Genomic DNA, 133,861 nt, shown 5'->3' with positions numbered 1-133,861 from the left:
TCGCAGTATCCCACTTTGGCGGACCAACACCGGCGTTTTGAATCTCGAGGCTGGGCGACTGTGAAGAGCTGGCCTCTGTGGGAGGCTTGGGCAGACGACTACTTCATGACGGCGGCCGAAAGGAACCACCTCGATAATATGGAACCTTTCGACGAATGGGAGGAGTTTGCTCTCTTTGGGAGTCACTACTTCGTACTCCAGGCAAGCAATCAATCCACGGGAGAAACTTTGACGCCGCGATCACCACGGGAACAGTCGAGCACGCTTGAAAAGTGGCGAATAGCCATGCGACTTGATGAGCCCCCGAAAGGCGTGTCATTGCGACGCTTTGGCGCTGCTGTTCAAGTTGCCGTGCCAGAGAGACCCGAACATCTCTGCCATATTCTCGGCCAAGGACCCGGGTCGCGTCTCAGCTCCCTTGACGTTCACTCCATCTCGGAAGAGGTCATTCCAGCGACATCGTCAGGCAACGGACCCTCACAGAGAGTGTGCTTCACTCTTACAGATCTGGGCAGCGCAGGGGTAATGCTCGCTGGTGGACGCGCCTCTCCTACCGCGCCGTCGAAGGAAACCTGGATCTATGCCACGTCTTCGGGGCGCTGGTACAGGTCCCACGACCTGCCCATGCCAACTTTTCGTCACTCGGCGGTCAGGCTAGGCTCGTCTTCGCTGGCTCTTGTTGTGGGTGGAAAGACGGATAAGCACAACGTGACGACAGCGTGCCATGTATTCGATCCGAAGATCGGCTGGCGGACTTGTAAGCTTCGCGGGACACGTCCAGCAGTCTTCGGGGCGACCTTGATTGAGTGCCCCGAAACTGATGCTGCGGCCTACACGGGAGCCCTGATTGGTGGTATGCATGAGGATGGCACATGCAATCAGTCGACTTTCTTCTGGGAACTAGATATGGATGGCTCGGTAAGTGTGGTCAACGCGATCTCGCAATATTGCAGACCAGATAGGCCCAACGGGACTTACTAACAGTCAACAGTCTGACCTCTCCATATCTTTCAGACGCGGTGCGGATGCCGACCCCTCACTAACTGAGCATCATTCAAGCCTGCATAGATTTGGAGCCAACTGCCTTCCCACGCCTGATGGATGCTTCATCCTCTTCGGGGGTGTCACGGCGGCCTCTCAGCTGCCTCAGGATCGGGATATACTGGTGCTCAAGATGGGAGCGAATAAGTTCAATGCAGTCGCTTGTCTTGTCGACGTTAATGAGAAGCGTAGTCTGCGCCCCTTCTTCATCGGGTCCTCTGTCGTATATATCGGGCACCACCAGTATGTTATCCTGGGGGGCGGCGCGACCTGCTACGGATTTGGAGGCTACTGGCCAAGGGGCACGTATAGCATCGTGTTTGACACTGCAAACGAAATGGTTGGAGATCCAGCCGCCGGTGAAGAGGCACCTCTACCCGTGCGATATGCGCACACAAACGACATTTGAATGCTCAGACAGAATCATGGCATTCAGGCAGATGCCTGCAAGTAGAGATGTGGCTGGCTCGACTAACTCGCTGCAAAGAAGAGGCATTTGACATGTGCTGAACTCCTAACTCCAAAGTGACCTACCTTACTTAGTTACTCCTAGGGTACCTACCTAGGTAGCTGGGTCAGGCTGGGCTGCAGTTGTGATTTGAACGGACGAGTGACATCATCCGCCCTTCAGTGTGTGTCGCAATGGAACCACGGCACACCACGCGAGCAGATGCCCACTCCCACTGCTCAGAGGGCTGCGTTTTAGCTGCATGAAATACCTAGCGGTCGGCGTTCATGACGATAGCTGACCACCTACCCAAGGAAGATCCTTGAGTCGGGTCTTTTGACTGGCGCACCACCAGGTCTTTCGCATTATGCACTTCCGACCCTGTCATACCCACTTCCCTTGACCTTAGCCAGCATCGCATTTCTGTTTCCCAATAGCACTTGCAATATCCTGTTGAACTATTCACAGCCCTCTCTTGATCCCGAGTTTGATTGCGCATACTGAGCCCTTCGTACACCACATCGCACTTCTGCCCACATCCTCGAGACATGTCACGGTTTTACAAGCAAGGCGCAGGGGAAGATTTCTACCGCGGGCGAGCCCCGCGGCGGGACTTCTCGCCCAGTCTGCTTCCAGACGACAGGCCGCAGTATCGCAACTACGCATACAACCCAGGCCCCACACACGAATATCTCCATGTTCTGCCAGACGACTACGGTCGTCCGCGCTCTCTACCGCCTCAGCACGATGTCATCCCACGCCCACCTTCTCGTCACGACCGCAGCAACGCCTACCGCACCCGGTCCCCCTCTCGTCCCAACCATCACGAACGTCATTCCCACGACAGAAGCCCTATTGACCGCGCCCGCCGTGCAGTTGACAGCACCTTCACGCAGACCTCATCCGGTCTGGGTGTCGGGCTCCTCGGCGCCGTTGTCGGCGGCCTAGCTGCACGCGAGGCGAGCGATGCCGCCACGCGATCGCGAGATAAGAAGGACGCTGCTGTAGGCTCGTATAAGGGCCGTAAGAGCGAGACTGATAGGTCGCGAGTCGTGTCGACTGTTGTCGGTGCTATCGTCGGTGGCCTCGGAGCGAATGCCATCGAGAAGCGCTTCGAGAATGCCCGTGAAAGACATCGAAGAGAGCAAGAGGCGTGGGAGCGGAAGTGGGGCTCACCAGGTGGGCGGCCGCGCCGTGATGACAGTCGGGGCAGAGTCTATGATCGAGACTTGGGATGGAGTGACGGTGACGACTATGGCGCACCAGGTCACCGAATGCCACGCAGGTTGGCGAGCCATGATGAATTTCGGCACAGGGTGTGATATCTCCTGCTATGAGGCCTGGCGATTGGGATTTGGGCTACCAGGATGCGACGCTAGCATCATCCACGGGACTTGGCGACCGCCTTTTTGCTTTGTATGTTTTTTATATGGGCTTGGGGGTTCAGGCTTTGGCTAATACAGGACGAAGTGAATACACCAGGACGCCAGCGTTTGAAAATGATCTACATCGAGCCGTCCATGTTCTACCCTGCTTGAGACTGTGAGGTCTTGCATTGTCAAGACAAGACTTTACAGTGTCCGAACATATCCTGGTGGTACACAAATACTACTTCCCAAACCCCTTCCTTGAGACCTGTCACGAAAATCCAGTGACGGGCTCCAACTTGCCATCGTAGGCAGCCGATGAACCAGCCAACTGGCAACTAGTGCGAGCCTCGAAACTCGAGTGGTGAACCACCGCCGTCGTCTCGATTGGCGTCTTCGCCATTCATGGTCCCAGCCTGATCTATGTCATTGACTCCTTCATTGCCCGAAGAGTCCCAGTGGTGTTGTTTCCGGTACTCATGGAACATTCCCTGTTGCTCGGTGACGCCGGGTCTTGTCAGCTGATTGCGGTACGACCGCTCGCGCTCGACAATGACCTTGAAGAACTGGGCGATTTCAGCAAGCGCAACCTGCTGTACGTCAGAACAGCCAATTGTGTTGAAGAGAGATTGCGAGTCGACCAGCTGCTTGGCAATGACCGAGTCGGGCTGGCAGAAGGTACGGATGCGCATAGCGCGCGCGTTGACCTTCATGGCGTGTAGAAGTCCAGCAATCTCGAGCGGGTTTCCCTGGCGACGCCCGAAGAAGCGAAAATCGGTCAGGTGAAGGTTGATGAGCTCCAGTTGTGTCTCCAGGTCATATCGAAAGCCTACGACGCGGGGACGGCCTTTGCCTTTCCAGCCATTGGCGATGACCTTGAGCTTATCTGTATCCAGGCGACCGTGGCCGAGCTCGTTGGTAATGTATGCGTGGATGGCATTGCTGACTTGAAATTCTAGTTCGCAGTATAGAAGACTCTGCTCGCGAGGATCCAGTGATATAGCTAATTTGTCGGCTTTCGGGGGGTTGGCGTCTTTCTCGACCTCACGAGGCCGCCGCACGTTCTTGCTCTCAGTCTGTATTTCATCAGTCTCTGATCATGTATTCCCCCGACTGTCGTGCAGAGTAGTCTACAGCGAATGACATACCATGCCCTTGGCCATTTTTTTGATGCTATCCAGAAGCCCCGTCTTCTTCGGTGAGCCATTCTTCTTCTTGTGTTCCGGGGTCTGATTGGGGTTGGGACGCTTAAGCCAACCCTGTTCCCCGATGAGTGTTTTGCCGCCAATCTTTTGCACAGGAAGACCCTCGAAAGCAAAGTAAGTGACAAGAGGAGAATATGAGTCTACCTCGCCTGTCACTTGCTTCGGCTGTTCTGCCCGCGTGACAAGCTGAGGCGCTTGGCGGGAGCTCTCGGCGCATCGTCGCTCTGGATGCGGACTACGATTGCGCGTCGGGCTCTTCAGATTCAGAGGTTCTGGACTAAGTAGTTCAGGACTTGAGATCTCCATGGGATCCCAGTCGTGGTACGTTTGCAGGACGTCATCAATGCGACGCGACACGGCGCTCTTCTCAACAGACAACGGTCGTACACGAGGATCTGCCCGGTGCTCTTCTTGTGAGTACACCGAGGACCAGCTATCATCTATAGGTGCAAACACAGGATGAGCCTTGAGAGGGTGACAAGCGGCCGGTACCGTCGGAGCACGATGCACGAAGGTTCCATACTTTCTGGCCTCGTCGACGGCTATGCGGTTTGGCGTGTTCTGGCACCGGCGTTCGGCAATCGTTCCCGATGGTCTTCCGATCTTATCGGAAAACGGAGGCATGAGGTCGGAGAACGTGGTCGAGGTGCTGCAACGCTTGTCTCCTCCTCGCTTCTGGCAAGGGGACGAACGCAATTCGTCGTTGCCTTGGTGTTTCGGTCTGTTGCGGTGAGGGACATGAGGAATAGATTTTGGGAAAGAACTCATGCCTTGGCTGGATAGACCGTATTGTTCTGGGTTCTTATTGCATTCATGCAATGTGTTCTTGCTGGCGTCTTGGTCACCCTGAAGACCAATGGGACTCTTGCAATTTACGTTGCTGTGACTAGAGAACCTATCAGAAAACTCAGTCTCCATCAGCGACATCTGGCGTGTGCACGGGACCAGACTATCAAACTCACACATCAGCCAAACGGTCCATCTGATACTCCGTCAGATCCATGTTGATATGGACAGACTGTCGAGGTAGTCGTTTATGGGGCGAGAGTGATCGCGCTCGGCTAGGCGACACCGATACAAAAGTCCCATGAATCGGACTCCGATCGCCCTCTCTGTTGACGGGGTTGTCGAGGCTCCTGCCTTTCCTCTGATGCGTGCCAAATGTCTTGTCCAGCATGGTGGCTATGTCCCTTGCGACGACTGAAGCGAAACTTTCTGGCGGGCACTGGATCCTGAAGCTGGGGTGCGCTGTGCTTCGAGGTGAGGAAACTAGGGTAGAGCAGGTGCCAGAAAAGCCAGAGACGGTTGGCGTGTATAGTTGCGGTGCAGTCCAACTGGGGAAAGGCCCGACCTCTTCCGGATCCCTGAAAAGGTCACTATCCAGGCCGTCTATCCAGTGTTGAAGACGTGACGCTTTTGACAATGGCGGCTCTGGTAGTGATGTCACTGGTCAGTAGAAGGTCTGTGTTGCTATTGTCAATGAAGAGGTGAATGGGAGTCCGCCGTTGGTTATTGCGATTCGGGTCGGAGGCGCGTTCTGCACTATTGACCCTTCCACGTCGTCGCGCTCCTGCCAATGATCACCCCAGTCGGTGGAAAGGCAACCAATATACTTTGCCAGGTACAGGCAAAGAAGAGGATTCCAAGATATGCTGACCTGCGTGATGTGATGTGACATACCTGAGTTGAGGTCCTGTGCTCCAGCCGGACGAAGACAGTCATCCGGCTCCAGCTTCAGGTCCGGCTGTGGCGAGGAGGAGTCATCTTGCCGTACCATGATGGAAACCATCTTCCGTCGGCGATAATGCAGTCATCGATCATTTCAGTCAGCACAAGACGAAGACGGCTCCCTCGACGGACTCAATTACTCGAACATCACCAGATACCCTACAACATCGCCATCTTTGGTTGCTTGTCTCGTGAGATCGGCTGCAAAGTCTGCGCAAGACCGCAGCATTGCCCAAGCCAATTCCGAGCACCTGGTTCAGTCATCGACAGGGACCATCCTGGGAATGGCCATGGTCGTCCTGTTTCTTTTCCATACGTGGCCAAATTCGGCTGGACTGTGCCGTTGAGTCCGCAGTCATAGCGGACCGGCTATAGCCCGACTGTTGTTGGCACTTCAGGACTATGAAGAATAGGAGAATCGGAGCATGGGCATGTCGTCAACTTCCTCCCGTCGAGAGTGGTATGGCAATTCCGAGCGGCAGCTCAGAGTCGGAACGGTCTCCTCAAGGGTTACCAGGTGAGTAAGAAGGTACGTACCGGGTCAGATTTCCCGACTACCACGACCAACGCTAAGCCACCAATGACATGCCGCTTATATAACACAGCGACAACAAGAGTCCGGCGACCCACAATCATCACTACCGAGTCGACTTCCCGGCGTGGGGCAACCGTGCGTCCTGGTCTTGCGACTCCTCACTGTCTCCAAGGCCGGGCATTCTGGCTGGCAATGATTCGGGCCCCGCCTCCTGGTCCTGCCACCAAGCAGATCCCGGGAATATGGGTTTCTTTCGCAGGGCAGAGCGAGAGCCCTGGATCGCGGGGTCAATTACCGTTCCCTCTACCCGTCCATGCTACCTCAGTAGCTCCCCACATCTCCCATTTTACGGCCGTGACTTCGGCATCGATCACGGCCACCTTTGGCCTGAGTTATAAGACTCGCTGCCTCGCACTCCAGTCCTGCGTCTTTGAACCCTCACACCTTCCGCGATCGGTACCATCTTCCGAGTGATCGGAATATCCCAACCATCCCTTTTCTGGCCCAAAGTCCCTCTACAAGCGCTGTCTTTCCCTTCCCAACTCCAAGGCCAATCTCAACATGACGGGCGCCTCCCAGGATGTTCCCAAATATGACATAGGTCAGTTCGTATAGTCCACGCCGGCACTCCACGAGGCGACGGTTCTTTTATCATGATTTTGTTCTCATTCGTCGTACAGTCATCGTCGGTGCTGGCCCTGTTGGCCTTATGCTGTCTACCTGTCTGGCCAGGTGGGGCTACAAGATCAAGCATATTGACAACCGGCCGGAACCAACCAAGACCGGCCGTGCTGATGGCATTCAGCCGCGCTCTCTGGATCTTCTTCGCAACATGGGCCTCAAAACTCACATCATGGCCCATAAGCCCGCTCGTGTCTTCGAGGTTGCATTCTGGGACCCCGTGAGCAAAGGTGATGGCATCGCGAGGACCGGCACGTGGGCGAGCTGCCCCAGCTTCATCGATGCGCGGTATCCCTTCACCACTCTCCTCCACCAGGGCCTCATTGAGCAGGTATTCATCTCAGACCTGGCCAAGAACAACGTCAGCATTCAGCGTCCGTGGACAATCTCAGGCTTCACTTCAGACGTCGCGCAAGACCCAGAGTACCCCGTCGAGGTGCAGCTGGAACACCAAGATGGAGGCGCCCAGGAGACGGTCCGTGCCAAGTATCTCTTTGGCGGCGAGGGTGCGAGATCTTTCATCAGGAACCAGCTCAACATCGGCATCAAGCACAAGGATCCCATTGAGCACGTATGGGGTGTCATGGACGGCGTTGTCCGGACCGACTTTCCCGACATCAAGGTACGTGGCTGGCAACGAAAACGAAATGTCCATGTTTCATGTCGGCTTACCGTTACAACAGATGAAGTGCACCATCCACAGCCCGCACGGCTCCATCATGGTTATCCCTCGTGAGGATAACATGGTGCGTCTGTACATTCAGATTGCCTCTTCGACCGATGCCGACTGGAACCCACGAAAGACGGCCACGGAGGCAGATGTCCAAGCTTCGGCGAAGCGCATTTTCCAACCGTACCATGTAGAGTGGGATCGTGTCGAATGGTACTCGGTGTATCCAATCGGTCAGGGCATTGCCGACCGTTACACGTTGGATCATCGTGTCTTCCTCGGTGGCGATGCGTGCCACACCCACAGTGTAAGTCTCGGAAACTGAAGCCACTGTCGAATCGAACGCTAGCTAACATGCCGAATAGCCCAAAGCAGGTCAGGGCATGAACACCGCTTTCCTGGACGCCCAGAACTTGGCCTGGAAAATTCATCTAGTCGAAGCTGGTTTCGCCCACCGGAATCTGCTGGCAACGTACGAAACCGAACGGAAGCACGTAGCGGAGGCTCTCCTCGACTTTGACAACAAGTACGCCAAGCTATTCTCGCAACGGCCTGATGCGGCGACAGAGGCGCAGGCTGCTTCCCGAAATGGACAAGCCGATGGCGGCGACAATGATTTCATCAGGGCCTTCAAGGAGTCCTGCGAGTTTACCAGCGGATACGGCGTTGCCTATAAGTCAAATGCCCTCAACTGGTCGACAGAGCACCCCGCCCAGTCGCCATTGATCAACCCGAGCGGGTCGAAGCTGCGTACAGGCCGCCTCTTGATCAACGCCAACGTCACGAGGGTCGTTGACGCGAACGTCGTCCATCTCGAACAAGAGGTGCCCATGAACGGCTCTTTCAGAATATTCGTCTTCGCAGGCAAGCCGTCAAAAACCAGCCGCGCTCTGAGCGACTTCGCGGACGGACTCCAAGCCAGGAATTCATTCTATGCAACGAACCAGCGGTCGGATATCGACATGGTGTCTTACCATGAGACGCACAACCCCCACAGCCGCTTCTTCACCATATGCACTATCTTCGCAGCGACGAGAAGTAGCATTGAGATTGCGCGCGACGTTCCCAAGCTGATGGCACGATATCGTGACCACGTATATGCCGACGACCTCTGGGACCGGAGGGTGCCGGAAGCAAAGGCAGCCGCGCATGCCAAGATGGGTCTGGATGAAGAGAAGGGAGGTGTTGTGGTTGTCCGACCTGACGGCTACGTGGGTGTTGTTGTGGGTTTGGCAGAAGGTTCTGGCACCGTTGACGCGTTGAACGAGTACTTCGCTTCCTTTGGCGCAAAGCAGGTGAGACTGTCTGCACAACTTTGAAAGGAGAGGGCCCCACCGCCAAAAGTGGTGACCTTCTGAAGAACACGATCTGTTCTCATGTAACGATTAGTCCTATTTCGCGGGTGGACACAGCAAGCCTGTAGACACAGCAAGCCCGTAGACGTATCGTAGCCGCAGATGTGCTGATTAGACACTGTACAAATTGAATTGCCGTTCAAAGGAGATGTCCTATTCCAGAGGCATACAGCGCATCCAATAGTTGTGACGCTATTCGATGCAGCTACCTATCTAGGCACCCGGGTAGGGTGAATACACACCTGAGGTGCAGAATTGATTACAGTGCCTGCAATGTGAAAGCTGATGAAGTGATCGGTATGGCTTGTGACACGTGATCAGACATTCCTTGAGTGGAGTACTTTTGGTGTTGAGTGAATGCAGTTTGGACCCACCTCGAAATCTCCATGCTGCATCGCGACTTCCCTGTCTTGCATCAACCATCGCAGTCGCGCGTAAAGCCACGCTTTGTTCAACTTGCCCACCCACCCACTACCTGACCTTTCCTTATACCAGCATCGTTCTCTAGAGAAGAAAACACGCGGATGCGCTGTAGAGAAACCAACGAGGCGCGACGCGACAACTGTCGCAACGACCAAGGCTCCTCTAGCTGCTATCCCCCCCCCCCGACGTGTGGAATTGTAACGTCCCCGACTTCCTTCACTATAGCATCTAGTCCTCCCACCCAACAATTCGGATCACTGTACTATGTGGACGCTCCCAACTGTCTTACCACTACACCTAATTCATCCTCATGTCGGCTTATTGCACTTGCTTGCGATGCCACTCCTCCTGTCCCCCTGCAACGTCGAGCCCCCCCACCATGACATGCGTACCTCTAAGCAAGCTATCCACCTCCCACCTCACCTGGATCCTAGCAAGCACCGGTTCAGCATACGTATAGCAGTGGAACTAGACCAGTGAAACACTGTAAGCTGACTGCAATGGCTTTACCAGAATCTGAACTTCTCCGGCGACAAAGGTTGATCGCCCACGGGTTTCCACTCGTCAACGTGCGCGACGTCAGCACTCACTGGAGGCCTATCAAATCGAATCACGCCAGGCTCCTCGACCCGACCAGCGCCATATTCTCACAGAGATGGAAGCCTTACTATAACAACCCACTGCTTATGTACAAACCACCCGAATTCGCATGTCCCGACGACCCTCTTCGCGGTTGCATCATTGCGAAGACAGACAGCTGGATGCTCGCGACCCGTTACGACGGCTATAAGGCGTTCAAGCGAAGGAAGGCGGAACTTGCCAGGAAGGAAGGCACCACTCACAACTACGTTCCGAGATCTCATACCTCCCATCGCGCCCGAGCCACCGACCCTGCGACCTCTTCCCTAATTACCAACGACAGGCTCAAGCAACACAGAGGACTTGCTTCACTAGCAGGGAAGCACAAAAGTTGCCTTGTCGATGAGGATATCGCTCGTTTTTGGGAACCACAACAGACGGGAACATTGCATGCTATTCCTTCGTCTACACGCAAGCGGAAGGCTGAATCATTAGAGCCAGATAGTGTTGCTGCGGCGTTGGAACAGTCGTCTCTCCTACGCACTGCAAGCGATGCTCGCCCTCACACAGGCCCTCAAGACGTATGTTGCCGCCAGGTAACTCTTGTCACATACAGCAGACGCAGACTAACCGTACCAAAGCATACGAGCCGCTTCCGTGCCACTGCCCCAGGCCCCATGTCGTGGACCAGTGACACCATGACACAGATCATTGGAAAGTTGTCAGCAGTGGTTAGCAGTCTGTTCGGGCCCGGTACGTGATCCCTGTTGTGATTTCTATCTTGGCCTTGCTCATTCTGATGCGTTACCCCAGTCAGTCACAAATCCAATGCTGTCGAACAACGCACTTCCGACCACCACACAGGCAATGTTGCCTCGAAGAAACGCCGACTCTCCCAGCGTGGGGATGATGAACCTTCCTGGATCGATGAAGATGCCAGAGCCCGTCTCTGGGACCGTCATATCAAATGTCTTCTCCAGGGGCTCTCTCAGGCCACAATGTGCATCAAGGACCAGCATGCTGGTGACCTCGATCGTCGGAGTGCCCAGCGCTTCAGCTACCGGGGCGACAAATTTGCGCATCTGAGACTCGAGAATCTTGTTACACTTGTGATGCCAATCACCCATGCCTCAGCCGTCATTGAGCACCTTTATTCCAGGGACATGCTTGAACAGGCGAAACGCTATAACAAGACACCGCAAGCCCGCGTTCGATACGGCCTCGAGAGAAATGCCGAAGACGTTTCTTTCGACCACGCAGTGCGCCTGCTCGAGAATTTGCCTTCGGAACTGGGCCCTATCCTGGATTGCTGCCACGTGGATGATCATTTGCTAAAGACAGTCTGCAATGATCTCTACGCTCTTCTTGCGAAACGACCTATTCCGAGTCTGGTTGTCAATGCATCGACGGAAACACTCTCCTTGTGGGAGCGTTTGGCACGCGTTCCTGCTGACGAGGATGTCGTCATGTCCGATGCGCCAAACATGACAGTTCCGCCAGCTTTTTTGGCGATCCCAGGCAGCTTCCCGGAAGAGGACACCAGTCGTATAGCTGACACACAGTCAAATTTGCGCAAAGGCCAGTTCGCTGCAAGCCGTTCTGCGCAATTTGAAATGCCGCTTGCCTCAAGAGACTCCTTACCTACCCTCCACGACGGTATTCCCTTTGACTTGACTCAAGCGCATCTTGTAGATCCGCAAAGCGCTGATACATCCAGCGAGAAGGTCTCCTCTAACGTGTATAACCACCGGTCCATGCGATCCATTCTGAGGGAGAAACTGAGGTCAACGTCTTCGCCAGATGCGGCGCAATTATCTCGACACAGGCCTCGCGATCATGACCCTGACTATTCTCCCTACAAGCCCCGCTCTTCTGTCGGATCGGCTATCCTATCGCCGGTCTCAAAGCGGTCTACTTCTAGATCACCACCCTCATACGTCCCGCGCCTGAAGTCGCCAGATTTGAGGCGAGCGACAGCCACGAGCACGGCAAGCCTCTTCACCCCGGCCTCGCTGTCACTACAGAACACGGGTCATTACTTTGTTTCAGCCGGTGGGAAAGAGGCTGAAGACGTGTCAGACGTTGACCAGACAACCCAGATCGCGGAAGGTTCCAACACGAAATTTGTTCATAGGGAGGCGTATGACGACAATCTGAGCAACACGGAGGCCATACATTCAACTTCATTCAGGCCGCTTTCTCATCAAGACATCGCCGACGGGCATCGAAATACAGCCAGTTATCTCCGTCATAACATAGATGAGCAGGAGGGGCAAGGAGAAAGCGATAGCGCCGACGAGAAGCAAGAAGACCGCGAGCATGACGTGCTCACTCGCCACGGGGCCAGCATAAACGGTCACATGCAAGAGGGGCTGCGAAAATACTACAGACCCAGTTCGCCAGTCTTCGGGTCGGACCTTGATAAACAGCTCTCGGGCCTGCAAATAAGCGACGAGAGGCAATCGGCTTTAGATGAAGTCGCACTTCGCAGGCAGGTCGAAGAGGAAGAACGGGAATTTCTCGCAGCAGCTGCAGCCAAAGCCGCGGCGGAGGCCGAGAAAAAGCGTGCTGATGCTGAGAAACTGCTCAAGACGGGGGGCTTGCGTCCACCTCACAAACCCATGGTGGCTCCGCTGTCAGATGACTGGTTGCGAAAGGTCGAAGCCTCCGTCACTCGTCAGGGTGCCAGCGTTGCGCGCACTTTTGAGGGGACCGAACTCACCCCCCGCGACTTTGCCAGAGTTGTTCCTCCGACAGAATGGCTCAACGATGAGATTGTGAACGGCACATTGCTATGGCTAGATCGCTTTATCAACCTTGCAGCCGGTGTCAGTGACGCTCGATCAGCGAACAGGAAGTGCCTTGCACTGTCGTCGTTCATCTGGAAGAGGATACAGGATGCTGGACCCGGGAGTACCGGCCGAGCGCTTCGCCGCTTTGGTGTATCCAAGGCGAACTTTGGCGACCTCGACACGGTTCTGCTACCAGTGTGTGAGAACTCTCACTGGACACTCATTGTGGTCCGGCCCAAGATGCGGACCATTGCTCACATGGACTCACTGAGCGTTGCTGGATCCGCCAGTAAACTTAAACTGGCCCAGGCTTGGGTCAAGGCTGTTCTCGAAGAGAACTTCATCGAAGCTGAGTGGAGGGTGGTACGACATGACGCCCCTCGACAGACAAACGGATACGACTGCGGCGTGCACACAATCACAAACGGCATGTGCATTGCTCTAGGTTTGAACGCTATTGACACCTATGCATCAGATGAGATGCCCCTGCAGCGACTTCGAATAGCTGCAATGCTACTGAATGGAGGTTTCAGCAAGGATTTCGATCTTGCCGGTCTGTGACATGACGAGGGTTCAATGGTGCGGCGGAAAGGGAGGACTTGGGGAGGCGGGGAAGGTTTCTTTTCAGCATCGTGACATCTGGTACCTTGCGTAAGGCTCTTTGAGTTGTGCATGGACTTGGATACGGGCGTCACACAGTCAAATGTCATGGTAGCGCTGAGATTTGGGCCGGATATGGGCCGGATTTGGCAGGCGTTTGAAGTCAGTGATACCAGGAGTCGTAAGCAGCCACGGATGGCCAGCCACTCCTCCGAGTGACGAATCTTTCAAGTTTGGAACGGTTTTCTTCGGCCACAATCGTGCGAAGTACAGTAACGTGTTATGTTTTCGGTGCTTGTCACTCTGTGGTAACAAAACGACGACAGCCATGTCGATGAGGCTCTACGGATCGTGCCTGAGAAAAGGGGGGGAGGGGACTTGGCAGATAGCTTGGCATATGCTCCAACTTGCAGGGTGGCTGTGTCAGTGCGGCACAAAGGAAGGCCGCAAGGACATCAAGTCTAGAACTGTGGTTCCCGTAGGAGCGGGATGCTTGCATGAGCAGACTCGTCGAAAAAACCCCAAGCGATGTGACGAGAGCTCGCGACGCCTTGTCTGCTCTCGACGGCCAGCAGCGGATGTAGATGGAGATGATGGGTGATGGAAGGTCGAATGCGGGTCGTTACCATCCAACTGATGGACGGACAATGGGCACGGTACACGGCAATAGCGCCCATTTGGGCACTGACCGACCGGAGCTCCCTTACGAAGCGGAAGGGAGACACGATTGTTTTAGTTCACATGAAAAAAAATTCCAAGAGAACATCTGGCGTAGGTTACTTACAACCAGGGGATCGGATCACACGGCCGAAAGGCGGTCGGTCATTCAATTAGTGGCCGCAGAGCAGACAGGCGATTCCTTCGAGAAAGCCCACGCGCTGGCGCCCCTCCAAACCGCAACTGTCGTCAGAAATCCCCCGATTCGAAGAACAGGCGTTCGGAGGAGCCGTTAGCGCCGCGCCGCTCTGTAGATGGCAAAGCCAAGGGCAGGGGGGTCACACCTCAACACAAAGGAAAAAAGTCAGAGGGGGGAAAGGGGCCAGAGGACTGGTTCTCGAAACCCAGGCGAGGAGGAGTGGAGGAATAGACAAGACTCCATCCAAGAAAGACGGAGAGTGGTTGGTTCACAAGGCGCCGAACCGAAAGGGGCAGCATTCCAGAAACTCGCCACCTCAGCGAAGCGGTGGGGCGCTCGGGTTTAGTCTTCGGGTGCAAATGAACGGCTCGTTGGATCGGCCAAGGGGGGCATGCCGGTGGCTGGCTGTAAGTGGCAGGAGTGGGCAGTGGGAACTCTCTTTCTCGCCTGTCTTGTTTTGGTCGCTGTCACGCTCAGACTGTGTCGTCCGGCGGTGCCCCGACGCATACCATCCACCGTGTCAACCGTGTCCCCGTAGATGATCCAGCTGGGCTTTTGGGAGTCATGTTCGTCAGCCCGGCTGCACCTTTTGACTCGAGGAAGAGAAGAAGGAAAGAGAATGTAAAACAAGAATCACCCAGTTCCCCACTATACCGTTACACACAACAAGAACAGTTCAGTCAGAACATGCCATGCCGTTGACGAGCCACTGTGGGCATGACGACAACGCGAACGGGATAGCTGGTCGGCCATCGTCGCAATCAGCAATAGGCCGTCTCTAAGCCGTGTTCCAGCCGCAGCCGCGACGAGTGATCGATCGACAGGTGCCTCTATTCGAGCCAGCACTGATGGTGGAGCGTGCCCTTCTCGCGGTGGTGTGGTAGCAACAAGCGTTTTGGGCTAACTGCGACGTAGATCGATGGACAGATCGGCATCTTGGTCAGAGATATTCAACCGGTCATCATATATGTGTGTCCGGGCAGAGAGACAAGGCAGGTCGAGAAATGAGCAACATGACAGACATTGTGTGTGAACGTGGGATGATGCCACGGCGCCAGACTGGGCAGACCGGGCGGCAAGTCCCGCCTCGTCTTCATGTTCGATGCCCCCCTCCTCCTTCTCTCCCCTCCAAAGGAAGCACACTCGCCTTCTCATCTGCCACGAGATTACGTCGACGGGCAGGAAGCGTCTCGTCCGAAATAGTGCAATGCAGCCGGAGTACCTTAGCACTGTCGATCTCCAGACCCCAGACAGAGCCCAGCCCTCCAACTCGCCCCCCCCCCCTTCAGCGCCCCCAAACAATCGATCGGTAAGGGTTGGGGGGGGGGGGGGGGGGGGGGGGCTGGCACAAGGCGCATAAGACGACAACATTGACGAAGAACCCAAGAAGCAACACGGGGTGTTCTCGTTCTTCACCGTCCGGTACCGCTTTCGACCAACTCTCCCCCTCCCTCCACCAGTTTCCCTCTGACTGCTGTTTACTCGTTTTTCCCATTCTCTTGCGTAACCCTTTGGTCGCATGACGGCTTATTAACAGACTTCGCTTGATCACTCGCCGCTTTTCGCAGTGGCCGGGGGCTGGGGTAGCACCAGTCTGAAAAGTGGACTAGTCAAGTCGTCTGGCATCAATCCGGCTTCTAGCTTCTGGCTTCTCGCGTCTGGACTCTGACTGTGATTTCATTCGTCACTCGGCCTGGGCGGAGAGTAAGAGTAAGGGATTGGCTGAGAGGGTCCGTCCGATGGGGCGAGAAGCCAGGCGCTGGCCCCACCCCCTTCTGGGGCTTCCAAGGAAAGGTCCCATAGTTTTGGAAGATTCAAATCGTTCGAAATGTTCTAGCGTGGCGCCACTGTGGGCCGTGACCAGCGAGATGTGACCCTCCCTCCGAGTCGGCAGAGGGGGCTTGTGACCAGTGGCAGGGCGTGCTGCGCCCTCCCTGGATGGCCAGAGTGGAGCCCCAGAGCAATGCTGGCCTCGGTAACAGAGCAAGTCGTCCAGGGTACAGGGCACCGAGATGAAGGAGGTGAGCGAGTGAGCGGGCAGTCCTGGCGTGCCTGGCCTGCCTGCTGGTACGTGATTGACTGACTACCAACCTTTGCGGCTCGCACAACGTGACCTTCCCAAACAGCATGGCCCTCCAGGTCCAGGGGAGGGGGTCTTGAGGTGATGCCAAAGGTGAGGAAGGAGGGGGGGCGGGACAGGCATGAGCAAAGGCGCCACGGCTGTCCGGCGTCCATCTGTCGCCCTATTCAGCAGGTGACAGGCGAAGCAGGGCTCCGTCCAGCACCCTGCCTGCCTGATCCGCTCGGCCTCATGCGGATGGGAGTCCCGGATGGCAGATGGCGGCCGACCAGCCCGATGCTGGCATTGGTTGCTCGTCCACACACGTGCCTCACTGGTGCTGGCGTATCCTGCCTTCTCTCCGCATGCGTGCCTGCCTGCCGTTCCACTCATTGCGTAGGAGAGAAGGAGGTAGTGAAAAGGAGCAGGAGCGGGAGCGGGGGCAGGATCAAGGGGGGAGAGCGAGGGACAAAGAGCGAGAGAGACAGTGGGAAGAGAGACATACATACCACGAAGAGACAGACTACCCAGAACCCAAGTGGTCGAGGCAAGAGGCATGTTGCCCGCGCCCCCCCCCCCCCCCCCCTCCGTCCCCTTTGCCCGCGCGCTCTTGCCCGCGCATCTGTCTCTCTTTTCCCTCATCAGGCTCAGGTCCGTCTCAGCACCACGCCCACCCCCCTTCCACACTTCTCCCCCTAAAGCAAAGCCCCAAGCCTCTTCTTCCTCCCTTGCCTCCTTCGTCTCTCCCGTTCTATGCCGTGATTGACGGTTCAACCACCACGCCGTCATCAGGTTGGTTACTCTCTTAGGGGTCCGTCGTACATTTTACACACACGCACACGCACACGCACACGCCCATACTCCCAGGAACATACGGCAAGCACCACACACATCATAGCCTGTACGTTCTCGTCTGACGGTAACAGACGGTGCTCCCCACTAGTGCCTGCCTAGTACAGGGACAGGGAACCGGCAGCCTGACCACCTGTCTGGCTCTACTCTCTCATCATCATTCCATTCTTCATTCTCTCCCTTCCCTTCCTTTTCCTTTCCCCTACCGCACCGTCCTGCCACCGACATTGTCACTTCTATTTCACCCCTTTCTGCTCGAACGGCCCTCCTATTCTTGCCCTGCGTCAAGTGCGGCCACGCTCTGGAGATCGTCGACTTTTTTTTTTATCTTTTTTCTCTCTCGGTTCTCCACGTACCTTTTTTCCTTGGAGGGTTTGTCGTTGGCGGCACAGCTCCTCTGTCCTTGGCGGGCCACTCCGTTCGACTCGTAACGCTCGGCGCCCGCGCCTCGCCCCCTCACTCGGTTGCCTGCCGCGCCCCTCTGGCCTTCTAGAACATCGGGCACCTGCAAGCCACGAATGGGCCAGTGACACTCAGAAACCGCAACCCCGTACCCGATACCCACCGCCCTTCATTCACCAGACGATTCAATCACGCTCTCGACTCAAAGGAGACACAAGTCAGACAGACTAGTAGAGCACCGCTACCACTGCGGTTGTGGGTCGAAAACGAGAAGAAAATTGACTGGACGACGCCATCAGCCTTTTACCATTCGCCCTGTGCCGTCCCATCTGAATCATCTTTTGCGACACAATCTGCAACCGTCGTTGGTCGCACCATAACCAAGCCGCCCTCTGCTGATTGCAAACGACGCACCCGCATTCCTCATCTTTCGACCAAACTTCCCTCGATCCTTCCGTTCGACCCGATCGTCTCTCGGCAAACCTGGCACTTTGACGTCGACTGGTCGTCTTTGTCTCTCTCTCCATCACCTGATCCGACGGCTCGCCGAACCCACCGACCCTAGAACCCCTTGATGACGGGCTGGAAACTGAAAGGCACACACACCCGTCAGACGTACCACGCCCACCCACGCGACGCACCACATCTTCCTCACACAGACGCCAGCTGTCCACTACGGATGCATTCGGTTGCGCTCCGTGGTTTTTGATCAATACCGTTCCTCCACGATTGCTCTGGCGTGGCAATGAAAAAGCAGAGGATAAAACGCGAGTCGCCCAATTACCTCAGCCCATCCCCCTCGCCCGACCGCGAGCTGTCACCACCTCGGCCGGCGTCAGTCCTCCCGGACTGGGAAGCCACTCCTACCATCATGACTTCCTCGAGACCAACGAGTGCCGCCCTCTACCCGGCCGGGCCAATATACCACGTCAACCCTCCCTCCCTGGCCCAGATCCTCACAAACACCTCTCACCCGCCATGGACCCTCGCCGCCTTCATGGCCTACCTCTCCCAGAACCACTGTCTCGAGACGCTGGAATTCACCATGGACGCCGACCGCTACCGCAACGCGTACTGCCAAATCATCACCGAACAGGCATCACCCATCGCCGATGGTAACGAACACATTTGCTCGTTGTGGGACAAGCTCATGCAGGCGTACATTATCCCCTACGCCCCGCGCGAAGTCAACCTACCTTCGAGGGTCCGTGATCGCCTCTTGGCCCAGCCTTGCTCTCCAGTACCCCCTCGCCCCAGCGAACTGGACGAAGCCGTGACCATAGTCTACGAGCTCATGAACGATTCCGTTCTCCTGCCCTTCATTGAATCCCTGTCACCAGCGCATTCGGAGACACACATGGAGGAAGACTACGCCGATGCCTCGAGACAGGGACGGTCGAGGCTCCAATTGTATCACCACGAGGCTATGCCAGCCAGGTCAGACGATTCGAGTCGCTCGCCCAAGTTTCTGCCACAGCTGACAATCGGTCGCAGCGGAGCCAACAGTCGATCTGCGTCAAGGTCTGCAGATCTCGCCGACCGAGAGGGTCTCTCCGACGACAACCACAGTGCTGCTTCGCCCAGCACCGAGCCAATGACGCCCCCGACGACGCCCCCCACGTCGGAATGGACCTTCAACACTTCGCCCGGCGGGTTCCAGCGGGCCCTGACTGCACACAACAACGGCTGGAAGAAGATGGGTGCCAAGCTCGGATTCAATCGCAAGCCGCGGACCACCAGCCGTCGCATCAACCCAACCTCTTCGGGCCCTGTCGACAGCGACCAGGCTATGAGTGATGTTAGCCGCCAAGACTCCCTATAGGAGATGCAGGTCGTGTCACCAACTACATCCATATCACCAGCCGCCTCCCAAGGCCAGCTCCCCCTCGATGCCGCCGATGGCATGGATTGGGAGGAACCTCACCCCGGTATGCGACTGTCCTACCAATCCAAGGCAGGCCTCGCTCACGTGGGAGAAGCGGCTGGTACCGACGATTGTCATCACGTCGGTGGATGCGAAGGTGTCATGGCCGCAAAAGGACAAGTTCCATTACCCCGCGTCCGGCTTGGCAGCCGGCGTCATGTTCGCGCCCAATCCAGGAATCGGCCTTCGGTCACATCGGGCCAGCCTCTCACGACTTCGCCCTCGCAAGTGACGACGGTACCTGCCCTGAATCCAGGCGTGACACGTAAGGCGAGCTCTTCCTCGACGGCAACATCGAGCACCGACATGTCGGCATGCCCCATGTCTGACAGCGATGTTGACCTGACCTCCGCCGCCGACTCACCCATCAGTGAGCACACCGGGCCGTTCGAGACTTCGTGCATCTTGAGCGACGTTTCAAACCTTCTTGGCATGGGTATCTACGTACCTGCGGCGCCAGGAATGGACCCAGCCCTCGTGCAATGCTCGACATCTTGTGAGCCAGCCATGTCAGAGGACGACTTGTACGGTTGGGATGCGGAACTTCACCGTCAGCGCTCGCCCGATTCTTCATCGTCCGACTCGATTGGCGCTTGCGGATGTGGACCTGATTATCACTATCGCAGGACTGCAGGTCACAAACGCAGTCTTCTTCATCGAGTTTTCAGTTTGGGCCACGCCAAACGAGATGTCATGGTCGAGGTGCGGCGAACCAGCAGTTCATCGAGTTGATATTATTATTACACTTCCAGCCTCGGGGCTCAACTCAGCTCTCAACATATCACAACATGCATGGCAGCATTCTGTCTCTCGGCTTCAACACGAGGGAATTGTATTTCGAAGGGAGCAGGATGAGGATGGTATTATGCAGCAGCGAATACATTTACACACGCACTCTTTGGGGGGGGGGGCGTGCTAGACAGGTGGAAGGGATACCCGGGCACCTGGAGGCGTTATTCTTATTGGTCTGATTTTTATTGTCTTTCGATTGTTTGGGGGATGGTACGGCCAGGTATCGAAAAAGGAGTGAGGCTGTGGGCATATGACAAAACGACCAGCATTGCGAGGTGTCCCGTGGGGTTCTTGAACCATTTTTGAATGACAGCGGTGGTGCATTTTAGATGAGAGAGGTGGGCAACAAATACCCTCGTCGCGAGCCTGAGAGAGGCTTGTCGGCGTCAATCGTAACATTACACTGTATCATGACTTTGTTCCACAACATGCGTTGGCTCAGGCGATATCAACGAGTGTCTACATGACTTGTCATATGGCTGTGCCCAACGAAATAACTTGCACAGCATTGGAGCCAACAATAGAGACCGGATATGGCTTCCACGCTTTGCCATCATCACCTCAAGTCCAACCTCCATTCTTAGTAAAAGAGCACCAGTGCCCCTCCCTTGGAACCCCCACCCAGAATGCCCGCAGAGGGGGTGCTTGAACATTTGAGTGAAACGGAATGCCCTAGTTGGCTTCTGTGGGTGATCAGGTAAGACCATGCGTCCAGACATCTGATTCTGCCGGCATAAACGTCACTGCTCCAACGTGCTGCCGGCTGGCCATCTCACCAACACGCATGACCAGAACATGCGTGTATGCACACGACGAGGACTGTCCCGGAGACTAGATGCATCATGAGAACGAATAAATTTGACTATCTGCCACCCATTTGCCTTTCCGACTAGAACTCCGCCAACCCCCCCTTCGTTGCTTCGTGGTATCAAAAAATGAGAAAAGAGAAAGGAGAAAACGTGAAGAGGAGAATAATAGGAATGAATGCAACAAAGAATTTTGTACGGGGAGACTTGGGATCCTCAGACCTCAAGAAACTCAACCGCGAATGAACCACCGTCGCGAAAAAGATTCCTCACTTCGTACGACCCAAAGCACCCCCAAAGCGCGTGAGAAACGAGAAAGCCTACGACTCTAACCTATATGATACATTTCCGACATCTCAACATAGTATAGACATTAGTCGGAGGGACGAAAGAGAAGAAGACAAGTAAGAAGAGGGACTCAACCCCCCTTCCCTGGTTGGCTCGCTCAGCGGCCGTCGATGCAGATGGTGAACAGCTCGTCCACGAAGGTCGGCCCCTCGCTTGCCTGCTCGACCTCAATATTGGATATCTGCAAGCCAGCCCCCGTGTGAACGTTGCTGCGCACCTCGGACAGCGTCTTCATCTCGATGGTGCCATCGTTGGGTACACCGTGACGGCTGTCGTCAATGCCAGCGCCAACGCCGCCGCCGCCGCCACCAGATGTCACCATAGTGGCCCTCTGTGTAGCACCCGACTCGCTATCATATCGCTGCTGGCTTCTATTTCCGCTGCGACCCAGAAGGCGCGGCAACCGGCGCGTGCGGCGCTGCGTCTGGCCGGGGAGGGGGCTCAGTTCGCCTGCCTCATGGATTTCGACGCGGATTTCTTCCGAGACCATGATGCCGCCAAAAGTTGTGGCATGTGGCGTGTTGTCGGGCGATGCATAAGCGGGTGGTGGCGCGTCGTAGGAACTGCCGGCTGAGTTGTTGTCGCTGTTACGGCGGCCAGGCCACAGCTTGAGAGTGGAGCCTGTTTCGTTGGAGTGTGTTGGCGACGATGAACGGCCGATGGCCGTAGGAATGGGGTTGCCGTCACCGTCTACGGCATACGATGAACCAGAGCGGCCAAGGCGGCGGAAACGGGAAGCGCGCGGCGACGAGGCAAATGACTTGCGCTGTCTGTTCTGTAGGATGGCCGCTGGCCTCTCGAGGGGAACGGACTGCGCGATAGGGGCAAATTCGCGGTGCACGGCCTGAGCGAAAGCCAGCTGGTGCATGCCGTCATGGTCGACGAGCTGGTGGATTTTGAAGAAGTTGAGTGGCACAAACTCACACCGAACGTTGGACACCTTGACGTGGATTGGGATGACAAGACGGAAGGCGATCATGGTTGTCGGGTGCTGCCTCGCGCTGTGCTCGGCGTCTTGGCCACGGGCAGGCAACGTCACGATCTGTGGTGACAGGAGGGCCTCGTCAAAGACTGGGTCGTCAATCCACGCGCGGAGCGACTCGAGTCCGTCAAAGAGCTGCGAGGCAAAGAGCATCTCGCGTGGCGACATTGTCTTGAGAGACTCGAGCCTCTTGGCACTGTTGACAACGGTCATGCCATCAAGTTCCTGGAGGAGATCTTCCTGCCATGTCTCGAGGCGGCTCAGGGGCATCTGGACGCTGGGGAGAAGATTGCGGGCACCCTGGCGGACGAGCACGTCGAAACCATAGCTGCCGACACGGGCGCGGATGCCAAAGAAGCCGAGGTGCACGCCAGGTTCCAGTTGACTCTCGTCCTGGGCATAGCCAGCCATGCTTCGCAGCCTCGACTCAAAGTCCCAGCACTTGATCTGCATGCTTGAGCCGATGATACCACTGACCTGTCGCAGCTCAGCGAACCGGTAGCCGGCAGCCTCGAGTCTCGCGACATCCCTGTCCGTCTGCACCTGGCGGACGAGAAACATGAGGGAACCACGGCCGAACTGGTTGTTCCTGCGCTGCTGGATGCCCTTCTCGGCGAGGTCCTCAGATGTCTCGCCGTGGCTGCTCTTCTGCGGGCGCTCGTTGCCGCCGCCCGTAGGAAGAATCTCGTCCCAGAGAATGCCGACCGACGTGAGCTGTTCCTTCATCTTGTCGGCAAGACCCTGGGCGGCGACGCAAAAGAGCTCGCGGAGGATGACGTCGTAGTTGGCGACCATGTCACCCTGTTCATCAACAAGCTCAATGGCGACACGCGAGTCACGGTCTCGGGTGGCACGTGGCTGGTGCGTCAGATGGTTCGCCATACCGCTGACAAGCGTGGCGACGCTTGACCAGTTCCTGGACGCGCGAAACATCCAGTGGAACAAAGGATGGGCGATCCCGAACGTGTCGCTAGCGTTCTTCTCAAGAAACGTGTCGGTGATCTTCTCGCTAGGCAGTAGGCCGTCGGGGTTAACCAGGATGCGGCCCTGGGGATCAAAAACAGCGGCAGCCAGGACGACCTGCTGGGCCTTGTTGGCGTAACGACGCATCACGCGAGCGGTGTAGATGGCGACACCAGCCATGATAGAGCAAGCGCAGAAGGACTGGAGCGAATATGTCAGTCAAACACGAACCACTTCCGGCCGCCACAGGGTCGGCTTACCAAGACGATGACGACAATGACAGTCGTGTTCCTCGACAACTCGTTGTTCCCTGGGCTCAGGGAAACGAGTTGATACTCGGTACCCGTCGCCGCACACCAGTGCATGCCGGACACGGCTCCGGCGAGTACAACGGCGCATACAGCGCGCTTCCACCACGTATTTGTCCATGCCGCGCGGAAAACGAAGAACAGGGCGAGAGATAGCATGCTGGCGGCCACGGCGATGAGGGCTGAGCCGACAACGTTGAGAGGGTTGTACATGCAGACATAGTTGTCGATGGAATTGTTGCCAAGGTAGTGCATACCGCAGATGGCAGCACCGGCTAGGATGCCTCCAACAGAGACTCGCCACCATGAAACAACATTGTTCGTGCCAATGGCGAAGAAGGCGGCAAGAAGCACAGCAATGGGAACGAAGAAAGAGAGAGCAGTGAAGCCACTCGAATAGGCAATCTGCAGCTCGGGCTCACCATTTCCCAGGTCGAGAGCTCGGTTCCCGATAAAGTGCTAACACGAGGATGTCAGGAATGCGTCTTATGGTGAGAATGCGGGCCGTTCATCGGCCACTTACCATGCACCAAATGGCAATGCCACCCATGGCTACTGCAGAACTGACGAGGAGTAGGCTAATGTTTGGTTAGCATACAAATGTCTCGAGAGGAGCCTGCCAAGCAAGGAGCGATGGGCATGCATGGGAGGTCGTACTGGTTGAATTTGCCCTTGTGAGATGTCCGGCGGTTGAGGAGCTCGAGAGTACAGGCGGCACCGATAAGACTGACGACATAGCTAAGGGTGATGAAGCCGGCGTTGAAGGAACGAGGGACGATGTGCCCCTCATACCTCAGCAGGAGGTCCTCTACTGATGCTGACGACATGACAGTGGCTGAAAGATAGTCGACGACGGGATTGGAATTTGTCCTGATGCAAGTCGAGGCGTTTGTCCTGCTGCCTTCCACCTAGGCGGGGCCCTGTCGAGAGGGGCGAGGACGACAGTCGATATGTCCTGGGGAGAGAGCAATCTTGCGTCGGATGTCCTTGCTGTCGGGAGTTGTCGAGACGATGAGGAGGAGTAGGAAAACTCTCATAAGAGCCGGCCTGAGGGCGAGAGAAGGGGGAGGGAACACATGTTACATATCAGTTGAACTCGGAGTGGGTAGGACAGTTGTGGCGAGCACGGTAGGAGTGGTAGAGTAGATCCCCAGGACGCATGGACGCTGTACAAGTGTGCGATCTTTCGGAGCCAAGCAAGCCATGGAGGGGCGGGCGATGCCTGTCGAGGACAACGACAAGGATCTCTCGATATGTGTGTCCCAAGCTTCACGAGCGCCCCTCCACACCCCCCTTTGGTCTCTTCCCTTCCTCACCCACATCAAGCCACAGTACCCACCGCACGAACCGGCTCCCTCGTAAGCGTATGACGAGGACGAGGGATGTGGCCTGTAGAGACATCAGAGGCCAGGGGGACGAGGCTCATCTGGACCCGGTGGTATCAGAACCTGCATTGGTTCGCCGGTAAGGTAGCCGAGCAAGATGGGATGGCCAACCCGGCGGCGCACCTACGCTGCGTACATGTAAACGGTACGTATCGATGACAGCTCGAGCCCCCTCTCGAGTACCTGCCGATTGTACCTTTTTTGGCCGGCGCCCGATGCTGGACGCTAGCTGGTGCTGGGGAGAGGAGGAAACGGAAGCAGAGCAAACTCGCGGGCACTGCCCACGACATAGCCGTGTCCAGTGTCAAGCCGCTCCCAGACCTGCCAGCACATCAGCGCAACCGGTGGCTGCGACACCGTAAAGGCTCAGCCGAATATGAATGGGGCCATTGTCAAGACACATGGCGTGCAGATGGAGGTAGGGAAAAGAACTGAGACACAGCGGAATGAAAAAGCAAAAACACGATTCTGTCATGCGCACCAGGCAGGCAGGTTGCCAGGTAGCGAACAAACACGCCTCAGAGCCTGCCAGAATGTCTTCTCTCCGCCAGCCTGGAGGCCTGACCTGGGTAGCCGTCGCAGGCACAGTGGTGCGGCGGCGGCGGGCCAGATGCTCCTGTATGCCAGAAGTCAGACAGCCAGAATGTTGTAGACACCGTCTTTTCCCCCGTTCTGCCCATTTCGTACCATACCAAGTACAAGTCCAGCCAGCCCAGAGTCTTGGCTAGAGCCGGGCCAGACTGCCCAATGAGGGACAGGGGCTCGAGACATGTCTTGGAGCGCGACGGCGTACACACTACACGTTACGGGCTCAGCTACCAGCCACTAGCCTTGACGCCATGACCCAGAGTGTCGGTTGGTCGACTGGGTCACATCGGAGTTTGGAAGTCGCGGTTGGGGAGAAAAAACGTAGACGAATCACGTGTGGGGGGAGCGAGAGAAAGAAAAAGGCGAATGAAATCGAGACCAGAAGCCTGGAACTAGGGTCCGCGTGGTCGGTTAAATGGTTCATACTCAGCTTGTGAAAGTCAAGTGAACGACGGGCGAGCCACAGGTATGACGAGGATACTCGAGCTTGGGTGTGACGAAAAATGCAGAAAGTGTGATGAGTGACTGTGAAGTCAGCACCATGTCCCAACGCCCCCCCCCCTCCTCCATCCTTCGCACTGGGATCAGCCGCTTGCGTTCTTGGGTGTGCTGTGCTGCACTGGGCGTATCTGCACCCGACGATCGACGTCAATGCCAATGCCAAAGTCAACGTTGACCGTTTTGCCTCTTTGCCCACAACCCTCAGTGCCAATCACCGACCGGTTGCGCTCCGTCGGATCACGGGCAGCGACGAGTGCCGAGTGGCGATTGGCGAGTGAGGGACTGCGAAAGCGATTAGAAGCAGAAAAAATTCCCACAGCAGAAAAGTACCTCCTGGCATGGTGTCGACCGGCGCCAATCAAGGAACCATGTCAGTGGTGAAGATTGGGTGCGAGTCTAGCCGGCTCGGCTTCTCCCAGTATTGGCTGGCTGTGTAGCCATTGCCGTTGCCCTTTTTCGCATTGCCTCTCGTCGTGACAGACGGCGCAGCTCGCTACTTGACGCCACAAACGCAGCAAGGGAGGGCGTGCCTTGGCTGGCCTCCGTCGTCCAAGCCTTCGGTTGGCATTGATTAGTTCTCTCTCTCTCTTTGTCTTTCATCCTACCTCTCTGGTTATGAGAGTGATCGACTCATATGTTACATTGCTTCCCGAGAGAAGAGCAACACCAGCCTGCGGGGGTTATATGCGGAAGGGGAGATTTGCCATGTCGTCGCCGTCCCAAATCATTGGGTTGATCATGTCGGGTAGTATATTGAGATGCAGGCCGCAAATCATGATATCCCTGCAGCCCCGTCAACTTCACCTGTCCAGCGGCGGTATGAGGAGTGCGGTGGGGGATACACAATGGGGATTACCCCTGTCGTGGTCGATCTCCTTCAGCTAACAACCGAACAAGGTAACCACAAGACCTGTGCACACCCCCTCTTGAACGTCCTCCTATGGTTAGACCTTCAGCCAACTTCAGGTACGTGGCGACTAGCAGCCCGCAAGACAACGCCGGTCGGGCCGGACCTTGCCATTCAGCATCAAGTGCATTTCAGGTACTTGCCTTCAAAGGACAGTAAACCAACAACGCAGACCAGGTCTCGTCCGGGCCTATCATGCCGTGGGTTTAAGTGCTATACAGCACGAGGAAGAAGTAACAGGGCAGCCGGCTACCCAGACGGTCCGTCACCCAGTCTCGAAACGCCACGGGTAGTTCCTTTTTGTTCGTCGACAGCCCACGCGCACAGCGGACACGCTGCGAGGCCTAGAATATTGAGAGAAACACCCGGAGAAACATACAGGCTACCGGACGCGCCGAACTTGCACTGGTCGCTCATCGCTCGTTGCCCGTCGCTCGAGCACATCGTGGCTGACTTCGCGCTCATGGGTTCGCCCCTGCTGCCCGCCAATATCTCAAATCATGTGCCGAACACGACGGCTTGTTGTGGCGGGTCTGGCTAAAAATGTAGTGCCTTGTGAGGAGAGGCCCGGGAGTCGGCCTCAAGCGTTCGTTGGTGACCAGCATTGATAATGTGGGCTGTCTAACGTCGAGCGCACCGGCCGGTACACGTGGGATTCTTAGTCAACTACTGTGGTGTTGACCACCGGTGGTTTCGCATTTCGACACGACTCTGATGATCTTGATCGGCACATGGGGTTGGGCGGGAGAAGGCCACGAGCTGATTTGCAACCCGTCTATCAGGTGCCTGGGCTCGCGTGGCGGCAATGAGCTATCGAGACACGCCAGGAAAGTCAATCGCCAGATTGATGAATGATGAATCTGTCGCGGAAGCGGTGGTGGCAAAAGACAAAGGATGCAGCAAGGAAACAAACAGAAAGACCCTGTCACCTACTCCTCGACCCCTGATACATGGCGCTGTGACCCATGGGATGGACAGCGGTGCTGCAGTCATAGCTTCGTTGATCATGTGCATGTGTCAGTTGTGCACGGTCGTGAGATCTCCAATTGCGACGAAAAAAGTCGGTTTGGACCCCAGGTGAGTAAGGCAAGCCGAGGCTTGACCAACGGTAGGTGCCGGTTCTCCAGGGAAGGAGTTCAAGTGGTCCCAGGGCCTGCCTCAACCGTCAACCGTACCTGTCGGTCAATCTCTTTGTTGGCCAGAGGGAGTGGACCAGTCATGAATACTACCAAGTCATGCCTCAGAGCCCGATGTACGCCCACCTGTTGCCAAATTGGCTTCCGCTGGCTGTCTGTCTAGTGGACGCCGCTGAAGCAGCCAGCTGGGTAGACAATGGATGGCGACCCTTGTGGAGAGGCCAGTCTTCGGACGTGTCCGAGCGTTTCTTCTTGCAAGACTCGAGACCGAGGGAGCGAGTCGTTAGTCCTTCCGCCAAACCGTGTTGCCGCCGACAGCGCTGAAGGGCCAGAATCGAGGTAGCAGCAGGACCAGAAGGGGCCAGAATTCGAACAGGTGGGCGTCCTGACGTGACAAGACGACGAATGACACTTTTCTTGTGCGAGGGCGTGCATGTTCGCTGTCGAGATGTGACTGGCGAGGTTTTCGAGTCAGCCACGAAGTGCTGCACGCTGTTTTCTTTTCTTTTCTCCGCTCAGCATACGTAGCTGGCGTGTTTGGCTACTGCACGCGATTTCCCCAGACAAAGCAAGCAAATGTGACACCCGCGCTTGCTTTTCCCTCTGCCGCCCGACATTCCGAAGGGCCGGTGGCAGGTAAGGGAGGCGGAGGCAGGGCATGCACCGGCTAGCTAACGACTCGAGGGGTGGTTACATCGTAAGGCGAAGCACAGAAAATGACAGAAATTGAGGAGCTGCATCGTACAGGATTGGTGCAGTACCTTATTCTCCGATTGCCGCCCGTTGGCCAGACCTGAGGAACCAAAGGGCCAAAGGGAACGCGAGATGGCGCAGCCCGCGGAGTCGACCCGCCCAAGAGCTAGAGAGCAGCATGGCAAGAAAAACAATGTGAAATCGCATGATTTCGACCAAAAAGGCGTATGTCGCGCACTTTTTCGCAGGATGGACTTCATGCAGGCTGGGGCCCTGGCTCGTATCTGTCGCCCTTGTGAAGTGAAAGACGATGAAGAAGATGAAGACGATACGAGACGGCGCGGGATGGAAATGGGCTTAGGTAAGTCTTTCGGGGTGCGTCTTATCGCATGATTACATCATCCTCCCATGTGCTCTTATCGTGTGTCTACTATGGCGGGGCAGCGATGGATTGCAAATTAATACTCCCAATTGGTGTCATTGCCCCTCCATCATCCTCTCTGGCCGACAACGGAAAGCACTTTCTTGCAGTCACCGGTCTGGGTGCAATCCACGCCTCACGCCCGTTTGACTGCCTTGTTGGCGCCCCTGAGACTCGAAATGCCGTCTGCTGCCGAAGTGCCCCCAGGAGGACCTGCTTCGACACCCGAGGTCAAGATCACGAGCCTGCCCCCTCTGAAGCCTGACCTCTTCGAACGCGCCTGGTCATCGACACCTCACCCTACGCTGCCCCTCCTGGCTACTGCACATGGCAAATCCGTCACCATCTTTTCTCTCGCTTCTCTCGCCTCACACAGCACCTTGACCGGCGGCCATACACGATCTGTCCGATCCGTCTCGTGGAAGCCCAACCTGCCCCCGCACCAACTGTGCCTCGTCACGGGCAGCTTTGATTCCACTGCTGGCGTGTGGCGCTGGGACGGTGATCTTCCCTTATCCGAGCAAGAAGCAGGCGCCTCGCGCGAGACGGAGGTGAAGGCTGTATCCCGCCCTTCCCGTGCCGACGCTGACTCGGACGTCGATTCTACGGACGCCAAGGATTGGGAGTTTACGCTCGTTCTCGAGGGCCACGACTCGGAGATCAAGTCTGCTGTGTTTGCACCATCCGGTGCCTACCTGGCCACATGCAGTCGTGACCAGACGGTATGGATATGGGAAGATGTTGGTGCTACCGAGGGCGATGATGAGTGGGAGACGGTCGCTGTGCTGAACGAGCACGAAGGCGACATGAAGGCTTTGGCCTGGTGTCCCGATGTGCCGAATCGCAACAACCGCAGCGGTGTCTATAGCTCTGATGTTCTCGCGAGCGCGAGCTACGATAACACAGTCCGCATCTGGCGCGAGGATGGGGATGGCGAGTGGGTGTGCGTCGCCGTGCTCGAAGGCCACGAGGGCACCGTATGGGGCGTGCAGTGGGAGTCGAGGCCGAGGACGGATGGTGCCTTTCCTAGGCTGCTGACATACTCTGCGGATAAAACCATACGAGTTTGGACTTTGAGGCAGGAAGAAGACGAGGCCGCGACAACAAATGAGTCAACGACTGCTCCAAGCGACGGTACCTTCCGAGGCGGCCTCGGCGGCATCCCAAACACCATGCGCCAGTCCTTGCGTGAGGATTGGTACTGTTCTGAAGTGCTTCCAACAGTGCACACGAGAGATATCTATTCAGCCACATGGAGTGCATCAACAGGCCTCATTGCTAGCACTGGCAGCGATGGTGTTATAGCTGTGTTTGGGGAGGATGAGAAGGCGGAAGTGGGCAATAGGTGGCGGCTATTGACCACAGTCCCAAATGCCCATGGACCATACGAGGTGAACCACATCACTTGGTGCCGTAGGTATGATGCGGGAACTGAGAGGAAGGGAGAGGAGGAGATGCTTGTCACTACGGGCGATGAAGGATTGGTGAGGCCTTGGCAGGTCGCTGTGTCAAAGTGTGGTGGTTCCCTCTAAGGCGCCTCAAAGTAGCATATACCAGCCATATGGCCCAAAGGGTAATCGAAATGTTCATTCCGACAGCTGATTAGAGAATAGAAAGTTGATCGGACTGACTTCTTTCATATCAACGTCTCTCTCTCCTTCTCTCTCTGTAGGCCTACTCAATTCGTAAGGAGCTAGGCATCTGGACGCTCGGTCAGATTCGGTGAGAGGTTTACCGAAATTGTGCCGTCGCGAACAACGTGAACTGGGCCGTCATCGCAAATCTTCGTTCGATGACCATCTTGAGTAAACACGGCACGGAGCGGTCGCAAGACCCTCGATATTCTCCGAATGCATGCCAAAGGGCCTCGCGCCCTCTCCTCGTCGTCGGTGGCAGCCCGCGCGACCCTGTCTGCAGTGTCCACACGCCGTTGCTTCCAGACTTCTCATCGATTCCGCGCCGATACCCCCGAAAACCCTCCAGCCGCTGACAATGGACGCCAACCAGGCAAGCCAGACGGAGATCAGCCCAGCACCAGTCGCAAACAGAACAATGCCGTGACGGAATCTCTTGTCGAATCACCGATTCGTCGTCTGCGCGGCAGTGTTTTTTCCTCTGGCCGACAGCGTCCACATCGGGCCAGGGTTGTTGATGACTTCCCTCCCATCAAGCTGCCCCAAAGCTTCCTCGATACCAACATATCCGTCTTCGACCCCGCAGAACGCTTGCGTATTCTTGCTGCGGATCCGATCTGGCATAGAGGCTATGTGGGTGCCCAATGGCACGACTGGCTGTGGCATGATCTGGAGGTGGTTCTCGACCAGGCCTCGTTTGACGAGAGCGTCCTACGCACTGCTCAGGCTAGGCTGCTGTCTGGTAACGACCTCGAGGCTGTCTCCAGGCGTATTGGAGTCCTCGGCGAGACGGCACAATGGCTGGATCAATGCCTGGGAGACATGTGGTCACCTGCATTCACGCGACCATCCTCCGAGTCCGAATTTCCAAAAGATCTCTCGATCGCCTTTCTGGAGGCCAAATCAACGTCAGATATCGTCTCGATCATTCTGTCACCCGAGAGGAAGGTTGACATTCCACGACACAAGCTTCTCTCCAAGGACAAGCGCAAAAAGGTTGCCAGTGATGATGACTTCTTGCGAGCGCGTATCGATGACCATATCCAACGCATCAGCAACCAAGAGGAGGCAAGTGCCGAAAACGAACCTCCGCTGGTCACCGAAAAACTCCCCTCAAGCCTTGAAGAGCACGGATCTCGGATATATAACAACAAACTCCTAGGAGAATTGGCTTCGGCTATACGCGCCGAGCTACACCTACGACCCGACGAAAACTGGGTGCGTCGGGAGTTGAAGAGACCGCTGGTGGTGGTTAACATACCAGACTACAACGGCACGTACCCCTCACAGAGGCTCCTCAAGCGTATTGCGGCACAGGTCGACGCCAACGTCATTCGAATCGACGCTCAGGACCTGGCTGTGCTGGTCGGGGGATATCTTGGCCAGGACTCTGCCTATTATAAAGGCTCCATGTCAATGCTTGCGTATAGGACAGCCGAGATGAATGGCAGACTGGCAAAGGGAGCAGAAACTTCGACTGTCTCTGCGGACGATGAAATGTCAGGGGACATTGAGGCTGCGTGGGTGAACATCCGTCAACACGGCTCTGGCAGCGCTTACAAGAGTCCCCTCGAGGAAGAGCTCCAAAAAATCAAGGAAGGCGCCAGAGATTATGTGCTGCCCTCCGTCGATCGATGGGAAAATCTCAAGATCAACGCTGCGTTGGATCATATGGTCCAAGCAGCCATCGCCAAGTCGTCCGAGGCTCAACAGCCACTCATTATTCATGTGGACAACTATGTTGAGCTTACTATGACACTCGAGGGCGCCCTGCTCCTAGGACGACTCCGCAGTATCGTGGACGGGTTGTGGCGCGACGGAAAGCGCGTTGCCCTCGTGGGCACGTCAGCAAACGAGGACCCTTCGGAGCAGTACGTGTCTACGCTGGGGGAGATCGCTGCCGAAGAATGTCTCATCACGTTCCCTCTACAGCACCAGCGGATTCCGGACTGGCAAGCTAAGAAGGAGCGCCGTGAAGCAATGGACTTTGTGCAGGAGAATCTGCGAAACATTTTAGCAGTGTCGCGATCGATGAACGGCGACTTCGAGTCCGAAAGCGAACAATTCTCTACCTTACTTTCCAGCCTCAACTCAGCACAGAGACTAAGCCAAACCCCGGACGGCATTGACATCGATCTGTCAGCCTTTCCTTCCAGCTTCACCACCTCAGTACTTTCCGGGCCGGACGTGTATCATATCGCTCGGCTGTTCCACGGCTTGAAGCTCAACAAACCCAATACCAAGGCAGCGCTACAGATTCTTTTGGACGTCATTGGGTCACATAGCGCCAACATTGTCCATGCCAGTAACAAAGCGGACGAGGAAAAGGAGAACTTTTCTTCGTCACGAACAACAACCCAGCAAAAGGCAGAGCCCGAGCGTGTCCAGGTGGGCGGCCACAAGTATAACGAGTTTGAGAAGAAGCTTTTGACGGGCCTTGTCGACGTGAAAGAGATCCGGACCACCTTCGCCGACGTTCACGCACCACCGGCCACCATATCTGCCCTCAAACTCCTCACCTCGCTCTCCCTCGTCCGGCCCGAGGCCTTCGCTTATGGCGTTCTTGCCAACGACAGGCTTCCCGGCTGTCTCTTGTACGGTCCGCCAGGCACGGGCAAGACTCTGCTGGCCAAGGCTGTCGCCAAGGAAAGTGGTGCCAGCATGCTCGAGGTCAGCGGCGCCAGCATCAACGATATGTACGTCGGCCAGAGCGAGAAGAATGTCCGCGCTCTCTTCTCCCTTGCCAAAAAGCTGAGTCCCCTTGTCATCTTCATCGACGAAGCCGACGCGCTCTTCGCTGCCCGCGGGCAGTCAAGGTCGCGACCCTCGCATCGCGAGACGATCAACCAGTTCCTCAGGGAGTGGGATGGCATGAGCGACACGAAAGCGTTCATCATGGTCGCGACCAACCGGCCCTTCGATCTCGACGATGCCGTGCTCCGGCGTCTGCCCCGCAAGATCCTGGTTGATCTACCCCTCCAAGAAGACCGCGAATCTATCCTGCGTATTCTGCTCAAGGGCGAGCAGCTCGATGCCTCGGTGTCCATTGAAGACATCGCCCGTCGCACTGTCCTCTACTCTGGCTCCGATCTGAAGAACCTGACTGTCGCTGCCGCCATGACTGCTGTGCAGGAAGAGCTCGAGCAGGCTGCCTTGTATACGGGCTCAGAGCCGTATGTTTACCCTGAGCGAAGAACGCTGCTCAAGCGCCACTTTGACAAGGCGTCCGGGGAGATTGCTGCCAGCATCAGTGAGGATATGGACAGCCTCAAGTCCATCAGGAAGTTTGATCAAAAGTACGGCGACCAGCGGAGTCGCAACCGCAAGCCTAGGACAATGGGCTTTGGTATTATGCCGACCCCGACCGACGCAGAGGATGCCCGCGTGCGGCCAGCTGTGCCTGCATAGGCAGCAAACTGGGCGGTGGCTGTATCGATAGGCTTTTGCATTTTGTACGATTACGCTTCTGTACGTCCCTGTACCACCACATTGTCGATTGATGGAAGCCAAATAGAAGGGGATGAGTTAGTCAACTACTGCAACGCTGCTGAGCCCTGAAAGACATGTGGCTCAATCCTGGTGTTTTGAATAATGAAATTTATAGAATTTATCCCTTACACAAGAGGCCTGGCTCTCGATTAAAAGCACAGGCTGACTTCCTATGATCTCCCTGTGCATCGCCTCTATAAACTCCGGATGGTATTTCCATGGTACAAAATGCGCGAACAAGCGGCCCTGCTGTGCCCTGACCAGCCAATCTATTGGTTTTCGGTCGTGGCCTGTACACCTTCTGCAGCCAGAGCACGCTGGTAGTCAGCCTGTGCCTTCTTCAGGGCATCAGTAATGGGCTGCATCATCTGGAAGACAGCCTTCTGGCCGCCCTTGACATGTTTAGGGTGCCAGCTCTTGTCTTTGATGCGCGTCCTCTGGTACTTCGCCTGAATCTCCGCCGTCTTGGCTTCGATGAGTGCTTTCCTGGCCTTCTCGGCGTCGCCCGCCACGGCATGGATGCGTTCTTCGGACCGCTTTAGTGACTCGACCAAATACTGCAGCTCTGCGGCTCGGTCTGGGTCGCCGGAGAGGAAAGCTGTCCAGAACTGGTGTAGGAATTCCACCGTCGTAGCATGCGTCAACTGGCAGCGCTCAGCTAGCTCAGGCTGCAGTCCCATCAGGTCAGTGGCGTCTGAGCCGGTGCCGTACTTTTCCATGCGCCGCCGTTTGACGCCGGCCATGACATCGTCCTCGGCCAGCTTTCTCGTTGCTCGGGAACCGACGCGCGGGGGCTTCCTTGTTTCTTCGTCGCTGTCACTTTGGTCATCAACGCTGATGCCAGCGTGCAGGTCTAGTGCGCCAGAGTTGTCCGTCACCATGAGACGCAACTCGCGACGGACGCTGGACAAGACGTTACCGGCAACCTGCCTGGAGAAGATCCGAGAATTCGCAGATTGCGTGTCCTCGTGCTTGGAGAAGAAGCGGCTTTGCTCCTTGACGTTGAGAATCACGCGCTGTTCCTCGACATCGCCTTGCAAGTCTCGTAGCGCCAGCTGGCCGAAAGTGGCATCTTCGTCCCCGTTCGTCTGCTCTGCCTCAATGTCGGACGGGGCGACGTTTGCCATGATCTTTTCGCTCAAACTGTTGAGCGTCTTGACGATGAGAACGTTCTTCCTGGGCCGCATCTCAAAGTCGGCCTGGTTGCCGCTTCGAAAACCACCTTGGTTCTCTTCATTGGCTTCGACGTTGATGATGTTCGGCACGCTTTGTGCCATGATCCTGCTTTGAAAGCCCAGTGTGTTTTCGCTCTCATCATGGTTGTCAAAAAGGGGGTCTCGGACGATGCCCTCCTTTTTCTCGTCTTGCACCTTGTCGCCCCTCAGGGTTCGTGACAGCTTGCTGAGGAAGAAGCGTGACCAGAACTCGGCCTCGGTGATCTTGGGCACGTTTTCATTGTAGAGACGCTTGATGAGTGGGTGCTGGCTGAAAATGAGCTGCACCTGCTCGACGCTGATATTCAGCTTGAGCTCCTCACCCTCTGTCCGTGGCTTGATGGTTGACAAGACGTTGTAGGAGCCCCTCTTCTGGTTCATCTCGATAGCGTGGGCTCGCAGAAGGTTTGTGCGTGTGGACCAGAATTGGGAGTTGAAAGCCGCATCAGAGATAGAATCTGGCTTGGTGGCGCGGGCATCAACATATGTCTGGTAGAGATTGCGGTCCGCCTTCATCAGAGACTGTTGAAGTTCAATGTCGCTCTTGAGCTGGCCGTCGTCGAACCAGCGTGGCGGGGCTGGCTTTGAGTTGACCGAGCTCGCAAAGGCCATGGAGGCAGAGACGCCGCCGTTGCCCTCGCCATTGGCGTTGGGTGTGCCCGTGGACGATGCCGGCTTCGGCAGGTTTGGGTCGCCTGATCGCAGGTCCTGTAGTAATTTGGACAGGACATCTTTCACGGCGTTGGCCTCGGCGCGCGCATCCGGAGACGTAAAGTGGAATGAGTACGGTGTCTGTTCAGTCGCATCTGGTGCCTTTTCTATGATCCGCAGCATGACTTTAGCCGCGGTATCTGGGGTCTGTTGCAAGTCTGTCAACGTGTCAGCGGTGAAGTGGGCAGCCAGCCTGGAGGCACAGCAGGCCGTGATGGCATTTGCCCACCACATGTCACTTACTTGAGATGTTGGGGAGAGGCAGAGACACGGTGGGTGTGCCGTTGCCGGGCCATGGTGTCCAGGTGACGTGCATCTGATCAGCAGACAGAGTCAAGACGCCATCCTTCTTCTTGAAGGCTGCCCGACCAGAAGGCACGGCCATGATTCCTTACTTGCTGGACTAAGGTAGGTTGTGGTAGAGCAGTGGAATTTGTGGTATCGAGGATTCCAGAGCTCATGACCCGACTCTAGTCATGAGCATGGCAGGTGGAACGGATCGTGTGCCTCAGTTGCTGGGGTGTTGCAAATGGAGACGGCCTGGCCTGCCTACGCTTTCCTCCCCAGCGGATGGCGGATGAATCTGCACGACGGTGCGAGGCAGGACCCAAGAGAGAGAAGAACTCGCAACGCCCAAGAAACGGCAGTGTGTGTGGCAGTCTCTCTCGAGGCTTTATGGACGTAGACTACTAGTCATGAGCGAGGCAAGTTGGGTGAGCTGCCTAGGCATCCATTCGGTCGACACTCGAGGCTTGTCACTCGTTGGTGGACAAGGTGGTTGTGACGACCACCAGTGAGCTTCTGCGTGATGACGAGACGGCAGCTCGTAGTGGCTTTGGCACCAGCCACACAGAGCTGCCACACATTTTTCGGCAGGCGAGGGATGGGGATCTGTGTTTTACGGGGCAGTCGGGGTCTACCAGCCAACGCCGAGAGTTCAGTGGGCGGGAGAACCGTGCAGAGCAATAGGAGGCAGACTGTGCGCCAGCCCCAGCAGGCTTCGAATCAAACTGCGTACCTAATATGAACGAATCCTACCTCTGATTTGCGTCGGTCAAATACCGAGTGGTCATGCCTCCGTGAAGAACAAGGGACGTCACAGTGCTCACTTCATGGGTGCGACGCGGATGATTTTCATCTGGAAACACAACACAAGATGCGGCAGCTCACATGGCGTCTCCGGGGCCACGCCAGAGATTGTAAGAATAGCACAGCAAGACTACACACCAGATCATCAGGAACAGTCAGGGCAGAGCACAGGACGAAAAAGAGAGCGAGAAAGGCCCAAGCTGAAGCTCATGCGACAATTCGAAACGAGAATATATGCACTGTGCGCGACACTCGCCCCCCTCCCCCCCCCCCTAGCGCGACTTGTTTCGGGTGCCATGGAACTCGGAGGGCTCTGAATGGCCAGTCACCTCTGCTGCCGGTAGCACTTTCGGTTTTGCCGACGAGCTCTGCTGTGACGGCAAGAACCGGCCAGGTCTCCAGGTCTGCTACTGACCAGGCTCACTTTTAGAGCCCTGTCCAGTATCTCCTACGTCGTCGCCCTTCTGATCTCTGCCTCCTTTTCCCTCCTTTAGCCAAACCTATCGTTATCACCTTCCAGGACATCCACCCCGTCCCCCCTCTCTCTCCCTCCTTTTCTCCTTGTTCGATCTGCTCCGCCATCATGCTGCGCAGCTCGCTGAGCAAAGCCAGCACTCGGGTGCTTCAAAGCTCCCGGTGCGCGGCCCCTTCATCCCGTCGCTTCTCGACTCTCCCTACCACGCCGCGTACCGCCGCGACACAGACTCTGGCCGCAAGCCGCCGACCCCTGAGCTTGACCGCGAGGAGGCATTACGCCAGCGCCACCGACAATGCCCCCGATCCCAATGACAACTTCCTCTCCGGAAACACCGCCAACTACATTGACGAGATGTACATGCAGTGGAAGGAGGATCCCAAGAGCGTCCACGTCTCATGGCAGGTCTACTTCCGCAACATGGAGTCTGGCGACATGCCCATCTCCCAAGCCTTCACCCCGCCGCCCTCTCTCGTGCCCGGCGCCACGGGAGGCGTCCCTCGCCTCGCCGCCGGCAGCGCTGAGGGCACCGAGGTGGCGAACCACCTGAAGGTCCAGCTCCTCGTCCGCGCCTACCAGGCTCGCGGCCACAACAAGGCCAACATCGATCCCCTCGGTATCCGTAACGAGCAGAAGGGCTTTGGTAACATCAAGCCCAAGGAGCTCACCCTCGAGCACTACCAGTTCACCGAAAAGGACCTCGACACCGAATACTCCCTCGGCCCCGGCATCCTGCCTCGCTTCAAGCGCGAGGGCCGCGAGAAGATGACGCTGCGCGAGATCATTGACGCCTGCGAGCGCATCTACTGCGGGTCCTATGGAATCGAGTTCATCCACATTCCTGACCGTGAGAAGTGCGACTGGCTGCGCGAGCGCCTCGAGGTGCCCCAGCCCTTCAAGTACAGCATTGATGAGAAGCGCCGCATCCTCGACCGTCTTATCTGGAGTTCGAGCTTCGAGTCCTTCCTGTCCACAAAGTACCCCAACGACAAGCGTTTCGGCCTGGAGGGTTGCGAGACCCTGGTCCCCGGTATGAAGGCTCTGATCGATCGCAGTGTCGACTACGGCGTCAAGGACATTGTCATTGGCATGCCGCATCGTGGCCGCCTCAACGTTCTCAGCAACGTCGTCAGGAAACCCAACGAGTCCATCTTCTCCGAGTTCGCTGGCACTGCCGGTGCCGAGGATGAGGGATCTGGCGATGTCAAGTACCATCTTGGCATGAACTTCGAGCGTCCCACCCCCTCGGGCAAGCGTGTCCAGCTGTCCCTTGTGGCCAACCCTTCCCATCTCGAGGCCGAGGACCCCGTCGTTCTCGGTAAGACGCGCGCCATCCAGCACTACAATAACGATGAGAAGGCCCACCGCACTGCCATGGGCGTCCTGCTCCACGGTGACGCCGCTTTCGCCGCTCAGGGTGTCGTCTACGAGTGCCTCGGCTTCCACTCGCTCCCTGCCTTCTCCACTGGTGGTACCATCCACCTCGTCGTGAACAACCAGATCGGCTTCACGACCGACCCCCGCTTCGCTCGCTCGACCGCCTACTGTACCGATATCGCCAAGGCTATCGACGCCCCCGTCTTCCACGTCAATGCCGACGACGTCGAGGCCGTCAACTTCGTCTGCCAGATGGCTGCCGACTGGCGTGCCGAGTTCCAGCAGGATGTCATCGTCGACCTGGTGTGCTACCGCAAGCACGGCCACAACGAGACTGACCAGCCTTCCTTCACGCAGCCCCTGATGTACAAGCGCATCCAGTCGCACAAGTCTCAGATTGCCATCTACGTCGACAAGCTTATCAAGGACGGCACCTTCACCAAGGAAGACGTCGAAGAGCACAAGCAGTGGGTCTGGGGCATGCTCGAGGAGAGCTTCACCAAGTCCAAGGAATACCAGCCCACCTCCAAGGAGTGGACGACTTCGGCCTGGAACGGCTTCAAGTCGCCCAAGGAGCTGGCCACCGAGGTTCTGCCGCACAACACGACCAGCGTCGACAAGAAGACACTCGAGCACATCGGTGAGGTCATTGGCAGCACAAGTGAGGGCTTCAACGTGCACAGGAACCTCAAGCGTATCCTCTCCAACAGGACCAAGTCTGTGGTTGGGGGCCAGAACATTGACTTCCCCACGGCCGAGGCTCTCGCCTTCGGTTCCCTCGTCACCGAGGGCCACCACGTCCGCGTGTCCGGTCAGGATGTCGAGCGTGGCACCTTCTCGCAGCGCCACGCCGTCTTCCACGACCAGGAGACCGAGGACACCTACACACCGCTGCAGAACATTAGCAAGGACCAGGGCAAGTTCGTCATTGCCAACTCGTCTCTGAGCGAGTTTGGTGCCCTTGGCTTCGAATACGGTTACTCTCTCTCGTCTCCCAACGCGCTCGTCATGTGGGAGGCCCAGTTCGGTGACTTCGCCAACAACGCGCAGTGCATCATTGACCAGTTCATCGCTTCCGGTGAGGTCAAGTGGATGCAGAGGACAGGTCTCGTCATGTCGCTGCCCCACGGTTACGACGGCCAGGGTCCCGAGCACTCCTCCGGACGCTTGGAGCGTTACCTGCAGCTCTGCAATGAGGACCCTCGTGTCTTCCCCTCGCCCGAGAAGCTCGAGCGCCAGCACCAGGACTGCAACATGCAGATCGCTTACTTCACGACCCCTGCCAACTTGTTCCACGCCCTTCGTCGCCAGATGCACAGGCAATTCCGCAAGCGTAAGTCCCTTGCGTCCACCTTCTTTGTCCCCCCCCCTTTCTCAATATCTCGCTTGTGCTGACCTGTGTTGCCTTAGCCCTCATCATCTTCTTCTCCAAGTCGCTCCTCCGCCACCCTCTGGCGCGGTCCAACATCGAGGAGTTTGTTGACGAGTCCCACTTCCAGTGGATTATCCCCGACCCCGAGCACGAGGCCGGCACCATCAAGAAGCCTGAGGAAATCAAGCGTGTTGTGCTTTGCACGGGTCAGGTGTGGGCCGCGCTCCACAAGTACCGCGCGGACAACAAGATTGACGACACGGCGTTCACGCGTATTGAGCAGCTCAACCCCTTCCCATGGCAGCAGCTCAAGGAGAACCTCGACCAGTACCCCAACGCAGAGACGATTGTCTGGGCTCAGGAGGAGCCGCTCAACGCTGGTGCGTGGAGCTTCACGCAGCCTCGCATCGAGACGCTCCTCAACCAGACAGAGCACCACAACCGCAAGCACGTCATGTACGCTGGCCGCAACCCCAGCGCGTCCGTGGCAGCGGGTACCAAGGGCCTGCACACCAAGGAAGAGCAGGAATTCCTGGAGATGGCCTTCACGGTCAAGCAGGACAAGCTGAAGGGCGAGTAAAGTAGAACAAAAAAAAAGGGGTTGTCAGGTTGTAAACGTATGTTGCTTGTTATGGTGGAAGGGATCCCTCGAAGGGGGACTATAGGCGATGGCAGTGCCAACTGTATCTTTTAATGTTACTTGAATTGAGCGCCTGTACGGAGAGCGATAGAGAGAAGTCTCATCGACGTTCTGGCATGTAATAGATGTGACACTAGGGCCGTAGCGCCTTGCCACCTCCAACTGACCAGTTTGCTCGAACTCGTCGGTGCTGTACACCGTTGTAGCGCGTGGTGAGGGACCTGTGGGTGCACGGACGCTTAACGCTAAAGTGGTTTGGGGCTGGCGCGTACCACTAAAATACGCGTCTCACCTGTCGCGTCGTCACCACAACTTAAGTAAAAGGGTGTCTATCTGCCAAACAGATATGCAAAGGAATTCACGTCAGGCAGCCGCTGATTAGCCCAGTTTGGTCGGGGTCTACATGGTACTGATTGTGTACCCCACTTTGACATCGAATACGTTCGGCAGGCCTAGACATTCGACCTGCAATTCACATTCCCAGGTTCCGCGTTACCTCACCACCCAAGTCGACGTCCACTAGCCCTCGATGCACTGCAATACATCGCAAGTTCGCTCGACATGAGCACAGATATCAATGGCCACATGGAGGGAACTAGGGGAGGTCCCAGATTCGGACGATGACGGAGACTTCGACAACCATGGGCAGGCACACGATTCGACACTCACCTTTTCCTTTAACTTGGACCAACACAATGGAGCCGCTCCTTCGACATCGCAGGCGGTCCCAACCCACGGATTGCTGTCCCAAGCTAAGAACACAAGCCAGAGCATGTGTGATATTCCCGCATCCTCACCGATCGGAGATGCTCCAGTGGTGGCGCCCTTGCCCGAGCGGCCATCTACTCCCCAGCCTCGAGTGCACATGGCCATGCCGCCGGCGTCGTCTCCCCTCTCCTCAGCCCCGGACGATGATGAGCTTGCCGATATGTTCTCAGAAGGACCATACCGAGCTGCCGCTTCTGCAATTTCGAAGCCGTCGCGTGTCGTTGTGTCCGCACGCGGCGATTCACCAGACCCTCTCGGCTTCGAGACTGACGATGTATCGGCGGGACTTGTTGAGCTGACTGAGCCTCTACCCGAATTCCTCTTCGATCGAGATCATGCAACGCCGGTCCTCCCACCTGTTTCTACGCAACATCTCCGTCGTCAACATTCGGCTCCCCCGAGTCCCGAAACCGCCTCGGCCATAGCCGCTGCTGTCACGGCCGCACAGCGCTATGAGCGCTCATTACGTCCGAGAAAACCTATACAAGAGCATCCGTACATGATCGAGAGCGCACAGTACAACAAAGCTCTGAAGGCCCGCGGCATCAAACCCGTTCGCATGCTGGAGGAGGCGCATGCTCGAGGCAGGAACAAGACACCAGAAGAGGATTCGCAAGAGCAGGAGTTTCAAGAAGAAAGTCAGAATACCGTCAGTGAACACCAGGAGCGGTTGTGTGAGGAGAGTCAGTCGCTGCTGCATGAATCGTTGGACTACTCGGCTCCTTTCCCGACGTTCCCCTCGCCTTCCACTGCCAAGACGTCGTCTCAACCACCACGGAATACCTCAAGCAGTCCTCGCAGCGTTTCACGCGAGACGAATGTCACGAGCCCGTTCATCGACTACGAACATCACGAGAGCGACCAGGAGAGCGATGAGTTGCCGTCTTTGAAACAGCTGTTGACTGCCCAGACGCCATCCTTTCCCGTGAAGAGACATCCATCATCCCTCCTGACCTCGTCACGGAAGTCGACGAAGAAATCTGCTTCGCACATCAGCCTCGAGCCGACCTCTACCAACTTACATTCGGTGCACGCTCCGCACATCAAGTTCCGTCAGCCTCGGCCGCTACCACCCGCTGCCCTCAAGGCAAAAAATGTTTCAAAGCATAGCAGAGGATCCCGAAGTCGGCCTCCCAGAGTCGATACATCGGAGCAGATAACGCCATCCCGACCCCGGCCTATAAGCCCAGAACAACATCCTCTTGAGTGCCCTCTTGAAAGCCCTAGTGTGAATCTTTCAGCGGCTTCTCATGCGGATGATGCCTCAGATTCCGAGGTTAGCGAGGAATCCAACAGCACTCCAAAGCATGGCAAAGAACTCGTGGCGTTTGGACGCAGAGCTCGAGGAGTCCTTCCAGCGTCTCATTTCAGGCTAGACCGACCGAGGCAGCAGCCAAAGCCTCATCGAGCTGCTCATGCTCGGCCGATGCCGCCTGACCCGACTCAACGACGCGGCATCGCCATGCCGAGAACGAAGACGACATCGAATCAGTCGCCGTCCACACCCATTTTGCCTTTTGACCTATTCGACGACGACGAGTCTGAGGCGGAATCTTTGCAAACTCCCAAACCGAGGACCGAGAAGCATTACTCGCAACAGATCCTGCACATCGTAGATGATAATGATGATGATGACATGTCTGTGGTCGAGGATAACGAGATTGATCATATGGTACAACGACCCAAACGCCAGCTGACCCAATCTATCTCGGGTGCAAGTTCTGCGAAAAGACGAAAATTGGACCAGTCTGGTGCCAGACAGCGTCAGCAACCGACCATCACGAGCCACTTTGGTTCCGGCAACGGTACTCCCGCAAAAAGGCAGAAACCACCACGACGAAGTCAGAATAAAGACAAGTCATCAAGGAGAGCTTCGAAGAAGAAGTCTCAAAGGACGTACAATCCACCTCGACTGGGCATCCTAGACGTTATTGAGCCAGAGGCACCACGATTCTTAAGGCTTGCCGCCCGCGCTGTGAAGAGCAAAGCCCAGCGAGGAAGATCCAGCCCAAGTAGGAAAACAATATGCCTGGGTACCAGGGAGGATCAGCTCGATGCTGGTAGGGTCCTGCAAGACTGGATCGGTGGTGAAATTCATCCTCGGCACTCGGTCACAGGCCCCTCGACCGCCGTTCAAGGTTCCGACCGGCAACCGTTGGCTCACATCTCACATAATGGCGCTGCTTTGGATTCATCTGAGTCGCACGATACTCCGACAGACTCCTCCAGCAGAATCATACAGCCAAAACGCAATGCTACCGCAAAGAACCCATCTCGCATGTTGCCGAGAAGCAGAGCTGCCAGTGTCCGGCCTGCTCAATTCGAGGCGGATGTGATGAATGAGGCTGGCACAGTGAACTTTCAAACAAAAAAGAGGATGCTGGATGCCATCTATCGTCGCGGAGCACGTCCTCGGTCCGTGTCCCAGAGTACCATGTCTCTCATGGCCAGAGACAATGATGGATCTTTGGTCATGGAAGAAACCGAATCCGCAGTGCGCAAGGATGCTTCCCTGAACGTGGCAAAGCCATCGCGGAGGAGGTTGAAGAAGACCGAGAAGCCTACTCGAGTGGACACACGGGCGCCCCAGTACCGACATGCGCATGATCCTCTTCCTAGCGGACCCCGAACAGACGGACACATCAGTGCTGCAGATCTAGGCGTCGACCAATTGCTCGGCCTGGCGCCTTTTGGAGCCCATTACAGTGAACATTTTGAGATTTTCCCACTGCAAAGGGGGGTCTTCTTTCATGAAGAGACGCTTCTTGGTAGTGGATGCTTCCAAGCTTCACTCGCCTCCGGCTTGCTGGAGAAGATCAAGCAGCCGCGGCCCCGAGTCCACTTCAATCTCAGCGGCCAACCTCTGAAATGGGGCCTATGGGATGAACAGATCTCGTCTGAATTCGGAATTCTTATTGATGCAATCTGCAATCATCTCACTGAGACAGGTTCTGATGTCGATTCGGGCTTCGACACCAAGGATGCTGCAAGGTTCATGCGCACATACGTGCAAAATAGCCTCAGTGTTACTGATGATACAAACTTAGGAACGTTCTTGTCTCGACTACTGCTTGTTTTCGAAGGCTTTTTCAGCCGCTTCAAAGTTCAAGCAATATTCTTGGACCAAAGGAAGACAACGAAGGCACTAGAGGTGCTGTCAGAATTCCTCATCATCGTGCTCTGTAGCCATTCGATCTGCAGAGATCAAGCTTCCATGATTCCGCAGATTACGGGGCTCGAGAACATTCTACGTGAAGTCGTAGCCACTTCTGTGGGGTGTCTTCTACAAATAGGGACGGCGTCACTGGTCACTGCTTATGGCAGCCTCCAGCAACTAACAAACCGGGAACGTGGTATTCGAGCCGACAACATTGTAGCACAGACCTGGGTCATGCTCATGAGAGCACTCGGGCAATTGCGAATACCCCGGATGTCGTTCTGGGATGTCACATTCTCGGTCTTGATCAAGGGCGAAGATAAGACCGGCCTCAATGTACAAAGATTCGAGCAACTTTGGGAAACGATGTTCACACTGCTGCCCCTGTGCGAGTTTGATTCGTCTGGCATACTCGTCTCCGAATCCCGGCACAGTGTCGCTATGGACGGCTGGGCTTTGCCTCAGCTTGCCCTGAAGCGAGTCTTCCAATTGTATAAAGCAAACAATCGACAACCGCCTGGGTTTAACGATTACTGTAGAACCATCGTGCGTCGATGCGTATACTTGGTCGAACACTGGGGATGGTACAAATGCGGCGGCGTCATTGGCACCGTCTTCGATTTCTTCGGTTCACAAAATCTATCAAATCTGCGAAACGAAGAAGTCTTCCAGTCACCCGCTTTTCTCGAGCGTTTGCACGTCGAAACGGCCTTACGAGTCGAGCCAGAAGACCGCTGCTTTCACATCTTCCTAAAGCTAGTCGCTCTCACCATTCAACGCCTGGTACAGACTGGATCCGACAGAGAGATTCGCAACCTCGTCGCGCGGACTCTGCCGAATCACGACCGCCAGTACCTCAAGGAGCAGAATGTTCACCAGCATGATCTTGCTGCTCTTCGCAACCATCATGACCTTCTCTGTACCCTCTTTTGGGCGACACCTGCTGAGTTGCGCCCCAGCACACTTCTTGCTCTTTTGGAGAAGCTTGTCGTTCCTTCAAGCTCTCACAAGGAAGCCTGCCTCATAAACCTCAAGGCCTGGGCCCAACTGGCAAGGTTTGTGGTTCACAAGGAATCAGTGGCAGCGTTCAGGCCATTTCATCTCTGGCAGGGAAGCGCTTTTCAACAACTCCTGGACCAGTACGACTCGACAGCTTCGGACATACAGCAACAGTTGTCGTCCATGTCCAAAGACGCTAGTCACGGCATCGACCAGAATCTCATCAACGGCATCATAGCCAGTAACAAGTCTGCCACCATGGAAGTCATTCGGTATTCCGTGACGATCTCGCTCGATGTTGCGAAGTACGCAAGAAGCTTGGAGCTCTCTATTTTTGCTGGGAATATTGGTAAGTCATCAAGCCTTGGAAACTGACCTTCTGCTAATGGACCCAGTTCAACTTCGGCACGTTTTCCGTCAATTTTCCAAGTCGCCGGCGGAATATCCACTGAGTTTACTCAAGGATGCTGTCGCGACTGTCGATGTTTTCTTGGTTCATGTCGAGAGGGCCCTTGGCCGTGTTCAAACAGAGAACAATGCGGCGGGGCTTGAAGACGGCATCATGGTATGTTCACGTGCGAATGAGCGTCATATCGACTTGATCTGACATTCCGATAGAAGATAGACAATGACCTCACTGCGGACTTCTACGCAATGGCCAGAGGCATGTTGCAGACTAGCTCGACAGGCGATCACTCCCCACAGACGAAGTCCAAAACGGAGGAAGCAAGGGAGCAGGTTGTGACGGTAGCTGGCCGATTGGCTGCAATTTTGATCCGATGCGGCACTATTGTGAGCCTTTGTTCATTCAGTCTTGTTCAACTGGCTAACCACTGCATGCAGCGTCTATCACGATGTTTCAAGATCAGTCAACGCAGCAAGGCAGGGAAATATGAGCTCTTCGAAGGGCTGCCAAGTCAGCTTGGCCCGCTGCAGAGTCGCTATCTCCCCCTTTTCCTCGCCAACCTACACAAGGAATTAGATCTGACAGTATGTGAGGATCGTAAATTGCCTGAACTGAGCTAATGCATTAGTAGGACGTTGGCGTATCAGTTCTGCAGTTGTGGCTGCTCTCTCTCACCAAACCTAGAGATGATATGCTCTTCGAGCATCAATTTGCGTTGAGCCTGAAGAAGCTGAAGTATCCTTTTTTGCCCACAGAGAGCGATATGTTGAGACATGCAAATTACGACATGAATTGCGACATGTTAAGAAGTACGTTTAGTTTGTGTATGATGTGAAACAACTTGACCTCTTGCTGATACTTCATGATAGAGACACTGATGTGGATGAGAACGTCCCTACGGATATCGTCGACACCTTCACAGAAGAAGTCCAACACATCCGACTATTCTGCTGCACTCAAGGCAGTCATGCAACGGATCCAGAACGATTTGCATGAATTTTCTGTGACAAACGATGGACAACACACAAGATACGTTCAGTTTGTACGCCGCGTTGTGTCCTTGGTCAAGTCCCACACAACGGAAATCTTCCAAATTCCGCCCTTCTTCTACCAAGTCAGCAAAGAATACTCGCCGCCCGTGCAGGACCCGCACCTTCAAGTAGACAGCATCAAATCGTACGGCCTCCGACTGAACGAGGGCGATTCCCCGGCGATGCCACAGTTATTCTACTACATGTACAACAACTTCAAACAGGCTCTCTTGCATGGCAGACTCGGGCACGAGACGCGCATTCTCGCCAAGGGCATGAAGGACGATGCCATTCTGGGGTTCATACTCGGCAAGATGCTGCCGGTGATCCTCTCAGCTTCAGTTATGAAGCCCGAGGCTTTCGTCCTATTCGACACGTATTGCGAGGCCATCAGGCTGCGATTGGATGGCGTGGCTGCTCGACAGATGGATCAATCCCGCGAGCAGCTTCCCACGCTGTTTCGGGCCATGATGCGATGGATTCGCGGGGTCCGGTGTTTGAATGATGGCATCCTCTGCGTAGAGCACTTGCACCTCTTTCGAAAGATGGTCGTATTACTGGCCATGCTCCAACCCACCCTGACGGCGGCATCATACGACACTTCAGCACCTGCTGCTGCCTGGTCGGCCATGCAGCAAGCGCTTAGCTGCTGGTCAGAAGCCACGAAGAACGCGGAGTCCCGCCTCGCATCCAGTCTCGCCGATCCGTACGAGGATGACGTGTCCGCCGGCCTGTTTCAGGACGTTATCATGGAAGACGGGTTTGTCGGCGAGGACGAAACTTTGGTGGCCAGCCTGGCGAGGGGCACCATTACGGACTTTGAGAGAAACTGGCTGGTGACGGCCGAGCTGATCGTTGCCCAGGCACCCGCGCGAGCCACGCAGGCGGGACAGGGGCTGGCGAGGCCGCACTGGGACATGGAGGAGCTGGGACAGAGTCTTCTGCGTGAGTTGCAGAGGTGGAACGCGTGGTGGGCGAGGTGCAGGGCGCACATGCAGGACGAGCTCGTCAGTGAGGCAGAGGAGATGATGTTATTGTAGGCCAGTCGGGCTAGTGGTATCCCTCTTGAACGCTTGTCGTGGGAATAAATGTGAAAAAGGCTACGTCGGCAGTTGATTCATGCACATCAACATCAGGCACCGCTCTGCCCCGTCTCCCTGTACTGCTCAAATGTCGTCTCCGGCTGGGGGGTCCCGTGTGTCTCGTCCTCCTCCCGCATGACCCGCTCCAGCTCGATCCGTCCGTCCTTGCCCCAGTAGCTGGCCTTTTCGGTGCCCTTGACGCAGCCCTCGGTGATGAGCACGTACGGCACGGGTGCCTCAAAGATGGGCTCAGCGAGCACGCGCTCCATCTCCATCTTGAGACCGCGGGCTCCCGTCTCGGCCTTCGCAGCCTCGGCCGCAATGGCATAGAGCGCCTTGCGCGTAAAGTGCAGACGGGAGGGGTACGTCTCGAAGAGGGCGGTGTACTGGGCGACGAGGCTGTGACGCGTCTCGGTCAGGATTCGGAACAGGTCGTCGAGGGTCAGGGGGTTCAGGGCGCATATGTTGGAGACGCGGCCTATGAGCTCGGGGATGAACCCAAAGGCCTGCAGGTCTGCCGGTGTGGTGAGGTCTAGCGGGGTATGTGTTGAGGCCGGCGCGTCGGGGTTGGTGTGGGGCAAGTGGTCGAAGAGATGCTTCGGCAGGTCATGCTTGTCACCGGATAGGTTCTGGCGGCCTCGCAGGTCGGAGCCGAACCCCATGGAGGGCTTGGAGACGCGGCGTTCGACAATGGACCGCAGGCCGACAAACGCGCCACACATGATGAACAAGATATTGGACGTGTCGATGGTGTACTGGTCGACCTTGCCCTGGGGCGGCGAGGACTGAGAGGACGATGGAGAGCTGCCGCCCGAGTTGTAGTTTGTGGTAATGGGCGGGGTCGAGCGAGACGACCTGTTTTCCTTGACGTTCAGAGTCACACGGGAGCCCTCGACGAGCTTCAGCAACGCTTGTTGCACGCCCTCGCCGCTGACATCCCTACCGTGCGCGGGCGTCTTGGAGGCGAGCTTGTCAAATTCGTCCAACACAACGATGCCGTTCTCGGCTGCTTTGATATCGTAGTTGGCCTCTACCAGGAGCCTCTCGATACACGTCTCCACATCCTGGCCAATATAGCCAGCCTGGGTAAAGGCGTTACAGTCGGCTATCGTAAAGGGTACATTGAGCTTCTTGCTCAGCGTTCTACTTGCGTGTTAACGAGGGGTTCACAGAAGGAGAGAGTCATGCTTTCCGGGGGAGAACAGCGTACTCTAGAATGTACGTCTTCCCTGTGCCCGTGTTGCCCATGACAAGGAGGTTGGACTTGTCAATCTTGACATTGAGCGGTCCCGTGGGCTCTTCGGCAATGTTCAGGTCGTCAGCGGACGCACGGGGGTCGGGTTGGTCACTGAGATGCTCGACGGATTCAAAGTGGCCGGGATAGTCATCTTGGGCACGGCTGTCAGCCAGGCGGCGTGGAAAGCCAAAGCCATCATCCTCAGCTTGGTGCTGACCTGAGGCAGGGTGGATATCACGTAGTCTCTCGTGCGCGTCTCGGTCGCGTGCATAACGCTGCCTCTGGAGCTTCTCCCGTTGTTTGCGGTCCTCCTCGTCACGTTGGCGCCGGCGCCGGAGGCTCTGGTAGTGATTGAATACGGTGGAACATATGATCTTCTTGGCCCGGTGCTGGCCGACGACGTACTCGTCCACTCGCTTCTTCAGGTCCCTCGGGTAGAAGCTGGGAACGGCGAAGTTGGTCTTGTTGAACATGGGCCCACGGCCCTCATCACTGGGATCATAGCTACTCGTGAAGCCAGAGGAGAAGTCCTGGGTTCGGCGGGAGGAGGAGGAGGGCCGCGGCACCGTCAGGGAGATGGAACGGCGGTAGGTGACGGGGAGGGCGCGGCTGGTGCATCGGGTGCAGGTGAGGGTTGTCGGTCGCCTCACGAGGAGAGGCATGGCATCAGGGCGCAGGGAGGCTCGGCTGGTCGCCATGATGGTAAGAGGCGTTGTTGCAGGTCGGAAGGTAGACTAGACCCCATGAGACGTGTAACGCGGAGGGGTGTGGTTCGGAAGACCGATTCGAGGGTTCGTCGTCGCATGGACGTCGGTGGTACGAGTCACGAAGCTCCGGCGCTGCCTGGGGAAGGGGGGGGGGGTTGACCGTTTGGCCGATGCGGGGGAGCTCTTGAGAGCTTCCCATCTGGCAGAGGAGGCACCTTAAGGTAAGGTCCCTAGGTGGGTAGGGATGGCAGGGGGCCACTTGGGACCACTTGGGGCCGGTTCCGGCGAGAGACTCAGCGGGGGGGGGGGTTCCTGTGTCTGTGTACCTCCGTAGGTGCCAATTCACCATGGTGTAGTGGTCGGTGCTTCTCCTCAGCAGGCTGGGTACACTGAGAGCTGTCTAGTGATTCGCGAATGAATACTACTGTTACGAAGGCAAAACACCTATGTTCCTTATGTACCGTATCGACCTAACTACCTAGGTATCTAGTCAAGTCCGCCTGGCCCATTGGTCAAGCCTCGCGAGGTCAACTACCTTTTCGGAGTGCACGCTGGGCCCTGCGACAATTATAGGCTCATGATGGATGATCGCTAAAACCCATTCGATGAACAGAGGGAAATGGCGGACAGGGCCCCAGCTGGCAGCTGGGTGTGACACAGGGTGTGATACAGGGACAGGGGCCGGCAAGAATTCTCGTGGAATTGATCGGGGCGTCGCTCCCTTGCTCGTCCCCTCTTCTCGTCGCCTCTCGACGTCATGGTTACGAGCTATTATCAGACGCTCACGGCCACGCCGCCTGACGGGCAGGTGCAGCTGCATATGCAGCTGCACCACCCTCACATCGTGGTGCCACCACAGGCCGGCCCAACATCCGCTCAGTTGAGTCTCTTCTTCGACGTCAGGCCCTACCATTCGTTCCGTAGCACGAGGGGGGGCAAAGAGAAGGAGACGAGACGAGAGACCTCTCCTTCATTGCACTTTTTCCCCCCCTTACCTTATCAGATAATTGACAGCCTGCGCGCTCGTTCCAATCTGTCTCGCAATCTTACATCCACATCCAGGCCCAGAACACGGAGACATTGCCCCTCCAACGCCACTTCAAGCTTGAGCCTGTCCCTATCCTGCCCGCTTCGCTTCAGTACCGTTCCCGCTACTGCTGCTTCCACTCCCACTGCCACTGCCACTGCCACTACTACTTTCCCTCGCCTAGCTTACCTACGTGCATGCCCGAGCTCGAGCTCTTGCTCGCTCTCAACAATTCGCCCAGCTGAAGGAGCCTGCACCACGTTCGCCATCTTATCCCTCACAACGCCCTCATATAAGAAAACGTCCGCTTCACTCGACTCCCACTGTTCGGATCTGCTTTTTGCCAACTTTTTGCTTGTCTAATTTTTGGAAACACCCCTTCCCTCCACGACGACCATGGCTGCTGTTGTCGAGCAGTCCGCCAACTCTCTGGCCCCGCAAGCCGCTGCTGCTGGTGCTGCTGCTGGCACCCGCACTGACGGCACAGGCGTCATCCAGCTCGACCCCTGGCTCGAGCCGTTCGAGGACGCTTTCAAGAGGCGATACGCCAAAGCGCAGGACTGGCTCACCAAGCTGGACAAGACCGAGGGCGGCGTCGACAAATTTTCCAAGGGCACCGATACCTTTGGTTTCAATGTCGATTCCCATGGCACCATCACATACAGGGAGTGGGCCCCCAATGCCACTCACGCCTTTCTCACCGGCGACTTCAACAACTGGGACCGCGAGTCTCATCCCATGAAGAGGGACGAATTCGGCGTTTTCGAAATCGTGCTTCCTGCCAACAATGGCCAGCCTGCCATTCCCCACAACTCCAAGATCAAGGTTCGCACGGGTTCATATCAAACAAACCTCGATCGACAGGCTGACACGGATCCAGATCTCTCTGCAAACGCCCAGCGGCGACCGTATCGACCGCCTGCCTGCGTGGATCAAGTATGTCACCCAGGACCTGTCCGTCTCGCCGGCATACGATGCCCGCTTCTGGAACCCCCCCGCTTCGGAGAGGTATCAGTTCAAGAACCCCAGGCCGAGCAAGCCTGCGAGCGCTCGCATCTACGAGGCCCACGTCGGTATCTCCTCGCCAGAACTGCGTGTCGCTACGTACAAGGAGTTCACCAAGAACATGCTGCCAAGGATCCGCGATCTTGGCTATAACGTCATCCAGCTCATGGCCATTATGGAGCACGCCTACTATGCCAGCTTTGGCTACCAGATCAACAGCTTCTTCGCCGCCAGCAGCCGGTACGGACCCCCCGAAGACCTCAAGGAGCTCGTGGACACTGCTCACGGCATGGGCATCACTGTGCTCCTCGATATTGTCCACAGCCACGCCTCCAAGAACGTGCTTGATGGACTGAACGAGTTCGATGGCACCGATCACCAGTACTTCCACGAGGGTGCTCGCGGCCGTCATGAGCTGTGGGACAGCAGGCTGTTCAACTATGGTCACCATGAGGTCATGCGATTCCTCCTTAGCAACCTCCGCTTCTGGATGGACGAGTACCACTTTGATGGTTTCCGCTTCGATGGCGTGACGAGCATGCTTTACCACCACCACGGCATTGGAACGTCAGTCTTCGCCCCATCTCCCATTGTTGAATGCATCAACTGACGGTCCGCAGTGGCTTCTCTGGTGGCTATCATGAGTACTTTGGCGCCGATGTTGACGAGGAAGCCGTTGTCTACCTCATGGTGGCCAACCAGATGCTTCACGACCTGTATCCAGAGAGCATCACCATTGCCGAGGATGTGTCCGGCATGCCAGCTCTTTGTGTGCCGCTGTCGCTTGGTGGCCTTGGCTTCGACTACCGCCTGGCTATGGCCATCCCGGACATGTGGATCAAGATCCTGAAGGAGCAGCAGGATGAAGAATGGGACATTGGCAACATCTGCTTCACTCTGACCAACAGACGGCATGGCGAGAAGACCATTGCGTACGCCGAGAGCCACGATCAAGCGTAAGCTACCTTTGTCTCCGAGTTGTTGATTTGTTTTTGCTGACAAGATGTAGCCTCGTCGGAGACAAATCTCTTATGATGCATCTGTGTGACGCCGAGATGTACACCAACATGTCGAACCTGACTCCGTTCACCTCCGTCATTGACCGTGGCATGGCCCTGCACAAGATGATCCGTCTTTTGACACATTCCCTTGGCGGCGAAGGATATCTCAACTTTGAAGGCAACGAGTTTGGCCATCCAGAGTGGCTCGACTTCCCTCGTGAGGGCAACCAGAACTCGTTCTGGTACGCGAGGCGGCAGTTCAACCTGACAGAAGATCATAACTTGCGGTACCAGTACCTCAACAACTTTGATCGCGCTATGAACACAACCGAGGCACAATTTGGATGGCTACGCAGCCCCCAGGCCTACATCTCTCTGAAGAACGAGTCTGACAAGATCATCGTCTTTGAGCGAGGAGGTTGCGTCTTCATTTTCAACTTCCACCCCAACAAGAGTTTCAGCGACTACAGAGTTGGAATCGAAACGCCTGGCACGTACAAGATTGTTCTCAACTCGGACTCAAAGGATCTCGGAGGCCACGGCCGTATCGAGGAGGGCACCCGATTTTTCACCACTCCCATGGAGTGGAATGGACGGAAGAATTGGACGCACATTTACATTCCTTGCAGGACCGCTCTGGTAAGCACAGCCCCTCTGGTCTGATTCACCTGCACAGCATTGGTACTAACCGTTTTTACAATAGATTTTGGCGCTGGAATCCCCCGTCTCTCAACATTCGTAAAGAGCGGTTGAGATGCATGTTAGCACTGGTGAACGAAGGAACCCAAAAGATCCATCATGATTGCATCAAAGGGCTGTCGCAAATTGTCCCCAGCCATAATTAATATGAGAGCAAGTTCCTGTTGACCCTCGTTGTATTCGCTCGTCTTTTGCTGTGCTGTCTCTGTAAATCGGGAACTTGATAGTGCAAAGGTTTTCGTCACATGATCACGCTGCCCGGACATCTGATGGCAGACAAAAGAAAAAAAAAGATGCTTTAAGTTGAGCTCTTCCGGTACACTATTTACACCCGCGCGCGCGTCCTGTCTGTTCCCGATTGACCTAACACCAATAATAACCCTCCATCCTCTCTTGTTGCTCTCAGGGGTCGTTTTATACAAGGGGGGCGAAACGGCCGGTATTGATCTAATGACGTTGGGAGGGAGAAAGTCCAGTTTAGTGCTTGGGAGGCGACTGAACCTGTCCGACGCCGGCGTAGCCCTCGGAGGCGATACCGGTGAGAGGATCGGCTTTTTGGTTCTGTGCGATGCAGTCGATGCGTCAGTCCATATCCCCCAAAGCAATAGCAGACCCAGCGGCGTGTGGCGACGTACCTTGAGCACCTCGTTGGAAGCCTCCTGCCACTCCTTGGTCATGGTAGGGGGAGGGGGCTTGGCGAACAGGCGGATGACGCCGAAGATGGCGAGACTGGCACCGACGGCAGCGAGGGTGCCGAAGAAGACACGGGAACCCTCGCCAGCAGGGTCGGCGGCACGGGGGCCGTGGGGACCAAAGGCAATCCAGTAGGCTGTGGAGGCAATTGGCGTTAGTTCTTCATTTTCAGAATACGTCGGGCCTGCCTGCCATGCAGTCCACTCGGACTGGATTGATTCAAGCAAGGTTGGCTGGCGGGCCGCGGGAACACCCGACGTCATGGTGGCCGGGCCGAGTTGCATCCATTGAGCGCGTCAATCGCAATTCTCGACCCCGACGATGCATGGTAGAGCTTCACCGCGACGATTGCCAGCCATTGCCGAGCTTCGGATCAGTTCCGCTTCCCTTTCGTCCTCTCGGGGCCATGTCACGTTAGGGGGGGGATTGGGGCTTCCGAGGAAAACGCACCAGCCTTCTTCTCCTGGAGGGTCAGCTCCTGCCAGGGACCCTTCATGCGATCCCTCAGGGCCATCCACAGCTCGGCCTGCTCCTGGAGAGGCATCGTCTCCCACCTCTTCTCAATGTTGGCGAGGGTTGGGTTGGAGATGGCGTGGGTGGTGGCGGCGCGGCGGATAACCATGGCCTGCTGGTACCGGGGCGCGGCGCGCAGCAGCGACGAGACCTGGGTTCGCATCATCTTGATCGGGGCTGAGGTGAAAGAAATCGAATGTCCGGTCTCGGGTATCTGTACAGAGGAGGTCGCTTCGGTCGACGAGGTTTGCGAAGGTGGTGGGATGCCGCAATTGCTGGATGGGCCGGGACGGAATTGGCGTTGGGTGGTCAGGGAGAGAGGAGAGGGTTTTTTGGGGTGTCGTATGATGGAACCTCGATCCGTCCAATGGCCCCGTTGTAATCGAACAGCTGCCACTGGCCCGAAAATTGTTCGGCAATGTAGTGACTAATACCGAGTCACGTGCTTTACCTCGATGCGAGCACTTGAGATCTCCTCCGACAACTGCTCTTCCATGGCTCAAGCCCATCGATAGTGGGAGAACGAACGTTGCTGTGCAGACGACTTTTCTAATGACATTGAATACAACACGCGATTTTCCAATTGGTTCACGGGGTCGGTTTCTTGCGGAGTATATGGTGTTATATGGTCCCGGTATTTCATTTTCTCTCGCACACTGACACCGGTCCACTGCAGGGGCTTGTGCAAGTATCGGAAACTGCAGACATAAACACAATTGTAGGCTGCACGGCGGGAATCTGGACGTATGCAATGGATCAAGCAGTTCCTCACCTGCTCCCGAGCTGCATGCAGCCTAAGTAGATCAGCGTAGCTTGCTGTATGCTCTTTGGGAAGAACAGCTGTTTTGGCTGTCTCACAGGAGCTTCGCCGTCAAGTCTGGCTTTCGGCGGACCATCTCGGATGTACCAAGCAGATGCGGCGAGAAGCTGCTCGGCGAACGTATAGACCACGAGTGATCCTTCTGTGCCCTTCAGGTAGATGTCCCAACATTATGTCTATGATACACGGCGGTCAAGAGGCGAGCCCAGGTAGGCGATCACCTGGCTCTCGCATAATTCTACAGATAACACCAAACACTACAACGTCGCCAACCGTATTACGATGCTTTAGTCGATGTCGGGGGTGGCAGAGAGGTATCGGTCTTTGTCTTATTGGATTGATCTTCGTTGACTGAATCTGGAAGTGAGGCGTCCCTAGTCTTGAGCTCAAGCTGGCGGTGATGCGCTTGTTCCGCAAAGGCTGGGCCAAGAGTGTATGTGCCCATGGGGCGATCAGCATCATGTATTCACGTGGATGAGCATGGTATATTAACATACTAATGAGGACGCCAGACCCCACGGCGATACCAAGGGCCAGGAAGTTCCGTAGACTCATCTTTCCGGTGCGTGGAACGATATGGTCGAGCAACGAAATTCTGCAGCACGGAGCAATGCCCGTGATGATAATTGCAGCAATTTGACAAGAGGTCGATGGGCGGGCTCCGGACAAATCATGACGCTGTCCAGGCCATGGCTCGTTCGCAACTGTGGAACATCGTGAACTGCCTTAGGCTGTCAGGCGCCAGAATGGGTGTAGCCTGAGGATTAGCTAATATCGTTTTGAGGTTGCTGGGTCGCTTGTTGGCCTCCCCAGGCGGTTGCCATTGGATATGAAAGGGGGCCCCGCGGAAAAACCCGGTAGGAGAGTAGACCTCAATCCGGTGTAGCTCGCGCCAAGCTCCTGCCGCATAATTTTCCTGGACCCGGGAAGGACAGACTCACGTGACTCCCCAGGCAAAGCTCTACCCGACGAAGCCTGGATCCCGAGCAAAACTGCTCACTTCTCCCCAAGTCCTCCTGGAAGTTCAACCATCACCTCTCCACTCCCATCCGAAATCGCTCTCCGTCATCTGGCAAGATGTTCAAGAGGTGAGTTTCGACGTCGGAAGCCACTTTGCGAGCTTTCGCGCGCTCAATTGGGGCCAATTGAACTGACGTTGTCGTCGCAGCGGCATTTCTTCCTTCGCCCGAGCGGCTCGCCCTTCTTTCGCGGCGACCGCCTCTCCCCGGGTCATCAGGCCCTCGACCCTCAGATTCCCTGTCGCTTCCCGATTCGCGAGCACTTCGAGCGTCGGTGATGGCAAGATCTACCAGGTGAGTTGATTCGGATGATGCGGTTGCCGCTGGTCCGACCAGCCGAGCCGGCGGCTGCAGGATTGAGGAGAAGCTCGGTTACTGACAACAACAACTCTGCAGGTCATCGGTGCCGTTGTCGATGGTACGTAACCACCACGAAGGACGAAAAAACTTTTTCCATCTCGTCGCATCGTCATCTTGCCGTCCGCGACGTGTTTACTCACACTTTTTGCAGTCAAGTTCGATGGCGCCCGTCTTCCTCCCATTCTGAACGCTCTTGAGACCACCAACAACGGCAACAAGCTTGTCCTTGAGGTCGCGGTAGGTTGCCACTCCAACCCAAAAAGGGGCCACGACGCCTTTTTGCAACACGTTGTAGCTCATAACTTTGATTAGCAACATCTTGGCCAGAATGTCGTCCGCTGCATTGCCATGGACGGTAAGTACTGCTTGCCATGCACAATTTTTAGGCCTCATTTAACGTATTTGACCAGGTACCGAGGGTCTTGTCCGTGGCCACCCGGCCTCCGACACTGGTGCCCCCATCACCATTCCCGTCGGTCCCGAGACCCTGGGTCGCATCATGAACGTCACTGGTGACCCCATTGATGAGCGCGGTCCCATCAAGACCAAGAAGACGCTGCCCATTCACGCCGAGCCCCCTGCGTTCACCGACCAGTCCACCACTGCCGAGATTCTCGTCACTGGTATCAAGGTCGTCGATCTCCTTGCCCCCTACGCCCGTGGTGGTAAGATTGGTCTGTTCGGTGGTGCCGGTGTCGGCAAGACCGTCTTCATCCAGGAGCTCATCAACAACATCGCCAAGGCTCACGGTGGTTACTCCGTCTTCACTGGTGTCGGTGAGCGTACCCGTGAGGGTAACGATCTGTACCACGAGATGCAGGAGACCTCCGTCATTCAGCTTGATGGCGAGTCCAAGGTCGCCCTCGTCTTCGGTCAGATGAACGAGCCCCCCGGAGCCCGTGCCCGTGTCGCTCTTACTGGTTTGACTATTGCCGAATACTTCCGTGACGAGGAGGGCCAGGACGGTACGTTCATATGAGATTTGCCTCTTATCTTTTGCAGGAGCGCCTGAACTAATCCGTTGCAGTGCTTCTCTTCATCGACAACATTTTCCGTTTCACCCAGGCCGGTTCCGAGGTGTCTGCCCTGCTGGGTCGTATCCCCTCTGCCGTCGGTTACCAGCCCACCCTTGCCATTGACATGGGTGGCATGCAGGAGCGTATTACCACGACCCAGAAGGGTTCCATTACCTCCGTCCAGGCTGTCTACGTCCCTGCTGACGATTTGACTGATCCTGCTCCCGCCACCACCTTCGCCCATCTTGACGCCACCACTGTCCTGTCCCGTGGTATCTCCGAGCTGGGTATCTACCCCGCCGTCGACCCCCTCGACTCCAAGTCGCGTATGCTTGACCCCCGTATCGTCGGTCAGGAGCACTACGACACCGCCTCCGCTGTCCAGCAGATTCTCCAGGAGTACAAGTCGCTCCAGGACATCATCGCCATTCTGGGTATGGACGAGTTGTCCGAGGCTGACAAGCTCACCGTCGAGCGTGCCCGTAAGATCCAGCGTTTCCTGTCGCAGCCTTTCACGGTCGCCCAGGTCTTCACTGGTATCGAGGGTCAGCTCGTTGACCTGAAGGAGACCATTGCCTCCTTCAAGGCCATCCTCAACGGTGAGGGTGATGCCCTTCCCGAGTCCGCCTTCTACATGGTCGGTGACCTGGCCTCCGCCAGGGCGAAGGGTGAGAAGATTCTTGCGGATCTTGAGAAGAACTAAGTGGCCCGGGAAGTCGATACCTACGAAGCGTTGCGTCGATCTGATGGGGTCCTGGCCTGTGTATAGAAGAGGATCGTTGGGATGCGAGGTTCTCCCTTAGCTCAATCAAGTCTCTTTTGTGGGCTGTGTACCAAGAAATTCACATAATTCCTCCAATTGTCCCAACATTCGATGCGTGTGCTGTGAATGGGTGTATTTGGGCTTGCGTTGTGATGTTCAATGAAGGTTAAACGTGAGGGATTTTCCGATGTAACATGGCGTTGCGGACTTGTGCTACTACAGTGGAACCGATTTGAGACTCGGTCAAGTGTCAGTGTCGGCGGGACCCATTGAAGCCTTGGATACTCAACATGAGCTCGGTGTCAACTCACTTCGGTGGGCATGGGCGCGGTGGACTCGGGGTTGCGGCTCGTCATGTTGGTTGAATTCGCGGTGCGTCGGAATGCCTCAGGCAGTGAATGTATCGTGATCGTATAGTCTCGCGTTACAAGGGGGGGGGGGGGCAGGAAACAAACAAGAGGTTGGAACTGGGGGGTTTTTTTTTTCTCCATAGCAGTGGCCTAGAAAGTTCCCCTTATCGTGCAGGAGAAAATGAGGTCTTGCTCGTGAAAGTGACTTGGCCATACGCAGGTCCATGTTGCGATGCGCCACATGGTCTATACATGGAGTTCTTCGCCCCGACATCATTCTCGTCTACGAAATCCACCTACCGCCATCCAAGAAAGCAAGCACGGCTTGTTGCATTATATGGACATTGGGAAAGTAGAATATTCATAAAAACCATCAAATAAACACGGCATGGCCCTTCGTTCAATCGTCTGAAGATGAGTGTATTCCGCTACACCCGGCAAACTACCTCATATCGTCTCACAGATCGGTCATGCAAAAAAATAAGAGGGCACGACAGGAACACGACCAAATACGCCAACCCCGCCTTTCCAGCACGTACGCACTGCCCAAATAGATAGAATACAACATGGCCAAAAAGAGAAAAAAAAAAAAAAAAAAAAAAAAAAAAAAAAAGAGGCGCATCATCGCAAGGGGATCCTCTGAAAGACGGCGAAGGGCCCGTCCTCCAAGTCCTCGGTGCCATCGTGCGTCGCCAGGCTCGGGTCCGCCCTGCGGAGATTGTTGCCGCACATGTAGCTTTCAATGTTGGTGGCGACGTCCAGGACGGGTCCGTCGTCGAGCTCGACGTGGCAGCCCGACTCCCTGTCGTAGCGCATGAGCCTGCCGCGCTGGCTGACGAGCGACAGCATGAGGGGCAGGCGCGAGGCCTCCTCTGGGCACAGCGTCTCGTCGGTGGCGGGCGGCAGCCAGACGGGGTCGTTGAGGATGACCTTGGCCGTGTCGACGGGGCGGTCGGTGCGCAGGGCGGCGCGGGGCGTGGCGAGCAGGTCCTCCCAGGCGTCGTCAAAGTCGTCGTGGTCGAGGTGCTCGAGGATGTCGCGGATGCTCGTGTCGCCGACGCCGCGCAGCCACCAGATGGTGTCGACGACCTTGACAAACATGGCGTAGTGGGCAATGATGACGAGGGCGCGCGGGCGGCGCAGCTTGGCGAGCTCGACAAAGTCGGGCGGCACAAAGGTGAACCAGGTCATGGCGCGGATGTTGAGGATGGAGCTGAGGCCCTGGCGCAGCTCCTGGTACAGGGAGCCGAGGTACTGCAGGCAGTGGTAGTAGGTGTCGACGTGGGCGTGGTCGGGGTCGTCGTCGCGGATGGTGGAGACCATGAAGAGCAGGTTGTTGGGGATGTGCAGCGACGACGAGTTGAGGTCGATGGGCGGGCGGAAGAAGAGCTCGGCGAGGCCGGCCTCCCAGAGCTTGCGGGGGCTCGCGAGCCGGATCATGAGACCGATGCCGCGCCAGACGACCATCCAGTCGAGTATGTGCAGGCGCTTCGTCGTGACCTCGCGGAACATCTGGGACGACAGAGCGACGAGCAGGAGAGAGCAGGCGATGAGGGCGGGGAACGTCTCGACGTCGGCCTTTTCGATGGCTTTGCGGTAGCCTTCAAAGGCGCACGAGCGATAGTAGAGGGCGCGCGACGGGTCGACCTCCTGGTTGAGGTTCTCCAGCTGAAGGGCAGACAGGCCGAGCAGGCAGTCCATGAGAAAACGGTTCTCAAAGGCGTAGGAGGGAATCTTGACGCGGAGGATCTCGTTGACGCGCTCGCCCTTGTCCCTGGGCGTGAGAAAGGAGTTGAAGGTGTTGGTGGTGTAGAACCAGAGCAGCTTCATGTCGAGGGCATCATGCTGACCCGGCGGTATGTACAAGGGCTCGATGATGGGACTCGGCTCCCACGGGCGGCGGCTCGTCTCGGGACTGGCCACTATGGACGTCGATGGCTCCGAGGTGGGGGTGCGAGGCGTGATGGTGCGCTTGAGAGTGGCCGACTTGGCGGACGCGGCGGTGACGGGATAGAGGCAGTCGACCTTGCGCAGGACGCAGTTGCGGCATGCCGGGCGGCCCTCGTCGCATTTGACCTTGCGCGCCTTGCACGTCTTGCAGCCGGACCGTGTCTTTTTGTGTGGCCTTTTGGAGTGATACGGTTTGGTCGTGCCGTCCGAGGCCAGCAGGGCGGGGGGATCCGGATCTGAGTCGGGTGAGGTACTCATGATGTCTGTTCACTACGAAGGTACCTTGGGTAGGTACGAAGAGGAGCGAGATGGGGGGGGCTGCCTGCGTGACGTGTGAGCCTAGCGCAGCCAACACTCAAAAGGACGGCAGCAGAGTATGGTAGAGGAACAGAGTATTGGTTCCGAGGTACGATTTTCGTCGCCAGATGGATAGATAGCAGACAGTTCGATGACTGTTGACGGTCTCTCAGCCAAGCCAGAGGCAGGCAGTCAAGCGGAAGGGGACAGGCGCCGAATCCTTCGGCTGGTCCACACGCACCACGGCGTGCTAGGTCCCTTCGGCTGGCTTTGAGGCGGGCTTGATTTAACACGGCCTACTGTTGGGCTTCATGGGGGGTGACGAGGAGGCACTCGCTGGTGCCTGGCAGGGTGCTTGCGTCTTCGACGACGAGACTACAGAGAGCCACAGAAGTTGTCATTGGATGGCATCTGCCGTTCGAGGGTTGAGGGCCAAGACCGGGCATAACCACGCGTCATGGATATGCGACGTCGGTACGGCACAGCAGTGGCCTGTCAACCCTAACCCTGAAGGTATTGCCCAAGGTACCTACCTGAGGTACCTACCTGAGGTACCTACCTGAGGTACCTACCTGAGGTACCTTAGGTGCAGGTCGGTACCCATGCCCAGATGTACCTGTACCTGGTACCGCAGTCACTTGACTTCGCGTTCAGGCTCCGGTCCCCCCACTCGCTGGCGATCCCAGATAGACGCGCCTCGAGTTGCTGCATCGCGATCAATTCCATCTCCGGCAGCCCATACGACACGCACACACACACACACACACACACACACACACGCCGTCACAACCCGCCATGCATCCTCTCTTCCAGCCTCCCGACGACACCATTCTCTCCTCCCTGCTGGATGCCTTTCCCTGCCGAGAACCCCAGATCCGATCCCTCACAACCCTCCTTGCTGTACGTCGCCTCTACTCACCCCCTTCCAAAATCACATGGCAGTCCCGACCGCTGACCATTGCGCCTAGCCCAGTACCGCACCATGTCGCAACATCGTCCTCCACGGAACAGAGGCGACGGGCAAGTCGGTCATTGTCGAAGCGCTGCTGCGTCAATTGGCCTCGCCCCACGCTGGCAGCGACCGGCGCAGCATCGGCGGCAACTACGCCATCATGAACTCTATACAATGCATCACGGCGAGGCACCTCTTTGAAAGAACACTCAATGCCGTTGTCGACGCCATCGGATGGCATACGCGGCCCAGAGCCTGCGAAACCACAGCCCACCTCGCCGTTGAGCTCTCCAAGATGCTGAAGGGCGCCGAATCCCAACCACCACATTCGCGCTTCGTCCTCGTCTTCGACTCGGTCGACCGACAAAGAGAGGCGCCGCACACCCTGCTGCCCGCCCTGGCACGGCTGCCCGAGCTGGTCTGTCCTTGACTCTCCAGCGAGAGGCCCGAGAAACTCAGAGCTGATCCAAGATTCTTCTACAGATCCCCTCGCTGACCTGTGTCTTCATCCTGACAACGCCCCCGGCGGGCTTCCTGCGAACCTCCTTTGTGTCGCACATACACTTTCCCAACTATTCCAAACCCGACTATGTCAAGATCATGGCCCCCTCCATACCCGCGCCGGTACCCAACACGACCGAGGACGACATGAAGTTCCTCTGGCCCCGTTTCTGCGCCGCCGTCCACGACGCCCTGGCCGTCTCCGCCTCTCGAACCCTGCCTGCCCTGCGCCGCGCCTGCGACATTCTCTGGCCGCGTTTCACGGCACCCGTCGCCGCCGGCACCCACGGCGCCCGCGAGTTCTCCAAGCTCCTCATCCACGCCCGTGTCCACCTGCAGGACGAATCCCTCCTGAACCCGAGCATCATCGCCCTCAGGCCAACCGCCAACGCAAGCAGCAGCACGAGCAGCAGCAGCAGTAGCACGACAGGCACCACGACAGGCACCACGACAGGCACCACGACAGGCACCACGACAGGCACCACGACAGGCACCACGACAGGCACCACGACGACGACACCCAGCAAGGGCCAGACACCAACAAGAACCACAGCCAAGGCGGTGCCGACCCAGCAGACCACGCCCGACCTCGCCTCGCTCCTCCCCACGACGGCCCGCCTCCTGCTGCTGGCCGCCTACCTCGCCTCCCACAACGCCACGCGCCACGACCTCGCCCTCTTCTCCACCTACCACCACGGCCGCCGCAAGCGCCGCGGCGGCGGCTTCGCGGCGCCCCGCTCCGGGACCGGCCGCGGCGCCAAGCAGCAGCACCGTAAGATTGCGCGCAAGCTCCTCGGCGCCCACGCCTTTGTGCTCGAGCGCATGCTCGCCATCTTCGCCGCCGTGCGCGCCGAGTGGGCAGGCGGCGGCGCGACGGGAGGCCTCGGGGCCGCGGGCCTCGACGGCGACGTGGGCATGGCGCTGTCGACGCTCGCGAGCCTGCGCCTGCTCGTGCGCGTCGGCGTGTCGGGTGACGTGACAGACCGCGGCGGCAAGTGGCGCATCAATGTCGGCTGGGACGTCATGCGCGGCGTCGGCCGGAGTATCGGCGTCGAGGTCGAGGAGTGGCTGATCGACTGATCGACTGGTGTGAGAGGTCACAGGCGGAGAATCGAATCAAGACGTCATCTCCATGTGCACGCGAACGCCGCTCGTGAAGATGTAGTATTTTTTGCTTTCCTTCCGGCCAACGTGCAAATATGCCCCTTCGTTATGACCTGAACGCCGTTTCTTCTCCTTCTTCTTCTTCTTCTCCGTTCTTCTATACACTCTTACCAGGACGCCGCTCTATGCGCCCGTCGCCCGTCGCCCGCCCCCTCCATTTTTTGGTCGCCTTGCAACCTGTAGAAAGACAGTAGAGTTTCGTACAATGGAACGAAGAGCTCATGGTACATGACGCATGACACCAGTCACCGCGAAAAGGAGAAGAAGCAAAAAAAAAAAAAATGCATACACAGAATACAGAGCTCATAAGCCAGCCCGACTATCGCCCACCCGCCACGTGTCCTCCTGTCTCGTACCGCGGGCGAGCCATGCCGTTTTGCCCTCCCCCGGCGTCCTGCTGCCGGGGGCATCTTCCGTCTTCTTCTGGACGTCGTAGAGTCCGTTGCCGTTGAGCGCCGCCGTCGTCGCCGCCGCCATGGCCGTGGCCGACGCCGACGCCGACGTGATGGGGCTGTCAAAGACGGGGGCGTTCTGGCTCGAGGCGAGGTCGCGCGTGTTCAGGGGCAGCAGGGGCTCGACCTTGATTTCGAGCATGCTGGCCTTGTGGTCGGCCTTTTCGCGGTCGTGGGTGCGGTCGTAGAGGTAGAGGCCGAGAAAGGTGAGGGCGATGCCGAGGCCCTGGACGGGGGTCGTCGAGCCCTTGAACCAGAGGATGGCGATGACGATGACGAAGACGCGCTTCAGCAGGCTCGCGACCGAGTAGGTGACGGGCGACACGAGCGACAGGAGCACAAAGGCGAGGATGTTCTGGCCAAAGTGAAAGGTGCCGTTGAAGAAGAACTCGACCGCCAGGCGGCCGTGGTCAAAGGCCTCGGCGTTCTGGCGGAGGTCGACGGCGCCGTCGTGCAGGACGTCGCGCAGGATGCCGAGGCCCTCGCTCCAGAACCAGATGGGCACGGTGATGACAAAGGCCATGCCGGAGGAGTAGCACAGGAGGTTCAGCTTGTCCAGCTTTTGCGACCGCGCCGACAGGCCGGCGGCCTCGGCCTTGGCGGCCTCGTTGAACAGTTTTTTGGAGAAGATGTTCTGGGTGACGAAGACTATGGCGGCGAGGAAGGCGTAGATGACGCCGACGAGCTCGCCGCCGTAGGCCGTGTGCTTGCCGGAGCAGGCGAGCATGACGCCCAGGGTCAGCGGCACGAGCGAGAGGTACGTGTTGCGCGAGTAGCGGATGTTGAAGACGAAGCGGTAGGCGAGGACGGTGAAGAGGGGCGAGAGCCCCTTGATGGTGTGGACGAGCGACACGGGGATCTTGGAGGTGGCCGAGGAGCTCAGGAGGTGGCCGATGATCTGAAAGGCAGCGAGGGGCGCCGTCGTCCTGATGACGTCGTGGGTCGGGTATCGGATGCCGTGCTTCAGGGCCGGGATGCTGGTCTTCAGCTGGGGAAAGACGGAGGCGAGCCAGGCGAACAGCAGGCAGTAGGTGGCGACAAAGGCGAATTGCACGAGGGTCAGGGTGGCCGGCTTGTCGAAGGCCGTCAGGATGGACTTGGAGGATGTGTTGGTCAACGCGGACGAGGCGTACCACAGCAGGCAGAGGATCTGTCAGAAAGGGCGCTGGGTTAGCTGCCTGCGTCTTTCTTTGGTCGTCTCGTCATCAGAATCGAGGGATGGTTCGGGGGGCAGCAACGTACGACCAAGGTGGGCGAGACAGGCGCACGCAGGGCGTCGGCGATCTCGTGTGCGTTCTGGCTGACGCTCCCCTGCCTAGAACGGATGGTGCGAAAGGCGTCGCTGAGGCTCTTCTGGCGACCGTGGCCGCCGCGGGCGTGCGGCGTGACGGGCGGTTGGCCTGGCTGACCTGGCGGGCCGAAGCGGACACGGCTCTCTCTTCGCGGCTGCCAGTTGTCGCGCGGTCCGTCGAGGCCGTTGGCGCTCGCATAGCCATGGCCCCGCGCCGGACTGGTGCCCCGAGACGGCAGGCTCGTGGTGAGGTGGGCGTCGATGTGGTCGGGGAACTTTTCCATGCCCTCGGATGGCGCCCGGCTGTGGGCGTCGACGTGGGCTGTGGACAGCGTAAAGGATCGGTTGAGCGAGGGGGACCGTCTTGCGGAGGCGCTGTTGGGATGGTGGGCGTGAGAATGAGGCATGGCGCGATACGCGATGCGTCCTTGTCGTGGCGAGTGTGTCGTGTCTTATCGCATTCCAGGGGTCAGAGTGGTGGAGAATGCCCGGATGGAGCCAGATGGAGGAGGAGAGAGAGAGAGAGAGAGAGAGAGAGAGAGCCTGGGCTAGTTTCGGCGGCGGCCAGACAGAACGAGTGACTGAGGGGCCAGCAGGCAGGAAAGCGCAAATGATGGCAATGGCGGTGATCAGGACATGGTGGAAGGGTCGGCGGGAAGACAAGAAGTACGGGCACACGACGGGATGATGCGCAACAGTCAAGGTGTGCAACGTTGTAGGGGTACAGATGCCGGCGATTGTCTCTCCTGCAAACGAGTTCCACTTTGGTCGTCTCAGGATACCTCGTAGGAGGAATACCTATCTTTCCCAGGAGGGTTGGATCCTGCGTGTGGGGGGGCAGTAGCCCGTAGCTTGGGGGGGCTCTAGCGGGCTTGCCCAGGGGCTTGGGGGGCAGTAGCCCGTAGCTTGGGGGGCTCTAGTGGGCTTGCTTAGGGGCTTGGGGGGCAGTAGGCCCAGCACGTCTGGGCCTGGAGCAGGAACCTACACCTTGCCCAGCCTTGCCTTAGTAGGCTGCTCGTGGCCCTAGTAGGTGTGGTACTGACACGGCCTGGATACACGTATCAGTTCGCGCCTTGGTGCAGGCACCCTCTGTCTGTACCTCGAAAAAAAGAAATGAAAAAAAGAAGAAGAAAAAAGGTGGCCCTGGAGGTGAAGACCTGATCGACATCTATGCCAATGTAGGTACAGTAGGTAGGTACCGCAAGCAAACGTTGTGGTACCAAAGTTCACTTTTGCCCCACTTTTCATGCGCCAGCAAAAGATGACCTAAGGCAATATGCCAAGGCAGTATGCTAAGGCTAAGGCAATGCGGACCTCTGGGAATCTTTTGGCCTCTTGCCGCGATCTGGAAAACCTTCAGCCTTCTCCAGGTCCAACTCCAACCGCATCCCCCATCGTCACGTGCGGCAACCCCTCGAACATTTGAAATTCGCGGACCTCGTTGCCCTATTTTGATTCCAGCGAGCCTCTACACCGCCCCCCTGCCTCCTTCTCCGGGCACCGCGCCACTGGACCTCGGACCCTTCCACACACATTGCCACGCCAGCGCGTTCTATCCGCCGCCGACGCGGCCCGCACCAGTCAAGATGGCGGCACCAAAGATGACCAAGAACCAGATGCGCCGCGCCAAGAAGAAGGAGCAGAAGAAGGCACAGGCAGAGGTGAGTGCGCCGCTGCGGCCCCAACCCCATACTCTGAGCTCGAAGCTGACGGCGCCTGTTTTCCCCCCTTACCTACAGACCACCACCACCACAACAACGACACCCGCCGACTCGGCCGACGAGAAGCCGCGGGAGGCCCCCGCAGCAGAGACCTCGGCTGCCGACCTCGCCGTGAAAGATGGCCCCGGCGTGAGCGACACAGACGGACCCGACGGCTTCGACGGTGATGTCGAGACGAGTGATCCCGCCTTTGCGGAATTTGAAGACATCATGAAGCGATTTGGCCGCGTCGCAGAGGACGAAGAGGCGCCAAAAGAGGAGGCCGTCTTTTTCGACCAGGACGACGACATCCCCAGCGAGGACGAGGAGACGGGCCAGCCGAAGCTGTCCAAGAAGAAGCGCAAGCAGCTCAACAAGCTGTCCGTGGCCGAGCTCAAGGCGCTCGTCAAGATTCCCGAAATCGTCGAGTGGCAGGACGTCTCGTCGTCCGACCCGCGCCTGCTCGTCCAGATCAAGGCCCAGCGCAACGTCGTGCCCGTGCCGCCGCACTGGTCCCTCAAGCGCGAGTACCTGTCGTCGAAGCGCGGCATCGAAAAGGCCCCCTTCCGCCTGCCCAAGTTCATCGCCGAGACGGGCATCACCGAGATGCGCGACGCCGTGCTGGAGAAGCAGGAGCAGCAGAGCCTCAAGCAGAAGCAGCGCGAGCGCGTCGCCCCCAAGATGGGCAAGCTCGACATTGACTACCAGCGCCTCTACGACGCCTTTTTCCGCTTCCAGACCAAGCCCGAGCTCACGCGCTTCGGCGAGGTCTACTACGAGGGCAAGGAGAGCGAGGTCGACTTTCAACACTTCCGCCCCGGCGACCTGAGTGACGCCTCCAAAGACGCCCTCGGCATCCCGCCCGGCGCGCCCCCGCCCTGGCTCATCAACCAGCAGCGCTTCGGGCCCCCGCCCTCCTATCCCACCCTCAAGATCCCCGGCCTCAACGCCCCGCCCCCGCCCGGCGGCTCCTGGGGTTTCCACCCCGGCGGCTGGGGCAAGCCACCCGTCGACGAGTTCAACCGGCCCCTGTACGGCGGCGACATTTTCGGCCTCGCCGGCCAGCCCGGCCAGCCCGGCGGCCCAGGCGGCCCAGGCGGCCAGCAGCAGCAGCAGCAGCAAGCGCAGCAGGTCGCTCTGCCTCAGGCCGCCGGCGAGCCCGTGGAGAAGACGCTCTGGGGCGAGCTCCAGCCGCGGGACGAAGAGTCAGAAGAGGAGGACGAGTCGGAAGAGGAGTCGGACGAGGAGGACGAGGCCGACGAGGCCGACGAGGACACGGCCGCCGCCGGTCTCGAGACGCCGGCGGGTCTCGCCTCGAGCGTGCCGACCGATTACGCCGGCCCGGGCATCGAGACGTCCGTCGCCGGCGAGATGGACCTCCGCAAGGCGCGCCGCGGCTTCGACACGGAGGAGAGCACGCACCCGCGCGCCGCGTACCAGGTCATCCCCGAGCGGCAGCAGCGCACCGAGGGCTTCTTCGGCAGCGACCGCGTCTACGACCTGCAGCAGCACGGTGGCGTGCCCGTGCTCGGCCAGGACGACGACAGCGGCCGCAAGCGCAAGAAGCCCGGCGACATTGACGTCGCCCTCGACCCCGACAGCCTGCAGAGCCACGACGGCATCTCCAAGGACGAGCTGCGGCGTCGCTTCGAAGAGGGCAAGAAGGAGGACGGCATCGGCGCCAAGTGGGCCTACGAGGAGGACTTGTCCGAGATGATCGCCCAGGAGTCGAGGAAGAGGCAAAAGGTCGACGAGAAGCGCACCGACAAGAAGAAGGAGAGCAAGTACAGGTTCTAAGGGGAGACGCCATGCAATGGTGTTTTTAATGAACGGGGGTGGGGGCGCGGAGGGCCAACAGCGGGAAGAGTATGTATTGTACAGTTTATTTGCGGTTAGGAAAGTAGGCTCGGCGGGCTGACGGCAGGCGTTTTCGGGGAGACAATGGTGCGCCAGTCTTCAGTCTTGACATGAGATGTATACCGGCTTCGGCTTCCGAAGAGAGTTTGTCAGACCTCATTCTGCGCACCGCGTGATTTGCAAGGCTTTTAACGGGTCACTTCACCTTCATCACAGACCATTGAAGTCATGCCAGATTTATGCTTCTCCTTACAGGTCGACGACATCTATGACTCCTCCTATTTTTTTTTTACCAGCAGAGCGAATAGGAAGAACCTGGGAAACTCCGGTCATGCATGCGAAAAATCAAAACCGGCCATGCTTGGCATCGCTCCTGTGATCCATTCCCGTCATCCCTTTGCCTCCCTAGCCTTCTTCGACGCCACTCGCTTCCTGCTCGATACCTTGCGGCGCTGGATGACCTAAATCTGCTGCTCTGCTGGTATATCGATACAGACGTTGCAGAGCCAGGCTGGATCCTCGACGTCCATGCGCGCGTTGCGCTTGACGCAATCACGATGAAACGCTGGCTTTTTGCAATGCTGGGAGAAACAGTGAGCGTCGTCGTCACGGGCGGCATGGGCATGGACTTACAGGATTCGCACACAGAAGCAGCCTGGGCCCCAGTATCTGTCTCGCACATGTCTGGCAGTTGGCCGCGCTCTTGCGCGGTTGAGACTCTACAGGCGATGCGTGTTGTTGCATTCTGGCTCCCGCGTTCTGCAACGCGAGCTTCGCTGCACTGATAATCTGGAAGCCCTGCTTGATCGTCTGGTCATCCAGAGCGTCCCGCGCGATAAGGTAGGATATGTGTTTCCCGAACTCAATCATGCGAGACTCGGAGCAAACTAGCCACTCGGCCTTGTGTCGAAGGAAAGCCAGCCATGAGCTCGGCAGGTACACGTCTGAGGAGATGCGCTGGGTGAGCATGAACTCGTCCCATGTGGTCATGAACTCCCTTTCGTGGAAAGGAATGTCCGAAAAGTCTTCAATGGCATCGCGGTGCCACTGCGTGAGCCATCTGTCGTCGGGTTTGTGCCTGATAAACGGCTTGCCTGGCTCCAGCGGCATCCGGCTGACGGGGTCGAAAAGCTGCTGTTTAGTGTATGGCACCGTGATGACTTTGCCCTTCCTCTGTAAACAAGTCAGTGCCATGGGCATGTTCGCCATCCTCAATTCATGTGGACCAACCTTGAGCACTTTTGAAGATGGTCCGTTGGCCGGAGAGTTCTTCACGTGCGTTTCGGCAAGCTCGCTACTTTTGGGAAGCCCAAAGGTTGACTTGAGCCAAGATTCATCACTGTTGCTGTTTTGACCAAACTGGAAGCCCTTGACGGTCTTTTTGAGCTCGTACGTGCCGTCTTCATCAAAGGAAAAGGCCTCTATGCGATGCACGACCTGGAAATGGATGCTTTTGGCATGCGGGTCGCAGACGTAGTCATATTCGGGGTGCTGATGCTCTAGATGCGCCTGTAGGTCGGCAAGCGTCATGTGTGACTGGCCGCACGTTATGCATTGGAAGTCTTCCAAATTGACCTGCTCTGCGGGCAGGTCGTAGCAGACCTTTCCTGTTTCATCTTCGACAGTCGGCAAGCTTTTCCTCTTGCGTCGCTTTTTATTCCTTCCCAGGGCTTTGTCACTCAAGTCCTTCAGGTTGTAATTTTGCTTATTGCCCCGGGTCCGAAGAGACCGATTCGGTGTGCCTTCACCATCAGGCTCATCGTCATCTTCATCCAGGATTTCAATGCTGTGGACGCCGTTGACCGAGCCAGGTCTCTGCATCGCGACGTCGTCGTCAACGCCGCGTGGCCTCGCCAGAGCCCGCGGGGGGGTGCCTTCGGCTCGGATGGACGCCTCGACGGCCTTCTCCAGAGGCTTCATGCCACCTGCATCAAATCCGGTAGACCAGCCGGCATCGATGTCGATGAGATAGTCGGTTGGCGATAGTCTGACGGGCGACTTTCTCAGCTTCAAATCCACCATGGACCGCTTTTTGCTGAACAAGTCGGACAACTCTCCTGCCAATACCCAGTTCCGATAGTTGGTGCCAGGGCGAGGGGCAGGCGACGTTGCATCGGCGGCGCTGGGCACGAGACCCAGGGGGGGCCACTCGCCCGGGCCAGCGGCCTCTAGTTCGACAGAGACTTTGTAGGCATCGGCGAGGTCGAACAGGTGGTTATCTGGGCGGTTCACAAAGATGCTGTCTTCGGGTATGAAGAAGGCGCGGTTGAGGTGGATGCGAATAGTCGGAAAGGGGTCGGCGGCTGATCTGGAAGACCTGACTGTGCACATCTGGCTCTGGCAGTGGAGCATGATGTCGCCAGCCGTGGTGGCATGGGTGAGCATGATTTTGCAGCGAGCCCTCGACTCGGAGATGACGCGAGGCCCAACGAAGGGGGCGGCCAGGCCATTGCCGACGCGGACCTTGAGGAGGTCTCTGTGGACAATTCTCAAAACATCGACACGCAGGGTGCGCTGGGTGGGCCCAACGTCGGCGGCGACGAACAGCTGATCCTCGAGCAAGGGAGCCATGGCGTTCGACTTGGCGTTGGCTCTGGCGTTGGCGATCAGCATGGCCTCGTCGGCGGGTGAGTCGACGCGGCGACGTTTGTGGGGACGCAGCTCGCGGCCGCCGGGACCGAGGGGCTCATGACACGAGTCTCCAGCGAGGTTGCGGGCGACAGAGGCAACGTTTCCCATGTCCCGTGACGTTTTGAGGCCACGAGCCAGGTTCCTCTGGAGAAATGGCAGTTCGCGCTTGCAGCCAACGGCAACCGGCATCGCTGGAGGAAGACGGCGGCAGCGGCATGGAACGCTGGATGAGTGAGGTCAGCAACTGGGTCCGGCGCGAGAGGGTCAGGCGTGGAGGGCGACCGAACCGGAACTAGGGGCCGAGGCAGAGCAGTTTCGAATGAGTGGTACGGGCTGGATATCGAAGGGTGTGTGCGGGCTGTGACACCATGGCCTCTCGGGAGGGGACACGAGGGAGAGAGTCGAGTCGAGTGAGATGCGATGGTGAGGGTGATGAGGGTGCTTGATGACGGATGACGGTTCAGGAAAGGTACGGCAAAGAATGAGAGTGGATGATGCCCATGCAGGGAAAGGAACGACGAAGGAAGAGGGAGGCCAAGGCGTGGCTCTTGGACACTGTCGAAGTCCAGTGCGTCGCGATGCGAGAGTGAGGTGGTGCAGAGGTGAATGGCGAATGCGTCTCGTCGAGAACGCACGTAGAAAGGGGGGCCGTGCCGTGAAGCGTGGACCTTCAACAAAGGATTGAAGATTGCAGTGACACGGGGTCGACGCGCCACATGCCACCCTGCAGACAACAAGGTTGGCGGCTCCGTTTCCCGCTTCGACCTGGTGAACAGAAGAAAAAGGTGGCCGAGGGTGGTCCAGCGATGGAGGAATGGCCTCGATGGCCAATGGAGAATGACAAGGCCGGCGAGAGGGCAGGGCCGGGGACGACGGGGATTGCGAGAGCGTAGCAGCCGCGAGGGTGAGCCCGACGACGTGGATGGATAGAGTGGACGGTGGGCGCGAGAGACGCGTCTTGGAGTACCTTCCTCCCACCGGGCGGCCAGTGACAACTTCCTCCTCGCGGCACCTAAGGCAAGGCAGGCTCGAGTGGCTTGGGGGAAGGAGAACTGAGGTGGAGAGTGATGACTGATGAGATGGTCCTCTGTGCAGGGCAGGGGCAGGGGCAGGGGCAGGGCCTTCCTTCCTTTCCCGTCTAGCACGTTCATTTGTCAGAAAATGCTCTCCGATAAGCGATAAGCTTTGCGTGTGCCGACATGGGACATTGGACATTCGGACAGCAGTGGCGGCGGACTTGCTCATGCTGCCACGGCAGGTGCTGCTGCTGCTGCTGCTGCTGCTGCTGCTGCTGCTGCTGCTACTGCCACTGCCACTGCCACTGCCGCCGCGGTTGCTGCTACTGCCGCTGCTGCTGCTCCCTTCCAAACACAACCTGGAAGCCGCCGTGAGCGACGTTCATCTTGGTGATCTTTCTTCGCATGTTTCTCCGGGTTTCCACCGTCCACCCACGCATTCGCCTCGACAGCTTGCTCTCCCTCTCTTGTCGATGGGAGCCTGCAACGCATCAGACTGCAACGCATCAGACTGCAACGCATCATACTGCAACACAGTCATAGACGTCACCGCCAAACAACACAGCTCACACCATACCTAGGTGCACTGTGACTTCATCGTCCTGGCCCTCACTCACTACTCGCCACAACCAACTTTCACCCTTGCGTCTCCTGTCTTTGCAGGACCTAGATGCCCACCGTTGTCGAGAGGTCACAGACCAGCTAGGACCCGCGCTTCGTCCCTCGTTCTCCGCCCGCCTGGGCTGGTTGGTGGCCAGTCAGTCTTTGCGAACGGCTACCGTGCCCGAGGACCAGGGGCCTAGAACCGGAGTCGCATTAGCTTCCCGGCACGCAGCAAGCTTCAACCCCACCAGCTTGGCACCCGCCTCCCCCGTACGGCGCACGCCGGATCGGTGCCTGCATATCCATCGGCGGCGTACTGGCTGTTACACCTCGATCCCTCATCGGAGCCCCCATGCGTCACAGCAAGTGATGGGCGTCCACAAGCAAACCCCCAAGGTCGCTCAAGGCTCCCCTTCGCCGCGCCGTAACCCCTCCCGCCGTTTACGGCACTCGACACCACCCACAGAGGCCTCGCGTGCGACTCGCAGCAAGCTCACGGCGCAACATCTCCTGCGAGGCGATCGAGATGGTGGAGGGGAAGCACAGGCGATCAGCACGCCCCAAGCTGGCGACGATGTGCCAAGGCCTCAAGAAGACCCCGTGACAGCTGCGGCCACAGCCCACGACACCCCAGAAACAAGCTGGCAGCGCCGCTCTTCGCTCATCGGCCATGATGCCCGCAACGAGCACCTCAAGCAACAGAAGCCACTGGCGTCCAAAACGAAATCGGCAGCGTCCACCGGTCCAGCATGGGACAGTCCTCTCATGACGTACTATAATTGGGTTGCCGTCATGAGCTATGCTGCCGCGTCCGACTCACCTGACGGCATTGACGTCAACTGGCTCCTCCACACTGCGCGTAGCTGCACTCTGCTTGCCGAGCCTGCCCTGGATGTCCTCTATCGTTGCCCGCCCTTGACCAATGACCACAAGGCGAGAAGCCTCGTTGCTCTGCTGGCGAGACCCCCATCGCGCACTTTCTACAACTATCGTGCCAAGATCCGCGCCCTGCGCATCGACACGGCCTTTGTCACCATCCAAGCTCATACCTCAGTATCGCCGTTTTCTTTACTGCAAAACTTGACCAACCTCGAAGAGGTCATGATTGTCCACTCGTCTGACGATCCACCATTCCGCAGGCGTAGCGAGAACATCCGCTGGCAGTACCCAAAAGAGCTCTTCGAGGCCCTTGATGTCGCCCCGGACGCCAATGTAGATGCGGGAGACAAGAGATATGTCACGCATCTCAAAGGCTTCTGCTGGAACGCTCGCATGATGAGTCGTGGCTTCGTCGATGGCGTAGACAAGATAAAAGAGATACACGCCCTGCCCACTTTTGCATACCTCCGCAGAGTTCGCTTTGCCAATTTTCAGGTGCCTTCCTGGAACATGCGCGTGACGAAGCAGGACGAGTCTGATGAAGCTATCGCCGCACGAGAAGCAAAGGACCAAAAGTTCTCCAGGTCCTTCGCCGCTTGCTTGTCTAGCCTTGACGAACTCGAACACCTCACGTTTCTGTCGTCATCTGTGGTCAACGCCGCGCTGCTCCAGTGCCTGCCGCAAAAGTTGAAGCAACTCAAGGTCATCAATTGCTGGAACCTGCAGTCCACAGACTTGGCCGGATTTCTCCTGTCACACGGACGGCATCTGGAGTCTCTTGTCCTCGACCACAACCAAGCACTTAACTTGTCCTTTCTCACAGTCCTGGGCACCGCTTGCCCCGACCTCCGCGAACTGCACATGAATTTACAGTATTTCAGGCACTATGATGCTTTCGATGATTCTAACCCCTTATACGAGACGCTGCTATGTCCCGACCAGATCCCCACATGGCCCGCTTCCCTACAGCGTATCGAGCTGGACAACCTTCGACAGTGGACTGTCGAGGCAGCCACAAACTTCTTCCAATCTCTGATTGACAGTGCTGCGCAGCTGCCCATGTTACGCTATCTCGTTGTCCGCTGCATGCTGAACATTCCGTGGAAGTCGCGCAGCGAGTTCCGTCATGTGTGGGAGCCCAAGCTGAATACGATTTTCCTGCGCCCCAAGTTGTCGCCCCCGCCAGTCAGCAGCAAGACCACCAACATGCGCAGCAAATCGACACCGGCAAAGAAGCCCCGCAAAGGGAAAAAAGCAAGCACGGATGGGCCTGCGCGACAGAGCAGGCGCATAGCCTCGAAGACGTCGGGCCAATCATCGCGTGCGAGCAGCGCGTCCAAGCCCTTGCGGTCGATCAAACGAAAGCAGTACGAAGAGCCTGACAGCGATGAGTTTGATCACGAGGACGACTTGGACGTGGACATGGATTCGTCCGAGACAGAAGCGAGCGAGGCTGGGAGCAACGAAGGCAACTCTCCTGCTGGCGCGTCGGACGGCATCTTCGTGCAGGGTCTCTGTACTGTTGTCGAGATAAAGTTGGACAATCAGAAGCCGCGCGAGCAACAGTTTGTCATGGAGGACTTTGTCGACTCGGAGCGCGGCGACACGGATCCCGAGTGGGATAGCCAGGATGATGACTTTGAGTAGAGATTATGAAACTTGACGATGTACCTAAGCAGCGGGCAGATATGAAGTGGTCGGATGAGTTGCGTCGCTGGTTTGATCTCAAAGCAGCCGAATTATTGGTCAGGTAACAAAGGGTATGATTTGAGCTCAATGCCTAGCTACCTGCGAAGGAAACAATGCCTAGTTGTGTGCTAGGGAAATGCATGTAATGACTGGGTTGCTACAACTATCGAACATGGCCCCTAGGCCCCTCACTCTCCTCACGAGTGACCCGTGAATCCAAGCAAGCCTGTGCCTCGGCCGGGGGGTCAGAGACTCGGCATTTAGCTGCAGTTGCAAATGGTAGCGCAGTAGATGGAGCTATCCGGTCAGGTCAGCAAGCTGCTCAGGGGTACAAGGTGGAGGGAGGGAACTCACTGTCCAGCGGCGGCGCCGTGGGAGCCGGGGCTGGAGCCGATGGGGGGTGTGGCGGCCCAGCAGTCGGTGCAGGTGTCGTAGAGGCAGCGCTTCTCAACGACGCTTCGCTTGATGGCCTCGAGCGTGATGGACGACTCGGGGGCGATGGGGGAGGCCGCGGCGAGGGCGGCGAGGGAGAGGATGGCGGTGATGGTGAACTGCATGATGGCGGTCTTGTATTTGTTTCAGGGTCAAGGGAAAGAGATAGAGTGTCTTCTTGGGAGCGAAGTATATTGTTTGAAATGGTAGGTGTCTTGGTGTTCGATAGTGTTGTGTGTTCTGATGATGAGATTTGGTTGAAGAATGGCGAAACTGCCCTCCCCTTTATACTTACTCGAAGGCCCTTCAAGTCACCGTCCCCGTCACCGTCGCCGTTGCCGTCACCTCGCCGCTGTGCCTTCGCCGACCTTCTCTCGCAACTGAAGACGGTTCATTGCCATGTCGATCGTGAGTGCGCATAGATTGATGTCATTGTCGTGGGTTGGATCGCAACTTCGGGCAACGTTTGTCGACAACGTCGAAAGGGGGTCAGCCTCGCCGACAACAACTCCCCCTCCCCCTCCCTCGCTTACGGAACAGGCCCTGCCGCCTGACATGCAGACCACTATGTGGAGGGCGTCTCTATGGCATCGCTTAGCCGCCCTGCCGCCGCCCTCGCCTCCCCCGTCCCTTGGCCAAGATGGGCGCGCTGCCACCAGAAGCGACACTGACGTATCTCGCGCGCTGTGAGCGGCCGCATGCGCGCGACGGTCCCCGGGCTCGCGCCACCGGCACGCTCATCATTTCCCCCGCCAAACACGAGGATTCTGCCGGCCGCCAGGTCGAAATCCTTCACGGCCGACGCCTGCCGATCACCGTCGAAAGGGGGCATAAATCTCGACCACGAGACGTCATCCCCGACAGCGCCTGGACCAGAACCACGACCAGGACCAGAACCAGAATCAGCATCATGGCCTGGCGCGGCAGCATGCGCATCGCCGCCAGGGCCTCCGTCAGGCGCTCCCGTCTGGATAAACCGGCTGAATCGCGCGTGCATGGCCTCGGCCACCCTGCTGAGGCCCTCAAACGGCGCGACGACGAGCCTGTCGCGCGCGACGACGCCGCCCTCCTCGCCGTGGCCCGCGCCCCCAAAGACGGGCCCGCGCGCGGCGAACTCGTACACCCAGACGTCAGCGCCCCTGCTGGCGGCGCAGCACGCGGTCCACAGCACGGGCGCGACGTACGCCTGGTGCGCGTAGGCGGCGGCGGCCCGCGGGAAGTGCGCGCCGCGGTAGCCCGACGACAGGCCGTACGCCGCCTGCGGCTCGGCCGGGTACAGGGCGCCCAGCTCGTCGAGGTCCGCCGTCGACAGGCCGGGCAGGAGCGTCTGGAAGAAGGCGCGAAAGTCGGCGTCCGTGGCGAGCGTGTCGGGGACAAAGGTGACGCCCTCGTGCGAGTTGAAGCCCGTGAGCAGCGGGGCCCCGGATCCGCGGCCCTCTGCCCAGAGCTGGGAAGGGCTCGAGGGGATGATGCCTGAGGGCCCGTCGATCACGGGCTGGAAGGGCCAGCGCAGCGAGGGCGCGTAGGGGAGCCAGACCTTGGCGGCAGCGGCGAGGAGGCGGGGAAGCGGCTCGACGCGCAGCCGGAGGACAATCTCCTGGCTCGACAGCGATGGCGGGTAATGGAGATGAGCGATGTATTCGTTGAATTGGTCCTCGTGGCGAGCGTGATGGGCCAAGAGCACGGAGCGGGCCGTGGCCGCGCCGGATTCGAGAATGGCTCGGTAGGAGGGGGCCGAGGCAGAGGGGTCCCTGTGAGGGTCAGGGGTGAGAAGGTGGTGTCCAATCTATCCATCGCATGATCAGTAGCCAAGCCTGTGGAGAATAGTACCGGCCCAGTTGGGCAGTTGGGACGAGAAAGCTCACCGAGTGTGCCCCAGCGCTGACGCCCATGAGCGTCACCTTCTCGCGGTCTCCGCCAAATGCCGCAACGTTATCCCTGACCCATCTCAGCAGAACCCTCTGGTCCCTCAGCCCCAGATTCAACAGGCCCTCCTCCTCCATAGCAGACGATGGCAGGAACCCCAGCGGCCCGACCCTGTAGTTAAAGCTGACAGCGATGATGGGTCCTCGGGCATAGGCTACGAAGCTCGCCATGGCCCGATCACCTCCTTTGCCCATGTTGAATGCGCCGCCGTGTACGTACACAACCACCGGCACCGCGTCGTCCTCGTTGAGCCCCGTCGGCCGGAAGACGTTCGCGCTGAGACAATCTTCATCTACGGCCCATCCTTCGGCGAGATCCATCTCGCTCAAGATACCGGGACACACGGGGCCGTACTTGACGGCATCAAATGTCGCTTCGCTGGGAGGCAGAGGATCGGCATCGCGGAACCGGCCGGAGATCTTGGCGTAGGGCAGGCCGAGGAAAGCCTCGATGGTCTGCGGTAAGTGGGCGTGGGTTGGCTCCTCATTGAGTGTCTTGCCGCGATATATCCCCTGTCGGAGGCGAACCGTGGGCTGCGACATTGTGAGGCCGCTGATTGAATGACGCCTTCAGTGGGTAAAGAGACAGTGGCTCTGTGGACAAGATAGAGAGCAGACATAGATATCCGTACTCGTGGTCAGTCCGCGAAGTACAAGTTGTGACGGTGAGGCCATACCTGACATGGATGATGAAGGTTCAAAGTGGAGGCCCTTATCGTGCGGGGGAGCACGAGACGAGGTCAACAAAATGTGCCCAGTGCCGACTCGCCGCCTGCCGATTGCCCATGAGAAGACAAACATAGGATCAATTGGGTGGTCGTGGCATGCTCACTTGTAATAACAGGATGATGAGCACCTAGAAATGTTGTTTTCTGAGACTACCACAAAGCAGACTACCTAAGTGAGGCAGACAGATAAAGCCTCAGGTTCCTCGGAACCACGACGCCTTTGAACTCCAAGGCTGGCTGTTAAGACAAACAAGAAGAAGGTTCCGAAACCCAGAAGAAACCCCGAACGCCCCCAAACCCACGTGCACTAGTTGTGACGATAAGGATACAACAACGTACAAGACTTGCATCAACCTTGGAAGCTTGCCGTCAGGCGTCGTTTCTGCTTCTCAGCCCACGCTCGGCTTGCCTGCCTAGAGCGTTCAGCAGCTTCCTCGCGGGCTCTCTTAGCTGACACCTCGCGCTCCCGCCGCTCGCGCTCGCGCTCCTCGACGTAGCAGTTGTCTTGCTCGTAAATCACCTTACCACGGAGCCTCTGTCGCTGCACCTCCTCCACCGACACGGCGCTGCGTCTGCTGCTGGTGCCGCTGCTCATGCCGCTGCTCATGCCGCTGCTCATGCCGCTGCTGGTGCCGCTTCCGCTGAGTGTCGAGCTCGACGTACCCCGACTGGCCAATGGCTGATCCGACGACACAGCGACATCTCGACCGCGGGGCCTTGACGACGTGCTAGCCGCCCTTGCGAGTGCAGGCCCACCTGTGCCTCCCGACACCATCGACATGCGCTTCAAGGCCGTGGACGTTGTCGTCACGGACGTTGAGCGAGCGAGCGGCGCGTTCTCTTCCACTCCCGCGCCAGCCTTGACACGACGAGCGCGACTCGCAGCTGTTTCGCGGGGGAACGTGCTGGCTGCTGGATTGACGCGCACCGGTTGCGCACGAAACTCTCGCCGCTTCTTTTCCGCCTCTTCCTGCTCTCGCAGTTCCTTTTCTCTCTGCTCTCGCTTCCGTCTCGAGATGGCCTCGCCGGGTAGCTCGAAATTCGGCCGGGTCGGTGCCTTGATAGATCTTGATCGCTGAGGCATTGGTGTCGTGGTCGCTGTCGTCTTGTCAGGGCTCGCCAGCGCTGCCGCCGCCGCCGCCGCCGCCGCTCGGCGAGCCTCCCTCTGCTCCTTGATTCTTCGGGCTACGGCCTCGCCTGGGAGTTCAAAGCTTGCCTTGGTCGGCGCCTTGGCAGACTTGACAGCCGCCTTGGGAGGGTTCAGACTGGGAGGCCTGGCAGCGACCGGCTTGCGGCAAGTTGCTGGGGCCGACACGCCCCCTTCACATACTGCCGCAACGCCCTCCGACGCGTCCCTTGCAAGGCCTGTCAATGACGCGGACTTTCGGAGCGTCGGAAGCGTCGGTCGCAATCCTGTCGGCTTGACGCGTACCGTGGCTGACCTGCCTGCGGACCCGTGCGTGACTGAAGATGACCTCTTGAGCTCAATTCGGTCGATGCGCGGTGCCTCACCCATTGTCATCAGGGACCTTCGCTTGTTCTTCTTAGGGGACACAAAGTGGTCGACGCGCGTGGCGGCGTCTAGCTCTTCGAGCTCATCCTCGAGCTTGTCCAGGGCCTCGACAGAATCTTCTATGCGTCCATACGAAGAGGCAAGCGACGCCGAGCGTGTTGGCGTCAGCACCGAGCTGGATGTCCCCTCGGTCGATCCCGAACACTTTCGCACCTGTTTGCAGTTCGCATAGCAGTCGTCGGGCAATACGATGCCCGCCAGCTTCTCGGCCAACGTTTCACTTGCGGGCTCGGATCGCTTGGGAATAAAAATGTCGACCACCTCCCCAACCAGGTTATCTGCCGCTGGAGGCGATGTGACCCGGACGATAGGCTCCGTGAAGTTCATCTTCCCGCCCTCATATGAATGCCGCAGCTGGTGGTGCAGATCCTCCTGCCCAAGAAGCTCCGTGCTCAACACAGTGTACACGATATTTGTATGACCCTCGCAAAGAGTCCTTGCGCTTGTTTCCTTCCTCTCAATCAGCAGGTTGCAGCCATAGCGGATGGTCCTGTCGTTGGGAGGACTGCAGGTGCCGCGGCCGTCGCCAATTGCGGATTCGGGAACCGACAAGACGTAGTCGAATCGACCGTTGCAGTGCCTTGCGATGCTGGCGAGGAAAGGGTAGTCGTGGAGGAGGTCTTGCTTCGGGCCAGCTGCGTTGATGCCGTCAGGGCCGACAGCGCGGAAGACTGGGGTCGTTAGCCACCGGGTGTCCGCTGAGCCGTTGGTGGAGCTGTGCCGAGTGGGTAATGGGAATCACGGACGAACCTTGTGCCTCCAACAAGTCTTGGAAATACAGGGCGTTGCCGCTTGTGTCTGCGTCGTCGGGCTCGCAGGTCTCCTTGATGGCCTCGAGGGGTTCCCAAGAAGAGTCAGTCTCGAAGGACGAGCGGCCATGGCGACGGCGCGAGACAGGCCTCTCTGGACTCTTGATGCGGAGCTGCTTAAGTTCAGAGGCCAGGGTCTCGACAGGGTTCGTGAGTGGTGTTGGGGAAGCCGAGGCCATGTTGTAATCTCGCGGATAAAGGCCGGCGACTTAAACGACCGGGGGTAGATGATCTTCTGTGGAAAGGGAAATGGATCTGAATGACTTTGATTGAAAGGGACTAGAGCTAAGGGGTATTCTGCAAGCTGATGGCCTCTGGTAACGTGTCGTACGCAATAATGGGGCGTCGTCAATGGTGGTGATGGCAGGACGAGCGAGGTACACGGGCGGGACGAAAGGCGATTGAGGGGCTTTGACCATCACTTCTTTTGTCTCATGCCTGCCTCTGCCTGTTGGTGCATCCGCCTGTTATTTCCTGCTTCGCCAGATTCAGCGAGGACGCGGGTGGGTGCATCCCATAAAAATGGTCAAGCGTCTGCCGACTTGTAATTGTTGGGAGTTGCAGTAGGTTGCCTTTCCCAGATGGAGTGATGGAGGGGAAGACGCGACCCGCGTCGTGTGCCGGACTGCTGATAGGCTGCTCGTCTGGAGAAGCCAAATGCGAAGGAGCGGCAATGCATCAGTCGGGCATCAAACCCAGACCGCCGCCTGGCGACTTCGGATGGGGGCAAAGAAAGCTCGGAGCTCATGCGAGGATCATTTCGCGAAGATGCAATGAGGCGGGCCTTTTCGACTGGTAAGCATCTCACCGTTGAGGCAAGACGTTGAGCGCAACCACTGGGACCCAGGGTTGTAGTGCGTCAAGCAGAGCCCCTCAGGCCTCAGCCAGTACGGCCGCAGAGACTCAAATTCCCTTGGCAATCCGATGTGTATGTTCGTTGTGGTCGTACGTTCAAGGAGACGTTCCTGCGGCTTGATCCTGCTCCGCTTGTTCGGCCTGTGCTTGCAGTGAGGGAGCGTGCTCTGTTGGAATACGGACCAAGGTCTGCGGCAGAGAAGGCGCCGACTCGCTTGCGTCGTCAGTCGCATCGTCCTTTGGCATCGGGATTTTGGCTAGACGTCTAGTTAGCGGTTGCCTCGCACCAGCCTCCCCAGAGACAAGTGGTGACATACTGGAGGCCATGTTGATGGCACGGAGAACGTTATGCCAGTTGCCAATGACAGTCGCGATGGCTTCCGTCCCATCTGAAAGCGTCGAAAGCTGCTGCTCCAAAGCCTCCATCTGGGAGGCAACAGCTGCACTCAGGTCGCGCAGCTGCTTGAGATTGTCCAGTTCTGCCTTCTTCTCTTCAATGCGTGCCACGAGGGCAGGTGAGGGGCCGCCCATCGAGGAAGATCCATCGCGAACGCCTGCGCCGGGCCCTGTCAGTCGGGTTGACAGCGACCTGGTATGATACGACATGGTCGATGTTGGGACGAGCTTGGGAGGCTCCAGTTCACATGTCGTGGCGTGTGGCTCCTCGTAGGCATTCGGGCCTTGGGTTCTAATGAGGATGGTGGGGTGGTGAAGCAGGTGCTGACAGAGGCTTCAGAGCCCTGTGCTGTCGCGCGCTGTGTAGTGAGCGGGGCGAGTGCCAGGCTGGCAAGGTGGGGTCGCTGTTGATTGACAGTGGGGCATGCCTGCAGCCCCAGCAACCCAGTGCACCCTGGCCCTCGACGACGCTAGGCTGCATGTGGACGACAGTAAATAAATGACATGGGGGACGTTGAGATTTGGTCCCCATTCCACACCAGCATCCTCACCACACCGCTTCTCCCCCCAGCCTCCTGCAAGATTTCAACACCTCACGACCCTGAACAAACTCGTCTGGCTGCTCGCTGTCTCTTCGTTTCGCGTCCGAGTCTACGCGGCTCCCGTTGCTTCAGAATACACCCGCAACACCATGAAAAATGGCGCGACTCAATGAACCCCCAGTGTCTACGGACCATCTTGATATCAGTATGGCGTATCTCAGACTGCATTCGTTTGTTTGTACTTTTCCTCTTGCTGACTCCATCTGCGATGCAGTCCGAAGAAAACTTCTCCGCCAGAACAGGGACCTTGCGAGGGCCAATTCCACCCATCTACTTCGCATCCGAACGCTCGAGGCACAGAATGCCCAGCTCATGTCGGACAAGCTTACCCTCGAGGGTCGCATTATTGCCCTGGAACAACAGCCCGAACCAGACAGCGAGGCCCACAGGATAGCTGATCATGCGATCGACATGCGCACTCAGCTGGAAGCCCGCCTACTTCAGTGCGTCGAGATGCTCGGGGAGCTGGGAACCGCACCGCCCAGGAAGCGACATTCGAACGTCAGGCAGCGCCGAGAGTCGACAGCAGCCCGCATCTCTCTCAACCGACGTAGCCCTGCAGCCCGTCGTATTCGTCCATTTGAGACCCAAGAAGAAGCCGAAGCCCGTGCCAAGGCTGAGGGCAGGTTGACCCCGATTGCTGAGAAAAGAGACTGGACCTCCCGTCGCACTATGGAGTACGTATTGCACCGAGACGCATTTGTCTTGCTGCGCTAACCCGAGAACAGCCAGAACGAGATCATGGCTTTGTGCAGTGCTGCCGATACCACAGACTCCCCGGAATTGGGCCCCCCTCCCATGTCGCGATTCGTTGATATCGACACCGATCCCGTAAAGACATCACCCAGCAGAGTTCAACCAACGAACAAACAACTGAGCGTCGACGTGAAATTTGAGGCGCCAGCTTCGCCAATTTCGCCTGCACCGACGAAAATGATCACGCCTGTTAAATCGGGAGCGGCCACGACAGAACCAGACGATGCCAATCAGGTCGAAACGGACATTTCGAGTCCCACGCCCGTCAAGAAGCAGAATGCACCTGAACTGGCGAAAACGAGCTCCAAGCGGAAGTTTGGATCGAATGATGTCCTGAACACGACAACCTCTTCCGCCGCCGTGTCCACAGCGCCAAGACCCCGTAGCACCATCCGCACCGAAGGAAAGAATACCAAAACATTGAAGGAGCTCGCGAGCATTCGACGCGAAGCGAAAGATAGCCTGACCGCTCCCATCACAACTGCTCGAAAGCCTCTATCGAACAAGAGCACTAACGAGGACATCATGTCACCCAAAAAGTCTTCAAAGCCCGCTCCCAAAGATGACCTCACAAAACCAGACAGGGGTCTAGATGGGGCTCGCAAGGGAAAGGCAAAGCCCAAAGCCAAAGACTCGGAGACGACTGGCATCGTCGTCCCACTGGCACCGCTGGTTTCATTAAAGCCGACTATCGACGTAATGCCAACCACGAAGTCCGCCATGATCGAACCTGCTCTCATGTCGCCGAGGTCGCCTGAACCCACACCACCCGTTTCGATGGCTCGCGACACCCCGCCACCAGCGGATATCTCATCCAAGGGTGAGACGGCTCGACCGGGCAGACGTGCAAGAGCGGCCGTCAGTTACGCCGAACCTAACCTCCGGGACAAGATGCGGCGGCCGACTAAGGAACTTTGCGACGCGGTCACTGGCGAAGGTCGTGCACGGTCCCGAATGTCAACCTCCAGAGCCGATGAGCCAGCCTCGGCGGACCAGGCCATTGTGAAGCGTGAACCAGCGTCCAACGAGTCATGGAAGCATTTGGCAGCTGCCATTCCCACCACGTCCGAGGCCTTGGAGAAGCCCGGAGCAGCGAGCCCTTTGGCCAAAAAGGCTTCCGTAGCAGCTGACATTGGCACGCGCAGCACTGAGGGTGCCGAAACACCGAAGAAGCAGGTTTCCAAGATGGAGGCCGAATCCAGATCCAACAAGAATAGTCCGTTGGCTTCACCCACAACCGACTCGTCAGTGGATCCTTATGAGTTCACCACGTCCACTCCAAACACAAGTGAGGCGAGCACTGCGCAAGACGACTCGGACAAGCCCGGAACCAGGCGGCTGTCCAGATCTAACAGGCGACTCTCATCAGTTGTGCGGGAGGATTTTGCATACGAACCAACTGAGACGGCCTTGAAGGACAAGACAAATACGGCAACAAGGAAGAGAGCCTCGATGGCTCATTCTCGACCGGAGATGAACAAAATAAGCGATGACAGCCCTGACACGTCAGGTAGCGTCGACTCGCAAGACGCACCATCTCGGGCGTCGATGAGGAGGAGAAGCATGATGTTATGATTTGTTTGCGTGACGTCCACGCCTGATGACACATCCTGAGGAGCAATTGGTTTTTTTAAGTGTTGGCGTCAGTTTCATGGCAGCCTAGGCTTCATGTTTGTTCATTTGTGTTTTGGACACCAGGACGTTAAGGTGTTCACTTGTTTAGGATACCACAGGTCTGCGCCTTTCGAGCCACGCGGGTAGCTTTTTTTTTGGCCTTTTATTTATTCTTTCTTTCTTTGTGACCATACGGAGTTTTGGTCTTTGGTCGATCCCGGAAAACAGGGGATGATGATACCAGGAGTCTTTACGAACACTCTCAGCTTGTAATTCTTTAGACTTGTTGTTGTTCAAACCGCTTCATCGCAACGAATTCACATAACTGTCCGGGCTAATGAGCCTGACTGACCCTGGGCCAAAGTGACTTGTTCCCACACCCTACCGCTGCATGCTACTGCCGTCATGACGCCTTATCATGAGCCGCCTGTTGGCTCGACCGGCTTCGTGTAGGTGACCTTCTCCACGGCAACGCTCTCATTGCCGTTGTCGTCTTTTCGCAGTTGGTAGACGTACAGGGTAAGCGAGATTCCTTGCACCTGTGGTATGTCAGTCACGTCTAGCCCCTCACGGCGCGACACGAGCTCCCCGCGTTGCTTCTTTAGCAAAGGGGGGGGGAGAGAGAGAGAGATAGACAGCGCACGTACATCCATGAGACAGAAGCTGGGCACAGGTTCCTCGCCCTCCTTTCCCCAGCCCGTGGCGAACGCGCCGGTGGCGCTGCCGGGGTTGACGAAGAACTTGTCCATGTACTCAAAGGCGTCGAAGCGGTGGGTGCCTCCCCAGCAGAGGACATCGACATCGAGCTTGTTGGCCTCGGCGAGGAGCAGGTCGGGCTCGGACGAGACGAGCGTGAAGCCCTCGAGGAAGCCGATGCGCAGGGAGCCGTGGGTGACGACCTGGGTCAGGGGCAGGCCGGCGGCCTCGACGTCGGTGCGGCCTTTTACAATCTTGAGGTCTGGCGCGATGCTGCGGAGGTACTCGTAGGTGTGGCGGTCTGTGAGGTTGCCGAGGCAGAGGGTCTGGCCGATCTTGCCGGGGGCGAGGAGCTTCTTGAACTGCACGAGGGGAGCAGGCGGATCACGGGTCAGTCTGCTGTGGATTGGAAGGAGGGTGTGTGGTTCGGGGCCAACGGACCTTGGCGGGAATGTCGAGGGCTCGATCTGGGATGTGAAGATCGCCAATGACTAGTATTAGGAAGGCCATGATGTTGGCCGTATGGTTGAGGATGCGTGCTCCGTTTGTTGGCGGTATGATGGGAGGTTGATGAGGTCGTCGAATAGGCTACAGGCGCAAGCAGGCAGCCAGCTACTTCGGAAAGTGGAGCAGCTCCGGCGGGCAGCTCAACGGCAGCTCAGCTTGTCTGGGTGCTCCCGAAATCTGTATTGTACAATTGAAGTATCGCGAATTTTTGGTCAACTAGAATTGAGGGCAAAGATTGTCGCTGGGAATGGCGCCAGCTGTGGAAAGCAACAGGCCCGTGGTTGCGGTGACGATGCGCCTCCATGGCAGCTCCCGCTCTCTGGAAGTGGGGGGCTGGGACAATCAGCATCAGCCACGGTTGTGATACGGGTATGTGGCTGGTGCGACATGCATCATCGCCTTCTGAGCTCCAACGGCAGCCAGGCCAGAGCTTCTTCGTTCAGTGTTCCCAGTGCTTCGAGTCGGACCCCGCCGGGTCCCAGCTCCCAGCTCCGTAAGCGGCGATTTTCTCCCGAATGACTCGGCTCTAATGCCGAGATTCCCCCAGCTGTCCTAGGAGCGATTTCGTGGCCTTTTTCACATGAGCAACCGACAATCGAGGTTCCAGTCATCGAAGGGCAAAGTCAATCTCGTCTCATGCATTGACTGGCTGGTACCAAGGCACCCCTGGACCACCCATTTCTCCTGCACTTCGCACCTGGACAAATCACCCTCCAGGATACTGTTCCCGAAAGCTACCTTCGCTCCCCTCCCTATCCAACGCCAACCCTTTGCCTAGGTACATCGTAGCTCGTGGTTCGCCCGAACCGACACGCACCCACTGCCGGCCACGATCGGCATACATCACTGTTGCATTCATGCATAGCATTTTTAAGCGGCTCCCCCTCCGCACAGTGGCTTCCGAGGGAATGCCCCTCCACAACCTTAAGAACCCCTCATCCGCCCGGATATCTCTCGTCTCGGGCCACCTGCATCCTCCAAGTGTAGCTTCACCATCGTCTACCGTAAGCTCGTCACCTTTGCCATTGGCGCTTTCTCCGCTTTCATCGTCCCATCCCGGCCACCTGACCTAGACACAGTCGCGATCGCAGTCCACCATGTCGAGACAACCCGAGCACCCCGCCCTCATGATCCCGGGGCCCATCGAATTCGATGATGCCGTCCTCCAGTCCATGAGCCACTACAGCGAAAGCCATGTCGGCCCCGGTTTTGTCGCCACCTTTGGCGAAACCCTCACCATGCTGAGGAAGCTCTTCCAGACCACCGACCCCGCCTCGCAGCCCTACGTCATCTCCGGCTCTGGCACCCTGGGTTGGGATATCGTCGCCGCGAACCTGGTCGAGCCCGGCGAAGACGTCCTCGTGCTGACCACCGGCTACTTCAGCGACGGCTTTGCCGACTGCTTCAAGGCCTATGGCGGTAATGTCACCCAGCTTCGGGCCCCCGTCGGCGAGCGTCCCCAGCTGCCCGAGATCGAGAAGGCCTTGAAGGAGAAGAAGTACAAGATGATCACCGTCACGCACGTCGACACATCCACTGGTGTTCTCAGCGAGCTCAAGGACTTGTCGGCTCTGGTCCGCAGGGTCTCGCCCGAAACTCTGCTCGTTGTCGATGGCGTCTGCAGCGTCGCCTGCGAGGAGATCCAGTTTGACGAGTGGAAGCTCGATGGTGTCGTGACGGCCAGCCAGAAGGCCATTGGCTGCCCCGCCGGCTTGTCCATCTCCATGTTCAGCGGCAGGGCCATCGAGGCGTTCCAGAACCGCAAGACGCCCGTGGCCGCGTACTTTGCCTCCATGAAGAACTGGACTCACAGTACGCCGTTCCCTGCCCTGGCCTGTTGAAGGCAATGCCGATTTTGAGCCACTGCTAACCAGCGTAGTCATGCAAAACTACGAGGCCAAGAAGCCCTCGTACTTTGCGACGCCGTCTCCTCAGCTCGTCCACGCGCTGCACACGGCCCTGACGCAGATCCTCGCCAAGCCCCTCTCGGAGCGCTTCGCCCGCCACCGCGAGGTGTCAGACAGGGTGAAGAAGACGATCACGGATCTCGGCCTGAAGCAGGTAGCTGCGAATCCCGAGGACCAGGCCCACGGCATGACGGCCATCTACCTTCCCGAGGGCATCAAGCCTACCGACATTCTGCCTATTTTGGCGAAGAAGGGCGTCGTCTGGGCCGGAGGCATCCACAAGGAGATCGCGCCCAAGTATGTTCGATTCGGACACATGGGTGTCAGCGTGGTCAGTCTAATTGTTTGTTTCCAAATTTCGTCATGCACTTGACTAACAGCGTCTAGATGGACCCCTCTCGGCCAGAGGTCGACAAGGCGCTTGAGGCGCTGAAGGATGGCCTCGTGGAAAATGGATACAAGGCATAGAAACACGAGATGTGTGGTGTGCCACAGGAGTTGTACGAATCGGATCTTTGTGAGGATTCTGTATTTTGAATGCTAGACCGTATTCTTCTAGAAAGAGAAAGAAGCGCGATGCAGAGAAAGAAGAAATGACGCAGCCGTGACAATCAAAGCGCCAGCTATTTTGGAACATCTCAGCGGTCACCAACAACACCCCCCTCCCCTCAACGAATGACATTGCTTCGGAATGCGATAAGCTCGCGCATCTGTCTGTAGCCTGGATCATGAACCGGCAGGTTGTAGAGAGAAGAGAAAAGGCGGACCATGAAGTGGCCAACGGGGCTCGGGATCACAGGAGGCTTTGCAGAGGAATTCAAATGAGGTCGCCACGAGATACGTGACCGTGTTGCGACGCGATGGCTGTTCAAAGCTGTACCTGCGATAGGTACCGTAGGTTGCCGCGCCAGTGGAGTGAGGGGGAGAAGGCTGGATTGTCACAGGTATCGGTACCTTACAGCTCTCCTGCACGTAGCAAATTGCAGTGGCGTTTTGGCAGTGTGCCTGACTATGACGGCATGAGCCACTGCCAGGCAGCGGGACTACAGCCCCGACCCAGAGCTTCCTTTTGGTACCGGTACTTGTACGGTGGAGTCCTCGAGCCGGCTGACAAAATTGGTTGTTCCCCCCCCCGCCATCCCGCCTCCATCGATTAACCAAACCACCTCACGACCTTTCCAGTCCCTGCCATCACTCTCCTCCCCTCCCATTGCTTCCTCTCCGCCAGCAAGGCTCTCCCTTTTGCGCATCAGACTTGAAGGTTTCTCAAGCTGCACAAGTCCCGCTCCGCTTGCGACTCTTGCTCATCACAACCGTCTGGCATCTGTCGCCTTGTCTATCCCTCCCCGCCTTTCCGACCTTCTCCCATCCACCGACCGCATTTCCCAGCCGTCGGGTTTCCAGATCGCGATCCCAGGTTTCGACCCCACAGCGACCACCCCGATGGCTATCACCATACCGGAGCTGGACAACCTTGTCCGCTCCTTCTACGAAGGACGTGGCGAGCAGGTGCGACGACAGCCGTAACCCGTGCATCCCCCCCATTGCGGCACCTCGCTAACGTGGTTTGCGATGACAGCAAAAGCAAGCTCAAGCCGCTCTCAACCAGGTATGATGGTGTTGTTTCGCATCAGAAAGTCACCGGCCCAAACTAATGTGCTCTCCTACTAGTTCAAAGAAGACCAGGACTCATGGCTCCTCGTCGACAACATCCTCTCCGAGGCCTCCTATCCTCAGACCAAGTGTGCGTAAACACCGGCCGCGGCCTGACTGCTCGTGGTGTGCCGTCGCTAACAGTCACCGACAGACTTGGGCCTGCAGGTTCTGGACAGTGTGATCATGACGAGGTGGAAGGTTCTTCCCCGGGAGCAATGTCAAGGTATGCCCTCCAAACAGCTAGCTAGCTTGCCCGACCTATCACTCCGCGGGCCTTCTACTTACACGACCAGGCATCCGCAACTTCATCGTGCAATTCATTCTCCAGGTCTCGGGCTCCGAAGAGACCATGAAAGCCCAGAAAACCCTACTCAACAAACTCAACCTCGTCCTCATCTCCATCCTCAAGCAAGACTGGCCTCACAACTGGCCGACCTTCATTAACGAAATCATATCGGCATGCCACTCGAGTCTATCCGTCTGCGAGAACAATATGGTCATCTTGCGACTGCTGTCCGAGGAGGTGTTTGACTACTCTGCCGAGCAAATGACATCGACCAAGACGCGCAACCTCAAGACCACCATGTGCGCCGAGTTCTCCCAGATTTTTACCCTCTGCCAGGAGGTTCTCAACTCGGCCACCCAGACTAGCCTCGTCAAGGCGACACTTGAGACATTGCTGCGCTTCTGCAACTGGATCCCTCTGGGCTACATCTTCGAGACGAACCTTATCGACACCCTGCGCACGCGCTTCCTTCCCGAGCCCGAGTTCAGAAATGTCACCCTGCAGTGCCTCACTGAGATTGGCGGCCTGCAGACGGGCGGCCCCGGGCAGCCAAACTCGTACGACGAGCAGCTGGTCAAGATGTTCACCGAGGTTCTTAGTACCATCTCCAACATCGTTCCCATCACCATCGACCTTAAGACAACGTACCCTACCTCAAACTCCAGGGATCAAGAGTTTGTCCAGAACATGGCTTTGTTCCTCTCCAACTTCTTCGGCATGCACCTGAGCGTAAGTTTCAGTTCAGGATATCTAAACTTCTGCAATGCTAACGCACCCTAGCTTATCGAGAACTTACCGAACCGGGATTACCTTGCTCATGGACACTTCTATCTGATCCGTATATCGCAAATCGAGGACCGCGAGATCTTCAAGATCTGCCTCGACTACTGGCTGAAACTTGTCAACGAGCTCTACGATGAGATGCAGCAGCTCCCCATGACCGAGCTCAACCCGCTGATGGGTATGGGCGGTGGCTTGTCCAACGCGGGCGCGCCCAACCCGGCGCTGTTGGCAAACTACCCGTTGCGTAAGCACAAGTACGGCGAGGTTCTGTCAAACCTCCGCCAGGTCATGATTGAAAAGATGGTCCGCCCCGAGGAGGTTCTCGTCGTCGAGAACGACGAGGGAGAGATTGTTCGTGAATTCGTCAAGGAGAGTGACACGGTCCAGCTCTACAAGACGATTCGCGAGTGTCTCGTGTACCTCACACATCTAGACGTTACTGACACGGAGAATATCATGACCGAGAAGCTGGCACGCCAAGTTGACGGCACCGAATGGTCGTGGCACAACTGCAACGTTCTTTGCTGGGCCATTGGTTCGATTTCCCTGGCCATGAACGAAGAGACGGAGAAGAGGTTCCTCGTGACTGTCATCAAGGATCTTCTCGGCCTGACCGAGATGAAGCGCGGCAAAGACAACAAAGCCGTCGTCGCCAGTAACATCATGTACATTGTCGGCCAGTACCCTCGCTTCCTGAAGGCGCATTGGAAATTCCTTAAGACGGTCGTCAATAAGCTTTTCGAGTTCATGCACGAGTCACATGAGGGTAAGTCCCAGGGGTTGGAAGGGGCCGGGAACTGATCGGGCATGCCCGCTAACGAGTCAACAGGTGTTCAGGACATGGCTTGCGACACCTTCATCAAAATTGCTAGGCAATGTCGCCGTCACTTCGTCGCTCTGCAGCCTAGTGAGAATGAGCCGTTTATCGAGGAGATTGTTAGAAACATGCACAAGATCACTTGCGATCTGACACCCCAGCAAATCCACACCTTTTACGAGGCATGCGGTTACATGGTAGCTGCCCAGGGCAACAAGCACCAGCAGGAGAGGCTACTCAGCGACCTTATGGCTATCCCCAACGCGGCTTGGGACGAGGTCATCAAGACCGCCAGGGCGAACCCGACCTTCCTTCAGGACTCGGAGACGATCAAAATTATCGGCAACATTATGAAGACGAACGTTTCGGCCTGCTCCTCAATCGGTCCCTACTTCTACCCCCAGATCGGCCGTATTTTCCATGATATGCTGCAAATGTATCAAGCAACCAGCCAGCTCATTTCGGAGGCTGTTCAGAACCAGGGTAAGTATGGCTCTACGAGGCTCATTAACTTGGCTGACAACTTCTTTAGGTGAGATCGCCACGAAGATGCCCAATGTCCGGGGTCTGCGTACGATCAAGAAGGAGATTCTCAAGCTCATCGAGACCTATGTGGAGAAGGCCGAGGATCTCAATGCTGTTCGTCAACAGATGGTGCCGCCCCTGCTTGAGTCCATTCTCACCGACTACAACCGCAACGTGGCCGGTGCTCGCGATGCTGAGGTCCTCAAGGCTATCTCGGCCATCATCACCAAACTCTCCGTAAGTTGCACACAGTCGTACGCCCCCGGCGGGTATCAGAACTAACAACTCTACCGTAGAGCCTCATGGAGGACCAGGTTCCCAACATTATGGAGAACGTCTTTGAGTGCACCCTAGAGATGATCAACAAGGATTTCTCTGAGTTTCCGGAGCACCGTGTGGAGTTTTTCAACCTCCTCCGGGCGATCAACTTGCATTGTTTCCCTGGTATGCTATGTCCTTAACCCCCCCCCCCCCCCCCCCCACCCGCAAACTCTGTTTGAGAAGGAACTGGACACTAATTCCAAAAAAACAGCGCTGTTGAAGTTGGACAACCGACAGTTCAAGTTCGTCATCGACTCGTGCTCTTGGGCTTTCAAGCACGATAACCGTGACGTCGAGGCTGCTGGTCTCAATATGTGCCTTGAGCTCATCAACAACATTGCCGAAACTGACGTGCAGACGTCGAACGCATTCTTCCAGCAATTCTTTATTACGATCCTTCAGGATGTGTTCTTCGTTCTCACCGATACCGACCACAAGGCTGGCTTCAAGACGCAGTCGATGATTCTGATGAGGATGTTCTACTTCGTGCACCCCGCCGATGGTACTTCCCCCAAGATCCAGGGCCCCATCTACCCGCCTGATCAGGCTCCTGGCGGCACGCCGAACAAGGAGTTCCTGGCCAACTTTGTTGCTCAGCTTCTCAAGGGAGCTTTCCCCAACCTCCAGCCGTACGTTGACCGATGCCTCTCGTTCTTGTTGAAATTCTGCTCACAGTTGCCATGCAGTGCACAGATTGAAAGCTTCGTTGAGGGTCTGTTCAACCTCAACACGACATACGACAAGTTCCGTCTTAACCTGCGTGACTTCCTCGTATCCCTCAAGGAGTTCGCTGGCGACAATGCCGAGCTGTTCCTCATTGAGAAGGAGCAGCAGGAGAAGGACGCTAAGGCAGCCGACTTTGAGCGTCGTGGCAAGGTCGGCGGTCTGCTGAAGCCTTCGGAGCTCGAGGACGACGAGCTGTGACACACTGAAGAACTCAGAACAGAGTACGCGCCGAAGCGCGACTCGGATGCAACGACCGGCTTGTTGTCGTCAGGCTCGCAGGCGCACGGCCAAGCGTTTGATGAGTGGGAACTCTACGGACTTTGACTATAGCAAGCCGCCAACGATTTTCATGATTTCATACCGTGTCTTGCTTATACCCCGTCCCGACTGCCCTGGCTCCCCCCCAGTCACCCGTACTGGGGGTGGTCGCCAGGGTATGCATCACTGCAGGATAGACACGCCTCCACCGGCCATTGGTGCAGATACGACTTTGGACGCAAACATTTTCTTTGATTCCATCCTTCCGCGGAGAGAAGCTAGGGGCGGTTTTGTCAAGAGGATAGTTATCCTGTGGGAAGGGGTGGGAGGGAGGGCTGTAGTCAACGCCACGCGGCGAAATGGACATTCGAAACATACGAGACAATGAAAAAGGGGACCGGTGGTCGAGCGACGCGAGTCTACACGCGTGGAGACACGCACAACATTAGCATGCGCAGAGCTAGCTCTATAGTGAGTAAGAGGCATCGATCAGTGTGGCCAATAGAGATGACATGCAATGAGTGCCAGCCGTCTACTGACTGTCCCTGGTGAGGTGCATGGATTTCTGTGCAACGGTTGAAGTGGTGAAATCTTTGGAGCTCCTTACGTTATGGACTGTCATGGCTGGCTGTCTTCCGTCTGTCACTTTGTGAATTGTCTTGGTCACGAGCGTTTCTGTGTCTGTCATGTTGTATCTACGAGACAATCTTCATTTCATCCCATGATAGGGGCTAACGTATGATCTTGTGACGTTCTCGCCTCGGCCAAGAGGTCGATTCGCGGCGTACAATGGGTTCCGTGATTCAACCAGGTGTCATGTTCTTTTCATGAGATATGACCCCGACTCCGATGCTTGTCCACGCGTGCCATGGCGGGCTATTTGAGGATACGGAAAAGTCAGGAGCACTCGAAACGCACGAGGCTCGGGGTGAGATGTTTGCTATCCCTAAGGAGGGTTCACCTTACAACGACGGGAAGAGAAAGCTGATGAAGAACCATGTGGAAGCAGATGGTTCAATACCCTGTTGAAGCATGATACCAACAGCAAGAAACTACTGCGGCTAGGGTGCTCTCAAAGGAATCTAGGACCAAAACTCGTGGCTCTCGATGCGCTTTGCTCGACGTTAGTTCATATGCTGACCACTAGAGCCATTGCATGAGCTCAAGGCAGTCTGCCCCCCAAAATCCGTGACCAATAGTAGACAACCCGACAATGCGTAGTCACGTCCAGCTCCTCGCGGATCCCTCGAGGCCGTCCGATTGTCTACGAATAAGCACTCCGATGCCGGCCTCTCTCTGCTTCCGTCCGCCACGGGACGCCTCGCAACTTCGCCCAAAGGCCTGCAGCACGATAACACATATTTCTCTTGACCGGCCGGGCAGCAGCATTGGCGCTGCTGCGCTGCAGGCCGTTGGTACGACTCGGTGGGATGGGTGGTGCGACATGCCTGGCTCGATGCGACGAGAGCATCATCGTAGTCACGCTGGGATATGACCTCATGAGGCAAAGCCAGCCTCGAGCGGGATTCATTGTCTGAGATGGTAGTTCTGGCTCGTGGTATTGAGATTCTGCAGACAATACGGAAAGAAAAAGTTGGTGCATAGGCTCAACACCAAGTGGATGTATAAAATAGCAAACCACCTACCTAATGGTCCCTTTCAGAACACTCCGGCACCGACGAAACTCCATTAGAGAGAGCATCTTCTGACGTGACCTAGGCAGCCCGCAGGCAGACCTAGTCCTAACGTCCATGACCCGTCTCGACGGGTGTACCCTCAAGAGCGCCTGCATCGACTGTCGGCCTCGGTAAGGTGCGCATCCCGGCAGCATCGGCAACATATACATCTTGTCACACGATATCCTTCTGAAAGCACGCATGTGTAACGCATGTTCCCAAAGAAACAACTCTTGCATCCTCACCGGCACGCCACGGGCATCGCGCCTGCGAGGGCCCTCTCACCTCTCACCCATACGTCGTCCTGCAACCTCCCGTGTCGTCCCCGGCCTGCCAATGTTAAAAAAAAAAAAAGGAGAACGTCCGCCCGTCCGGACGTCAGAGCGGACAGCCGCTCGGCCGCGGCGACCGACAGGCCGGATGCTCGATCAAGCTTCTTAGGAGCGTCCTGCAGCGGAGTCACAGTTTAACAAGTCCCACCGAGGCTCTCCTGGTGTGATCAGTTCCGTCATCCGACAAAGCATCCGTGTAGGCAGGGCAGCAAGAGGCCAAATAGAAGGAAGAAAAATGACGCTCTGCGCGTTTTCGTTCCGCCTCGCCTGTCGACACCTCGCTGTGTCCCATCCTTCTCGATGCGGACTCGAGTTTGCCCGCTGTCGACGCAGGACGAACGAAATAGGGGACGATAGGTCACGGAAATCGAGGGCAAGGGGTCCGGCCATGGACATGGCCTAGACCTTCAAACTCATAGGGATCGACACGGACAATAGCCAACGGGTGGCTGCGGGACAGTACCGATTTGGCGATGCCTGCCCACGGAGTAAACTTTTGACGCCGTGGGCTTCCTCCACGGTGACCTGCCGAGCAAATTTTTTTGCTCATGCAGCGCCCAGAGTTCTCGTCCATGCATTGAAGGCGCAACCGCTAGAAGTCCCCAAAATGCTCCGGGTCTGCAAACCCGAGCGAAGGAGGCTGTCACCGTACAGCCATACTAGTCGCCACCATGGGAACACAGTGCCATCTACTCTAACGTTCAGCTCTGCGGATTCGCTGATACATGGTCCTCGGACGAAGACAACGGAAGCGAGGTATTCACTACGCTGTGCAGATATGTTGCCTTGTCTGTCTTAGCCCTCCACCAATCGAGCCGCGTGCGCGCAGCCGGAGGGCGTGGTGGATGTGTGAACCATAAGCCCCCCAGGGCCCGCAGGATGTCGTTGCTTCCAGGGTCAATGACCAGTGTCGCCCAGCCTTATAGGCCGGAGTATTAGACGAAGGCTAAGATGCCCAGTCCGCTCCGCAGGATTACGTCTTGTACATTTGCAGGGCTATAGGTGTGGCCCTACGAGAGAGCGAAAGCACAGGGTCCGACACCTCCTCCCCGCCGCTTGTTTTTGCTGTGGCGGCCGGTAGACGCTGTAATTTGGTCCTGGAATGCTGCTGCGGCATAGAGCGAGCTTTGCAAAGTGAGGTCTCTGTGGTTCATGGCGATGGCGCGACGGGCTGATCACAACCAACAGCATTCCACGGCAGTCAATCTACTAGCCTCCCATGTGGTTCAGGCAGCGGCATGGTCGAGAATGATGGGGAGAAAAAAAGAAGAAAAAAAAATGAAAAAGGAAAACAGATGTTTCCTCATGTCTCTCCTCCTCTGCACGCGCAAAGGACCCAGCTGAGTAGAGTGAAGCCACAAGAGCGAGGGTGGCCGAAACAGGACATCTTAGGACTGTTCTGGGCCACGGGGCTGCCGTGTTTTGCTCCAGAGGGCTTCTGAAATCTCATCGCTTCCATCCAATGTGGGTAGGCTATGCCATGTGGAAGAAGGCCAAAGTCTGAGGGTGAGCGGGCGGGTAAGGAGGTGTGGATGATGGGCGCCCCGTGGCGTCTCGAGAGGGCGTCGAAAGGTTCGCCCGCATCGGCTAGCTGGCCTATCCAATTCAAATCATCATGCATGCAAGAGTCCTCATCGGTTTGCTGCGGCCGCCTAACGACACCCTCACTTCCCCCCCAGCGAAGGGTTGCTTGCCCTGCTCAGCCGTACCACGTCCTCATCTTTTCCCAGCCCTGCGCCGCCGCACGGCAGAGGATTCTCGAGGTCTGTCTCTCATAAGCACTGCAAAAGATGCGTCCAGGGGTCGATTGTCGTGCTCACCTCAGCTTGCGCCCCTTGCCCTTGTTCGCTCGAGTCATACCAACCTGGGCCACTGGTGCTGTTCAAGCGCGCGCTGGTACATGTACATGTAGACCAGATCGAGCCAACCGCATGCATGTTCCCTCGTCAAAAGCCAGGACAGTAGGCATCGGTGCAACTGTCCTTTCCAGGCCGCCTCAGCACAGACGCGAGGGCCCGCGCATTGCTAGGATGTGCCAGAGGGTGTTGGTTGGGGTCATCGCAACAGGCCGTCCCGCAAGCTCTTGCGCCGCCCCTTACATAGGGATATGCGCGGCTGTCTCTCGTCCTGGATGCCCACTGGCCAACGCTTTGGACCCCAAAATGGACTTGATGAGATGAAGGACGAAGACGAACGCCATGCGAATGGTACTTGAAGAGTTTTGGCTCTAGTCGTTGTCAGAGATCGCCAAGATCAGTGTCAGCACGGGGCGCGAACCCTCCTGAACTCATGATGTGGGCGACCCTCAGGCAGTGAGTGCACTAGTGAACGGTGCGCAACGTGACGCTCGCTCGCTCCCTCGGTGGCTGGACACGATCGTGCTATTCCAAGACGACCCAGGACCCCAGATGGTTGCTCGTAAAGCTAGGCCCAGCCCTGTCGGGACCATCAAGTCTCCGCGCCACGGGCTCAATTCCGCTACAGTGGCCCCTGTTCGAGTGTCTTTTCGGCGAGCATGTCGTGCTGCCCCGTAGAAAATGGCCCGGCAAAGAGCCAGGAAAAGGAAAAGACAGGCGAGGAAACATGGGGTCAGATTTCGTTTAGAGACAAGAGTCTCCAACCCTAATACTGCCAAGCCGAGGAGCCAAGCCTATGCAGGTGTGCCATTTGCAAAATTGATAACGTGGTGGATAGTCCTGAATGCGGGGGAGGGACCGTGACACATCAATTTCGTGACGGGGCGCTGTTGGTGGTTGGCGCTAGCCCGCTGGTGCCGTCTTTGAGAGATCACGTTGCGCGTCTCAAGTCACTGGGCGGGCAGCCAAACCGCTCATCTTTTTTGGCATGGCGGCTCGTTGCCAGCCTCCCGCTAGCCCTCTTTGTCCTTAGAGCAGCTCGAGGCAATGAGACAAACAACTTGGTTGTCGGGTTCAAGCCAATGGTAAGAGGCCATCGTTGGTCGGCACGATGGCATCCATTCCTCGCCTAGCTCCCCCTCTAGAGCAGCCCTCCCAGTATGATGTGGTGTGAGGTGTGAGGCAAGGCGAGATTGTTTGCCTCTCCATCTGCTGCCGCTGCACGGCACAGGCTGCGTGATACCATCGCTCGCTCCCGAGCCCGAACCAGTGGCCAGGGAACGGGAACAGGGACAGGAACGCTCTGGCGGCGCCAGGTCAGTTTGGCAGCAGAATGTTCGCTCGTCTTTTTTTTTTTTCTCACTAATTTTTTTGTTGCGTTTGTCTGCAACCTTGCAGTGCATGGCCGCTCGTGAGCCAGCCGTTGTTTAGCGGGTTTCGTAAGGAAGGGGGGCCGGAGCAGGCAATGCTTTGAGACCAAGATTGACGAGAGCAGAGGACATTGCCCTCTCAACGTCGACTGGCTTGTGTTTGTCTGTGCGTGAGAACGTGCTTCTGTCATGTCGTACATGGTAGTCGGAATGACCGTGCTGGTGCTGAGTACCCAGACATATCTCAAATGTGGCTGAGGCTAAGAAAGGGGGGGATGCAGCGTCGTCTGACCGTTGTCGGGTCCGAGGTGCCAACAAGGGGGAGCTCAAGATCAGCGTCAATATGAAGTTGCTTGCACCGGGCTGTCCGAACGAGTCTTGTTATTCGGCTTGGTCGGATCTCAAGACCTAGCACCCACGAAGGCAAGGATTCGATCCCTGAGGGGTTGACGAAGGCCGGGCGGCCATTGGCTGTGCACAAGAACCATGATGAATGACGAAAACAAGCCAAAGCGCGGACAGCCAGTCGGCCATTTTACCTCGCAAGTCCATTGCAATGTCGCCAGTCCAGCCTGCAGTCGCATTGTACATGTAGTTTGAGCCAGGAGAGGGGTGGGTGGCAGGCAAGTCGGGGAAGGAAAAAGGAAATAGTCAGGGGTGCGTCCTAATCCTTGTCGACAGGTGTAAGACTAGTCCCGGCTTTCTCGTTTGCCCGTGGCGATGCATCGGTCGTTTTGTGTGGGGTGATATTCAATGCGGGAAGGAGGTTGAGAGGGTAGCCAGGGCGTCACCAGCATGGACACGGCCTCACAAAAGGAGAAGAGCTTGTCAAGCTCGAGGCCTGGCATGAGACTGAACTGCAAATGTCCTGATGTGCGCACGCCAACCGTAGTCAAGACAGATCATCGTATGCGTCGCTTGACCCTCGTACCCACGTACCCAGTCTGTTGATGGGAGAAATGTTGGTGTTCAAAGGGGCCCTCAGCCAGTGATAACATGGATCGAGAACCTTGACCCCGAGTCCCCGGCAGGCAGCTGCTGCCGCTACGGTATTGAACCGGCACGGCACCTTGCGACGCTCGCCTTTTGTTCGCCATCTGACCTGGGTCATCATTGCTATTCCTGAAGTCCGGTTGAGCTCTGATAACGACGCCCACGCCATGCCTATAAGATTTGCGGGTTCAAACATGCCGATACACTCTAAAGTCTCGCCGCCATGGAGGACCAGGTGTGACTGCAAGTCTGCAAGGTACCAATGTAGGGTCCAAAAGACCGAGGACTTCCTCGACTGAGAGGCTTAGCCCCAAATTAGTGGCCCAGCCTCTTGAAATGCGTCGGCGCGACGGCTACAGCGGGTTGCCCGTTTTCATGACAAAGCGCACTCATCTGTATCAAGGTATAGTATCGAAGCAACTCCCAGCCGTACGGACAACAGCCGACGGCAAGGGCGTTCAATTGTCGTGATGCTGTGATGAATCGATGATATCCAGGCCTGGATAATAGAGGGAGGGTCGTGGTCCGATCCAAGGCTGGAAGGGAAAGAGGAAAATATGACCAGCAGGCCTTTGTACGTACCCCAGTCCTGGTCGCCTCCAGACCTCGCATCCATATCAAACACAGCATATCCCTGCTGTCCTTCAGGGCTCCATGCATCTCGCGATATCGCGTCGAAGTGACTGTGCTTGCAGCTTGTCGACGGCGTCGATGAGGAGACATACGGCCTTTCCTTCTCGATGTCTAGGATGATGGGCATCCTTGGCGCGGACAAGGCGTGGGAGAGAGCGGGGTCCGAAGCGGGCGCCGTGCGTGCTCGTCATGCGGACAAACATGCTCGACGCGAGATAAGGGCACCTCAGTGCCGTGCCGGCTTTCTTCTCTCGGTAGCCACTGACCCCTCAATCCCCCTCGAACCCCTAATCTCGACCGAACGTGTGCCGTACCAGACTTGATGATGGTGCGATGTACACGGTTGGTTAGCTGGCGGATGACCTGCTTGGCTCCACTCTGGGCGATGTCGTAGGTACAGCTCATCCATTGGCCTTTGATGTATGTGATGAATGGAGTCTTGGAAGCCGTCTTCCCAAGTCTCCGATCACTACTAGCCAGTGTGTGTTCCACGAGGACATGTCATCGACCGCCCAAGCCGACATGCACGCCAACTGGGTGATCCCGAGTTCCACAGAGAGACTCCCTGGCCTTGCCACCCCCCTCCCCCCTAAATCCACCTCGAACTCGGCGTCGAGTTCTCTGCCGTACTGAAACTAGCGGATTGAGTGTACTTTACGATAACTGACCATGTGGCCTATCTTCTGCGCCGTATCGCGTGCGGGCGCTCTGGGAGGGGGACCCGCTTTTGATGCCTGCCAGCCCGGGGCCGTGTCAGAACCACGTCCGTCTTGCACCATAATCCAGGGGGCAGTTTTGCTTCATCTGATTATGTTGCTAATCAGCAGATGGGCGTCGGGCAATTTGGTGGCAGCTTTCAAACATGACGTCTCGCTCTCGGCGCCCGGATGGTTTGTAAGGTCCGCCATGCGCACCATCCTCTTAGTACTGCCCGCTCACATCCCGTGCTGCCCGCTTCCCCAGACCAAGACCAGGGCAGGTGACCCCATCAGGTGGGTTGTCTAGTGCCGTGCCGTTCGTTCAAGCCAGTCGCAGAAGATGCCCGGCGCATTCGCTCGTTCCATGGCATCGCCATGATTGGTTAGCCACATGTCCTTCCCAGCCGTTGTCTCGTCCAGGGGACGATGGATCATTTCATCTGCGCTGGGCTCGAGTGACTTTGTCATCTGGTGATCCGTCCTAGCACAACTGTCATCGAAGACGGGCCAACTCCCACATTTTTGAGTGGGTTGCTGTCGCGTTGCCACCACAGGTGACCACGCCATACAATCGTTCTTCTGCCGATTTTCGTGATTACCGCGCCAGCCTTTCCCTCCTCATTACCTCATTCCCCATGTGAAAGAAACGGCATTTGAATGACGATCAATGATGTTGATCAAAAGGTAAAACAGATCGTCCAGCTGTCGAGGTCCTGATTGGCCCCACTTCAAACAATCTGCCCAACTGTTGTAACTGCGAAGGTCGATAATGTCTGAAGACGACAAAGATTGGGGAAGACTGACATTGCAAAGTCATGGTTGTGATGACGATGGTTGTGTGGTCCACCCAATGGTTTGGTCTCTCCAGTTTTGCCCACCTTACTTGCCCTGCAGGATGTCGTCTGCCAGCACCGAACGACGAGGATTGCAGGTTCTGTTGCTGAGGGACCTGCAGGCAGCTGGGTGGGGGGGGCGCATGCAAGCTCTTCGCTCGCCATGGGCAGAGCTATCTGCAGTCGCTATCACGATACTAGGTTAGGGGGTTGGTGCAAGTTGGTCAGGTGGCGAGGGTGCAGGCAAGACAGGCGACTCAGGTCGTTCCCGTCGGTCGTGGGGGAAGTCGCACGCGGGGGATTGTTCACTAGCGCTGGACACCTCGCGACGTTCCATCGTGCGGCAGAGGCCGCTGATTTGCTCGAGTCGATACGACTTACGCCCCCCCCCGTCCGTCTCCGATGCAGGTCGTATCCAAAGTGGTAAGGGCTACTTTGGCCTGCAGTTGAACTAGGTTGTGTCGTCGGACATTCGTAACGCGTCGCAGCAGGTGTTCGTTAACTTCTGGGACGTTCTGCGGCAGTGATAACTGACGACGAGGCGCGGCGCGATGGTGTTGTCTGGGGTTTGAATAGCAACTTTACTCCTTGACAGGCCGACAGATATAGTGGAAGTGGCAGTGGGAGTGATGATCATGGGGTTATGCACCCCCAGCCCACATGAAGGGACGTTTTTGTGGACGGGTACCACGCACGTCCTGCAAATGTGCTCGGTACGTGATTGTGGTCGCCAGCGCACAGCCATTGGTGCCCTGCTTGAGCCGCTCGTGATGCTCATGAGGCGAGCTGCCCTGTGGAGGGAGGTCAAGTTTGTGCCCAAGTTCGCCTCGCTGTGTGTTTAGATGTCCTATTGTGTGATGATCGGTCTCTGCTGGTGGCCGATGGCTGATGCAGAGTGGAGCCATCGGGCTGATGCGCAACCTGTCTCCACGATCTGTGCCGAGCCCGTCCCCGCATCCGTCATAGTTTGGTGGGTGCTTGGTGCTCAGTGCGTGATCCATGTGGCCCGCTCTATCTGCACTACTCCGCGCTCCTATCCTTCATTCGACTCTGGAGAAGAGGTCGGTGTTTCGAAAAGGCACATGAGGACAACAGTTGGCGTCTCTGACCACACGGCACTACAGGCCTCGGGCCAGTATGGTTTGCGACCCTGAATTGATGCCGTTCCTGGGGCCGAGATTTAGAGGCCTGCACGAAAGGCACCTGGCAAGCGTCCTGAGTTGGAAGAGGTGGAAGCCGCAGCAAAGAAGACGTGGCCCTGCTGCAGGTAGATGGCCCACAGCCAATGAAACCATCATCTCGTCAACCAGCAGGAAGACGACGGTACTTACAGATGTTCCAATCTCGTCCTAGATGGTGGGGGCGTTCGGAGGATTGGTCGATGTCGACATACGGCAGGGGTGAGTTCCCCTGGTGCTGACAGTAGCCTGTCCAGATTTGATGTGCCTGTCTGGTCCTCTGATGGAAGAGGCCTGAGGTTGAGGTGCTTGGGTCAAATGGAAAGAGCGAGAATGAGACGATATTGCGTCTGTCGTGGGAAGGTGGTGGTTGCTCGCCCGCGCCCCGCTTCACGAAGCACACCACTGTGACCTCACAAATCGACACCCTCACCTCATCCAAACCGCCGATTGACCATTCATCCATCGTCCGTCGGCTGTTCCTCACCGTTGCACAGCATTGTTTTAGTTGGGGTGTTAAGTGGCGGTCCTGCGGCTGTCGTCCCCACATCCTCTTCTTTTCTGTCCTTGCGGGCACGGCAGGTTCGTGATTCGCAGGTTGGAGGCTGCCGTGTTACATTTGCCTGGTGAGAGTGGTTGTCCAATTCTTCCATTTGTCGCTGTTCGTTGGCGCAGTGTATCGTCAATTGAGCAATTTTGGGGGTCTACCAATGCGTTGGTGTGCAGATCATCCATACCCACACTCAAACCATGGCTTGCACAGGTAGTTAGTTATACCTATCCAGACCAAGGCGAGGCCACAGCCAGGCGCGGGGAGACGGGCTGAACAGGCAGCCAACTCGAAGCACAAGGCTCTAGGCTGAACTGTTTGCCACGCACTCTTTGGGATTCCTCAATGGTATGAAAAGAGAGAGCTCTCCGGTCGGCCTGCCTCTCCCGAAACGAGACCTGCAACTCGGGACCCTCGTGTGATGGAGTCATTGCCTCGAGCGCAATTAGGTACGCCGGCTCACTCGTGCATCGTGCATTAGACTGCCAAACAATCGAAAGATGGCACGATGTGCTTTAAAATGGTGAATATGGTCCACTGAAAAATGACTGAACAGAGGGAAACGCTCACGAAGACCATCAGCGGGGCTCGATGCTCTCTGGCAAGCCTGGCGGGTTTGGCTTTGGCTGTTGCTGGCGTCCGAGAGACGAGACGGGGCCCCATGAACCAGACAAGCGCTAACACAAATATGGCAGCCTCGGGTGTCGATCATGAGATAGGGCCTGGTTCTGAGCAAGGAGCTAATGACCCCACCTCCACCTGCGCTATGCCCAAAACGAGCAGGCTATTGGACCATTGGCTCAATTGCGCACACCCCAACGTCATTCCATCAGCAGCCATCAGCACAACGCCCAGGCTGGACCACTCAGTATTGCAAGCCATCTATTTCTGCAAGCACACCCCTCACAATTCGGTACACACACCCACCCTGGTCAAACATAACAGTGGATGCAGATTTTTTTCTCCTCTGCCACCCCTGGCCTGCTCCTCCTGCGACTGATGATTTCTTTCATCAGATGGTGAGTGGGGTCCAGGCTCGCTCACGCCATCCCTGCCCACGACACACCATCATTTAGCGTCCACCCCTCCTGTGTCTCGCTCTCTCACTTTCTATGGTGCCGCAGCCTTCAAGCCCTCACACCCATTCACTCGCTGCTGCCACTCCCTGGCGATGCTGCACCCCCCCTTCCCTCTCGCCGATGGTTGAGAAGTGGAGACGCGGCGAGACCACCCCCCCTTCCCTTCCCTCAAGCGCCGCTGCCTTGTCTGCTTTTCGCGACGTGCAGGCTGGACCGGTGCAGGTGTGGGCTCCATCGCCCGTACCTGCTCACACAATAATGCACGGTGGGGTACTTGCCATGGCGTCAGGATGGGGCAGAGCACGCCGCACTCACAAGACTGGGCTCCTCCACTCTTGGGTGACTCTGGTGTCAAGTGGTGCGATGGGCTGTGCTTCGACCATCGATACATATGAGCCGACCTCTTCCCACTCTTCGATCCACCTTGCTCCCCTTCATCATTCGACTTCATCTCGTCCAGCACTCTTTGTTGCATTGGCTTGTTCTGATATGAGTCAAACCTGCTCAGCGTCTTTATAATTCATCATCTGCATCCTCCTCTTCTTCAATTAGCTCCTCCAACATACACTGCCAGCCTCGACCAGCCCTGCCTGGCCTTGACAATCCCGCTTCAGCACTCACCACTTGCACCTTGCACATCTTCATTCACCCATAACAACGACACCATGGCCGACATGTGGGCTCACGAGTTCTGCCTCGGCTGCGACAAGCAGACTGATGGAACCGCCTACTGCTCTGAATCTTGCCGCCTGGCCGACTTTGAGAAGACGTCTACCTCTGCTGCCAGCTCCCCCGGCCTCAACACCTCGACCGGACCGTGGACCTCAAGTCAGAGGCAACCCAGCCGATTCTATCTCCCTCCCGCCATCGACTTCTCCAACGCTCAGTCATATGGCTCCCTGTCCTCGGCCAACACATACCTGCCCACAGGTTCTTCACCAAACACCACCCGTCCCCTCACTGCTTCGAGCTCGAACACGAGCCTCGCTTCCATGGGCAGCAACGCGTCGTCCAACACGGAAAGCTACCTGCAACTGAACGAGAAGACACAGAAGGAGCTCTGCGGCTACGCTGCATCGTTCGACAGCATCAGGACCCAGCGACGACGCTCCTACTAGGCTCCAGGTTTACAACCACCAACAGCCACGCAACACATCCATCTTCAACAACACTTTGACACAACATTTTACAACACAACACACAACTCACTCGATCATGTCTTTCTTTCTCTTTTTTCTCGTCTTTCCCCTCTCGGCATATCACCACAAATCGACACAATCTCCTTTGGTCTGGGGTCATCTGCTGTAACACGTGTACGGGCATTACACCGGAGTACTGCATCATAAAAAAAGTTTGGGGGGAGCCATGGCGGTCCATCGACCTTGTCATTGACGGCAAGGCGAGTTCCGGATGGCACACCACGGCGCAACAATTGTTTATACCACACTCGACGGAGGGCGGGGATGTATGGAAGCTTATGGACGACACATTGGGTTCGGCACCATACGGGCTCGAAGACTATGACATGGGAAAGGACCTCAATGGCGGGACAGAGGCAGGATACCCACGGGAATGGCGAGGCGTTTAGGGATTTTCGCAATGGTACGGCATCGGGGGTTCGCGGCATTGGATGTCCGGGATTACCTCCAGAGCGTACTCAGATAGCTGATCCTCAGCGCACAGCGACTGTAGTGATCTTGCATGGCTAGCAAACAGCCAGCAAAGCATAGCATCAAACGTCAGATTGACCAAGAATTGAGCACAATCCATGACGCACCCTGTTTCTTCCTCAGTCCATTTTGTGCTGTGCGACAACGTTCACGGATGTGACTCTTGCAACTGAAATATTTACGTTCCTTCGGTCAGAACCACAACGCTGGCAGGGGTTTAGGCACCGGGCTCGGTCTCCGCTCCCCACCTCGGTGGGTCGGTGGACACACTGGAGGGCCGCTCGGTTGTGTCACGAACAGGTTCACGACCGAGAGCGGGCGTAAGGGAGCGGCCGGTGTCGGCTGTGCGAGATTGGGTCAAGACAGCAAGTAAGCGAATACAGTCACCACCGACGACGGGATCGCAAGCTGTGGGAAGCGGGCTTACGCCCAAAGGCATTATGTCCGTCCCAAGGCCTAAAAATCCCGATTCACGATGATCTGCTGAGCTGGCAGGCCACGACTCACGTAGCGCAGAGCATTCTGGGGAGGGCCAGCAGGCCGCTCAGGCGCAGGCGCAGCTGCAGCTGCAGCTGGCCAGGTTGTCGGAACTGTGAGATGCACAAGTCGCTACAATGATCGCTGCCCGGTCTGGTTTGTAAGGAACTCTGCGCTCTACGGAGCCGGAGCAAGGCGCCGGCCAAACTGAAACAGAACTACGCCTTGGAAGTGCGCCCGACATGCCTACCAAAACCCGAGAAGACGGTGCCAGAGTAATCACTGAATTCCCGGCTCCCTTGCGTCTGATTGCCTGGCTTGCCTTGAAATGCATTGCTGCCTTTACATTGTCATATTTTGCTTTTAGTTTTCTTCTTTCCAGTTCTCCATCTCTCTCTGCCTTGGCGATCCTGGCTCCTCACCCCTGTCATCTGGGTTTTTCGCCGGGCATTTTTCCCTTTCCTGCCTTGCACAGGTCAAGCCAAAAGCTAGACAGAGGTGGCACCCGCCTAACGTCCCCCCTGCTTCTGGCACCTTTGCCCTGTCAATGTTGGGATGGGGGGGGGGGGGGGACAGGGCCGCGATCCACGTTTGACAACGTGGCATGGCTCTCAGCTCGTCGCGCGCGCCGATGGCCGGACAGAACAGGCGAACCACCGCTCTGCAACCAGTCAGTGTACGCCCCCCCTCCCCGTCCCTTCTGGGTAAGAAGCAATGAAGCGAAACAGAAAAATGGGGGTGGGGGGAAGGGGGACAGGTGAGCAGGAAAAAAAGATTTTTCTGAGTCTTCGGTTCATCGAATTGTTGACAACACTGCGATGCATCGGCACCATGATGGAGCCATCGGGGTTTTCGTTGTCCATTCCGTCGCTTTTTCTGTCCGATCCTGCATCTGCCTCTTTTCTCGCCTCTGACGGCGGGCTCCGCTGCCCAGACTGGGGTTGACAGGAAGGGTGATCGTCACACTTATCCGCCTTCCGCCTCCCGAGGGCACGCCATTACGTACGCGCCGAGGAAGCCGCGGGCGATTTCTTACTCCGCCTCCACCCCTCGTCTCTCTATTTTTTTTGTGTGTTCTTTGTAATAAGGTGGATGTTGCTGCAACGACGTGCCATTCGGGCTGCAACAGGTGATTTAGGCGATGCGGAGAAAAGACGGGGAAAGCTCTGTTTAGCTCATGTGTCCGAATTCTGCTTAGGTCTGGAGAGAGTGCAGACTTGGGACGCACTTTGTTGGCTCGACAAATCGTCGGGTCACGATGACCGCAACAGTCAACAGTCGGGCGGTCTCGCCGGTCGAGCGAGCTTGACTGGCTTTCGTGAATGCCACCGCCAGCGGTGCCTGTCTGTGCCTGATATCGTGACGTCGTTCAACGGGGGATATGCCAGGGGCTCAGAAACACCGGCCAGGGCGAGCGAAGCGAGCCCGAGGGGGGGGGGGGGGGGCAGAGGGGTCCGCAAGCATGATGACACTTCACTTCATACACCCTTCAATGCAAAACCATGTTATTCATCCTAACGTTGGACCCCATTCGTGGATCGGTGATGAATTGGACACGGCTCCGCTTTCGAATTGTCTAACAGGGCGAATTCGATCAGTACGATGATGGATGGAATTTGTGTAATTGGAATTTCCCGCTCAGCCGGGCGAGGCAACATCAGAGCCGCAGCAAGCCGCAGCAGGCCATGCAGCGGGCGCGAGCCAGAGAAAAAGGGAAGAAAAAAAAAGAATAATCTACTGAAGACAACAACCACGCGCGATTGAAACCAATGAGACAGTGAAACGCAACCAGAAAGGCAAATTCCAGACATTTCCTTTCAACCAGCAACATCCATCTTGGCGGGCAGACCTGCCTGGACCGGTCGCCCGATTGCGCACAGCTTCAAGTGACCCCCATTCCCATCATTCATCAAACTTTGTCCTCGTTCTCGGCCCTCACCAAAACAGAAGAGAAGGCTTAGGAAAGGTGTGGTGTGTTCGACTACTCCACCGGCTGAGGTTCCAGACGGGTCTTTGACGATGACTCCCTCGCACAAAACACCATAGCCGAAAGTATCAACGAGCAAGAAAAAACATTGGATGCGTCACACATCACAAGGGAGACGAGAGGGAAAAAAATCAAAAGCGGACAAGGTGTCAGGGGCCGGCTAGGTGGCGATCGATGGTGCCATGTTTTAGTGGTTTCTGGGGGGGCTTGAGAGCAAGGCTCGCCCCTGTGGGTGAGGAACGCGTAGCGGCCCTGCTGAGGCAGAGGATACACCTGGCAGCCTCCACACCTCGAGAGATGAACCGAACGATGGCGCTACATGTACTACGAATAGTTAAGGTTGCAGCTAAAAGATAGGTGCGGCCGGTGCCAGGTGGGGGCACGGGGGGCGATGCCAATGTTGGGGGCACATTGTGCCCTGTAGGCAGCCTGAAGGGTGGCCGCCAGGCCAGGCAAGCCCGGGCCCGACAGTGGGGAGTGAAAGGGAAATACTAGGGAATAGGGAATAGTTAGGAAGGAGAAGGGGGGGGGGGGGGGGTGGCGATCAACAGTGGAGGCCACCCCATGAATTAATTCAGTGGGGACCTGCTCTGGCCCAGACCTCTGCTGGCTGGCTGGCTGACTGTTTACTGAGTCAAAGTGCAAGTACAATGCAAGCAGGCATCTGTTCATAGGCAAGTGCAATCAATGGTGGGTGCATCTTGTAAAAAAGGGGGCAGATAGGATAGGGGGTTACGCCTTGCACGATCCCCCAAAGTGAAGTTTTTTTCCTTCCGTCATCTCATCACCACGGCAGAAGGCCGCGTGTGGTTTCATCGCCTCGTCACCACATTCCACTTCAACCTGGAATCTTGGTCAGCCGCATTCCCTCGATCGCTCTTGTCGAGCCACATGGAGGTCGATGCTGCACCCGCGCCCTTGCCATACTGGACTGGAACACGGCGGGCCGACCCAAAACATCACAAGCAAGCGTTGTTTCCACGTCGCATTCTCGACCTTGCTTGACTTTCGGGCGCCTCGGGCCTGAATCTCATCTCTTCCTGTCCCGCTCGTATCCCATGTTGGGGTCTTTGATTCAATCACGAGTACGCATTCCCTTCCGGCCAAGGACGCCCTCTCGTTTCCAGGCAGCTGAAGCCAGCACATTGGTCATGGAGGGATGGATTGAGTGGGTGGCAGCCCTTGCCTGTCAGTAGGAACACCCCCAATCTCAGTCTAGACGGCTTCATGGCCAGAAGGCTTGACTGTCAACGCACACCAGCCAATCCTGTCTCGCGACACGCATCTTGCCTACCTACCTTATGCTGGAGGTGCGTATTCGAGGCCGGCATATCCGCACAAATTCGTTGCACTGGCTGCTCTTTGCACACCACCTCAATGGACAACGCTCGTTCACACTTTCCACATGGCTCTCAACGCCTACGGATTCCTCTCTGAGGCATGGCATGACCGACTTCGTCCCCATGCGGCCCCTCGCAGCACTTTGCATTTTCAGCCGGCCTTCATGCTACACCACCCCTTAACTGCCGCGTCGGCTCGCCCGCCCGCGGGTTCGGCCATGTCGGTTTAACCCGTTTCATCACGGCCCCGACGCGGTTTGAACAAACCAACAAGTGTTGATATAGCCGGGAAGAGCCTATAACTCGGAAAATATCCCCTCGGTCCGCCATTGTGTCTGTCCGGTCCAATCATCCCTTCCGCGGCTCCAGTCGCGGAAGATCTCCCGTTATCCGCATTACTGCTCGTCATGAAAGCCGACAGTTTCAATCAGCGTGCCCGCCTGTTACAGGGCGAGAATATCACCTATCCAATCGGGAGCCCATGGACTGACTCCCTGTTCATGCTAGCAACGTGTCAACCCGCCATACGGGTGCTCTGCTGTTCAAGCCTCTGGAAGCTTCTCTCCATACTCGGACCACCTGCGAGTCTAATGTTCGACAGTTTCGTCATTCTAGAACATGCGCCCAATCTTGTTCGACCCTCGACGTCCAAGCCATTGGCCTGCCAGTCAAAATTCAGAATCTGCCTGAAACAATAACGCCTCGTTCGGCTTCCAATCCCATAAACACCGCAGTGGAGAGTCTGAACACTTTGACCAACCGGGCTAGGGGACACCTGGCGTTTCGCTGTCGTTCCTTTCTATCTATCAAGAACGAAAACCTGTCAGGCTTGCATTGGCTGATCGTCGTGCTTCGCCTGACAAGTTGCACCACTTTGGTTGTGCCAGAGCTATTACAGGTTGCAAATCCTCTGTGGCCCCCTGCAGCACCCGACCCTGTAGCTCCGATCGCCGTACTTCTCGATCTAAAACACGGCAAAGTGCCCGGTACTGCCGCCGTACCCCCGAACGTCCTCGACCCTCTCCTGTACAACACTTTTCATGTGTGTCCCTTAGCTGGAGCTTCCAACTTGCCCACTCACATTTGTACGTTTCTCAACACAGGGCGCCTTGGTGTGGCACAATTATCCCTTTGAACCCGAAATTGATCTCAGGTACAAAAAATACGTACTGGAAGGACCCAACTAACGTGGCAGAAATGAGCTTGACAGCGAATCAAATCATGCACCTAGCCCACAGTACATTCACAATAAGCTATAGTACTATAGCCCACCTAATGACATCAGGCGTACTGGGTTTATAGCGAGGATCTCAGATGGATTACGTTAGAATGAGGTAGGACTCTAGGTACTGAGCAAGGTTAATAAATGTAGCGGCGCTAAACCTGATTATGAAGGCGGTATACGGCTTATGGGGCGCTTGCTTGTACTGAGATCAATTTCGGGTTCAAAGGGATGATGGGCGGTTTCGATGGGCATACGACAGGTGGACAACCCAGTGTTTCGAGTGCTCTGGGCCAGCGGGTTTACTTCCCACGGTCCGGGCTAGCCATGCCGTGTCCAGCGGGCTACGGAGCTGTCACCTTCGGGCCCAGCATTGTCTGAGCTGCCGCTCGTTACCATGTGTTCCCTCTTCTTTCCCGTTGACTCAGATGTCACCAGCCAGAGGCGTAGACCAGATTGTCACTTGTCTCTCTCGCTCACCGGTCTCCTTCAAAGCACTATGTTTCGCCAGCTTGCTTGGCCTTTGTGAGGAACGCAACGCGGGACGATTAAGCGAGGCTACTACGGGCTGGACAGACCTTGCACGGGATCATCTCAGCTGTGGAAATCCCACCGCCTCTCGCGAAGAGATCTCTTCATTCCCCCTTTGACGCCATGTCTCAACGACAAGATCTGTCCAACGCGGCTACCAAGGTAGAATCGTACAGCAGCCTCACCGTCCAACTACCTGGTACAACCCATGAACCGTGAACTCTTTGCTTCATAACCCACGCCCCTGGTCTCGGTGCGGCACAGAGACGAGAGACAGCGGCATTCTGAGACAGGTCCTTCTCCTTGTGGTCCCGCGGTCCCGCGCCTCGACCCCCGAGATCACCACCTCCAGCCCATGGCGAGAGGGAGCTGACGGCAAAACGCCAGTGTACAGGATACAAGGTCTCGCACCGCTCAAGCTGCTACGCGCCGCGTTCCCAGAGCGTGGGGCAGTACCGTTCTTGGAGGGCTTTGAATGATGGGATGTAGGCTTGGGACCATCCTGTGAAAGTGCCCTTCATCGTTCAAGCTGGAACACCGTGGCCATGTAGTGACTATCCTACGGGTTCCACCTCTTACCCGTCACTGATCTGATCTTGTGCACGCGCGGCCCAGTTGGGCATTGTCGTGATGGGGCCAGGCTCAACACGCTGCAGTGATTGGAAGGGCCTCTGGAGACGTGTGGTTAGTTACCAGCCACTCAGATGGTTTCAATTCCTACAACGACGCTCAGGTGTGAAGCCAGAAAACTGTTTGATATCGCAACCCCCCTTGACTGTACTCGTGTTGGACCTTGCTTCGACCGTTCGACGGCGCGCACGCCACATGTCGCTGTAGCCAGATGAAGGTAGGGCAACTGCTCGAAGCGTTGTTCCACGTCGACAACGTGATGGCCATAACGCCCGCGTATTGGTGATGAATACGCTCACACTCATCGTAGCAAAGAGTTCGGCTCAACGCTTGCGGATCGTGCTCATGCCGGAAACGCTGACGGATCTGGCCGGATGAACGTGTTCAGTGGGGCGACCTAGCTCCGACCCGGGGTAACAAAGGGCCAGTCTCACCAACTGTCATAGTGACGGCTATCTGGGAATAGCTTTTTCCTCAAGAACAAGAAAGCTCCTAGTGCACTGCGTGCGCGATGTCTGGGACTGGCGTCGACTAGTCTGGTCAAGTTTTGTTGAGGGGAGACTGTACCTACCGTCCGCTATTCATCGGGAAGGGTGGCGAGCGGGCGGGGCCGACAAGATCCTCGCATGCTGTCAGAGCGTGAGGTTGAGCAGAGTGAAGAGGGCTTCCGCACTAGGTCCGCAAACATTAGATGTTAGCTATGGGGTTAGACTACATCTGAATTCTGGCCCTCTTCAGCTAAGGGGGGGCTCCGCAACACTCATACACGCTTTCTCGTAGTCCCTAGCCCTAACCAGCCCCTGTTCCATGGCTCCGTAGGCGCCTTCCGACACATACAGCCAATTTGATCGGCTAGCGCCCTCGTGGCCTCTTGCAAAACTCTCGATAGCAATCTGGAAAGAGAAATACTGTCATTGAGGAAAGCCATGGCAGAGTCTACCTTGAACCAATTACGCACCGCCAAATACTCGTCCTACGCATGCTGTGTCCCAAGTGTACTGATCTATTACGCCGTATGGCGGCGTATGTGGTCCCTAAACGTTTGGATATCTCCGAGCGTCGATAGCTGGAGAATTGGTGACTATACAATCATGCTCTATTGAGCGTCAGTGTCTTCCGATGTTTATTGATACGCCAAAGAAACTCACTAGATGTACCCAAATCAGAAGTCGCCTGCGGAGCCCTGGAGCAGGGGGCTGGTCAGGGGGCTAGGGACTACGAGACGGGTATACAAGAGTTGCAGAGGCTCCGAGCCTGGCTGCTCCAGTGGGCTCCACCGGCTGGAGGCAATCAAGGAGCCGCAAAGCAGCGGCATAGCCAGCCGCCTTGCGATTAGCATTTCAGAGACCATCGAGGTCTTTATTGGGGTCATCACCTCCTCTTTCTCCTTGTCCTCGGCAATAGTCAACATGCCCTTGACGACAGGGCGCCATTTGCCCATGTCTTGTGGCCCCCATCAGCTGATCGCACGATCAGGCGATTGAGGAAACACTAGGAAAGAGAACCTTACCGTCTTGTTGTCCTTGTCGCGAGCCTCCAAGAACTTCATGGCGGGCTTGAAAGCACCGATAGGGCCAAACAGTGATGTTCGAGCACCAGAATTCGGATGTGTTTTGACCTCATATCCATCCATTGCCTGCGGAACTTCTGTGCGGAAGACCTATTCGCTCTGCTCCTCAGCCCAAAGTTCTGACATTCCATGAGATGAGCCAGCGAGGGTGGAGAATTCGAAACAGGGGTGTTTGAATGAATCGGATGAAGGGGTTGCCACGAAATGATTGCCTTATCGAGTGGTGCCGATCTATTGATCGCTTGAATTCGTATTTCTGAAAGAATTCTGCGTAAGTATTTTGATGTAGAGTATTGGACTGAACTTCCGTCGTGTTAAGGCTGTGTTCGATGCGTGCTCCATGCTTGACCCCTTCTTTGAGCTTGTATCTAAGCTGATCTCGATTTGACTGGACTTGGCTGCAGGTTTCCCTGATCCTCTGGAAGTTGTGCTCAAACTTTTACTCAAGGGCGTCGAAACGAGTATCGAGGTCATCAAGACGGGTATCGAAGCCATTGACGACTGAGATATTGTGCAGAAGAGAAGGATTGGGTGTTGTATAGAGGACATGAATGGGATGTTATATTTAAACGAAAAATGGGATGGTAAGGTGGTACGTAGAAGAGGCGAATGGGAATTTATTTAGAAGGGAAGAATGGGAGATTATTGAGTGGGAGTAACTTGCCTCTGCATTTGCCAGCTGAAAAGTACCTTCCGGCTGGTGAATGAAGAGCCTCCCAGGTGCTGCTTCTGCGGGGCACTTGGGAGCTGGCATTCCAATCGCACCTGCCCCAATATGGCCGTGTCTGATACGAGCGCTGTCGTTTTCTGCTGGGTCTCCGGCACACATCGATGCCGGTTCGGGTGCCGGGTTGAGGTGGGGCAGCCGGCGCCGAGCGGTGGAGGGAAACCGGCGAATGCCACTGCATATCCCGGTGAGTGGACCACGCTCGAGCGGTTTGGGAAGCATGCATTTCGGCTCCAGCCTATACAGATATTCGGATCACAAGCGACCTACTTCAGGCGTCAACAGCAAGAAGCGAGTGGCGAGAGACTGCCTATTGTTTAGTTTACGTCGTTTGTTATTCTTGGTAACAGGGAGAGAACAACGTGGAGTCGCCCAGAAGCGCAGAGGTTCACACAACGCTTTAGCAGCTTGTATTTTGTCTAAAGCGAGGCATCACTGAAACTACCAACCTTTCCCCACCTGTTGGCATGGCCATTGTACCCTCTCGATGATGCCTATCCTGCTCCCGCACCTAACTTCCACGATACCCTAGGTCAACCACTTCCCAAAGTGTCGTGCGACGCAGAGCACATGGCACACGTTTTGCCGATGAAACGGCGTCCCGCCAGACACCCTGCCCCGGGCACTGAGACCGTCGTCGCCCGCAAGAATAGACGTGTCTCTGCCGCCTCGACCGGAGAAGGATCCCGAGATATTACAAGCAAAGATCTGTCAACTTCCAGGATGAATGCTTCACGGAAACGACGTAGCACAGAGCTTGGAGGCTCCTCACTCTTTCGTGGGAAAGAGGTAGGGAGTGACGGTGTTTCTGACAAAGACGAAGGAGGCCGTAGCTCATGTGAGTTCTGTCTTTCATTCATTGCGCCGACGTTGAGTGACTTGCTGATACTGTTCAGATTCTGCGACGAGGAACGAGAAGGGTCAGGACCTCTTCCCTCCCAAATCGCAACACAGTAGGTTTGTCCCCTTCTAACACTTCCCTCCGTTGACCTGGCAGATGTGTCTAAGGCCAGCCGCCAGACATCTAGCCAGAAAGAGCTCCAGGACGCAGCTGCCAAGTTGGCAACTACAACTGGCTACAGAGACACCATGTCGATCAAGCAGAAGGTACAGCTTGGAATACTTATCGGAGGAGAGAAGAGACTGGAGTTTGCGCGGTTAAACAGGCAGAGACCTTCTATCTCGACCTGTGATCCTGAACAACTCAACTGCGCTTTCACTATGGGCGGCTTTGGCCCAACAGATCGAGCGCTAAACATCGAACCTACATTCGAAACAAATCGGGCCGCTGAGGAAGTCAAGCTGGCCCCGGACGAGCTACAGACCCAGCCGTTTGGTGAGTACAGCTTTGCGAACCCGTTTCCTGACACGAATCCGACAGTAGGAGCACAAGTTCTCGTCAAGAATCTGTGTAAGCGCGCGCCTTTTATGTACGTTACTCAATCATCCTGTCAATGATGTGCAGCTGATCTTGTTCTTACCTTGACAGTGCTGCGGCCTCCAAGCGCGCGCAGGCGGCGTCCGGCGCAAGGAACAGCCAAATCCACCGTGTGCCCGGCCAACCCTCAGAGGGGCGCGCCCTAGATGGCCTGATGGACATTGAACGGACCTTGAAACTGGGACGACAACGTGGCACGGGTTTCCGCGCGCTGCTTGAAAGTTCGAAGAGTTTTGGATACCACTTGCTAGACGTCGAGCGGATCAATTTTCGCATTCCCAAGAGCATCGAGTCCCTTAAGAAATTCGGAAAGGAACTTGGGTCTGAGGCATGTGATCAGAACCTCCGAATGGTGTCTGAAATCGTCCTGCGACCAGGTTGCCGAGGTGGAATCAAAGTCATCGAGGTGGAGATGTGGGTACCCCTCGCTTTCGATTGCAGATGGACCTTGTCAAAACGCAAAACTAACACTTAGCAGTGATGCAATTCCTTGGATCGTCATTGAGATCAAAATGAACCTGGCCGACGTGCGCGGCGCGGCCCCCAGAGAATTAGACCCAATACCCACGACGGAGCTGCGCATCGCCGCACCACGGGACAAAGTGTCGACAATGCCCATTCCCGAGGTAGGTCAGGCTGCCAGGGAAAAGAGCCTTCGACTGAAATTCTGCCGAGATGGTGTCCCACTGTTCCTCATATCGCGACAGGCGCCGCTTCCAGCACAGTCGAACACGAAGGGCGACTTCTTTCATGCGGCCAATATCCCCGGACTGCGCGAGGAAGAGGGGAACAAGGCAATAGAGCTTTTCTGGAAACGTTTCGATGATTCAGCGGAATCGGACAGGCAAATTTGGGCGCAAGTGCAGCGCTACATGGCGATGGGATACTGCGTTGTCGATATGGAAATTGAAGCCCCTTGGGCAATGGTGGCGGGAACGAAGACGAAGATGTTGCCGCCACCCCCGGCTGTATGCTCAAACTCCAAAAAAAGGCCAGGTCGACCCAAGAAGACATGACGGGAACGTCCATGATGACGCAAGCATTCATGGGTTTGCTGAGGCTGCATATTCTTCTGGCTCTGGACTCCTGGGGTGGGTGCTAGCTCAGGTTCGTAGGCTGTAAGCCTTGCGCCTGGCTGTCCCCGCAGGAGAGCGACAACAATGGTTGCTAGAATCACCGTATTGATACCTTCTATAGGGAGAGGCGAGTGCTTCCAGACATCTTTGAACAACCAGCATAAAGATACGGTGGACCAGGTTAGACCAGTTGCTGAAGCCCGGTGAAGTGAAGTTAGAAGATGCTGATTGGTTACATAATCAAGATCTATCACGTTCGGTGTACAAGTGGTCAATTCGGTGTGGGTAAACCCCGAATGTCTGGAAGGTACTACCGCGAAATTGTTCCGCCGAGTCCAGCTCATCCCGCCAAAATCTCCATTCACGGGCACGAACTTTTTAGAAGCCTGGTGCCTGTACCCACGACGACCACACCCCGCTGCCAACGACGTGACGTCTAATTCAGTCTACCAGAAGCCACTGATTCCCGAAGCTTGCAAACACGACATTTTACTCTCGCGGTTGAAAACATAAACCGTTGCCCATCATGCAAGCCCCCGTGGTGGTAATGAGTACGTCCCCGCCCCTCCATCACCGAGCTCCTGAAGCTCCCCCCCCCCTGGATGCTAAGTGCTGACCAACCCGACAGACACCAACAGTGGTGAGCGACAGACGGGTCGCAAGGCTCAGATGTCCAACATCGCTGCCGCCAAGACGTACGTGTCCATACTTCGATCACCCTAGTGCCCGACAAATCTGACCCCTGCAGCGTCGCCGATATTATCCGTTCCTGCCTGGGCCCCAAAGCCATGTTGAAGATGTTGCTGGATCCCATGGGTGGTATCGTCCTGACCAACGATGGTCACGCAATCCTCAGAGAGATCGAGGTGTCTCACCCGGCAGCCAAGAGCATGATTGAACTCAGCCGAACGCAAGACGAGGAGGTCGGTGACGGTACCACGACCGTCATCATTCTGGGTACGTCCAATGTGAGGTCTCACCCTATTCGAAGGTCAACGCTGACCTATTCATAGCCGGCGAGATGCTCGCCCAGTCCCTGCCCCAGCTCGAGCGCAACATCCACCCCGTCCAGATTATTGCCGCCTTCAAACGTGCGTTGAAGGACGCCCTTGAGATTGTCGAGGAGATCTCCACCCCCATCGACACCACCGACGACAAGGCCATGTACAGCCTCATCTCCTCCTCCATCGGTACCAAGTTTGTGTCCCGGTGGTCCGACCTTATGTGCGAGCTCGCCTTGAAGGCCGTTCGCACCGTCACTTGGGAGCCTGGCAATGGCAACAAGGAGGTCGACATTAAGCGCTACGCCCGTATCGAGAAGGTCCCTGGTGGCGAGATTGAGGACAGCAGGGTGCTGGACGGCGTCATGGTCAACAAGGATATTACGCACCCCAAGATGCGCAGGAGAATAGAGAACCCGAGGATCGTGCTGCTCGACTGCCCGCTCGAGTACAAGAAGGGCGAGTCGCAAACGAACATTGAGATCTCCAAGGAGGAGGACTGGAACCGTATCTTGCAGATTGAGGAGGAGCAGGTCAAGGCCATGTGCGACTCGATTTTGGCGCTCAAGCCTGACCTCGTCATCACGGAGAAGGGCGTCTCGGACCTGGCACAGCACTACCTCGTCAAGGCCAACGTTACGGCCCTGCGGCGAGTGCGCAAGACGGACAACAACCGGATAGCCCGCGCGACCGGCGCCACCATTGTCAACCGCGTGGACGATCTCCAGGAGTCGGACGTCGGCACCCAGTGTGGCCTGTTCGAGATTGAGAAGATTGGTGACGAGTACTTCACCTTCCTGACGAAGTGCGAGAACCCCAAGGCCTGCACAGTGCTGCTGCGCGGCCCCTCGAAGGACGTGCTGAATGAGATTGAGCGCAACCTCCAGGACGCCATGGGTGTGGCCCGCAACGTCATGTTCCACCCGCGCCTGTCGCCCGGTGGTGGCGCGACGGAGATGGCCGTGTCGGTGCGCCTCGCGCAGCTGGCCAAGGGCATCGAGGGCGTGCAACAGTGGCCATACAAGGCGGTGGCGGACGCCCTCGAGGTGATCCCCCGAACGCTGGTGCAGAACGCCGGTGCCAGCCCCGTGCGCGTGCTGACGGACCTGCGTGCCAAGCACGCCGAGGGCAAGACGTCGTGGGGCATCAACGGCGATGAAGGTGTCATTGTGGACATGCACCAGTACGGCGTCTGGGAGCCGCAGGCTATCAAGCTGCAGAGCATCAAGACGGCCATCGAGGTGAGTTATAACCCCGACGCAGATGAACTCGCTCTTCACTTTTCTTGTGGCTCACCTACTAACGATCCATACAGTCTGCCTGCCTGCTTCTCCGCGTCGACGACATTTGCAGCGCGAGGAAGGGCGCGCAACCGGGCCAGGGCGGAGGCGGTGAGGAATAAAGGGGGCTTGAACGTGCCGCAGAAGAGGCTGGAGAAGATGAAGCCCTCGGGGAGGAGGGGAAGACATGAATGACACGGAACGAAACGGAGTGCATGCCGCGACACCATACCCCTGTACCTTACGAGCCATAGAGGGTCGGATTAGGAGTACCTAGACTAAAAAAGTTCTCGGGAATCAAGAGTCGACTTGCCGCCATTACCGGCGTCGCCTTCGCCGACGATCTTCGCCGGGATATGGGCCGCGAGGCCGTGCGCTGTGTAAAGAAGCTGGAATTTTGGTACAGAACATGATGGCGACAGGCGTGTAGGTTAGTCGTCGTCGTGGATGACTAGGCCTGCCGGCTGCTTCGAGGCTGCTGCCGCCGCCGAGGAAACGTCACCATTCTGCCCGGTTTCGGTCGATGTCGTCTCGCCGTCCTTGGTCCCTTGGTCCTCTGCATCTTTGATCTCTCTCCTCGCCACACCACCACCGCTGTTGGCAGCAGCAGCAGGGTGGGCACCCTTCTTGTCGCCGCCCTTCTTCCGCTTCTTGTCCCTCTTTTCGCGATTTTTCCTCGTACGCTCGGCGTCCCGCGCATCCCGCTCGAGCTTCTCGCGCTCAAACGCCTCCGTTTCCTTCTCGATCTTCACCTCGTCGTCCATGGCGCGCAGGCGCTCGTACTCGCGCCTACGCGCGGCCTTGTAGACGTGGAACTCGCCCGAGCCGGCACCGGCGCTGGAGCCCTGGACGTTGGTGACAATCTCGGGGGTGGCGCCGGCGGCGGAGGTGCGGCGCAGGAGGACGTCGGCGGGCAGGCGGATCTCCTGGTCTGGCTTGGCGAAGAGGGCGTCGAGGGAGGAGGCCTGGGCGGTGGAAGGGGTCAGGGCGCGGCGCTTGGTCGGGCGCTTCGAGCGCGGGTCGGCGGAGGTGGGGATCGATTCGGGACCCTCGCCGGACATGATGGGCGTTGGCCGTGGAAGGTGGCGATGAGCTTACTCTGGCGAGGTTCGTCGTAAGGACAAGGCGCGAGGGGTCAATTCTTTCTCGGCAGGGCCCTGGAATATCGACTAAAAAGCGGCTTGAGGAAGTGGGAGATGGTTTGCAGTTGGGTATCAGGGTGTAGCAGGACGCGCATGTGGACGGGATGAGGCTGAGAAAATGATGGGTACCAGTCTTTCCTTGGTGTTTCGCGATGACCTGCCCGCTGCCAATTCTGGTCCCACTTAATATTTGATCTTCCGCTATCGATAGTGGGATGTGGTCTTCATGGTGACAGATGCGACTTTCAAACGTCTCAGCAGCCTTTGTTCTCACAGATGCGAACCAACCTGAAGAGCCGTAAGGACAGACATCTATGTGTCTACCTACCTTACGTACCTACCTTACCTACCTAAGATAGATGACGGTCGACTCATTTTCGCCCTCCTCGTCTTTGTCTCTGTCTTTTGACGAGGGGCGAAGGCTCCAACAAGAGGAAGTCCCAACCGACGAGTCAAAACGCGAGAAACCCCTGGCCCGCTGCCCGTTCCTGTGCTCGGAGCCAACGCGTCGAATCAGGGCCAAGGAATTACGGCAGATGAAGCAAGAACCCCGCCACTGCGCCTGCCGCCCGACCCCTCGCGACAGATCGTCGACAGGGAAGCAACCGCTGTGACCGTGATTGCCCTGGCCATGGGGGCTCTTTCTAAATATGTCAGGTATTTCTTTTCGTTGGCCCCCCTAAGTACCTACCTCTGTACCTACCTAGGTAGGTAGGCGGGCAGGCAGGCAGGCAGGCAGGCAGGCAGGCAGGCAGGCAGGCAGCATGAGAGAGAGGTGAGGGGGATGGACCCCGGAGCCAGGCCCGGAACCGGATCGAGCATCAGCTGCTGCTCTTTGCACTCTGCATCTCTGACTCTTAATATATTACCAACAAGCCAACCCGTCCATGTGAATCAACCATCGGTCGGATTCCATCGCCTCGACCCATCTGCTCCCAACGTCGTGTCATCCATTTGCCCCCCACTGGGATTACTAAAGCGAGCCCGCCCGCGACAAGCCGCCTCTTCGTTGGCTTCTACTTTATTTCTAGCCCTACCGACTGTCATCAGGTAGTCCGACATCGAACCATTCTTACTCTGTCCCCCCCACCCCATTTGGACCTGCAGCAAAGTGCCTGGCACCGACGCGACCCCTCCCGATAGTGCACACGACCATTCCACCAAACCACCAAACGGCCCGGCCACTCTGTACCACTTCACTACCACCACCAAACGTGACCCAACATGGTCAAACCAAGACTTATCATTCTTATCCGGCATGCCCAGTCAGAGGGTAACAGTATGTTGTGCCCCGCCATCGAGGCTGCCCCTCCCCCACTTGTCCTGTCGCGTTTTGCCTCCTGTGCTGACTTTTGTTGCTTCTAGAAAACAGAGAAATTCACCAGGCCATACCCGACCATCGCGTCAAGCTCACGCCCGAAGGCTGGAACCAAGCATATGAAGCCGGCCGCTCCCTGCGCAAGCTGCTGCGTGCCGACGACACCCTCCACTTCTTCACCTCTCCATACCGCCGAACCCGCGAGACCACTGAGGGCATCCTTGCCACCCTGACATCCGACGACGACGAGCCCTCTCCCTTCAAGCGGTCTAACATCACCGTTCACGAAGAACCGCGGCTGCGCGAACAGGACTTTGGCAACTTCCAACCATGTAGCGCCGAAATGGAGCGTATGTGGCAAGAGCGCGCCGACTATGGCCACTTCTTTTACCGCATCCCCAACGGCGAGAGCGCCGCCGACGCATACGATCGAGTGAGCGGCTTCAACGAGAGCCTGTGGCGTCAATTTGGTGACAATGACTTTGCCAGCGTCTGCGTTCTCGTCACCCACGGCCTCATGTCCCGCGTATTCCTCATGAAGTGGTACCACTTCACCGTTGAATACTTTGAGGACCTGCGCAACGTCAACCACTGCGAGTTCCTCATCATGCGCAAACAGGAGGAGAGCGGCAAATACATACTCGAGAATAACCTCCGCACCTGGTCTGAGCTGCGGCGCGAACGCGTCCTGCAGGGTAAGGAAAAGCAGGTCGCCCCGAGCCCCATCGAGAAGACTAAGAGCTTCGTCCCGACGCGGCGCTGGGGTGGTTGCCCCAACGGCTGCAACCACCAAAGCCACTACGTTCGCCGCGACGACCTCGAGTCGCTGCGACAGACGGATGAAAAGGCAGCCGCGGCCGCCAGCACTGTCTGCAAGCCACACTCGCAGACCCACTCGCAGACCCCCTCCGTCTCGAGTCTCGCCAGTCGCCGGCCAGTAGGCAAGCGCTTTCAGCTCGCATACGGCTCAGACGAAGACCACGACGACGAAGAGAGCGGCACCGGCGGATCCCGCTCCACCCCTCAGATTGACGTTGTCCGCTCTCACGAAGAGGTTGTCTCATCACCCGATGGTACGCCCTCTTACATCTCCGCCGAGGACCGTCTGCGCAGCCTTCGTTCACCTCACCTCCACATTGGGCGGGACGGTGGCGGCACGTACTCTGGTCACGCATCCTTGTCGAATAGTGACGCCGAGGACAACTCTGAGGACGAGCACGCCGGTCATCGGGGTCACGGACGTGTTGCGTCGCTGGCGGCGCAGCTGGAGAAGCTCCCGACTGGTGCGAACGGACGGCACGCCAACGGACATGCTACCGACACGCCAGGCGGCCATGTGAACGGCAAGGGCCCTATTGCGGTGGTCAACGATGAGGCCGTCACCAAGGAAGATGCAAGCTTGGACGAATACGGCATGGTGCCTGGCGCGCGTGCGAATCGTCTCGGGGATGCGCTCAGTAGTGTCGGCTCCGACGGTGGGAGGGACGCGGATGACGATGACGATATCGACCGGGCCGAGAGGGCCGACCGGAGCATACAAGGGAGTGTCTATTGAGTATGGTGCTGAGAGAATCACACCAGCAAGGCTAGGGAAGGTGGGAGCGTTGCAGGACGCAAAATTCAGCAAGGATCAGGAGTCATCGCGATGTGGAGAGAGCCAGGTGCTCGAGAGATTGAATGGACTGCATACATGGCTGGCGTTGGGTTCTGTTTCACGCGAGGCACAAGGCACGGCATTATGGAGATATACCTGGGTAGATGTTACGAGAAGATCAAAGCAGCACTTTTCTGTCAAGCGCTTCAAACATCAAGGTGACTGCGCATGTCCGCTTTCCAGCCCGCATCGTGGGAACGCTCCGAAACAGCAACACATTGGCACTTGACTTCTGGATCGCTGCCGGAGCAATGACCAAGGGGGTCGTCACGACGACTTCAATGAAGACACGCATAGCAATCCAAGTTTCATTCCAAAAAGGGGTATTCGCCACACACTACGCCGCTCCTTATTATTATCCACTCCTTCTGGCCCATTGCGCCAGGTCTTCTCTATCACCTCCCATAGCCCGACCCTCCGGACCCATGGTGCCCGTCCACCGGCAACTCTGACAACGGTCTTTGCCTGCCGGCCTCGTTCGCGTAGCTTCCGTCCAGCTCCATCGCCTCGGCGCCAGGCCCAAGCCCGTGACCTTGCCAGGACCCGAGCTCGCCCACAGGCGGCTGCTGCGGAACAAGTTGGTGACCGTGCGGCATTGGATATCCGGGACTCGAGTAGTGCTCTGGGCCGCCGCCCTGGTGAGGTGGGCTCTGCGTCCACGTGTGCCGGTCGGACTGAGACATGGACATGGCGGCCGTGGCTGACTCGCTGGGATAATCGCTGCCCGGAGCCCCGGCGCCGTACGCGCCGTAGTTTCCTGTTGCTTGCGCTTTTGTCGCAGTGTCCCGTTGCCTTGAGCGGCGGCGCAGGAACCAGAAGGCGAGGGCGACGAGGGCGACGAGGGCGACGCCACCGACGACACCACCGGCGATGGCACCTACGGGGAGGGAGGCGCTACTGTCGCTAGTGCTGTCGTCTGTGGAGGCTGCTGAGGTGGATGAGGGTGTTTGTGTTGTCGAGATGGTATCACGAGAGATTGGCTGGGTTGTGGTTATGGTCTCGTCGGTTGTTGTGAGTTCTGGGGCCTGATTCCGGTAAATGGTGTGCGCCGCCCAGTCTGCGAGTTGTCAGGGCAAGGTTCTCGGGACATCAGGTGATCATCGAAAACCTACTGCGGCCGCATACTATGATCGATGTTGGGTTGCCGACTTCGAACGGAGCTGGCGTTTGATAGAGTTTCATTGTGACGCACGAATACTCCGTGGTTGCGGTCGCGGACGCCATGCCGGGTCTCGATCGGGCCAGGGAGAACGGCAATGGCAACGGCGGTGAGGGACCAAGTTGCACCGTGGACGGGGGGTGTGCGGGAGGCTGAGCGGAAAATAGATGTACGAAATTTTTCACCGGCTAGGAAGAAGCGGTGCGCTGCAATGGTATACTTGGTTGTTCGATCGCTGGCCCCCGGTCAACAGAAAATTTTCACCACCATTCCTAGGTCAAACAGTTCACGATGATTCGACTATCCCAATGATGTGGGTGGTAGTTGGGAGAATCTATTCATGCAGGAGAATGGGCACAACGAAATTAGGAGAAGGCGGTCAAGCAGCCAGTCTCGGTATCGCTGCCGGAAGCAAGTGCAGTGGCAGATGGAGGAGCCAGGGACCTGCATGGTCTGGAGGTTAGGGGGGGGTTAGGGGAGTCGGCTGAAGGCTCGATGGTGGACCATTGGCGGGTCCAACTACCACCGACCAACCTTCCTCCATCCAAGACAGGACGACTGAGGGCCACTCTCCTTCCGAAAGTGCTCCCTGAATTTGGACCACAGCTTCAGCGTCCCAGCCGCTACTGGGACACTACTGGATACGTCGATAGGAAGTGCAGGGCCACACTCCCTTTTGATGGGGCCCGAGGCATCACTGAGCTCCACCCGACTGCGTTGTCGAGGCGAGAAGGTGTCACACTGCACCCAGCCCCAGCTTCGAGCTTGAGTCCCTCCTGCCTGCCACTCACATCACACTGGTTGCTCAGGTAGGAGGACCGGACAGTAGAGGACGGGAGGTGGGCCTGCCACAGCATCGTGCATCCTCCAGTATGCAGCCGCTGAGGGTCTTCCTACGTACAAATGCCATTCATCGTACATGCTGCGTGGTAGGGGTCAGGTATGGGTGCAGGTTACTAGCATCAGACGGACTCGTCCGCCCCGCGGTCGTGTCTGCTCTTGATTTGCCTAGAAAACAATCAGTGGCAGATAACGAACCGGGTGGACAGATTGTCGTTATCAGCTTCCAAGCCAGAAACGCATCGTCATTTGGGGGCCTGGATGGAACAGGGTGCTCCGCGCGTGGGTACGTGGTGGTACGGGTAGGAAGATCATGCCGGGTAAGGTCGCTCGCTACCTGCCTACTTTGCTCAGGGACCGAACGGTATGACTATGACGAAAGATGAAGACGGAAATGGAATGCTCGCAGCGATTCTGTCGTGTCAGCCAGCCCCTGGAGTATTACCTAAAGGTGGCCAGTTCTGGGCCTGCCCTGCTCTGTCACACGACCAAGCCTCGGGAGGTTGACTCGTTCTTTCTGTTGGGGATAAACCGGGCCCCGGGTGCCATGACGAACCACGACGAACAGGTGACGCTGGTGCAATTCCCCCTCCCTTCCCCTTTTCCGGAGCAACGAATCTCAGGCATGCGTGTCTTCACAAACCAGTGCATCCATCTCTGGGTCCTCTGGGTTCTTCTCTTGGACCCTGAATGGTATGGGCACCATTATCTCGCTGGCACTGTGTCTTATCTCCCCCTCATCCCGTGTGTAGATGAAACTCTCTCACCAAGCTGATCGCTCAAACATTCCCCTCCTGCTGCCCGTTGAATGGATCAATATACTCAGTACATGGGAAAGGGGGATCACAGATCGTCACTTGCTCGCCTGCTGCCGCTTACACAACCCCGAGCGAGGTATGGTGCTTGACGCGTCTTTGTTTGAGACTCATGCAGGGACAAAGTTGCTTCTGGCCTGGTCATTGCTCCTCGCGGTTATGTTTCTGCCCAGCGTATTCCCCAGATTCGACGAGGTACCTGGAGGTCAAGCGTCTCGCTGTAGGTAGGTAGGTAGGCCAGGTAGGCTGCAGGACGAGATGAGCGCAGTCGAGGGGTCCAGCTCATCATCCCATGGAGGCCAATGGAAGCCTCCATCAGGGACACTGCGGGGCGAGTGAAACAGGGCACTTGAAAGAATGCGGGCGCGAAACACGGTGCGGGTTCGGGGAGCAGGAGGCAGTAGATTAGCAGATTACGGACAACAGACGAAGGAGCACGAGCAGACAGGAAGTGCCAGAGAGACTGCCGCATTCGTTCGAACTGGTCCAACCTTGAAGGGCCAAGGTCCTGGTCCAGGTCCGAGTCCGGGTCCAGCCCAGACACAGACAGTGTGGGTTGCGTGTCTTGCCGAACGGCAGGAACCAGAGCGATACGAAGAGAACAGGTAGCGAGCCCAGCGCCGGAAGCGACTGCGACGACCTGGCCAGGGCGTACCGTCTAGTACCTGGCAGTGTTGGCGGTGAGCGAGCCCTGGCAGCCTGTTGCTCACTTGACGCATGGTCGTACTCCACACGGTCCCGAGCCTGGTACTGCACACGGCCTGGGGAACACGTCTGTCGCTATCGGCTACCTGATGCATCGCGCCTCGTGCCCCGTCCAGCTTCGTAGTTCGTTACGACAACGTGTCATGCCGACAGTGCGCAAAGTGCAACCATGTTTGTTTACTTGTCCCTCAACTTGGCTGCTCACTGGCTGTCGCACGGTCGCAGCCACCTCACCTGGGCTGCTGGGCTTGCGTCGTCGCTCTATCCTGCACGCCGGCCCCATCGACCCACCCCATAGCGCCATCGCCATTCCCATGCCCCCCCCCCCCGTTGCTCGACCCAGTCGACCAGTCAAGCCGGGCCTTCCTCCTGCCCTGCCGCCGCTGCCACCGCCCTTTCCGTCTCGTTCCTCGCCCTCCCCCAGGCTCCCAGCTCCCAGATCCCACCACCCCATCGTCTCCACTCCTCTCTCTCTCTCTGACCCGTCTCGCTCGCTCTCTTGCTGGCTGCTCTCTCCTCTTCCTTCCCTGTCTGTCACTCTTCCCAGCTTCCCACCGCCACATCCGCATCGTCTCTCCTTGTTCCTGCACCTTCTCTCACCTCTCTAATACATCGTCTCCTCCGCCCCGCTACCCTTCTTGCTTTCCTCATCTCTGCCCTTCTACCGTTGCTAATCGTTACCCTCCTCTCCCGCCCTCCTTTCCTCAAAGAGGCCTCTCCTTCTCTCGTTGCACCTCGCTCATTCCCTTGGCTTCTCTCTCGTACTGCCAATACTCCAACGACCACCCCCACTTCTTGCCAGCAGAACGTCCAGTTGCTTCTCGAACCACGGAGAACCAGCCAGACCTCTTTGCGAGCAATCAAAGCAACGCAACGCAATCCATCACGCCATCTTCCGGATCCAGCTCATCCATCAAGAAGATTAGGGAAGAGAGGCCTACTTGATCCGCATCTGCCCCAGCGTATCCTGCTGTTCCTGTTGGGTCCCATCCATCGTCCTTCAGCCTGCCCAGCCTTGAGTCACCTGCTTCCCGCCTTTGACTCATCCGACATCCGAGTCACCACGTCGACGTCAAGCTAGTCCACGGGAGCCGAACAGTACTTGACCAAGCTACGACCCGTCGTCGCTTGACTGCTTCTCACTTCACTCGCCTGCCCTCCTTGGTTACGCTCAAGACATCGAATGCTGCCTGCATAACATTGGACGCCCCGGCCGACTGGGTAATCTGCTTGCCAGCAAGCGATTGACTGCTGAGAGAACAAAGACTCGACGGTGCTAGTCATCGACCACCCGGCGTCTCACATCGACCAGCTCCAGCCTCGTGCCTGTTCGAGTTCCTCGTTCGACCGACCATCACGAGTCCCTCCACCAGCCAAGCTCACCACACTCTTCCAACCACGAAATAACAACATCCCTGCCGCCGTCTCGCCCCCGACTGCTGCAACAACCGTTCTCAACGTCTTTCACTACATCTTCCCTATCTTGTTTCACCCGGTCTTCCATGTCCTCATAACGACCCTTGACTCTTTCGAGCAACTCTGCTCCAGCGCCTTTCACGAAAACTACAACGACCATCGCTTCTTTCCCATCTGTACCGACCGTTCGATCCAACCAACCAGTTATCAATGAGCCTCTGATACGTGAACGAACAGGAGTTTTATATCGTCTTATTTGTCTTGACCGACCCGCACATTTTCTGTACATTCAGCACGCAACTCTCAAGAGCATTTCTTCATCGTCCCAGTTGGGCCGTCAGCAACAACCGCAACACTCGCCCGGTGTCCCGATCACTCGTATCGTCTGAATCACCACCACCGGCACCTGCTCCGTCACAACCCCTCAATCCAACTCTTTGAGCAGCGGACATCGAGAAGGAAGCACAAAAAGGAGTTTTACACACCTGCTTGTATCACCACTTCATCGATATTTCATCAACATCTTCCTCTTCCTGATACCCTTCAAACAACAATTTCTTATTATCATTTTCTTCACACATACACACAATGTCTTGCCTTCGAGACAACTTCCAGAGCGGCGTCCTCCTCGACGGCCGCTACCAAACACTCTCCCCTCTCAACGCCGGCTCGTTCGGCATGGTTTTCAAGGCCAAGGATATTTTCACTGGCGAGACAGTCGCCATCAAGTGCCTTGCCAAGACGCCCGACGCTGACGACGAATGCATGGCCTTCGCGGTTGATGACAAGTCTGAAGAGAAGCAGCTGCACGGCCGCTTGTCCCACCACAATATTGTCAATCTCCTCCGTGCCTTCGAGACGGAGTCGCACTCATACCTGGTTCTCGAGTTCTGCTCCCGAGGTGACTTGTATGAGGCGATTCGCAACGGCCACGGCCCCCTCGAGACAGAGCACGTACGTCAGTTCATGCTCGAGCTTGTGGATGCCGTCACCTACATTCACAAGATGGGCGTCTATCACCGCGATATCAAGCCTGAGAACATCTTCCTCACCCAATCCGGCGCCATGAAGCTAGGTGACTTTGGTCTCGCCACCAAGGACCAATGGACCTTCGAGACCACTGTCGGCAGCGACCGTTACATGTCCCCCGAGCAGTACGATTCGGCCGGTGCGGGTTACTCACCGGCCCAGGCTGACATCTGGGCCATCGGCATCTGCCTCCTCAACGTCCTCTTCTCGCGCAACCCCTTCACCACGCCCACCGAGGCCGACCCCCTTTTCCTCGACTTCTCTCGTGACAAGCAGTCGCTTTTCGACGTCTTCCCTTCCATGTCCCAAGACACATATGAGGTCATCGTGCAACTGATGAGTCTTGACCCGAAGAAGCGGTCCCTCATCGGGGCCCGCGCTGCTCTCCTCCGTCTCGTCAGCTTCACCACATCAGAGGAGGATATGGACGATTTCTGCTCCACTGAGAAGACTGTGGTGGCCAGTGCCAACCGCGAGCCTCTGCGCACCCCCTCAATCCAGAGCCCCATGGTTGACAACGGTGCCTTCCCCTGGACCAAGGCCCTGCACACCACTCCCCCCAAACCTATCCGCCAGCTCAGCGTCATCCCCGACGACGAGAGCTACTCGGAAGACCTCTTCTCCAAGTCTGGCGGGACAGCCGGGTGGTTCTCCGGGTCCATCGAGGCACCGTCCTTCTCTTCGACCTTCAACTCGACTTTGACCATGGGTACGTCGATGAAGTCCATGGCCATTCAACGTCCGGTTCCCGCCGTGTCTCGACCACCTCCCCGCACCTCTGCCATCAGTGGCTCTCTCCCTGTCACCATGTCCAAGCCTCGCAATGTTCACTCGTCCGGATCCCTTGGGTTCGGTCGTCTCAGTGATGTCGTATCCAAGAGCTGGAGCGACATGTGGGACGAGGACATTGAAGAAGAGGAAGAAGAGGCTCGCCAGCAACTCGAGTCATTGCGTGCCATGAACTCCAGGACCTGGAGCCAAGAGAGCAAGTCGGCAGAGGCGGACCAGGCCACTGTCGTCGCCGACAACGCGTCTGTCGTGCACAACGACGTCGATGACGACCTGGTCGCAGACGGCTTCTTCTTCCAGGAGGCTCCTGCTCCCAAGCCGTCCACGGTGGACCTTTCAACCCGTTACTCCCCCCCTCCCAAGCGCAGCAACGTTGACAAGTGGGCTGCCCTCGGCCAGCGACGTCGAGCCTTGGCCGGACAGTCAGAACCAAACAAAACGCCTGACTGGCTCAAGCCTCGTCGACCATCGGTCACGGCGCATCAGCCAACACCCGTCACGGGGTTCTGGGAGCAGTATGGATTACACATTCAGACTCCAAACAAGACTGTGAAGGAACGAAACAAGGATTGCCCATGGAATAAGGGCAGAGATTGGAATTACTGGCGCCGAGACAAACGTTCAGAACTCGGTGACGTCGAGTGGGTTGGCGGCTGGCAGGAGGCTCACTCCTAGCTGGTCGTCTCTTGTAGTTGGATCCCCTCTTTGAGGTGCATGTCGGCTCATGGGCACCCGGGTGTGCCTTGATGCCCGACACGCAGAATAGCCTTTTGGATGCACGGTCTCAACTCGCCTTCTGAGTATTAGCTATCTCCAGAATAATCTAGAATACCAGAGGTTACCCACTACACCTTGCTTTCCCCCGAAACGTGATCATGCTAACTATGACTTGTGCCCACTGCGTGTGGCGTGGCCTGTGCCCGAGCACCTATAGGCGCTCGGAGCTGATGCGAGGGAATCCCAAATGTGACAGCCCAGGCCGTGTTCGACTTTAGAGGATGGGTAAGATGTAGTGATACGTCCCTGTTGCATAAACCGAGGGCAATCGGCATCACGCGAGGTTCAACCTGTCACCAAGGCGTTTATCGATTTCAAAACGTCTTATCAGCCCGCTCCGCCCCCCTTTCCCTTCAGTTGACCCCGCCCCAGAAGACGGACTACCTACCACGTGCCTCGACAGGCGGACGCAGTGGCGGGCCTTGTGCGGGCAAGACGGCATGGACATGCTGCGACTTGGGAGGGCATGCAGGGCAGGCAGCAGTGACATGACCACTCTGTACATTTCACGTTGCTGTATCTGTGTGTATATATATGCATGTGACGCCGATGATGCAAAAAGAACGCAGGTGTTTCCCCCCCCCCTTCCCCCCCCAAAGAAACAAGGCACGTTTCCTCGACCTGGCGGTGCTTCTCCTGGTTTGGCCCCTCGTCTTTCCCTCCTCTCCTCGTCTTTCTTCCGTTTCTTGTTTGTTTATTAAAAAAAAAGCGACAGGCTGCCGTTCACGCGGCGCCTATGAGGTCCTTGGGCAAAAAGGCCCAAACGGTTCCGATAAAGGACAGGGTGGTGGAGACGGCCATGATGACGTAGCAGAGAAGTCTTTCTTGGGCGGAGATTTCCTTGCCGAAGAGCTTGACGTAGAAGGCGACGGGCAGACTGCGGGGAGACGAGGAAGAGCAACTGTTAGTCTGGAA

The 133,861-nt window shown here is 57.1% G+C and overlaps 39 protein-coding genes across 39 annotated transcripts in view; 23 read left to right on the top strand and 16 right to left on the bottom strand.

Annotated features, from left to right (window-relative positions):
- PPM2 (tRNA methyltransferase ppm2) overlaps nucleotides 1–1,450 on the top strand; it is a gene marked incomplete at both ends in the record, with an annotated part of 2,442 nt that extends 992 nt beyond the window's left edge. Inside the window, 2 exons of the mRNA XM_028641773.1 lie at nucleotides 1–918; nucleotides 992–1,450. The exon at nucleotides 1–918 is cut by the window's left edge and continues 107 nt beyond it. Coding sequence (XP_028494342.1) covers nucleotides 1–918; nucleotides 992–1,450 — 1,377 coding nt within the window. The remainder of the gene's footprint in view (nucleotides 919–991) is intronic.
- Nucleotides 1,451–2,037: 587 nt separating this feature from the next.
- Nucleotides 2,038–2,811, top strand: D7B24_007666 (uncharacterized protein; the record flags this gene model as incomplete). The annotated part of the gene is made up of 1 exon (XM_028641772.1): nucleotides 2,038–2,811. One exon carries the CDS (start codon nucleotides 2,038–2,040, stop codon nucleotides 2,809–2,811), a length of 774 nt encoding a protein of 257 aa, XP_028494341.1.
- Nucleotides 2,812–3,194: 383 nt separating this feature from the next.
- Nucleotides 3,195–5,850, bottom strand: D7B24_007665 (uncharacterized protein; the record flags this gene model as incomplete). Its single annotated transcript, XM_028641771.1, has 4 exons — nucleotides 3,195–3,932; nucleotides 4,005–4,956; nucleotides 5,024–5,309; nucleotides 5,742–5,850. 4 exons carry the CDS (start codon nucleotides 5,848–5,850, stop codon nucleotides 3,195–3,197), a joined length of 2,085 nt encoding a protein of 694 aa, XP_028494340.1.
- A 1,035-nt stretch (nucleotides 5,851–6,885) lies between these two features.
- D7B24_007664 (uncharacterized protein) lies at nucleotides 6,886–9,115 on the top strand (the record flags this gene model as incomplete). The annotated part of the gene is made up of 5 exons (XM_028641770.1): nucleotides 6,886–6,925; nucleotides 7,005–7,627; nucleotides 7,689–7,982; nucleotides 8,041–8,970; nucleotides 9,065–9,115. 5 exons carry the CDS (start codon nucleotides 6,886–6,888, stop codon nucleotides 9,113–9,115), a joined length of 1,938 nt encoding a protein of 645 aa, XP_028494339.1.
- Nucleotides 9,116–10,584: 1,469 nt separating this feature from the next.
- On the top strand, nucleotides 10,585–13,385 carry D7B24_007663 (uncharacterized protein; the record flags this gene model as incomplete). The annotated part of the gene is made up of 3 exons (XM_028641769.1): nucleotides 10,585–10,613; nucleotides 10,682–10,785; nucleotides 10,846–13,385. 3 exons carry the CDS (start codon nucleotides 10,585–10,587, stop codon nucleotides 13,383–13,385), a joined length of 2,673 nt encoding a protein of 890 aa, XP_028494338.1.
- A 4,953-nt stretch (nucleotides 13,386–18,338) lies between these two features.
- Nucleotides 18,339–19,415, top strand: D7B24_007662 (uncharacterized protein; the record flags this gene model as incomplete). Its single annotated transcript, XM_028641768.1, has 1 exon — nucleotides 18,339–19,415. One exon carries the CDS (start codon nucleotides 18,339–18,341, stop codon nucleotides 19,413–19,415), a length of 1,077 nt encoding a protein of 358 aa, XP_028494337.1.
- Nucleotides 19,416–21,560: 2,145 nt separating this feature from the next.
- Nucleotides 21,561–24,543, bottom strand: D7B24_007661 (uncharacterized protein; the record flags this gene model as incomplete). The annotated part of the gene is made up of 4 exons (XM_028641767.1): nucleotides 21,561–23,609; nucleotides 23,669–24,175; nucleotides 24,240–24,294; nucleotides 24,374–24,543. 4 exons carry the CDS (start codon nucleotides 24,541–24,543, stop codon nucleotides 21,561–21,563), a joined length of 2,781 nt encoding a protein of 926 aa, XP_028494336.1.
- A 4,983-nt stretch (nucleotides 24,544–29,526) lies between these two features.
- On the top strand, nucleotides 29,527–30,879 carry CIAO1 (cytosolic iron-sulfur protein assembly; the record flags this gene model as incomplete). The annotated part of the gene is made up of 1 exon (XM_028641766.1): nucleotides 29,527–30,879. One exon carries the CDS (start codon nucleotides 29,527–29,529, stop codon nucleotides 30,877–30,879), a length of 1,353 nt encoding a protein of 450 aa, XP_028494335.1.
- Nucleotides 30,880–31,197: 318 nt separating this feature from the next.
- D7B24_007659 (uncharacterized protein) lies at nucleotides 31,198–34,389 on the top strand (the record flags this gene model as incomplete). Its single annotated transcript, XM_028641765.1, has 1 exon — nucleotides 31,198–34,389. One exon carries the CDS (start codon nucleotides 31,198–31,200, stop codon nucleotides 34,387–34,389), a length of 3,192 nt encoding a protein of 1,063 aa, XP_028494334.1.
- Nucleotides 34,390–34,739: 350 nt separating this feature from the next.
- GTF2H1 (General transcription factor IIH subunit 1) lies at nucleotides 34,740–36,691 on the bottom strand (the record flags this gene model as incomplete). Its single annotated transcript, XM_028641764.1, has 2 exons — nucleotides 34,740–36,588; nucleotides 36,639–36,691. The coding sequence occupies 2 exons, from the start codon at nucleotides 36,689–36,691 to the stop codon at nucleotides 34,740–34,742; spliced, it is 1,902 nt and encodes a 633-aa protein (XP_028494333.1).
- A 1,376-nt stretch (nucleotides 36,692–38,067) lies between these two features.
- KGD1 (2-oxoglutarate dehydrogenase E1 component) lies at nucleotides 38,068–41,288 on the top strand (the record flags this gene model as incomplete). Its single annotated transcript, XM_028641763.1, has 2 exons — nucleotides 38,068–40,669; nucleotides 40,747–41,288. 2 exons carry the CDS (start codon nucleotides 38,068–38,070, stop codon nucleotides 41,286–41,288), a joined length of 3,144 nt encoding a protein of 1,047 aa, XP_028494332.1.
- A 637-nt stretch (nucleotides 41,289–41,925) lies between these two features.
- On the top strand, nucleotides 41,926–43,492 carry D7B24_007656 (uncharacterized protein; the record flags this gene model as incomplete). Its single annotated transcript, XM_028641762.1, has 3 exons — nucleotides 41,926–43,163; nucleotides 43,385–43,392; nucleotides 43,455–43,492. The coding sequence occupies 3 exons, from the start codon at nucleotides 41,926–41,928 to the stop codon at nucleotides 43,490–43,492; spliced, it is 1,284 nt and encodes a 427-aa protein (XP_028494331.1).
- A 2,054-nt stretch (nucleotides 43,493–45,546) lies between these two features.
- On the top strand, nucleotides 45,547–48,749 carry D7B24_007655 (uncharacterized protein; the record flags this gene model as incomplete). Its single annotated transcript, XM_028641761.1, has 6 exons — nucleotides 45,547–46,621; nucleotides 46,668–46,837; nucleotides 46,891–47,064; nucleotides 47,116–47,262; nucleotides 47,310–47,335; nucleotides 47,567–48,749. 6 exons carry the CDS (start codon nucleotides 45,547–45,549, stop codon nucleotides 48,747–48,749), a joined length of 2,775 nt encoding a protein of 924 aa, XP_028494330.1.
- A 92-nt stretch (nucleotides 48,750–48,841) lies between these two features.
- D7B24_007654 (uncharacterized protein) lies at nucleotides 48,842–50,726 on the bottom strand (the record flags this gene model as incomplete). Its single annotated transcript, XM_028641760.1, has 3 exons — nucleotides 48,842–49,934; nucleotides 50,002–50,179; nucleotides 50,246–50,726. The coding sequence occupies 3 exons, from the start codon at nucleotides 50,724–50,726 to the stop codon at nucleotides 48,842–48,844; spliced, it is 1,752 nt and encodes a 583-aa protein (XP_028494329.1).
- A 1,432-nt stretch (nucleotides 50,727–52,158) lies between these two features.
- On the top strand, nucleotides 52,159–54,510 carry GBE1 (1,4-alpha-glucan branching enzyme; the record flags this gene model as incomplete). The annotated part of the gene is made up of 5 exons (XM_028641759.1): nucleotides 52,159–52,587; nucleotides 52,643–53,334; nucleotides 53,388–53,699; nucleotides 53,777–54,407; nucleotides 54,472–54,510. The coding sequence occupies 5 exons, from the start codon at nucleotides 52,159–52,161 to the stop codon at nucleotides 54,508–54,510; spliced, it is 2,103 nt and encodes a 700-aa protein (XP_028494328.1).
- A 434-nt stretch (nucleotides 54,511–54,944) lies between these two features.
- COX5A (Cytochrome c oxidase subunit 5A) lies at nucleotides 54,945–55,839 on the bottom strand (the record flags this gene model as incomplete). The annotated part of the gene is made up of 3 exons (XM_028641758.1): nucleotides 54,945–55,028; nucleotides 55,103–55,296; nucleotides 55,611–55,839. The coding sequence occupies 3 exons, from the start codon at nucleotides 55,837–55,839 to the stop codon at nucleotides 54,945–54,947; spliced, it is 507 nt and encodes a 168-aa protein (XP_028494327.1).
- Nucleotides 55,840–57,570: 1,731 nt separating this feature from the next.
- On the top strand, nucleotides 57,571–59,591 carry ATP2 (atp2, beta subunit of the F1 sector of mitochondrial F1F0 ATP synthase; the record flags this gene model as incomplete). The annotated part of the gene is made up of 7 exons (XM_028641757.1): nucleotides 57,571–57,581; nucleotides 57,662–57,806; nucleotides 57,909–57,930; nucleotides 58,024–58,109; nucleotides 58,185–58,227; nucleotides 58,283–58,837; nucleotides 58,900–59,591. The coding sequence occupies 7 exons, from the start codon at nucleotides 57,571–57,573 to the stop codon at nucleotides 59,589–59,591; spliced, it is 1,554 nt and encodes a 517-aa protein (XP_028494326.1).
- A 1,031-nt stretch (nucleotides 59,592–60,622) lies between these two features.
- On the bottom strand, nucleotides 60,623–62,209 carry D7B24_007650 (uncharacterized protein; the record flags this gene model as incomplete). Its single annotated transcript, XM_028641756.1, has 1 exon — nucleotides 60,623–62,209. One exon carries the CDS (start codon nucleotides 62,207–62,209, stop codon nucleotides 60,623–60,625), a length of 1,587 nt encoding a protein of 528 aa, XP_028494325.1.
- An 834-nt stretch (nucleotides 62,210–63,043) lies between these two features.
- D7B24_007649 (uncharacterized protein) lies at nucleotides 63,044–64,781 on the top strand (the record flags this gene model as incomplete). Its single annotated transcript, XM_028641755.1, has 3 exons — nucleotides 63,044–63,148; nucleotides 63,217–63,618; nucleotides 63,672–64,781. The coding sequence occupies 3 exons, from the start codon at nucleotides 63,044–63,046 to the stop codon at nucleotides 64,779–64,781; spliced, it is 1,617 nt and encodes a 538-aa protein (XP_028494324.1).
- A 387-nt stretch (nucleotides 64,782–65,168) lies between these two features.
- Nucleotides 65,169–67,015, bottom strand: SLY41 (suppressor of loss of ypt1; the record flags this gene model as incomplete). Its single annotated transcript, XM_028641754.1, has 2 exons — nucleotides 65,169–66,467; nucleotides 66,560–67,015. 2 exons carry the CDS (start codon nucleotides 67,013–67,015, stop codon nucleotides 65,169–65,171), a joined length of 1,755 nt encoding a protein of 584 aa, XP_028494323.1.
- Nucleotides 67,016–68,194: 1,179 nt separating this feature from the next.
- On the top strand, nucleotides 68,195–70,105 carry D7B24_007647 (uncharacterized protein; the record flags this gene model as incomplete). Its single annotated transcript, XM_028641753.1, has 1 exon — nucleotides 68,195–70,105. The coding sequence occupies one exon, from the start codon at nucleotides 68,195–68,197 to the stop codon at nucleotides 70,103–70,105; it is 1,911 nt and encodes a 636-aa protein (XP_028494322.1).
- A 521-nt stretch (nucleotides 70,106–70,626) lies between these two features.
- Nucleotides 70,627–72,985, bottom strand: D7B24_007646 (uncharacterized protein; the record flags this gene model as incomplete). Its single annotated transcript, XM_028641752.1, has 3 exons — nucleotides 70,627–70,746; nucleotides 70,799–71,338; nucleotides 71,396–72,985. The coding sequence occupies 3 exons, from the start codon at nucleotides 72,983–72,985 to the stop codon at nucleotides 70,627–70,629; spliced, it is 2,250 nt and encodes a 749-aa protein (XP_028494321.1).
- Nucleotides 72,986–74,784: 1,799 nt separating this feature from the next.
- Nucleotides 74,785–76,941, top strand: D7B24_007645 (uncharacterized protein; the record flags this gene model as incomplete). The annotated part of the gene is made up of 1 exon (XM_028641751.1): nucleotides 74,785–76,941. One exon carries the CDS (start codon nucleotides 74,785–74,787, stop codon nucleotides 76,939–76,941), a length of 2,157 nt encoding a protein of 718 aa, XP_028494320.1.
- A 302-nt stretch (nucleotides 76,942–77,243) lies between these two features.
- Nucleotides 77,244–77,540, bottom strand: D7B24_007644 (uncharacterized protein; the record flags this gene model as incomplete). The annotated part of the gene is made up of 2 exons (XM_028641750.1): nucleotides 77,244–77,280; nucleotides 77,338–77,540. 2 exons carry the CDS (start codon nucleotides 77,538–77,540, stop codon nucleotides 77,244–77,246), a joined length of 240 nt encoding a protein of 79 aa, XP_028494319.1.
- Nucleotides 77,541–77,980: 440 nt separating this feature from the next.
- Nucleotides 77,981–79,883, bottom strand: D7B24_007643 (uncharacterized protein; the record flags this gene model as incomplete). The annotated part of the gene is made up of 2 exons (XM_028641749.1): nucleotides 77,981–79,201; nucleotides 79,281–79,883. 2 exons carry the CDS (start codon nucleotides 79,881–79,883, stop codon nucleotides 77,981–77,983), a joined length of 1,824 nt encoding a protein of 607 aa, XP_028494318.1.
- Nucleotides 79,884–80,417: 534 nt separating this feature from the next.
- Nucleotides 80,418–82,629, bottom strand: D7B24_007642 (uncharacterized protein; the record flags this gene model as incomplete). Its single annotated transcript, XM_028641748.1, has 2 exons — nucleotides 80,418–82,312; nucleotides 82,392–82,629. 2 exons carry the CDS (start codon nucleotides 82,627–82,629, stop codon nucleotides 80,418–80,420), a joined length of 2,133 nt encoding a protein of 710 aa, XP_028494317.1.
- Nucleotides 82,630–83,401: 772 nt separating this feature from the next.
- Nucleotides 83,402–83,911, bottom strand: D7B24_007641 (uncharacterized protein; the record flags this gene model as incomplete). Its single annotated transcript, XM_028641747.1, has 2 exons — nucleotides 83,402–83,562; nucleotides 83,623–83,911. The coding sequence occupies 2 exons, from the start codon at nucleotides 83,909–83,911 to the stop codon at nucleotides 83,402–83,404; spliced, it is 450 nt and encodes a 149-aa protein (XP_028494316.1).
- A 488-nt stretch (nucleotides 83,912–84,399) lies between these two features.
- D7B24_007640 (uncharacterized protein) lies at nucleotides 84,400–86,634 on the top strand (the record flags this gene model as incomplete). The annotated part of the gene is made up of 3 exons (XM_028641746.1): nucleotides 84,400–84,448; nucleotides 84,518–84,980; nucleotides 85,032–86,634. 3 exons carry the CDS (start codon nucleotides 84,400–84,402, stop codon nucleotides 86,632–86,634), a joined length of 2,115 nt encoding a protein of 704 aa, XP_028494315.1.
- Nucleotides 86,635–87,089: 455 nt separating this feature from the next.
- Nucleotides 87,090–87,879, bottom strand: VPS29 (Vacuolar protein sorting-associated protein 29; the record flags this gene model as incomplete). Its single annotated transcript, XM_028641745.1, has 3 exons — nucleotides 87,090–87,212; nucleotides 87,321–87,731; nucleotides 87,811–87,879. The coding sequence occupies 3 exons, from the start codon at nucleotides 87,877–87,879 to the stop codon at nucleotides 87,090–87,092; spliced, it is 603 nt and encodes a 200-aa protein (XP_028494314.1).
- A 1,094-nt stretch (nucleotides 87,880–88,973) lies between these two features.
- On the top strand, nucleotides 88,974–90,251 carry D7B24_007638 (uncharacterized protein; the record flags this gene model as incomplete). The annotated part of the gene is made up of 3 exons (XM_028641744.1): nucleotides 88,974–89,688; nucleotides 89,756–90,114; nucleotides 90,171–90,251. 3 exons carry the CDS (start codon nucleotides 88,974–88,976, stop codon nucleotides 90,249–90,251), a joined length of 1,155 nt encoding a protein of 384 aa, XP_028494313.1.
- Nucleotides 90,252–91,226: 975 nt separating this feature from the next.
- On the top strand, nucleotides 91,227–95,095 carry XPO1 (Exportin-1; the record flags this gene model as incomplete). Its single annotated transcript, XM_028641743.1, has 11 exons — nucleotides 91,227–91,292; nucleotides 91,363–91,392; nucleotides 91,455–91,527; nucleotides 91,591–91,662; nucleotides 91,733–92,454; nucleotides 92,506–93,274; nucleotides 93,338–93,808; nucleotides 93,858–94,087; nucleotides 94,147–94,294; nucleotides 94,383–94,800; nucleotides 94,858–95,095. The coding sequence occupies 11 exons, from the start codon at nucleotides 91,227–91,229 to the stop codon at nucleotides 95,093–95,095; spliced, it is 3,237 nt and encodes a 1,078-aa protein (XP_028494312.1).
- Nucleotides 95,096–107,018: 11,923 nt separating this feature from the next.
- On the top strand, nucleotides 107,019–107,471 carry D7B24_007636 (uncharacterized protein; the record flags this gene model as incomplete). The annotated part of the gene is made up of 1 exon (XM_028641742.1): nucleotides 107,019–107,471. One exon carries the CDS (start codon nucleotides 107,019–107,021, stop codon nucleotides 107,469–107,471), a length of 453 nt encoding a protein of 150 aa, XP_028494311.1.
- A 10,257-nt stretch (nucleotides 107,472–117,728) lies between these two features.
- On the top strand, nucleotides 117,729–118,961 carry D7B24_007635 (uncharacterized protein; the record flags this gene model as incomplete). The annotated part of the gene is made up of 3 exons (XM_028641741.1): nucleotides 117,729–117,937; nucleotides 117,997–118,359; nucleotides 118,424–118,961. The coding sequence occupies 3 exons, from the start codon at nucleotides 117,729–117,731 to the stop codon at nucleotides 118,959–118,961; spliced, it is 1,110 nt and encodes a 369-aa protein (XP_028494310.1).
- Nucleotides 118,962–119,547: 586 nt separating this feature from the next.
- CCT3 (T-complex protein 1 subunit gamma) lies at nucleotides 119,548–121,424 on the top strand (the record flags this gene model as incomplete). Its single annotated transcript, XM_028641740.1, has 5 exons — nucleotides 119,548–119,572; nucleotides 119,650–119,716; nucleotides 119,770–119,978; nucleotides 120,035–121,263; nucleotides 121,338–121,424. 5 exons carry the CDS (start codon nucleotides 119,548–119,550, stop codon nucleotides 121,422–121,424), a joined length of 1,617 nt encoding a protein of 538 aa, XP_028494309.1.
- Nucleotides 121,425–121,733: 309 nt separating this feature from the next.
- Nucleotides 121,734–122,363, bottom strand: D7B24_007633 (uncharacterized protein; the record flags this gene model as incomplete). Its single annotated transcript, XM_028641739.1, has 1 exon — nucleotides 121,734–122,363. One exon carries the CDS (start codon nucleotides 122,361–122,363, stop codon nucleotides 121,734–121,736), a length of 630 nt encoding a protein of 209 aa, XP_028494308.1.
- Nucleotides 122,364–123,668: 1,305 nt separating this feature from the next.
- Nucleotides 123,669–125,317, top strand: D7B24_007632 (uncharacterized protein; the record flags this gene model as incomplete). Its single annotated transcript, XM_028641738.1, has 2 exons — nucleotides 123,669–123,723; nucleotides 123,810–125,317. 2 exons carry the CDS (start codon nucleotides 123,669–123,671, stop codon nucleotides 125,315–125,317), a joined length of 1,563 nt encoding a protein of 520 aa, XP_028494307.1.
- Nucleotides 125,318–125,811: 494 nt separating this feature from the next.
- On the bottom strand, nucleotides 125,812–126,598 carry D7B24_007631 (uncharacterized protein; the record flags this gene model as incomplete). Its single annotated transcript, XM_028641737.1, has 2 exons — nucleotides 125,812–126,473; nucleotides 126,529–126,598. 2 exons carry the CDS (start codon nucleotides 126,596–126,598, stop codon nucleotides 125,812–125,814), a joined length of 732 nt encoding a protein of 243 aa, XP_028494306.1.
- Nucleotides 126,599–130,939: 4,341 nt separating this feature from the next.
- D7B24_007630 (uncharacterized protein) lies at nucleotides 130,940–132,844 on the top strand (the record flags this gene model as incomplete). Its single annotated transcript, XM_028641736.1, has 1 exon — nucleotides 130,940–132,844. One exon carries the CDS (start codon nucleotides 130,940–130,942, stop codon nucleotides 132,842–132,844), a length of 1,905 nt encoding a protein of 634 aa, XP_028494305.1.
- Nucleotides 132,845–133,669: 825 nt separating this feature from the next.
- On the bottom strand, nucleotides 133,670–133,823 carry D7B24_007629 (uncharacterized protein; the record flags this gene model as incomplete). The annotated part of the gene is made up of 1 exon (XM_028641735.1): nucleotides 133,670–133,823. A coding segment is annotated over one exon (154 nt), but the record flags the coding sequence as incomplete, so codon positions are not given.
- Between the last annotated feature and the right edge of the window lie 38 nt (nucleotides 133,824–133,861).

This window comes from Verticillium nonalfalfae (genome assembly GCF_003724135.2).
Source record: "Verticillium nonalfalfae strain VnAa140/NRRL 66861 chromosome Unknown scaffold_62, whole genome shotgun sequence".
In the NCBI taxonomy this organism is placed as follows: Eukaryota; Fungi; Ascomycota; class Sordariomycetes; order Glomerellales; family Plectosphaerellaceae; genus Verticillium; species Verticillium nonalfalfae.
The sequence above is the reverse complement of the archived record's forward strand: the minus strand, read 5'-3'. Positions and strand labels throughout refer to the sequence as shown.